Consider the following 141,666-nt stretch of genomic DNA (forward strand, 5'->3'; position numbering starts at 1 on the left):
TTGTCGCAACATTTTTAGTTTTGCTGTCACCACCCAGTTATATCCAAAAATCATGAAACAGCTCCAAATTTCAGCATGGTCAGATTTAAACAATCATTTTCCAAGTCCAAATCACACTTCATAAAATATGCTGAATGCAGACTAGATATTGGCTCTGTTGTCTTGACAAGAATATTCAAGAACATTGGAAGACAGACAGGGGGGCAGAAAGGTGACCTTTCAAGTCTCAAGAAAAACTAACAGGTTGGCAATCAACTGTTAACTGAGGGAAGTCAGGATCTTGGTATGTTAAGGCAGGAAATCCATGGAAGTGTGTCAAGCAGTTGATGAACAGAGTGGAACATCATCTTTCTTTGATTTGAACCTTGCAACCAGGCAGCACAACAAAGAAATTACAGCATGACACAGTTTCTTCAGGCATGAGATATCACACAAGTGCAACACGTCTGTCAGCATTATCCATAAAGCTGAGTTCCAACAACAATTCAGTAGCTGTAGCACTGATTTAAATAATTAGTGGTTGAACATATCCATCCAGCAATGTTGTGTTTTCTGCTGGGGATCTGTTATGACTTGTACATTATAATGGCGATGTTTAGTTGACACGCACCACTTCACGCCAGATCTGGATTAGACCATGTAAAGTTCCCTGGCTGTCATGTTCACACACTGTTTCTACTGCAACTATCTGACCCATTTACATGTGGGTGCTTTTGTACGTTCCAATGCAACTTAACGGTGCCTGTGTTCTTGTCAATTTATTCCGAACAGCAGGACCATAAACACACTGTGCAGGCAAAGCATTGTTCCCACTTGTGCAGTTGCAGGACATTTGTTGTTTCCATGTCCTATTTTAGGCAACCTTTTGTCAACTTTTTTTTTGACGTCATTTCTGCATTGCTGACATCTTTTGTCTTGCGTCTACAACTACACTGCAGGGGAGGTTGCGTCAGCCGCATCTTGCGGCATCGTGATCGTATGATGGTTGGAACTCTGTGTTGTGGCCACAGCAACCTCGGTTCAAATCTGAGTCACGGCAGTAATGTATTCGACCTCAAAGATTCATGCCCTCAGTGTAAAAGATTTTCTCTTCATATCGGTGGGAAGTAGGTTCCCCATCATTCTGATTCTGTGCTTCCCTGACTTTCCAACCAAGGGAAACATCTAACCTGATTATTCATTTGGTATTTTGTAGATTTCAAGGAGATCACTTCGGATTTTCTGAAAGTGTAGGAAATACAGGCCCAGTTAGCCCAATCTCTACAGAAAATACTCTCACCACCCTGAAAGCAGAAAATGCTGAAAATATTCAGCAGGCCTGACAGCAACTGTGGAGACAGTACTTAGCAAAAGTTTCGAGTCTGCATGACCCTTCGCCAGAGTCTTGTAAACGTTCATTGCATTGTCTCTGTGATAACATGTTTTGTTTTGTGGTAAGGTGACCAAAATTGCACACAATACACATCGCCCTTTTTGAATAAAACAATTACATTTCAATTCGGTAGAACTATGGAATCTTGAAAGTTGAAACGATTATAATTCGACTCTTTAAATGTTCTTGGCTCGTTGGTGCAGAGGTACGAGTCTTGCTTGCATTTGTGCAAGCGACAGGTCCCAGGTTGAAATCCCAGACGAGCCCCTTGCAGTTTTATTTTCATTGAGCCCAAGTCTCAGACATTAAAATGACTGTTCCAGCAAGGCTTGACATCTAATGGGATGATTTTTGCGCTACGAAAGACACAAGACAGTTTATTCTGTAATGAGGTACTTATGGGCAAAAAAAGATGCTGAATTGCATGGTTGTTTGCCCGTGGAATGTATTAGCAACTCGACCCCAATACATGTACTCGGGTGACCCAAAGCTTGCCAGCTCCGATAACTGGAGCACTTTGTTAAGTCAAAATCATCTGTGGCACATAATGCAGTTTCACGGAGCGTGAAACCGCTGTTGGATTTGCATTTGAACATAACGTAGTGGGTTTCTTACATTTGCAGTGATCAAAAATGAGACTTTACATGGTTTTCGGCTATCAACTTGAGAAGAAACTGAAGCACAGGTAAGTTCATCAATACGAAAAACAGGAACTGCCGACAAATGACAAAGTATTAGATTCATTGTTTGATCATTGTCAGAGTTGTGGTTTAGATTCATAAGGTCATATAGTTGTGCAGCACAAAAGTAAACCATTCGACCCATCGTGTCTCAGCTGGCCATCAATCACCAATTTGAAACGTATTTTCCTGCACTTCCGTAGCCTTGTATACTGTGCACTTCAAGTGTCCATCCAAATGCTTCTTGAAATTTGAGTGGTCCTGCCTCGATCATCATTCCAGGCAATGAGTTCCAGATTTCCCCACCCATCTCGTTGAAAAAGCTTTCCTTCAAATGGCCTCTCAATCTCCTGTTCCCTTCCTTAAAACCATGCCTCTGCTTATTGACCCCTCGACAGGAAGGAAAAGTTTATTCCCATCTCCCCTGCCTATGTCACTCCTAATTTTGTCGACGTCAGTCGGGTCGCCCCCTCCCACCCGCCATCCCATCCCCTCACCCCCCACTCCCTCCATCCTCCTCCCCCCATCCCCATTCCTAGCGCAATCACAACATTCGGGACGGCACGGTAGCACAGTGGTTAGGACTGCTGCTTCACAGCACCAGGGACCTGGGTTCGATTCCCAGCTTGGGTGACTGTCTGTGTGGAGTTTGCACGTTCTCCTCGCGTCTGCGTGGGTTTCCTCCGGGTGCTCCGGTTTCCTCCCACAGTCCAAAGATGTGAGGGTTAGGTTGATTGGCCAGGTTAAAAATTGCCCCTTAGAGTCCTGAGATGCGTAGGTTCGAGGGATTAGTGGATAAATATGTGGGGGTAGGGCCTGAGTTACGGCTAATAAACGCAAAAATCTCATATGCACACTCACCCGCCTTATCTACCAGTCCCGCTGTCTTCAGGAGTCTTTGGACAAGCACCACAAAGTTACTCTGGTCCTCAGTATTTCCCAACTTTCTGCCCTTCATTGTGTATTCCCTTGCCTTGTTCGTCCACTCAAACTGCATCACTGCAAGCTTTTTAAACTTAACTTCCTTTGCGATTTTCTGCCAATCTGAGCAGCTCATTTGTATCATTTTGCATTCTAAAGCTTTCCTCCTCGCTATTTACCACACCAAGGATGTTAGGGCAATCTGCCATCTCACTGACCATGACCCCACATTTGCGGCTGGATCATTAATGTACATTCCAAACAGCTAAAAACCCGAATCCAAATAATGGTGTCAGGGGGAGGGTTTCAGATTCCTGGGGCATTGGGACCGGTTCTGGGAGAGGTGGGACCTGTACAAATTGGACGGGTTACACCTGGACAGGACTGGGACTGATGTCCGAGGGGGAGTGTTTGCTAGTGCGGTTGGGGCTAGTTTAAACTAATATGCCAGGGGGATGGGAACCTATGTAAGGAGTCCGAGAAGGAGGGAGCAAGGACAAAATGTGAGGAGAAGGTTCCAACTACATCAAAAATCAGGAAAAAGTTAAAAGGAAGGAGAACTCAGGAGATGTTATTAATGGAAGTGTTAGAATTCAAAAAGAAGGTACAAAAACTCGCATGAGGGCACTTTATCTGAATGTTCGTAGCATTCGAAACAAGATAAATGAGTTGACAGCACATATCATTGCAAACGAGTATGATTTGTTGACCATTACAGAGACATGGTTGCAGGATGGTCACGACTGGGAGTTAAATATCCAGTGGTGTCAAACTGTTCGGAGGGACCGACAGGATGGTAAGGGAGGTGGTGTAGCTCTGATATTTAAGGATGATATCAGGGCAGTAATGAGAGATGATATAGGTTCTCTGGAAAAAAAGGTTGAATCCATTTGGGTGGAAATTAGAAATAGTAAGGAGAAAAAGTCACTGATAGGCGTAGCCTATAGGCCACAAATAATGAGATCATGGTGCGGCGAGAAATAAACAAATAAATAACTGATGCATGTAAAAGTGGTACAGCAATTATCATGGGGGATTTTAATCTACATATCAATTGGTCAAACCAGGTCAGTCAAGGCAGCCTTGAGGAGGAGTTCATAGAATGCATCCGTGATAGCTTCCTTGAACAGTATGTAATGGAACCGACAAGGGAGCAAGCTATCCTAGATCTGGTCCTGTGTAATGAGACAGGAATAATTAATGATCTTGCAGTTGGGCTCCTCTTGGAAGAAGCGATGACAGTATGTTTGAATTTAAAATACAGATGGAGCAGGAAAAGGTAAAATCCAATACCAATGTCGTGTGCTTAAACAAAGGAGACTAAAAGGGATGAGGGAGGAATTGGCTAAGGTAGACTGGGAGCAAACCTTTATGTTGGAACAATTGAGGAACAGTGGAGGACGTTCAAAGCGATCTTTCACAGTGCTCAGCAAACGTATACACCAGTGATAAGGAAGGACTGTAGAAAAAGAGATAATCTGCCATGGGTATCAAAGGAAATAAAGGAGAGTATCATACTGAAAGAAAATGCATCCAAAGTGGTAAAGATTAGTGGGAACCTAGAGGATTGGGAAGTCTTTAAAGGTCAGCAGAAAGCCACGAAAAAAGCTATAAAGACAGGTAAGATGGATTATGAGAGTAAACTAGCTCAGAATATAAAAACAGATAGCAAACGTCTCAACAAATATATAAAACGAAAAAGAGTGGCGAAAGTAAACTTTAGAGGACGAGAAGGGGGATGTAATAACTGCCAATGAGAAAATGGGTGAGGCATTTAACAGGTATTTTGTGTCGGCCTTCACAGTGGAAGACACAGTTAACATGCTAACATTTTTTGACAGGAAGGCTATGGCAGGTGAGAACCTAGAAACTATCATTATCAAGAAAGAGATAGTGTTGGGCAAGTTAATGGGGCGAAAGGTAGACAAGTCTCCTGGTCCTGATGGAATGCATCCCAGGGTACTAAAAGAGATGGCGGGAGAAATAGCAAATGCACTCGTGGTAATTTACCAAAATTCTCTGGACTCTGTGGTGGTTCCCGCAGATTGGAAATCAACAAATGTGACGCCATTGTTTTAAAAAGGAGGTAGATAAAAGGCAGGTACTAGAGGCCAGTTCGCTTAATTTCTGTAGTAGGGAAAATGCTTGAATCGATCATCAAGGAAGAAATAGCGAGACATCTGGATATAAATTGTCCCATTGGTAAGACACAGCATGGGTTCATGAAGGGCAGTTCGTGTTTCACTAATTTGGTGGAATTCTTTGAGAACATTACATGTGCAGTGGACAATGGGGAACCTGTGGATGTGGTGCATCTGGATTTCCAGAAGGCATTTGACAAGGTGCCGCACCAAGGACTGCTACATAAGATAAAGGTGCACAGTGTTACGGGTAATCTATTAGCATGGATAGAGGATTGGTTGACAAACAGAATGCAAAGAGTGGGGTAAATGGGTGTTTTTCTGTTTGGCGATCAGTGACTAGTGGTGTGCCTCAGCGAACAGTGTGGGGACCGCAATTGTTTATGATTTACATAGATGAATTGGAGCTGGGGACCAAGTGTAGCGTGTCAACATTCGCAGATGACATCAAGATGGGTGGAAGAGCAAAGTGTGCAGAGGACGCTGAAAGTCTGCAAAGGGATATAGATAATGTGAGGTCATCCATTTTGGTAGGAATAACAGCAAAATGGACGATTATTTAAATGGTAAGAAATTGCAGCATGCTGCTGTGCAGAGGGACCTGGGTGTCCTTGTGTAGGAATCTCAAGGAATTGGTTTGTAGGTGGAGCAGGTAATTAAGAATGCAAATGGAATTTTGTCCTTCATTGCTAGAGAGATGGAGTTTAAAAACAGCTGTATAAGGTGCTGGTGAGACCACACCTGGAGTACTGTGTGCAGTTTTGGTCTCCTTACTTGAGAAAGGATATACTGGCACTGGAGGGGGTGCAGAGGAGATTCACTCGGCTGATTCTGGAGTTGAGGGGATTGGCTTATGAGGAGAGACTGAGTAGACTGGGGCGATACTCATTGGAATTCAGAAGAATGAGGGGGAGATCTTAGAGAAACATATAAGATTATGAAGGGAATCGATAAGATAGAAGCAGGGAAGTTGTTTCCACTGGCGGGTGAAACTAGAATTAGGCGGCATAGCCTCACAATAAGGGGTAGCAGATTTAGGACTGAGTTGAGGAGGAACTTCTTCACACAAAGGGTTGTGAATTTGTGGAATTCCCTGCCCAGTGACGCAGTTGAGGCTACCTCATTGAATGTTTTTAAGGCAAGGATAGATACATTTTTGAACAGTAAAGGGATTAAGGGTTATGGTTAGTGGGCGGGTAGGTGGAGCTGAGTCCATAAAAAGATTAGCCATGATCTGATTGAATGACGGAGCAGGCTCGAGGGGCCAGATGTTCTACTCCTACTCCTAGTTCTTATGTAATGCCGTGCACCACTGGACAGGGGCTTGTTGCTTAGTGTCACAAAGTGTGTAGAATAAGGCGATTTGTGGAATGAATGTGAGGGATTAGGGGGATGGAGCAGGGGATGGACCGGACTCAGATGCTCTTTCGGAGAGTCGGTGGAGACTCGCTTCTACGCTGCAGTGATTTGCAAATTCTGAATCATGGCATCGCTGCACTTTGTGCAGCTTGCCAGTGCAGACGCCCAAAACGTAACTGCCAATTGTATATCGAGAGGCTCTCACAGTTGTGAAAAAAAAGATATTCCTCAGTTGCAAAACACGTATTCACGGGAATGCCGAGAAATCTGACCCATCCTGTACCGTAGCTTCAAACTTCTGGTCAAGTGGCACACAAGGCAGAAGAGGTGGTGTGTGGCCTGGTGATCAGATAGTGGTTTGTATTCCGCGTTGTGTTCGCAGCAAGCTCGATTCCAATCCGAATCAGGCCGTCAGTCGCTGTAGCTTTTTCCTCACTGTGATACTTGCCATAAAAATGGGATGATCAAAGAGATTTCAGCATTAAGAATGCATACTCGTATTGAAGATAAACATTTATTTCTCAGATGTTCGAAACCGCACAGTTCAAATCCACCGCTTGCCTCAGATTTGTCTCCTTTACGCTATCAACCCGCCTTCAATACTCTGCGTCACTTTCTTCGTTACTTTGCTGCGGAATTGTCGACTCTACGAATCATTTTATAATGAGTACGTCCTTAAATTTGTTCTACTGTCGTCGCTGCGAGTACGTGCACCTATCTGACCACGGTTGTGCCGAAATACTTTCGATCAGTGTGACAATAAGGCAGACAAGTGCCTCGAAATGAGCAGTGGTTTTGGAATTGCAGTGGCGGGATTTCTCACGACTTTCCTTTCGTAAATCGAATCAAAACAAATCAATGCAACCAGTCTTCGATCAATCGCAGATGGAATGTCTGGACGATGACCTGACGAATCTTCGCGCTGTGAGAAACAGTCATTGTGCCCAACCCATCGTGTGTGTTGAAATATGGAACGAATGCTTGAAAAGAAAAACCCGCTGGTATGCGACTTGCTCGATAGGAGCCACTTTCGCCTGAGGGAAATATCTTTTGAATGCCCGTGCAGCGTGTTGCAGTTTCGGGAAACAGCTGACCTCGAATCGGGATTACGGAAATTTAAGGGGAGTTCCTGTGTGTCAAAACAGTTGAATCCAAAATTGGAGCATTATTTGCAGTGCATCTCTCGAACTCAGGGTTGATTCCAGACAAGTGTCGAGAGACTACTCCTCGGGGCTGGAGAACTGCCATATCAGCGTTGAGCACAGATCACCAGTGATACAAATTCAGTATCTTGAATCTGAGGATTAGCTGTCTTAATGCTCCTGTACAGGACAATCTGTCGTATCAACTTGTCCAAAGAATGTCGCGACGACACATTTTCGCCGAAGAAATTGCCACTCCAGCACTTACAGATCTGTTAAAATGCCACCTACAAATTTGATGCTCAGCAATTGTTTTAGTTCTGTTCGAATTTCCTTTGGCTTACATTCTTCTGGATTGGATTGCTGAACAGCAAGAAAATTAATTTTCAAATCATTTTCAACTCATTGAACTCAACACTGAGTTCGAGATCTGCAGTGTAAATAATGCTCTAATTTTGGTTTCAGCTATTTTGACACGCATGAACTCTCATTAAGTTTCCGTCTTCCCAATTTCGGCTCTGCTGTTTCCGTTCATTCATTTTTCGCCTTCCAATCGAAGTGTAGCTGTGGATCGCTGCGCTGTGTCAGGCTGCATGTACTTATGGGGAGGACCAAAATAGCATATCTGAGCTGAATCATTGTCAGAAATTACTAGACTGAAGTCTTCACTGTAACTTCGACCCAGTTCGAAATCTGGTGATAAGTTTTCATCCGCCAGCGGGCAAACAGAATTTTAAGTCATTGCAGAGTTCAAATATATGGCACATGTTCAACTACATGACAATAATCACCAACTAAGAAGTTTCCTCCCAGTTAATTGCCATCCTGACTTGATGTTATATTACCATTCCTTAACTGCCGCTGCGTCAAAATCTTCTAACGACCTACCTAAAACCAGTATCGGTGCATCCGCATCAAATGGACGGCTAACGTTGTCAATGAAACAGCAATGCATAACGTTCTGCAGAACAATCAGTGATGCCTAATCCCATGAACGAACGTACAGCTACACATCGATATAAGTTTCAACACGTTCAATTAGAAGATATCTCTGTCAATTAAATCTCCTCTCTAACACTGCGATGTGTTTATAAGCAATGCTGTCAACCCTCCTCCTTTTCCCAATCGTTGTATGAAATGTTCGTTCCAATAATATGCAGTGGCTGGTCATGCATTTTGCTCAGGTAGCTTTCTGGTAGCATCAGTAAAACATATTTTCCATGCATTGTGCATTCTTCATGTTTGCGTTAAAAAAGTCGGTTGGGAGTTGAAGGACCAGAAGATGTTTTCCAAACACTGTAGCCTGAAATTAACAAGCTGGGAAAGAAAAAAAACGAAGATTGGCTGGAACCACAGCGACGCCCACATCCACTAAAATAAGAAAGGTAAATATGGTGAGTGATAGAGGGCATGTGGAGGCCAGGTGGCAGGCATCTTAACAGAGCATCGATTAACATTTGAGCCGGGGACTTTGCTCATTGTATTGGTATTTATTTAAATTCTTCATGTCAGATGCATGTCGTATCGGGGAGAGAAGTAGAAAAATAAGGCAGAATATTGTATATTTGTCCTGAGTCTTGCATGGAATTTTTCGTTGGTACACGATGAAAGACATAAACGAATGCGGTGCAACTATATTGATACGCAAACAGGAGTCGAACCATTGAGCTTCGAAGTACGATGTGAACGCCCTGCCACTTGGCCACCGCGCTCACAGCACCGGCGTTTCAGAACTCCTCTAAAACAGAGTAATCCATGGTGAGAAAAGTATTCCAGGCTATTGCAAGCAGGTTGCAATAGATCGAAAATAGCTCTTGCTTCAAGTAGCTCGGGCTTTGGTGAGAACAAAGAGAAAATCAGAAGGCTTTCAGCGGTGAAAGGTGCGGGGGAGGGGGGGGGGGGGGGTATATTTAAATCTGACAGCGACAGGTTTGATTTGACCAAGAATGAGACGGAGTACAGAAAATTGATAAAGAATCTGGTGAAAAAGGTGCGGCAACAGTAAGCTCTCGCTTCATGTCAGTAAAACGAAGGAGGTAGACATTGAATTCAGGAGCACATGCCTCTGTCCACGTCAACGGCGATGTAGTGGAAATTGCTCAGAGCTTCACGTTTCTCAGGCCATGTGGAGATCATAAACATCGTATCCTGGTTCCTCCAATCGTAGAATAGATAAGAAAGCGCATCAGCGTCTCTATTTCCTCAGGAGGCTAAGGAACTTCGGCAGTTCGGGTACAACTCTCACTAGTTTATACACAGGCACAAGAGAAATCATCCTTTCCAGATACATCATAGTTGGTATAGCTCCTGCTCTAACCAGATCGCAACAAATGACAAAGGAATGTGGACGGAGTCCTGTCCATCACGCAAACTAGCCTCCCATCTATTGACTCCGTCGATACTTCACGCTGCTTGGGAAAAGTGCCCAACTCAATCAAGGATTCGACGCACACGGACAGACACTCTTCCTCCTTCTTCCGGCGGGAAAATATACAAAGGTCTGACCTCATGTACCAACCCATTCCAGAACAGCTTCTTTCGTGCAGCCATCAGAATTTGATTGGACGTATCTTACATTAAGGTGATCTTTCTCGACAACCAAGCAATATTTAGCACTACATTATGCACCTTTGTATGTAGTACTACATTATGCACCTTCTCCAGTGCCTCGCTGAGAGACAGCCAGATCACCTGGCCGTCGTTTACGGCGGTGAAAGATTCAATGGGATGGAATTGGTGAAATTAAGTGCTCTTTTTGGATTGAAAGGGCAACCCTTGCTGCCCATGATCAATTTAAAGGTCGGAATGTGCTCAGGGCAATTTCAAGATTCAGACATGCGATAACCCTCAGGATTTTCCTGAGGGCCAAGTTGATGTGTTGTCTTTGCGGCGCAATCGGTTAACGCGTCCGGCTGCTAATCGAAGGGGTGGTGGCTCGATCCCATCCTGGGACAACGTGCAATTGTCTTTTGCACCTTTCATGCTTTCTTTCACGCTGTGTTGTCTCCTGTGCTTTGGTGCCGACACAAAAAGCGCAAACGGATCCATCACTCATGTTGACAAGTCAGTTTCCACTTGCACAGCGCATCAATCTCATTTCACGGAAAACAGACTGACAGCCACCCGTTCAGAAAACTGCATTTCAAAAAAACCATTCACTCAGAGTTCAGGAATTTGGAAGATGGACGAAATTGTCCAAAGACGTGAACTAATCCGTTTTCATAGAATCAACAAATGTACGCAATATTTCATAATGGTAATAAATCAGCCAGAGTAGATGCTCCAAAAGACCACCGTCTCCATGTACTTAATTCACTCAATGCTCTCATGCAGGTACAGAAAATTATTAGAGCGGTTGATGGAATGTCCGCCTTTCCAGAAGGAGGACATCGGTACAGGAATATTGCAGTCATGCATCAATTTGTCGAAACATGTTTGAATATCCAGAACTCAAACAGTCAACATTAAAAGTGAAACAGCTGGTGAAACACAACCGTCTAACTCCATATGCAAATTCATCAGCAGCGGGAAAATGGGATTTCGATGCGGGCTACGAAACTACGAACATGTTATCACGGAGCAGCAGCTGTCGGTACACTGCGAACACAAGGACTCATTTTTTCAAAGCTGAGTGTGTGCACCAAAGATAAGGCTAGCCACCGGACGATGATAGATGAGTGGTGCTGTCTTTCAGAAGATATCTAACTGGCCTGTTCGGCTGGATAACCACCCACACTGTCTTCACTTCACGAAATAGATCATTCGTGATTCTCAGAGCATGCGGTGTGCATACGAAAATCTTCTCACCTTACACTCTAGCTGCGGATTTATTGATTCAACAATTCTCAAAACCGTCATCTTCCGTCTCACTGTCTTTGCTAAAAGAAAACATCCCCTCCATATTTGCACTATCAGCAGCTCCAACAATTAATGAAGGAATTGTTTTGGAGCCTGCAGCAAAAACCTCCTTCGCCGTGAGAATGACTCCCTTGTCGAAAGTCTCTCCTGAGAGCGGTGGTTCCTCACGCTGGAAGTGGGAGCACTGAGCAAGATTTGACAAAACTTTGGAAAAGATTGAGTGGGGTGGAGAAAGTGGGAACTAAATGCGGAGGTTCCAGTTCAAAAGACAGACGATACTGCAATTTTTACGCGTGGACATACACTCCTATTTAAGGCATAAGCTATTGACAGTTTCTTTACGGAGCGTCTGTTTATCCCCTTGTTTGAGGATCCAGAACCCAAACAGTCAACATTAAAAATGAACCAGCTGGCAACACTCAACCGCCTCATTCCATACGTAAGTTCACCTGCAGCAGGAAAATGTTATTTCGATGTGGGTTACGAAATTACGAACATGAAACCCCGTACACTGTCTTCACTTCACGAAATAGATCATTGATGATTACGAGAGCACGCGTTGTGCAGACGAAAATCTTCTCACCTCACACTCTAGCTGAGAATGTATTTATTGAACAAATATCAAAACCGTCATCTTCCGTCTCACTGTTTTTTCTGAGAAAAGACATCCGCTCCATATTTGCTCTATCAGCATCTCCAACAATTCAGCCGGAATTATAGTATAGGAGTATTGCAGTCATGCATCAATTTTCGAAACTTGGAAAGACTGCACATTGTGTACGGTGTGATGCTTTGTCTTCTTGACCACAGAAACATCATAAGTGCCATCCACAGGGCAAAATTGAAAGTGAGCAGAAGTGTTTGGTATTGCGGGTCACTTGCAATTTTCCTCTACTTATATAAAGAAGAATATCCGAATACTGCACAGAGCAATGGGACAGTTGAAAGGGTTGACATCCGGAATGATATTCTGACCTGAGCAAGTATGCGTTGGTTCCAGTTCAAAAGACAGACAATACTGCAATGCCGAACTTCTTGCCCCATCGGTTCTTTGCATGGGAGGCCGTGTACAGTTTCTGTACAGAGCGTCTGTTTCTCCCCTGGTTTGAGGATCCAGAACTTAAACAGTCAACATTAAAATGAACCAGCCGGCAACACTCAACCGTCTCCTTCCTTGAGCAATTTCACCTGCAGTGGGAAAATGGTATTTCGATGTGGGTTACGAAGTTACGAACATGTTATCGCGGAGCACCAGCTGTAGTTGCACGGGGAACACAATGCTTCATTTTTTTTATCACAGCAGAGGATGTGCACTGAAGTCAAGGCGAGGCACAGGCCGACGATAGGTAAGGGGTGCCGTCTTTCAGAACACATCTAACTTGCCTGTTCCGATGGATAAAATGAAACCCCGAACACTGTCTCCACTTCACGAAATAGATCATTGGTGATTGTGCGAGCACGCGGTGTGCAGACGAAAATCTTCTCACCTCACACTCGAGCTGCGAATTTATGTGTTCAAGAATTGTCAAAACCGTCATCTTCCATCTGACTGCCTTTTCTGAGAAAAGATATCCGCTCCATATTTCCTCTATCAGCATCTCCAACAATTCAGCCGGAATTGTTTGGGAGCCTGCAGCAAAACCGTCCTTCACCTTGAGAATTATTCCCTTGTCTCTTGTCTCTCCTGTGAGCCGTGTTTCCTTACGCTGGACGTGGGAGCACTGAGCAAGATTTCACAAAACCTTGGAAAAGATTGTGAGTCGGGTGGAGAAAGTGGGAAATGAGCGGCAGAGGGAACCCAATGACCAGCTGATGAATGTTGAGAAAGAATTCGCGAAATGAGATGAGAGAGAATGAAGGGCGCGGTGCCTCGCTGAGAAAGAATCAAATCACCTGCCCGTCGTTTGCGGTATGTCAAGAATCAAATCGGAAGGAATTGTTGAAATGAAGTAGCATTTTGAGTGTGAAAGGGCAGCTCTTGCTGCCCGTGAGGATTTAAATGTCGTAATGTGTTCAGGGCAATTTAAATGTTCAGAAACGCGATACTAATTTTATTTCAGTCATTTACTGAAGGCTGAGCGGGTGTGTTGTCTCTGTGGAGCAATCGGTTAGCGCGTTCGGCTATTAACCAAGGAGGTGGTGATTCGAGCCCACCCAGAGACGGCGAGCGTCCACGTTTTGCACAGTTCATGCTTTCTTTCGCACTCTGTTGGACGCTGTCCTTTGTTGCCGAGAAAAAACGGCGCAAAAGGATCCGAGCACTCATGTTGACAAGTCAGTTTCCAATTCAATACTGCATCAATGTAATTTCTTGGAAAATATACTGGCATCCACCCTTTCGGAATACCGCATTACAAAAAAAAACCATTGGCTCAGTGGCCAGGAGTATGGCAGATGGAATCAATTTTCTTAACAGGTGAACTAAATACACTTTCGCAGAATCAACAAATGTACTTAATATTTAACAATGGCAATTAATCAACCACAGTAGATTCTCCAGTAGATGTACGTCATTCACTAAATGCTCTCATGCAGGTACAGCAAATTATTAGAGAGGTTGATGCAATGTCCGACTTTCCACAAGGAGTGCACCAGTACAGGAATATAGCAGTCATGTATCAATTTGTCCGGTGTGCTGCTTTTTCTCTTGACCACAGAAACATCATCAGTGCAATCCACGGAGCAAAATTGAAGGGAGCAGGAGTGTTTAGTTTTGCGGATCACTTGCAATTTTCCTCGACTTATACAAAGAAGAATATTCTAATACTGCACAGAACAATGGGACATTTGAAAGGGTTGGCATCCGGAATGACATTCTGATCTGAGGAGATATGCGTAGGTTCCAGTTCAAAAGACAGACAATATAGCAATGTCTAACTACTAGCACCGCCGTGTGTTTGCATGGGAAGCCGTGATCGTATAGTGCTCTGCGTTGTGGCCGCAGCAACCTGGGTTCGAGTTCGAGTTGCGGCAACTTGTGTTTTGAAGTGCCATTCTCAAAACGACGCGTTGAGAAAATCACTTTTTACGCGTAAACATTCTCTCCTATTTAAGACATAATCCATTGATAGTTTCTTTACGGAGCGTCTGTTTTTCCCCTTGTTTCAGCATCCAGAAATCAAACAGTCAACATTCAAAATGAACCAGCACGCAACACTCAACCGTTTAATTCGATACGCAATTTCGCCTGCAGCCGGAAAATAGTATTTCAATGTGGGTTCCGAAACTACGATCATGTTACCGCGGAGCAGCAACTGTACTTGCACTGGGAACACAATGCTTAATTTTTTTCACAGCAGAGTGTGTGCACTAAATTCAAGGCGAGGCACTGGCCGCCGATAGATGAGTTGTGCTGTCTTTCAGAATTCATCTAACTTGCCTGTTCGGCTGGATGAAATGAAACGCCGTACAGTGTCTTCACTTCACGAAATAGATCATTGGTGATTATGCGAGCACGCGGTGTGCATACGAAAATCTTCTCACCTCACTCTTTAGCTGCCAATTTATGTATTCAAGAATTGTCAAAACAGTCATCTTCCGTCTGACTGCCTTTTCTGAGAAAACACATCCGCTCCATATTTGCTCGATCAGCATTTCCAACAATTCAGCCGGAATTCTTTGGGAACCTGCAGCAAAACCCTCCTTCACCTTGAGAATTATTCCCGTGTCTCTCCTGAAAGCTGTGTTTCCTCACGCTGGACGTGGGAGCACTGAGCAAGATGTGGCAAAATTTTGGAAAAGATTGTGAGTCGGGTGGAGAAAGTGGGAAATGAGCGGCAGAGGGAACCCAATGACCAGTTGATGAATGTTGAGAAAGAATTCGTGAAATGAGATGAGAGAGAATGAGGGGCGCGATGCCTCGCTGAGAATCAAATCACCTGCCGGACGTTTGCGGTATGTCAAGAATCAAATGGGAAGGAATTGTTGAAATGAAGTAGCATTTTGGGTGTGAAAGGGCAGCTCATGCTGCCCGTGAGGATTTAACGGTCGCAATGTGTTCAGAGCAATTTAAATGTTCAGAAACGCGGTAATAATTTTATATCAGTCATTTACTGAAGGCGCAGTTGATGTGTTGTCTCTGTGGCGCAATCGGTTAGCGCGTTCGGCTGTTAACTGAAAGGCTGGTGGTTCGAGACGCCGAGCGTTCACGTTTTGCCCCATTCATGCTTTCTTTCGCACTCTGTTGTATGCGGTCCTTTGTTGCCGAGAAAAAACGGCGCAAAAACATCCGAGCACTCATGTTGACAAGTCACTTTCCAAATCAATAGTGCAGCAATGTAATTTCGTGCAAAATATACTGACATCCACCCTTTCTGAATACTGCATTTCAAAAAAAAACATTGGCTCAGTGGCCAGGAGTATGGCAGATGGAATCAATTTTCTTAACAGGTGAACTCATACATTTTCACAGAATCAACAAATGTACTCAATACCGAACAATGTCAATTAATCAACCACAGTAGATTCTCCAGTAGATGTACGTAATTCACTAAATGCTCTCATGCAGGTACAGCAAATTGATAGAGAAGTTGATGCAATGTCCGCCTTTCCGCAATGAGTGCACCAGTACAGGAGTATAACATTCATGCATCAATTTGTCGAAACTTGGAAGGACTGCACGTCCTGATCGTAGTGCTGCTTGTTCTCTTGACCACAGAAACATCACAAGTGCCATCCACGGAGCAAAATTAAAGGGAGCAGAAGTGTTTGGTATTGCGGCTCACTTGCAATTTTCCTCGACTTATATAAAGAAGAATATTCTAATACTGCAGAGAACAATGGGACATTTGAAAGTGTCTATTGACGGATTAGGCAGGAATTGGTGGATGTTGATTGGGAGAGGATGTTCGAGGGTAAGTCCCCGTCTGGCATGTGGGAGTCTTTTAAGGAACTATTGATAAGGCTGCAGGAGAGGCATGTGCCTGTAAAAAGGAAAGATAGGAAAGGTAGGATTCGAGAGCCGTGGATAACCAGGGAAATTGAGGATCTGATTAAAATGAAAAGGGAGGCGTACGTTAAGTCCAGGCAACTGAAAACAGATGGAGCGCTGGAGGAATACAGAGAGAGTAGGAAAGAACTCAAACGGGGAGTGAGAAGGGCAAAAAGAGGTCACGAGATGTTCTTGGCAGGCAGGATTCAGGAGGATCCTAAGGCATTCTATTCATACGTTAGGAACAAAAGAGTTGTCAGGGAGAAAATCGGACCTCTCAGGGACAAAGGAGGGGAATTATGCTTAGCACCCAAGGGAATAGGGGAGATCCTAAATGAATACTTTGCATCGGTATTCACGAAGGAGAGGGGCGTGTTAACCGGGAGTGTCTCAGAGGGAGGTGTTGACCCGTTAGAGAAAATCTCCATGACAAGAGAGGAAGTGTTAGGTTTTTTAGGGAACATTAAAACTGACAAAGCCCCAGGGCCTGATGGCATCTATCCTCGACTGCTCAGGGAGACGAGAGATGAAATTGCTGGGCCTCTGACGGAAATCTTTGTCGCTTCTTTGGACACGGGTGAGGTCCCTGAAGATTGGAGGATAGCAAATGTGGTCCCGTTTTTTAAGAAGGGTAGCAGGGATAACCCAGGAAATTATAGGCCAGTGAGCTTGACGTCCGTGGGAGGGAAGTTGTTGGAGAGGATTCCTAGAGACAGGATGTATGTGCATTTAGAACGGAACAATCTCATTAGTGACAGGCAGCATGGTTTTGTAAGAGGGAGGTCGTGCCTTACAAATTTGGTGGAGTTTTTTGAGGAAGTGACAAAAACGGTTGATGAAGGAAGGGCCATGGATGTCATCTATATGGATTTCAGTAAGGCATTTGACAAAGTCCCACATGGCAGGTTGGTTAAGAAGGTAAGGCTCATGGGATACAAGGAGAAGTGGCTAGATGGGTGGAGAACTGGCTTGGCCATAGGAGACAGAGGGTAGTGGTCGAAGGGTCTTTTTCCGGCTGGAGGTCTGTGACCAGTGGTGTTCCGCAGGGCTCTGTACTGGGACCTCTGCTATTTGTGATATATATAAATGATTTGGAAGAAGGTGTAACTGGTGTAATCAGCAAGTTTGCGGATGACACGAAGATGGCTGGACTTGCGGAAAGCGAAGAGCATTGTCGGGCAATACAGCAGGATATAAATAGGCTGGAAAATTGGGCGGAGAGGTGGCAGATGGAGTTTAATCCGGATGAATGCGAAGTGATGCATTTTGGAAGAAATAATGAAGGGAGGAGTTATACAATAAATGGCAGAGTCATCAGGAGTATAGAAACACAGAGGGACCTAGGTGTGCAAGTCCACAAATCCTTGAAGGTGGCAACACAGGTGGAGAAGGTGGTGAAGAAGGCATATGGTATGCTTGCCTTTATAGGACGGGGTATAGAGTGTAAAAGCTGGAGTCTGATGATGCAACTGTATAGAATGCTGGTTAGGCCACATTTGGAGTACTGCATCCAGTTCTGGTCGCCGCACTACCAGAAGGACGTGAAGGCATTAGAGAGAGGGCAGTGAAGGTTTACCAGGATGTTGCCTGGTATGGAGGGTCTTAGGTATGAGGAGAGATTGGGTAGACTGGGGTTGTTCTCCTTAGAAAGACGGAGAATGAGGGGAGATCTAATAGAGGTGGACAAGATTTTGAAGGGTATAGATAGGGTGAACAGTGGGAAGCTTGATCCCAGGTCGGAGGTGACGATCATGAGGGGTCACGGGCTCAAGCTGAGAGGGGCGAAGGACAACTCAGATATCAGAGGGACGTTTTTTACACAGAAGGTGGTGGGGGCCTGGAATGCGCTGCCAAGTAGGGTAGTGGAGGCAGGCACGCTGACATCGTTTAAGACTTACCTGGATAGTCACATGAGCAGCCTGGGAATGGAGGGATACAAACGATTGGTCTAGTTGGACCAAGGAGCGGCACAGGCTTGGAGGGCCGAAGGGTCTGCTTCCTGTGCTGTACTGTTCTTTGTTCTTTGTTGGCATCCGGAATGGCATTCTGATCTGAGGAGATATGCGGAGGTTCCAGTTCAAAAGGCAAAGAATACAGCAATGTCTAACTGCTTGCACCATCGGTTCTTTGCATGGGAGGCCGTGATCGTACAGTGGTTAGTACTCTGCGTTGTGGCCGCAGCAACCTCGGTCCGAATCCGAGTTATGGCAACTTGCGTTTTGATGTGCCATTCTCAGAACGACGCGTTGAGAAAATCACTTTTTACGCGTAAACATTCTCTCCTATTTAAGACATAATTCACTGATAGTTTCTTGACGGAGCGTCTGTTTATCACCTTGTTTCAGTATCCAGAAATCAAACAGTCAACATTCAAAATGAACCAACAAGCAACACTCAACCGTCTAATTCCAGACGCAATTTCACCTGCAGCGGGAAAATAGTATTTCGACGTGGGTTCCGAAATTACGATCATATAACCGCGGAGCAGCAACTGTACTTGCACTGGGAACACAATGCTTAATATTCTTCACAGCGGAGGATGTGCACTAAAGTCAAGGCGAGGCACTGACCGACGATAGATGAGTTGTGCCGTTCTTCAGAACACATCTCACTTGCCTGTTCGGCTGGCTGAAATTCAACCCCGTACACTGTCTTCACTTCACGAAATTGATCATTGGTGATTATGCGAGCACGCGGTGTGCATACGAAAATCTTCTCACCTCACACTCTATCTGCGTATCTATGTATTGAAGAATTGTCAAAACCGTCATCTTCCGTCTGACTGCCTTTTCTGAGAAAAGACATCCGCTCCATATTTGCTCGATCAGCATCTCCAACAATTCAGCCGGAATTGTTTGGGAGCCTGCAGCAAAACCCTCCTTCACCTTGAGAATTATTCCCTTGTCTCTTGTCTCTCCTGAGAGCGGTGTTTCCTCAGGCTGGACGTGGGAGCACTGAGCAAGATTTGGCAAAACTTTGGAAAAGATTGTGAGTCGGGTGGAGAAAGTGGGAAATGAGCGGCAGAGGGAACCCAATGACCAGTTGATGAATGTTGAGAAAGAACTCGCGAAATGAGAAGAGAGAGAATGAAGGGCGCGGTGCCTCGCTGAGAAAGAATCAAATCAGTTGGCCGTCGTTTGCGGTATGTCAAGAATCAAATGGGAAGGAATTGTTGAAATGAAGTAGCATTTTGGGTGTGAAAGGGCAGCTCTTGCTGCCCGTGAGGATTTAACGGTCCCAATGTGTTCAGGGCAATTTAAATGTTCAGAAACGCGATAATAATTTTATTTCAGTCATTTACTGAAGGCAGAGCTGATGTGTTGTCTCTGTGGCGCAATCGGTTAGCGCGTTCGGCTATTAACCGAAAGGATGGTGGTTCGAGCCCACGCCGAGCGTTCACGTTTTGCCCCATTCATGCTTTCTTTCGCACTCTGTTGGATGCGGTCCTTTGTTGCCGAGACAAAACGGCGCAAAAACATCCGAGCACTCATGTTGACAAGTCACTTTCCAAATCAATAGTGCTGCAATGTAATTTCGTGCAAAATATACTGACATCCACCCTTTCGGAATACCGCATTTCAAAAAAAACATTGGCTCAGTGGCCAGGAGTATGGCAGATGGAATCAATTTTCTTAACAGGTGAACTCATACATTTTCACAGAATCAACAAATGTCCTCAATACCTAACAATGGCAATTAATCAACCACAGTAGATTCTCCAGTAGATGTACGTCATTCACTAAATGCTCTCATGCAGGTACAGCAAATTGATAGAGAAGATGATGCAATGTCCGCCTTCCCACAAGGAGTGCACCAGTACAGGAGTATAAACAGTCATGCATCAATTTGTCGAAACTTGGAAGGACTGCACGCCCTGTCCGGTGTGCTGCTTGTTCTCTTGACCACAGAAACATCACGAGTGCCATCCACGCAGCAAACTTGAAGGGAGCAGAAGTGTTTGGTATTGCGGCTCACTTGCAATTTTCCTCGACTTATATAAAGAAGAATATTCTAATACTGCACAGGACAAAGGGACATTTGAAAGTGTTGGCATCCGGAATGGCATTCTGATCTGAGGAGATATGCGGAGGTTCCAGTTCAAAAGACAAAGAATACAGCAATGTCTAACTGCGTGCACCATCGGTTCTTTGCATGGGAGGCCGTGATCGTATAGTGGTTAGTACTCTGCGTTGTGGCCGCAGCAACCTCGGTTCGAATCCGAGTTACGGCAACTTGCGTTTTGATGTGACATTCTCAGAACGAGGCGTTGAGAAAATCACTTTTTACGCGTAAACATTCTCTCCTATTTAAGACATAATTCATTGATAGTTTCTTGACGGAGCTTCTGTTTATCACCTTGTTTCAGTATCCAGAAATCAAACAGTCAACATTCAAAATGAACCAACAAGCAACACTCAACCGTCTAATTCCAGACGCAATTTCACCTGCAGCGGGAAAATAGTATTTCGACGTGGGTTCCGAAATTACGATCATATAACCGCGGAGCAGCAACTGTACTTGCACTGGGAACACAATGCTTAATTTTCTTCACAGCGGAGGATGTGCACTAAAGTCAAGGCGAAGCACTGGCCGACGATAGATGAGTTGTGCCGTTTTTCAGAAGACATCTCACTTGCCTGTTCGGCTGGCTGAAATTCAACCCCGTACACTGTCTTCACTTCAGCAAATAGATCATTGGTGATTATGCGAGCACGCGGTGTGCATACGAAAATCTTCTCACCTCACACTCTATCTGCGGATCGATGTATTGAAGAATTGTCAAAACCGTCATCTTCCGTCTGACTGCCTTTTCTGAGAAAAAGACATTCGCTCCATATTTGCTCGATCAGCATCTCTAACAATTCAGCCGGAATTGTTTGGGAGCCTGCAGCAAAACCCTCCTTCACCTTGAGAATTATTCCCTTGTCTCTTGTCTCTCCTGAGATCGGTGTTTCCTCAGGCTGGACGTGGGAGCACTGAGCAAGATTTGGCAAAACTTTGGAAAAGATTGTGAGTCGGGTGGAGAAAGTGGGAAATGAGCGGCAGAGGGAACCCAATGACCAGTTGATGTATGTTGAGAAAGAATTCGCGAAATGAGATGAGAGAGAATGAAGGGCGCGGTGCCTCGCTGAGAAAGAATCAAATCAGTTGGCCGTCGTTTGCGGTATGTCAAGAATCAAATGGGAAGGAATTGTTGAAATGAAGTAGCATTTTGGGTGTGAAAGGGCAGCACTTGCTGCCCGTGAGGATTGAACGGTCGCAATGTGTTCAGGGCAATTTAAATGTTCAGAAACGCGATAACAATTTTATTTCAGTCATTTACTGAAAGCGGGGTGGGTGAGTTGTCTCTGTGGCGCAATCGGATAGCGTGTTCGGCTGTTAACGGGAAGGGTGGTGTTTCGAGCCCACCCATAGACGCCGTGCGTTCGCGTTTTGCCCCATTCATGCTTTCTTTCGCACTCTGTTGTGTACGGTCCTTTGTTGCCGAGAAATAACGGCGCAAAAACATCCGAGCACTCATGTTGACAAGTCACTTTCCAAATCAATAGTGCAGCAATGTAATTTCGTGCAAAATATACTGACATCCACCCTTTCGGAATACCGCATTTCAAAACAACATTGGCTCAGTGGCCAGGAGTATGGCAGATGGAATCAATTTTCTTAACAGGTGAACTCATACATTTTCACAGAATCAACAAATGTACTCAATACCTAACAATGGCAATTAATCAACCACAGTAGATTCTCCAGTAGATGTACGTAATTCACTAAATGCTCTCATGCAGGTACAGCAAATTGATAGAGAAGTTGATGCAATGTCCGCCTTTCCACAAAGAGTGCACCAGTACAGGAGTATAACAGTCATGCATCAATTTGTCGAAACTTGGAAGGACTGCTCGTCCTGCCCGGTGTGCTGCTTGTTCTCTTGACCACAGAAACATCACAAGTGCCATCCACGCAGCAAAATTGAAGGGAGCAGAAGTGTTTGGTATTGCGGCTCACTTGCAATTTTCCTCGACTTATATAAAGAAGAATATTCTAATACTGCACAGGACGAAGGGACATTTGAAAGGGTTGGCATCCGGAATGGCATTCTGATCTGAGGAGATATGCGGAGGTTCCAGTTCAAAAGACAAAGAATACAGCAACGTCTAATTGCGTGCCTCAACGGTTCTTTGCATGGGAGGCCGTGATCGTATAGTGGTTAGTACTCTGCGTTGTGGCCGCAGCAACCTCGGTTCGAATCCGAGTTACGGCAACTTGTGTTTTGATTTGCCATTCTCAGAACGACGCGTTGAGAAAATCACTTTTTACGCGTAAACATTCTCTCCTATTTAAGACATAATTCATTGATAGTTTCTTGACGGAGCGTCTGTTTATCACCTTGTTTCAGTATCCAGAAATCAAACAGTCAACATTCAAAATGAACCAACAAGCAACACTCAACCGTCTAATTCCAGACGCAATTTCACCTGCAGCGGGAAAATAGTATTTCGACGGGGGTTCCGAAATTACGATCATATAACCGCGGAGCAGCAACTGTACTTGCACTGGGAACACAATGCTTAATTTTTTTCACAGCAGAGGATGTTAACTAAAGTCAAGGCGAGCACTGGCAGACGATAGATGAGTTGTGCCGTTTTTCAGAAGACATCTCACTTGCCTGTTCGGCTGGCTGAAATTCAACCCCGGACACTGTCTTCACTTCAGGAAATAGATCATTGGTGATTATGCGAGCACGCGGTGTGCATACGAAAATCTTCTCACCTCACACTCTATCTGCGGATCGATGTATTGAAGAATTGTCAAAACCGTCATCTTCCGTCTGACTGCCTTTTCTGAGAAAAAGACATTCGCTCCATATTTGCTCGATCAGCATCTCTAACAATTCAGCCGGAATTGTTTGGGAGCCTGCAGCAAAACCCTCCTTCACCTTGAGAATTATTCCCTTGTCTCTTGTCTCTCCTGAGAGCGGTGTTTCCTCAGGCTGGACGTGGGAGCACTGAGCAAGATTTGGCAAAACTTTGGAAAAGATTGTGTGTCGGGTGGAGAAAGTGGGAAATGAGCGGCAGAGGGAACCCAATGACCAGTTGGTGAATGTTGAGAAAGAATTCGCGAAATGAGATGAGAGAGAATGAAGGGCGCGGTGCCTCGCTGAGAAAGAATCAAATCAGTTGGCCTTCGTTTGCGGTATGTCAAGAATCAAATGGGAAGGAATTGTTGAAATGAAGTAGCATTTTGGGTGTGAAAGGGCAGCTCTTGCTGCCCGTGAGGATTTAACGGTCGCAATGTGTTCAGGGCAATTTAAATGTTCAGAAACGCGATAACAATCTTATTTCAGTCAATTACTGAAGGCGTAGCGGATGTGTTGTCTCTGTGGCGCAATCGGTTAGCGCGTTCGGCTGTTAACCGAAAGGATGGTGGTTCAAGCCCACCCAGAGACGCCGAGCGTTCACGTTTTGCCCCATTCATGCTTTCTTTCGCACTCTGTTGTCTGCGGTCCTTTGTTGCCGAGAAAAAACGGCGCAAAAACATCCGAGCACTCATGTTGACAAGTCACTTTCCAAATCAATAGTGCAGCAATGAAATTTCGTGCAAAATATACTGACATCCACCCTTTGTGAATACTGCATTTCGAAACAACATTGGCTCAGTGGCCAGGAGTATGGCAGATGGAATCAATTTTCTTAACAGGTGAACTCATACATTTTCAAAGAATCAACAAATGTACTCAATACCGAACAATGTCAATTAATCAACCACTGTATATTCTCCAGTAGATGTACGTAATTCACTAAATGCTCTCATGCAGGTACAGCAAATTGATAGAGTAGTTGATGCAATGTCCGCCTTTCCACAAAGAGTGCACCAGTCCAGGAGTATAACAGTCATGCATCAATTTGTCGAAACTTGGAAGGACGGCTCGTCCTGTCCGGTGTGCTCCTTGTTCTCTTGACCACAGAAACATCACGAGTGCCATCCACGCAGCAAAATTGAAGGGAGCAGTAGTGTTTGGTATTGCGGCTCACTTGCAATTTTCCTCGACTTATATAAAGAAGAGTATTCTAATACTGCACAGGACGAAGGGACATTTGAAAGGGTTGGCATCCGGAATGGCATTCTGATCTGAGGAGACATGCGGAGGTTCCAGTTCAAAAGACAAAGAATACAGCAATGTCTAATTGCTTGCACCAACGGTTCTTTGCATGCGAGGCCGTGATCGTATAGTGGTCAGTACTCTGCGTTGTGGCCGCAGCAACCTCGGTTCGAATCCGAGTTACGGCAACTTGTGTTTTGATTTGCCATTCTCAGAACGACGCGTTGAGAAAATCACTTTTTACGCGTAAACATTCTCTCCTATTTAAGACATAATTCATTGATAGTTTCTTGACGGAGCGTCTGTTTATCACCTTGTTTCAGTATCCAGAAATCAAACAGTCAACATTCAAAATGAACCAACAAGCAACACTCAACCGTCTAATTCCAGACGCAAATTCACCTGCAGCGGGAAAATAGTATTTCGACGTGGGTTCCGAAATTACGATCATCTAACCGCGGAGCAGCAACTGTACTTGCACTGGGAACACAATGCTTAATTTTTTTCACAGCAGAGGATGTTAACTAAAGTCAAGGCGAGCACTGGCAGACGATAGATGAGTTGTGCCGTTTTTCAGAACACATCTCACTTGCCTGTTCGGCTGGGTGAAATTCAACCCCGGACACTGTCTTCACTTCAGGAAATAGATCATTGGTGATTATGCGAGCACGCGGTGTGCATACGAAAATCTTCTCACCTCACACTCTATCTGCGGATCGATGTATTGAAGAATTGTCAAAACCGTCATCTTCCGTCTGACTGCCTTTTCTGAGAAAAAGACATTCGCTCCGTATTTGCTCGATCAGCATCTCCAACAATTCAGCCGGAATTGTTTGGGAGCCTGCAGCAAAACCCTCCTTCACCTTGAGAATTATTCCCTTGTCTCTCCTGAGAGCGGTGTTTCCTCAGGCTGGACGTGGGAGCACTGAGCAAGATTTGGCAAAACTTTGGAAAAGATTGTGAGTCGGGTGGAGAAAGTGGGAAATGAGCGGCAGAGGGAACCCAATGACCAGTTGGTGAATGTTGAGAAAGAATTCGCGAAATGAGATGAGAGAGAATGAAGGGCGCGATGCCTCGCTGAGAAAGAATCAAATCAGTTGGCCGTCGTTTGCGGTATGTCAAGAATCAAATGGGAAGGAATTGTTGAAATGAAGTAGCATTTTGGGTGTGAAAGGGCAGCACTTGCTGCCCGTGAGAATTGAACGGTCGCAATGTGTTCAGGGCAATTTAAATGTTCAGAAACGCGATAATAATCTTATTTCAGTCATTTACTGAAGGCGCAGCGGATGTGTTGTCTCTGTGGCGCAATCGGTTAGCGCGTTCGGCTGTTAACCGAAAGGATGGTGGTTCGAGCCCACCCAGAGACGCCGAGCGTTCACGTTTTGCCCCATTCATGCTTTCTTTCGCACTCTGTTGTCTGCGGTCCTTTGTTGCCGAGAAAAAACGGCGCAAAAGCATCCGAGCACTCATGTTGACAAGTCACTTTCCAAATCAATAGTGCAGCAATGTAATTTCGTGCAAAATATACTGACATCCACCCTTTCTGAATACTGCATTTCAAAAAAAACATTGGCTCAGTGGCCAGGAGTATGGCAGATGGAATCAATTTTCTTAACAGGTGAACTCATACATTTTCACAGAATCAACAAATGTACTCAATACCTAACAATGGCAATTAATCAACCACAGTCGATTCTCCAGTAGATGTACGTAATTCACTAAATGCTCTCATGCAGGTACAGCAAATTGATAGAGAAGTTGATGCAATGTCCGCCTTTCCACAAAGAGTGCACCAGTACAGGAGTATAACAGTCATGCATCAATTTGTCGAAACTTGGAAGGACGGCTCGTCCTGTCCGGTGTGCTCCTTGTTCTCTTGACCACAGAAACATCACGAGTGCCATCCACGCAGCAAAATTGAAGGGAGCAGAAGTGTTTGGTATTGCGGCTCACTTGCAATTTTCCTCGACTTATATAAAGAAGAATATTCTAATACTGCACAGGACGAAGGGACATTTGAAAGGGTTGGCATCCGGAATGGCATTCTGATCTGAGGAGATATGCGGAGGTTCCAGTTCAAAAGACAAAGAATACAGCAATGTCTAATTGCTTGCCCCAACGGTTCTTTGCATGGGAGGCCGTGATCGTCTCGTGGTTAGTACTCTGCGTTGTGGCCGCAGCAACCTCGGTTCGAATCCGAGTTACGGCAACTTGTATTTTGATTTGCCATTCTCAGAACGACGCGTTGAGAAAATCACTTTTTACGCGTAAACATTCTCTCCTATTTAAGACATAATTCATTGATAGTTTCTTGACGGAGCGTCTGTTTATCACCTTGTTTCAGTATCCAGAAATCAAACAGTCAACATTCAAAATGAACCAACAAGCAACACTCAACCGTCTAATTCCAGACGCAAATTCACCTGCAGCGGGAAAATAGTATTTCGACGTGGGTTCCGAAATTACGATCATATAACCGCGGAGCAGCAACTGTACTTGCACTGTGAAGACAATGCTTAATTTTTTTCACAGCGGAGGATGTGCACTAAAGTCAAGGCGAGCACTGGCAGACGATAGATGAGTTGTGCCGTTTTTCAGAAGACATCTCACTTGCCTGTTCGGCTGGGTGAAATTCAACCCCGTACACTGTCTTCACTTCAGGAAATAGATCATTGGTGATTATGCGAGCACGCGGTGTGCATACGAAAATCTTCTCACCTCACACTCTATCTGCGGATCGATGTATTGAAGAATTGTCAAAACCGTCATCTTCCGTCTGACTGCCTTTTCTGAGAAAAAGACATGCGCTCCGTATTTGCTCGATCAGCATCTCTAACAATTCAGCCGGAATTGTTTGGGAGCCTGCAGCAAAACCCTCCTTCACCTTGAGAATTATTCCCTTGTCTCTTGTCTCTCCTGAGAGCGGTGTTTCCTCAGGCTGGACGTGGGAGCACTGAGCAAGATTTGGCAAAACTTTGGAAAAGATTGTGAGTCGGGTGGAGAAAGTGGGAAATGAGCGGCAGAGGGAACCCAATGACCAGTTGGTGAATGTTGAGAAAGAATTCGCGAAATGAGATGAGAGAGAATGAAGGGCGCGGTGCCTCGCTGAGAAAGAATCAAATCAGTTGGCCGTCGTTTGCGGTATTTCAAGAATCAAATGGGAAGGAATTGTTGAAATGAAGTAGCATTTTGGGTGTGAAAGGGCAGCACTTGCTGCCCGTGAGGATTGAACGGTCGCAATGTGTTCAGGGCAATTTAAATGTTCAGAAACGCGATAATAATCTTATTTCTGTCATTTACTGAAGGCGCAGCGGATGTGTTGTCTCTGTGGCGCAATCGGTTAGCGCGTTCGGCTGTTAACCGAAAGGATGGTGGTTCGAGCCCACCCAGAGACGCCGAGCGTTCACGTTTTGCCCCATTCATGCTTTCTTTCGCACTCTGTTGTATGCGGTCCTTTGTTGCCGAGAAAAAACGGCGCAAAAACATCCGAGCACTCATGTTGACAAGTCACTTTCCAAATCAATAGTGCAGCAATGTAATTTCGTGCAAAATATACTGACATCCACCCTTTCTGAATACTGCATTTCAAAAAAAACATTGGCTCAGTGGCCAGGAGTATGGCAGATGGAATCAATTTTCTTAACAGGTGAACTCATACATTTTCACAGAATCAACAAATGTACTCAATACCTAACAATGTCAATTAATCAACCACTGTATATTCTCCAGTAGATGTACGTAATTCACTAAACGCTCTCATGCAGGTACAGCAAATTGATAGAGAAGTTGATGCAATGTCCGCCTTCCCACAATGAGTGCACCAGTCCAGGAGTATAACAGTCATGCATCAATTTGTCGAAACTTGGAAGGACGGCTCGTCCTGTCCGGTGTGCTCCTTGTTCTCTTGACCACAGAAACATCACGAGTGCCATCCACGCAGCAAAATTGAAGGGAGCAGTAGTGTTTGGTATTGCGGCTCACTTGCAATTTTCCTCGACTTATATAAAGAAGAGTATTCTAATACTGCACAGGACGAAGGGACATTTGAAAGGGTTGGCATCCGGAATGGCATTCTGATCTGAGGAGACATGCGGAGGTTCCAGTTCAAAAGACAAAGAACACAGCAATGTCTAATTGCTTGCACCAACGGTTCTTTGCATGCGAGGCCGTGATCGTATAGTGGTCAGTACTCTGCGTTGTGGCCGCAGCAACCTCGGTTCGAATCCGAGTTACGGCAACTTGTGTTTTGATTTGCCATTCTCAGAACGACGCGTTGAGAAAATCACTTTTTACGCGTAAACATTCTCTCCTATTTAAGACATAATTCATTGATAGTTTCTTGACGGAGCGTCTGTTTATCACCTTGTTTCAGTATCCAGAAATCAAACAGTCAACATTCAAAATGAACCAACAAGCAACACTCAACCGTCTAATTCCAGACGCAAATTCACCTGCAGCGGGAAAATAGTATTTCGACGTGGGTTCCGAAATTACGATCATCTAACCGCGGAGCAGCAACTGTACTTGCACTGGGAACACAATGCTTAATTTTTTTCACAGCAGAGGATGTTAACTAAAGTCAAGGCGAGCACTGGCAGACGATAGATGAGTTGTGCCGTTTTTCAGAACACAAGGGCGCGGTGCCTCGCTGAGAAAGAATCAAATCAGTTGGCCGTCGTTTGCGGTATTTCAAGAATCAAATGGGAAGGAATTGTTGAAATGAAGTAGCATTTTGGGTGTGAAAGGGCAGCACTTGCTGCCCGTGAGGATTGAACGGTCGCAATGTGTTCAGGGCAATTTAAATGTTCAGAAACGCGATAATAATCTTATTTCTGTCATTTACTGAAGGCGCAGCGGATGTGTTGTCTCTGTGGCGCAATCGGTTAGCGCGTTCGGCTGTTAACCGAAAGGATGGTGGTTCGAGCCCACCCAGAGACGCCGAGCGTTCACGTTTTGCCCCATTCATGCTTTCTTTCGCACTCTGTTGTATGCGGTCCTTTGTTGCCGAGAAAAAACGGCGCAAAAACATCCGAGCACTCATGTTGACAAGTCACTTTCCAAATCAATAGTGCAGCAATGTAATTTCGTGCAAAATATACTGACATCCACCCTTTCTGAATACTGCATTTCAAAAAAAACATTGGCTCAGTGGCCAGGAGTATGGCAGATGGAATCAATTTTCTTAACAGGTGAACTCATACATTTTCACAGAATCAACAAATGTACTCAATACCTAACAATGTCAATTAATCAACCACTGTATATTCTCCAGTAGATGTACGTAATTCACTAAACGCTCTCATGCAGGTACAGCAAATTGATAGAGAAGTTGATGCAATGTCCGCCTTCCCACAATGAGTGCACCAGTCCAGGAGTATAACAGTCATGCATCAATTTGTCGAAACTTGGAAGGACGGCTCGTCCTGTCCGGTGTGCTCCTTGTTCTCTTGACCACAGAAACATCACGAGTGCCATCCACGCAGCAAAATTGAAGGGAGCAGTAGTGTTTGGTATTGCGGCTCACTTGCAATTTTCCTCGACTTATATAAAGAAGAGTATTCTAATACTGCACAGGACGAAGGGACATTTGAAAGGGTTGGCATCCGGAATGGCATTCTGATCTGAGGAGACATGCGGAGGTTCCAGTTCAAAAGACAAAGAACACAGCAATGTCTAATTGCTTGCACCAACGGTTCTTTGCATGCGAGGCCGTGATCGTATAGTGGTCAGTACTCTGCGTTGTGGCCGCAGCAACCTCGGTTCGAATCCGAGTTACGGCAACTTGTGTTTTGATTTGCCATTCTCAGAACGACGCGTTGAGAAAATCACTTTTTACGCGTAAACATTCTCTCCTATTTAAGACATAATTCATTGATAGTTTCTTGACGGAGCGTCTGTTTATCACCTTGTTTCAGTATCCAGAAATCAAACAGTCAACATTCAAAATGAACCAACAAGCAACACTCAACCGTCTAATTCCAGACGCAAATTCACCTGCAGCGGGAAAATAGTATTTCGACGTGGGTTCCGAAATTACGATCATCTAACCGCGGAGCAGCAACTGTACTTGCACTGGGAACACAATGCTTAATTTTTTTCACAGCAGAGGATGTTAACTAAAGTCAAGGCGAGCACTGGCAGACGATAGATGAGTTGTGCCGTTTTTCAGAACACATCTCACTTGCCTGTTCGGCTGGGTGAAATTCAACCCCGGACACTGTCTTCACTTCAGGAAATAGATCATTGGTGATTATGCGAGCACGCGGTGTGCATACGAAAATCTTCTCACCTCACACTCTATCTGCGGATCGATGTATTGAAGAATTGTCAAAACCGTCATCTTCCGTCTGACTGCCTTTTCTGAGAAAAAGACATTCGCTCCGTATTTGCTCGATCAGCATCTCCAACAATTCAGCCGGAATTGTTTGGGAGCCTGCAGCAAAACCCTCCTTCACCTTGAGAATTATTCCCTTGTCTCTCCTGAGAGCGGTGTTTCCTCAGGCTGGACGTGGGAGCACTGAGCAAGATTTGGCAAAACTTTGGAAAAGATTGTGAGTCGGGTGGAGAAAGTGGGAAATGAGCGGCAGAGGGAACCCAATGACCAGTTGGTGAATGTTGAGAAAGAATTCGCGAAATGAGATGAGAGAGAATGAAGGGCGCGATGCCTCGCTGAGAAAGAATCAAATCAGTTGGCCGTCGTTTGCGGTATGTCAAGAATCAAATGGGAAGGAATTGTTGAAATGAAGTAGCATTTTGGGTGTGAAAGGGCAGCACTTGCTGCCCGTGAGAATTGAACGGTCGCAATGTGTTCAGGGCAATTTAAATGTTCAGAAACGCGATAATAATCTTATTTCAGTCATTTACTGAAGGCGCAGCGGATGTGTTGTCTCTGTGGCGCAATCGGTTAGCGCGTTCGGCTGTTAACCGAAAGGATGGTGGTTCGAGCCCACCCAGAGACGCCGAGCGTTCATGTTTTGCCCCATTCATGCTTTCTTTCGCACTCTGTTGTCTGCGGTCCTTTGTTGCCGAGAAAAAACGGCGCAAAAGCATCCGAGCACTCATGTTGACAAGTCACTTTCCAAATCAATAGTGCAGCAATGTAATTTCGTGCAAAATATACTGACATCCACCCTTTCTGAATACTGCATTTCAAAAAAAACATTGGCTCAGTGGCCAGGAGTATGGCAGATGGAATCAATTTTCTTAACAGGTGAACTCATACATTTTCACAGAATCAACAAATGTACTCAATACCTAACAATGGCAATTAATCAACCACAGTCGATTCTCCAGTAGATGTACGTAATTCACTAAATGCTCTCATGCAGGTACAGCAAATTGATAGAGAAGTTGATGCAATGTCCGCCTTTCCACAAAGAGTGCACCAGTACAGGAGTATAACAGTCATGCATCAATTTGTCGAAACTTGGAAGGACGGCTCGTCCTGTCCGGTGTGCTCCTTGTTCTCTTGACCACAGAAACATCACGAGTGCCATCCACGCAGCAAAATTGAAGGGAGCAGAAGTGTTTGGTATTGCGGCTCACTTGCAATTTTCCTCGACTTATATAAAGAAGAATATTCTAATACTGCACAGGACGAAGGGACATTTGAAAGGGTTGGCATCCGGAATGGCATTCTGATCTGAGGAGATATGCGGAGGTTCCAGTTCAAAAGACAAAGAATACAGCAATGTCTAATTGCTTGCCCCAACGGTTCTTTGCATGGGAGGCCGTGATCGTCTCGTGGTTAGTACTCTGCGTTGTGGCCGCAGCAACCTCGGTTCGAATCCGAGTTACGGCAACTTGTATTTTGATTTGCCATTCTCAGAACGACGCGTTGAGAAAATCACTTTTTACGCGTAAACATTCTCTCCTATTTAAGACATAATTCATTGATAGTTTCTTGACGGAGCGTCTGTTTATCACCTTGTTTCAGTATCCAGAAATCAAACAGTCAACATTCAAAATGAACCAACAAGCAACACTCAACCGTCTAATTCCAGACGCAAATTCACCTGCAGCGGGAAAATAGTATTTCGACGTGGGTTCCGAAATTACGATCATATAACCGCGGAGCAGCAACTGTACTTGCACTGTGAAGACAATGCTTAATTTTTTTCACAGCGGAGGATGTGCACTAAAGTCAAGGCGAGCACTGGCAGACGATAGATGAGTTGTGCCGTTTTTCAGAAGACATCTCACTTGCCTGTTCGGCTGGGTGAAATTCAACCCCGTACACTGTCTTCACTTCAGGAAATAGATCATTGGTGATTATGCGAGCACGCGGTGTGCATACGAAAATCTTCTCACCTCACACTCTATCTGCGGATCGATGTATTGAAGAATTGTCAAAACCGTCATCTTCCGTCTGACTGCCTTTTCTGAGAAAAAGACATGCGCTCCGTATTTGCTCGATCAGCATCTCTAACAATTCAGCCGGAATTGTTTGGGAGCCTGCAGCAAAACCCTCCTTCACCTTGAGAATTATTCCCTTGTCTCTTGTCTCTCCTGAGAGCGGTGTTTCCTCAGGCTGGACGTGGGAGCACTGAGCAAGATTTGGCAAAACTTTGGAAAAGATTGTGAGTCGGGTGGAGAAAGTGGGAAATGAGCGGCAGAGGGAACCCAATGACCAGTTGGTGAATGTTGAGAAAGAATTCGCGAAATGAGATGAGAGAGAATGAAGGGCGCGGTGCCTCGCTGAGAAAGAATCAAATCAGTTGGCCGTCGTTTGCGGTATGTCAAGAATCAAATGGGAAGGAATTGTTGAAATGAAGTAGCATTTTGGGTGTGAAAGGGCAGCACTTGCTGCCCGTGAGGATTGAACGGTCGCAATGTGTTCAGGGCAATTTAAATGTTCAGAAACGCGATAATAATCTTATTTCAGTCATTTACTGAAGGCGCAGCGGATGTGTTGTCTCTGTGGCGCAATCGGTTAGCGTGTTCGGCTGTTAACCGAAAGGATGGTGGTTCGAGCCCACCCAGAGACGCCGAGCGTTCACGTTTTGCCCCATTCATGCTTTCTTTCGCACTCTGTTGTATGCGGTCCTTTGTTGCCGAGAAAAAACGGCGCAAAAACATCCGAGCACTCATGTTGACAAGTCACTTTCCAAATCAATAGTGCAGCAATGTAATTTCGTGCAAAATATACTGACATCCACCCTTTCTGAATACTGCATTTCAAAAAAAACATTGGCTCAGTGGCCAGGAGTATGGCAGATGGAATCAATTTTCTTAACAGGTGAACTCATACATTTTCACAGAATCAACAAATGTACTCAATACCTAACAATGTCAATTAATCAACCACAGTCGATTCTCCAGTAGATGTACGTAATTCACTAAACGCTCTCATGCAGGTACAGCAAATTGATAGAGAAGTTGATGCAATGTCCGCCTTCCCACAATGAGTGCACCAGTACAGGAGTATAACAGTCATGCATCAATTTGTCGAAACTTGGAAGGACGGCTCGTCCTGTCCGGTGTGCTCCTTGTTCTCTTGACCACAGAAACATCACGAGTGCCATCCACGCAGCAAAATTGAAGGGAGCAGAAGTGTTTGGTATTGCGGCTCACTTGCAATTTTCCTCGACTTATATGAAGAAGAATATTCTAATACTGCACAGGACGAAGGGACATTTGAAAGGGTTGGCATCCGGAATGGCATTCTGATCTGAGGAGATATGCGGAGGTTCCAGTTCAAAAGACAAAGAATACAGCAATGTCTAATTGCTTGCCCCAACGGTTCTTTGCATGGGAGGCCGTGATCGCCTCGTGGTTAGTACTCTGCGTTGTGGCCGCAGCAACCTCGGTTCGAATCCGAGTTACGGCAACTTGTATTTTGATTTGCCATTCTCAGAACGACGCGTTGAGAAAATCACTTTTTACGCGTAAACATTCTCTCCTATTTAAGACATAATTCATTGATAGTTTCTTGACGGAGCGTCTGTTTATCACCTTGTTTCAGTATCCAGAAATCAAACAGTCAACATTCAAAATGAACCAACAAGCAACACTCAACCGTCTAATTCCAGACGCAAATTCACCTGCAGCGGGAAAATAGTATTTCGACGTGGGTTCCGAAATTACGATCATATAACCGCGGAGCAGCAACTGTACTTGCACTGTGAAGACAATGCTTAATTTTTTTCACAGCGGAGGATGTGCACTAAAGTCAAGGCGAGCACTGGCAGACGATAGATGAGTTGTGCCGTTTTTCAGAAGACATCTCACTTGCCTGTTCGGCTGGGTGAAATTCAACCCCGTACACTGTCTTCACTTCAGGAAATAGATCATTGGTGATTATGCGAGCACGCCGTGTGCATACGAAAATCTTCTCACCTCACACTCTATCTGCGGATCGATGTATTGAAGAATTGTCAAAACCGTCATCTTCCGTCTGACTGCCTTTTCTGAGAAAAAGACATGCGCTCCGTATTTGCTCGATCAGCATCTCTAACAATTCAGCCGGAATTGTTTGGGAGCCTGCAGCAAAACCCTCCTTCACCTTGAGAATTATTCCCTTGTCTCTTGTCTCTCCTGAGAGCGGTGTTTCCTCAGGCTGGACGTGGGAGCACTGAGCAAGATTTGGCAAAACTTTGGAAAAGATTGTGAGTCGGGTGGAGAAAGTGGGAAATGAGCGGCAGAGGGAACCCAATGACCAGTTGGTGAATGTTGAGAAAGAATTCGCGAAATGAGATGAGAGAGAATGAAGGGCGCGGTGCCTCGCTGAGAAAGAATCAAATCAGTTGGCCGTCGTTTGCGGTATGTCAAGAATCAAATGGGAAGGAATTGTTGAAATGAAGTAGCATTTTGGGTGTGAAAGGGCAGCACTTGCTGCCCGTGAGGATTGAACGGTCGCAATGTGTTCAGGGCAATTTAAATGTTCAGAAACGCGATAATAATCTTATTTCAGTCATTTACTGAAGGCGCAGCGGATGTGTTGTCTCTGTGGCGCAATCGGTTAGCGCGTTCGGCTGTTAACCGAAAGGATGGTGGTTCGAGCCCACCCAGAGACGCCGAGCGTTCACGTTTTGCCCCATTCATGCTTTCTTTCGCACTCTGTTGTATGCGGTCCTTTGTTGCCGAGAAAAAACGGCGCAAAAACATCCGAGCACTCATGTTGACAAGTCACTTTCCAAATCAATAGTGCAGCAATGTAATTTCGTGCAAAATATACTGACATCCACCCTTTCTGAATACTGCATTTCAAAAAAAACATTGGCTCAGTGGCCAGGAGTATGGCAGATGGAATCAATTTTCTTAACAGGTGAACTCATACATTTTCACAGAATCAACAAATGTACTCAATACCTAACAATGTCAATTAATCAACCACAGTCGATTCTCCAGTAGATGTACGTAATTCACTAAATGCTCTCATGCAGGTACAGCAAATTGATAGAGAAGTTGATGCAATGTCCGCCTTCCAACAATGAGTGCACCAGTACAGGAGTATAACAGTCATGCATCAATTTGTCGAAACTTGGAAGGACGGCTCGTCCTGTCCGGTGTGCTCCTTGTTCTCTTGACCACAGAAACATCACGAGTGCCATCCACGCAGCAAAATTGAAGGGAGCAGAAGTGTTTGGTATTGTGGCTCACTTGCAATTTTCCTCGACTTATATAAAGAAGAATATTCTAATACTGCACAGGACGAAGGGACATTTGAAAGGGTTGGCATCCGGAATGGCATTCTGATCTGAGGAGATATGCGGAGGTTCCAGTTCAAAAGACAAAGAATACAGCAATGTCTAATTGCTTGTACCAACGGTTCTTTGCATGGGAGGCCGTGATCGTATAGTGGTTAGTACTCTGCGTTGTGGCCGCAGCAACCTCGGTTCGAATCCGAGTTACAGCAACTTGTGTTTTGATTTGCCACTCTCAGAACGACGCGTTGAGAAAATCACTTTTTACGCGTAAACATTCTCTCCTATTTAAGACATAATTCATTGATAGTTTCTTGACGGAGCGTCTGTTTATCACCTTGTTTCAGTATCCAGAAATCAAACAGTCAACATTCAAAATGAACCAACAAGCAACACTCAACCGTCTAATTCCAGACGCAAATTCACCTGCAGCGGGAAAATAGTATTTCGACGTGGGTTCCGAAATTACGATCATATAACCGCGGAGCAGCAACTGTACTTGCACTGGGAACACAATGCTTAATTTTTTTCACAGCAGAGGATGTTAACTAAAGTCAAGGCGAGCACTGGCAGACGATAGATGAGTTGTGCCGTTTTTCAGAAGACATCTCACTTGCCTGTTCGGCTGGCTGAAATTCAACCCCGGACACTGTCTTCACTTCAGGAAATAGATCATTGGTGATTATGCGAGCACGCGGTGTGCATACGAAAATCTTCTCACCTCACACTCTATCTGCGGATCGATGTATTGAAGAATTGTCAAAACCGTCATCTTCCGTCTGACTGCCTTTTCTGAGAAAAAGACATTCGCTCCGTATTTGCTCGATCAGCATCTCTAACAATTCAGCCGGAATTGTTTGGGAGCCTGCAGCAAAACCCTCCTTCACCTTGAGAATTATTCCCTTGTCTCTTGTCTCTCCTGAGAGCGGTGTTTCCTCAGGCTGGACGTGGGAGCACTGAGCAAGATTTGGCAAAACTTTGGAAAAGATTGTGAGTCGGGTGGAGAAAGTGGGAAATGAGCGGCAGAGGGAACCCAATGACCAGTTGGTGAATGTTGAGAAAGAATTCGCGAAATGAGATGAGAGAGAATGAAGGGCGCGGTGCCTCGCTGAGAAAGAATCAAATCAGTTGGCCTTCGTTTGCGGTATGTCAAGAATCAAATGGGAAGGAATTGTTGAAATGAAGTAGCATTTTGGGTGTGAAAGGGCAGCACTTGCTGCCCGTGAGGATTTAACGGTCGCAATGTGTTCAGGGCAATTTAAATGTTCAGAAACGCGATAATAATCTTATTTCAGTCATTTACTGAAGGCGCAGCGGATGTGTTGTCTCTGTGGCGCAATCGGTTAGCGCGTTCGGCTGTTAACCGAAAGGATGGTGGTTCGAGCCCACCCAGAGACGCCGAGCGTTCACGTTTTGCCCCATTCATGCTTTCTTTCGCACTCTGTTGTATGCGGTCCTTTGTTGCCGAGAAAAAACGGCGCAAAAACATCCGAGCACTCATGTTGACAAGTCACTTTCCAAATCAATAGTGCAGCAATGTAATTTCGTGCAAAATATACTGACATCCACTCTTTCTGAATACTGCATTTCAAAAAAAACATTGGCTCAGTGGCCAGGAGTATGGCAGATGGAATCAATTTTCTTAACAGGTGAACTCATACATTTTCACAGAATCAACAAATGTACTCAATACCTAACAATGGCAATTAATCAACCACAGTCGATTCTCCAGTCGATGTACGTAATTCACTAAATGCTCTCATGCAGGTACAGCAAATTGATAGAGAAGTTGATGCAATGTCCGCCTTTCCACAAAGAGTGCACCAGTGCAGGAGTATAAGAGTCATGCATCAATTTGTCGAAACTTGGAAGGACGGCTCGTCCTGTCCGGTGTGCTCCTTGTTCTCTTGACCACAGAAACATCACGAGTGCCATCCACGCAGCAAAATTGAAGGGAGCAGAAATGTTTGGTATTGCGGCTCACTTGCAATTTTCCTCGACTTATATAAAGAAGAGTATTCTAATACTGCACAGGACGAAGGGACATTTGAAAGGGTTGGCATCCGGAATGGCATTCTGATCTGAGGAGATATGCGGAGGTTCCAGTTCAAAAGACAAAGAATACAGCAATGTCTAATTGCTTGCACCAACGGTTCTTTGCATGGGAGGCCGTGATCGTATAGTGGTTAGTATTCTGCGTTGTGGCCGCAGCAACCTCGGTTCGAATCCGAGTTACAGCAACTTGTGTTTTGATTTGCCACTCTCAGAACGACGCGTTGAGAAAATCACTTTTTACGCGTAAACATTCTCTCCTATTTAAGACATAATTCATTGATAGTTTCTTGACGGAGCGTCTGTTTATCACCTTGTTTCAGTATCCAGAAATCAAACAGTCAACATTCAAAATGAACCAACAAGCAACACTCAACCGTCTAATTCCAGACGCAAATTCACCTGCAGCGGGAAAATAGTATTTCGACGTGGGTTCCGAAATTACGATCATATAACCGCAGAGCAGCAACTGTACTTGCACTGGGAACACAATGCTTAATTTTTTTCACAGCAGAGGATGTTAACTAAAGTCAAGGCGAGCACTGGCAGACGATAGATGAGTTGTGCCGTTTTTCAGAAGACATCTCACTTGCCTGTTCGGCTGGCTGAAATTCAACCCCGGACACTGTCTTCACTTCAGGAAATAGATCATTGGTGATTATGCGAGCACGCGGTGTGCATACGAAAATCTTCTCACCTCACACTCTATCTGCGGATCGATGTATTGAAGAATTGTCAAAACCGTCATCTTCCGTCTGACTGCCTTTTCTGAGAAAAAGACATTCGCTCCGTATTTGCTCGATCAGCATCTCTAACAATTCAGCCGGAATTGTTTGGGAGCCTGCAGCAAAACCCTCCTTCACCTTGAGAATTATTCCCTTGTCTCTTGTCTCTCCTGAGAGCGGTGTTTCCTCAGGCTGGACGTGGGAGCACTGAGCAAGATTTGGCAAAACTTTGGAAAAGATTGTGAGTCGGGTGGAGAAAGTGGGAAATGAGCGGCAGAGGGAACCCAATGACCAGTTGGTGAATGTTGAGAAAGAATTCGCGAAATGAGATGAGAGAGAATGAAGGGCGCGGTGCCTCGCTGAGAAAGAATCAAATCAGTTGGCCGTCGTTTGCGGTATGTCAAGAATCAAATGGGAAGGAATTGTTGAAATGAAGTAGCATTTTGGGTGTGAAAGGGCAGCACTTGCTGCCCGTGAGGATTTAACGGTCGCAATGTGTTCAGGGCAATTTAAATGTTCAGAAACGCGATAATAATCTTATTTCAGTCATTTACTGAAGGCGCAGCGGATGTGTTGTCTCTGTGGCGCAATCGGTTAGCGCGTTCGGCTGTTAACCGAAAGGATGGTGGTTCGAGCCCACCCAGAGACGCCGAGCGTTCACGTTTTGCCCCATTCATGCTTTCTTTCGCACTCTGTTGTATGCGGTCCTTTGTTGCCGAGAAAAAACGGCGCAAAAACATCCGAGCACTCATGTTGACAAGTCACTTTCCAAATCAATAGTGCAGCAATGTAATTTCGTGCAAAATATACTGACATCCACTCTTTCTGAATACTGCATTTCAAAAAAAACATTGGCTCAGTGGCCAGGAGTATGGCAGATGGAATCAATTTTCTTAACAGGTGAACTCATACATTTTCACAGAATCAACAAATGTACTCAATACCTAACAATGGCAATTAATCAACCACAGTCGATTCTCCAGTCGATGTACGTAATTCACTAAATGCTCTCATGCAGGTACAGCAAATTGATAGAGAAGTTGATGCAATGTCCGCCTTTCCACAAAGAGTGCACCAGTGCAGGAGTATAAGAGTCATGCATCAATTTGTCGAAACTTGGAAGGACGGCTCGTCCTGTCCGGTGTGCTCCTTCTTCTCTTGACCACAGAAACATCACGAGTGCCATCCACGCAGCAAAATTGAAGGGAGCAGAAATGTTTGGTATTGTGGCTCACTTGCAATTTTCCTCGACTTATATAAAGAAGAGTATTCTAATACTGCACAGGACGAAGGGACATTTGAAAGGGTTGGCATCCGGAATGGCATTCTGATCTGAGGAGATATGCGGAGGTTCCAGTTCAAAAGACAAAGAATACAGCAATGTCTAATTGCTTGCACCAACGGTTCTTTGCATGGGAGGCCGTGATCGTATAGTGGTTAGTACTCTGCGTTGTGGCCGCAGCAACCTCGGTTCGAATCCGAGTTACGGCAACTTGTGTTTTGATTTGCCACTCTCAGAACGACGCGTTGAGAAAATCACTTTTTACGCGTAAACATTCTCTCCTATTTAAGACATAATTCATTGATAGTTTCTTGACGGAGCGTCTGTTTATCACCTTGTTTCAGTATCCAGAAATCAAACAGTCAACATTCAAAATGAACCAACAAGCAACACTCAACCGTCTAATTCCAGACGCAAATTCACCTGCAGCGGGAAAATAGTATTTCGACGTGGGTTCCGAAATTACGATCAGATAACCGCGGAGCAGCAACTGTACTTGCACTGGGAACACAATGCTTAATTTTTTTCACAGCAGAGGATGTTAACTAAAGTCAAGGCGAGCACTGGCAGACGATAGATGAGTTGTGCCGTTTTTCAGAAGACATCTCACTTGCCTGTTCGGCTGGCTGAAATTCAACCCCGGACACTGTCTTCACTTCAGGAAATAGATCATTGGTGATTATGCGAGCACGCGGTGTGCATACGAAAATCTTCTCACCTCACACTCTATCTGCGGATCGATGTATTGAAGAATTGTCAAAACCGTCATCTTCCGTCTGACTGCCTTTTCTGAGAAAAAGACGTTCGCTCCGTATTTGCTCGATCAGCATCTCTAACAATTCAGCCGGAATTGTTTGGGAGCCTGCAGCAAAACCCTCCTTCACCTTGAGAATTATTCCCTTGTCTCTTGTCTCTCCTGAGAGCGGTGTTTCCTCAGGCTGGACGTGGGAGCACTGAGCAAGATTTGGCAAAACTTTGGAAAAGATTGTGAGTCGGGTGGAGAAAGTGGGAAATGAGCGGCAGAGGGAACCCAATGACCAGTTGGTGAATGTTGAGAAAGAATTCGCGAAATGAGATGAGAGAGAATGAAGGGCGCGGTGCCTCGCTGAGAAAGAATCAAATCAGTTGGCCGTCGTTTGCGGTATGTCAAGAATCAAATGGGAAGGAATTGTTGAAATGAAGTAGCATTTTGGGTGTGAAAGGGCAGCACTTGCTGCCCGTGAGGATTGAACGGTCGCAATGTGTTCAGGGCAATTTAAATGTTCAGAAACGCGATAATAATCTTATTTCAGTCATTTACTGAAGGCGCAGCGGATGTGTTGTCTCTGTGGCGCAATCGGTTAGCGCGTTCGGCTGTTAACCGAAAGGATGGTGGTTCGAGCCCACCCAGAGACGCCGAGCGTTCACGTTTTGCCCCATTCATGCTTTCTTTCGCACTCTGTTGTATGCGGTCCTTTGTTGCCGAGAAAAAACGGCGCAAAAACATCCGAGCACTCATGTTGACAAGTCACTTTCCAAATCAATAGTGCAGCAATGTAATTTCGTGCAAAATATACTGACATCCACTCTTTCTGAATACTGCATTTCAAAAAAAACATTGGCTCAGTGGCCAGGAGTATGGCAGATGGAATCAATTTTCTTAACAGGTGAACTCATACATTTTCACAGAATCAACAAATGTACTCAATACCTAACAATGGCAATTAATCAACCACAGTCGATTCTCCAGTCGATGTACGTAATTCACTAAATGCTCTCATGCAGGTACAGCAAATTGATAGAGAAGTTGATGCAATGTCCGCCTTTCCACAAAGAGTGCACCAGTGCAGGAGTATAAGAGTCATGCATCAATTTGTCGAAACTTGGAAGGACGGCTCGTCCTGTCCGGTGTGCTCCTTGTTCTCTTGACCACAGAAACATCACGAGTGCCATCCACGCAGCAAAATTGAAGGGAGCAGAAATGTTTGGTATTGCGGCTCACTTGCAATTTTCCTCGACTTATATAAAGAAGAGTATTCTAATACTGCACAGGACGAAGGGACATTTGAAAGGGTTGGCATCCGGAATGGCATTCTGATCTGAGGAGATATGCGGAGGTTCCAGTTCAAAAGACAAAGAATACAGCAATGTCTAATTGCTTGCACCAACGGTTCTTTGCATGGGAGGCCGTGATCGTATAGTGGTTAGTATTCTGCGTTGTGGCCGCAGCAACCTCGGTTCGAATCCGAGTTACAGCAACTTGTGTTTTGATTTGCCACTCTCAGAACGACGCGTTGAGAAAATCACTTTTTACGCGTAAACATTCTCTCCTATTTAAGACATAATTCATTGATAGTTTCTTGACGGAGCGTCTGTTTATCACCTTGTTTCAGTATCCAGAAATCAAACAGTCAACATTCAAAATGAACCAACAAGCAACACTCAACCGTCTAATTCCAGACGCAAATTCACCTGCAGCGGGAAAATAGTATTTCGACGTGGGTTCCGAAATTACGATCATATAACCGCAGAGCAGCAACTGTACTTGCACTGGGAACACAATGCTTAATTTTTTTCACAGCAGAGGATGTTAACTAAAGTCAAGGCGAGCACTGGCAGACGATAGATGAGTTGTGCCGTTTTTCAGAAGACATCTCACTTGCCTGTTCGGCTGGCTGAAATTCAACCCCGGACACTGTCTTCACTTCAGGAAATAGATCATTGGTGATTATGCGAGCACGCGGTGTGCATACGAAAATCTTCTCACCTCACACTCTATCTGCGGATCGATGTATTGAAGAATTGTCAAAACCGTCATCTTCCGTCTGACTGCCTTTTCTGAGAAAAAGACATTCGCTCCGTATTTGCTCGATCAGCATCTCTAACAATTCAGCCGGAATTGTTTGGGAGCCTGCAGCAAAACCCTCCTTCACCTTGAGAATTATTCCCTTGTCTCTTGTCTCTCCTGAGAGCGGTGTTTCCTCAGGCTGGACGTGGGAGCACTGAGCAAGATTTGGCAAAACTTTGGAAAAGATTGTGAGTCGGGTGGAGAAAGTGGGAAATGAGCGGCAGAGGGAACCCAATGACCAGTTGGTGAATGTTGAGAAAGAATTCGCGAAATGAGATGAGAGAGAATGAAGGGCGCGGTGCCTCGCTGAGAAAGAATCAAATCAGTTGGCCGTCGTTTGCGGTATGTCAAGAATCAAATGGGAAGGAATTGTTGAAATGAAGTAGCATTTTGGGTGTGAAAGGGCAGCACTTGCTGCCCGTGAGGATTTAACGGTCGCAATGTGTTCAGGGCAATTTAAATGTTCAGAAACGCGATAATAATCTTATTTCAGTCATTTACTGAAGGCGCAGCGGATGTGTTGTCTCTGTGGCGCAATCGGTTAGCGCGTTCGGCTGTTAACCGAAAGGATGGTGGTTCGAGCCCACCCAGAGACGCCGAGCGTTCACGTTTTGCCCCATTCATGCTTTCTTTCGCACTCTGTTGTATGCGGTCCTTTGTTGCCGAGAAAAAACGGCGCAAAAACATCCGAGCACTCATGTTGACAAGTCACTTTCCAAATCAATAGTGCAGCAATGTAATTTCGTGCAAAATATACTGACATCCACTCTTTCTGAATACTGCATTTCAAAAAAAACATTGGCTCAGTGGCCAGGAGTATGGCAGATGGAATCAATTTTCTTAACAGGTGAACTCATACATTTTCACAGAATCAACAAATGTACTCAATACCTAACAATGGCAATTAATCAACCACAGTCGATTCTCCAGTCGATGTACGTAATTCACTAAATGCTCTCATGCAGGTACAGCAAATTGATAGAGAAGTTGATGCAATGTCCGCCTTTCCACAAAGAGTGCACCAGTGCAGGAGTATAAGAGTCATGCATCAATTTGTCGAAACTTGGAAGGACGGCTCGTCCTGTCCGGTGTGCTCCTTCTTCTCTTGACCACAGAAACATCACGAGTGCCATCCACGCAGCAAAATTGAAGGGAGCAGAAATGTTTGGTATTGTGGCTCACTTGCAATTTTCCTCGACTTATATAAAGAAGAGTATTCTAATACTGCACAGGACGAAGGGACATTTGAAAGGGTTGGCATCCGGAATGGCATTCTGATCTGAGGAGATATGCGGAGGTTCCAGTTCAAAAGACAAAGAATACAGCAATGTCTAATTGCTTGCACCAACGGTTCTTTGCATGGGAGGCCGTGATCGTATAGTGGTTAGTACTCTGCGTTGTGGCCGCAGCAACCTCGGTTCGAATCCGAGTTACGGCAACTTGTGTTTTGATTTGCCACTCTCAGAACGACGCGTTGAGAAAATCACTTTTTACGCGTAAACATTCTCTCCTATTTAAGACATAATTCATTGATAGTTTCTTGACGGAGCGTCTGTTTATCACCTTGTTTCAGTATCCAGAAATCAAACAGTCAACATTCAAAATGAACCAACAAGCAACACTCAACCGTCTAATTCCAGACGCAAATTCACCTGCAGCGGGAAAATAGTATTTCGACGTGGGTTCCGAAATTACGATCAGATAACCGCGGAGCAGCAACTGTACTTGCACTGGGAACACAATGCTTAATTTTTTTCACAGCAGAGGATGTTAACTAAAGTCAAGGCGAGCACTGGCAGACGATAGATGAGTTGTGCCGTTTTTCAGAAGACATCTCACTTGCCTGTTCGGCTGGCTGAAATTCAACCCCGGACACTGTCTTCACTTCAGGAAATAGATCATTGGTGATTATGCGAGCACGCGGTGTGCATACGAAAATCTTCTCACCTCACACTCTATCTGCGGATCGATGTATTGAAGAATTGTCAAAACCGTCATCTTCCGTCTGACTGCCTTTTCTGAGAAAAAGACGTTCGCTCCGTATTTGCTCGATCAGCATCTCTAACAATTCAGCCGGAATTGTTTGGGAGCCTGCAGCAAAACCCTCCTTCACCTTGAGAATTATTCCCTTGTCTCTTGTCTCTCCTGAGAGCGGTGTTTCCTCAGGCTGGACGTGGGAGCACTGAGCAAGATTTGGCAAAACTTTGGAAAAGATTGTGAGTCGGGTGGAGAAAGTGGGAAATGAGCGGCAGAGGGAACCCAATGACCAGTTGGTGAATGTTGAGAAAGAATTCGCGAAATGAGATGAGAGAGAATGAAGGGCGCGGTGCCTCGCTGAGAAAGAATCAAATCAGTTGGCCGTCGTTTGCGGTATGTCAAGAATCAAATGGGAAGGAATTGTTGAAATGAAGTAGCATTTTGGGTGTGAAAGGGCAGCACTTGCTGCCCGTGAGGATTTAACGGTCGCAATGTGTTCAGGGCAATTTAAATGTTCAGAAACGCGATAAAAATCTTATTTCAGTCATTTACTGAAGGCGCAGCGGATGTGTTGTCTCTGTGGCGCAATCGGTTAGCGCGTTCGGCTGTTAACCGAAAGGATGGTGGTTCGAGCCCACCCAGAGACGCCGAGCGTTCACGTTTTGCCCCATTCATGCTTTCTTTCGCACTCTATTGTATGCGGTCCTTTGTTGCCGAGAAAAAACGGCGCAAAAACATCCGAGCACTCATGTGGACAAGTCACTTTCCAAATCAATAGTGCAGCAATGAAATTTCGTGCAAAATATACTGACATCCACTCTTTCTGAATACTGCATTTCAAAAAAAACATTGGCTCAGTGGCCAGGAGTATGGCAGATGGAATCAATTTTCTTAACAGGTGAACTCATACATTTTCACAGAATCAACAAATGTACTCAATACCTAACAATGGCAATTAATCAACCACAGTCGATTCTCCAGTAGATGTACGTAATTCACTAAATGCTCTCATGCAGGTACAGCAAATTGATAGAGAAGTTGATGCAATGTCCGCCTTTCCACAAAGAGTGCACCAGTGCAGGAGTATAACAGTCATGCATCAATTTGTCGAAACTTGGAAGGACGGCTCGTCCTGTTCGGTGTGCTCCTTGTTCTCTTGACCACAGAAACATCACGAGTGCCATCCACGCAGCAAAATTGAAGGGAGCAGAAATGTTTGGTATTGTGGCTCACTTGCAATTTTCCTCGACTTATATAAAGAAGAGTATTCTAATACTGCACAGGACGAAGGGACATTTGAAAGGGTTGGCATCCGGAATGGCATTCTGATCTGAGGAGATATGCGGAGGTTCCAGTTCAAAAGACAAAGAATACAGCAATGTCTAATTGCTTGCACCAACGGTTCTTTGCATGGGAGGCCGTGATCGTATAGTGGTTAGTATTCTGCGTTGTGGCCGCAGCAACCTCGGTTCGAATCCGAGTTACGGCAACTTGTGTTTTGATTTGCCATTCTCAGAACGACGCGTTGAGAAAATCACTTTTTACGCGTAAACATTCTCTCCTATTTAAGACATAATTCATTGATAGTTTCTTGACGGAGCGTCTGTTTATCACCTTGTTTCAGTATCCAGAAATCAAACAGTCAACATTCAAAATGAACCAACAAGCAACACTCAACCGTCTAATTCCAGACGCAATTTCACCTGCAGCGGGAAAATAGTATTACGACGTGGGTTCCGAAATTACGATCATATAACCGCGGAGCAGCAACTGTACTTGCACTGGGAACACAATGCTTAATTTTTTTCACAGCAGAGGATGTTAACTAAAGTCAAGGCGAGCACTGGCAGACGATAGATGAGTTGTGCCGTTTTTCAGAAGACATCTCACTTGCCTGTTCGGCTGGCTGAAATTCAACCCCGGACACTGTCTTCACTTCAGGAAATAGATCATTGGTGATTATGCGAGCACGCGGTGTGCATACGAAAATCTTCTCACCTCACACTCTATCTGCGGATCGATGTATTGAAGAATTGTCAAAACCGTCATCTTCCGTCTGACTGCCTTTTCTGAGAAAAAGACATTCGCTCCGTATTTGCTCGATCAGCATCTCTAACAATTCAGCCGGAATTGTTTGGGAGCCTGCAGCAAAACCCTCCTTCACCTTGAGAATTATTCCCTTGTCTCTTGTCTCTCCTGAGAGCGGTGTTTCCTCAGGCTGGACGTGGGAGCACTGAGCAAGATTTGGCAAAACTTTGGAAAAGATTGTGAGTCGGGTGGAGAAAGTGGGAAATGAGCGGCAGAGGGAACCCAATGACCAGTTGGTGAATGTTGAGAAAGAATTCGCGAAATGAGATGAGAGAGAATGAAGGGCGCGGTGCCTCGCTGAGAAAGAATCAAATCAGTTGGCCGTCGTTTGCGGTATGTCAAGAATCAAATGGGAAGGAATTGTTGAAATGAAGTAGCATTTTGGGTGTGAAAGGGCAGCACTTGCTGCCCGTGAGGATTTAACGGTCGCAATGTGTTCAGGGCAATTTAAATGTTCAGAAACGCGATAATAATCTTATTTCAGTCATTTACTGAAGGCGCAGCGGATGTGTTGTCTCTGTGGCGCAATCGGTTAGCGCGTTCGGCTGTTAACCGAAAGGATGGTGGTTCGAGCCCACCCAGAGACGCCGAGCGTTCACGTTTTGCCCCATTCATGCTTTCTTTCGCACTCTGTTGTATGCGGTCCTTTGTTGCCGAGAAAAAACGGCGCAAAAACATCCGAGCACTCATGTTGACAAGTCACTTTCCAAATCAATAGTGCAGCAATGTAATTTCGTGCAAAATATACTGACATCCACTCTTTCTGAATACTGCATTTCAAAAAAAACATTGGCTCAGTGGCCAGGAGTATGGCAGATGGAATCAATTTTCTAAACAGGTGAACTCATACATTTTCACAGAATCAACAAATGTACTCAATACCTAACCATGGCAATTAATCAACCACAGTCGATTCTCCAGTAGATGTACGTAATTCACTAAATGCTCTCATGCAGGTACAGCAAATTGATAGAGAAGTTGATGCAATGTCCGCCTTCCAACAATGAGTGCACCAGTACAGGAGTATAACAGTCATGCATCAATTTGTCGAAACTTGGAAGGACGGCTCGTCCTGTCCGGTGTGCTCCTTGTTCTCTTGACCACAGAAACATCACGAGTGCCATCCACGCAGCAAAATTGAAGGGAGCAGAAATGTTTGGTATTGCGGCTCACTTGCAATTTTCCTCGACTTATATAAAGAAGAGTATTCTAATACTGCACAGGACGAAGGGACATTTGAAAGGGTTGGCATCCGGAATGGCATTCTGATCTGAGGAGATATGCGGAGGTTCCAGTTCAAAAGACAAAGAATACAGCAATGTCTAATTGCTTGCACCAACGGTTCTTTGCATGGGAGGCCGTGATCGTATAGTGGTTAGTACTCTGCGTTGTGGCCGCAGCAACCTCGGTTCGAATCCGAGTTACGGCAACTTGTGTTTTGATTTGCCACTCTCAGAACGACGCGTTGAGAAAATCACTTTTTACGCGTAAACATTCTCTCCTATTTAAGACATAATTCATTGATAGTTTCTTGACGGAGCGTCTGTTTATCACCTTGTTTCAGTATCCAGAAATCAAACAGTCAACATTCAAAATGAACCAACAAGCAACACTCAACCGTCTAATTCCAGACGCAAATTCACCTGCAGCGGGAAAATAGTATTTCGACGTGGGTTCCGAAATTACGATCAGATAACCGCGGAGCAGCAACTGTACTTGCACTGGGAACACAATGCTTAATTTTTTTCACAGCAGAGGATGTTAACTAAAGTCAAGGCGAGCACTGGCAGACGATAGATGAGTTGTGCCGTTTTTCAGAAGACATCTCACTTGCCTGTTCGGCTGGCTGAAATTCAACCCCGGACACTGTCTTCACTTCAGGAAATAGATCATTGGTGATTATGCGAGCACGCGGTGTGCATACGAAAATCTTCTCACCTCACACTCTATCTGCGGATCGATGTATTGAAGAATTGTCAAAACCGTCATCTTCCGTCTGACTGCCTTTTCTGAGAAAAAGACGTTCGCTCCGTATTTGCTCGATCAGCATCTCTAACAATTCAGCCGGAATTGTTTGGGAGCCTGCAGCAAAACCCTCCTTAACCTTGAGAATTATTCCCTTGTCTCTTGTCTCTCCTGAGAGCGGTGTTTCCTCAGGCTGGACGTGGGAGCACTGAGCAAGATTTGGCAAAACTTTGGAAAAGATTGTGAGTCGGGTGGAGAAAGTGGGAAATGAGCGGCAGAGGGAACCCAATGACCAGTTGGTGAATGTTGAGAAAGAATTCGCGAAATGAGATGAGAGAGAATGAAGGGCGCGGTGCCTCGCTGAGAAAGAATCAAATCAGTTGGCCGTCGTTTGCGGTATGTCAAGAATCAAATGGGAAGGAATTGTTGAAATGAAGTAGCATTTTGGGTGTGAAAGGGCAGCACTTGCTGCCCGTGAGGATTTAACGGTCGCAATGTGTTCAGGGCAATTTAAATGTTCAGAAACGCGATAATAATCTTATTTCAGTCATTTACTGAAGGCGCAGCGGATGTGTTGTCTCTGTGGCGCAATCGGTTAGCGCGTTCGGCTGTTAACCGAAAGGATGGTGGTTCGAGCCCACCCAGAGACGCCGAGCGTTCACGTTTTGCCCCATTCATGCTTTCTTTCGCACTCTGTTGTATGCGGTCCTTTGTTGCCGAGAAAAAACGGCGCAAAAACATCCGAGCACTCATGTTGACAAGTCACTTTCCAAATCAATAGTGCAGCAATGAAATTTCGTGCAAAATATACTGACATCCACTCTTTCTGAATACTGCATTTCAAAAAAAACATTGGCTCAGTGGCCAGGAGTATGGCAGATGGAATCAATTTTCTTAACAGGTGAACTCATACATTTTCACAGAATCAACAAATGTACTCAATACCTAACAATGGCAATTAATCAACCACAGTCGATTCTCCAGTAGATGTACGTAATTCACTAAATGCTCTCATGCAGGTACAGCAAATTGATAGAGAAGTTGATGCAATGTCCGCCTTTCCACAAAGAGTGCACCAGTGCAGGAGTATAACAGTCATGCATCAATTTGTCGAAACCTGGAAGGACGGCTCGTCCTGTTCGGTGTGCTCCTTGTTCTCTTGACCACAGAAACATCACGAGTGCCATCCACGCAGCAAAATTGAAGGGAGCAGAAATGTTTGGTATTGTGGCTCACTTGCAATTTTCCTCGACTTATATAAAGAAGAGTATTCTAATACTGCACAGGACGAAGGGACATTTGAAAGGGTTGGCATCCGGAATGGCATTCTGATCTGAGGAGATATGCGGAGGTTCCAGTTCAAAAGACAAAGAATACAGCAATGTCTAATTGCTTGCACCAACGGTTCTTTGCATGGGAGGCCGTGATCGTATAGTGGTTAGTACTCTGCGTTGTGGCCGCAGCAACCTCGGTTCGAATCCGAGTTACGGCAACTTGTGTTTTGATTTGCCATTCTCAGAACGACGCGTTGAGAAAATCACTTTTTACGCGTAAACATTCTCTCCTATTTAAGACATAATTCATTGATAGTTTCTTGACGGAGCGTCTGTTTATCACCTTGTTTCAGTATCCAGAAATCAAACAGTCAACATTCAAAATGAACCAACAAGCAACACTCAACCGTCTAATTCCAGACGCAAATTCACCTGCAGCGGGAAAATAGTATTTCGACGTGGGTTCCGAAATTACGATCATATAACCACGGAGCAGCAACTGTACTTGCACTGGGAACACAATGCTTAATTTTTTTCACAGCAGAGGATGTTAACTAAAGTCAAGGCGAGCACTGGCAGACGATAGATGAGTTGTGCCGTTTTTCAGAAGACATCTCACTTGCCTGTTCGGCTGGCTGAAATTCAACCCCGGACACTGTCTTCACTTCAGGAAATAGATCATTGGTGATTATGCGAGCACGCGGTGTGCATACGAAAATCTTCTCACCTCACACTCTATCTGCGGATCGATGTATTGAAGAATTGTCAAAACCGTCATCTTCCGTCTGACTGCCTTTTCTGAGAAAAAGACATTCGCTCCATATTTGCTCGATCAGCATCTCTAACAATTCAGCCGGAATTGTTTGGGAGCCTGCAGCAAAACCCTCCTTCACCTTGAGAATTATTCCCTTGTCTCTTGTCTCTCCTGAGAGCGGTGTTTCCTCAGGCTGGACGTGGGAGCACTGAGCAAGATTTGGCAAAACTTTGGAAAAGATTGTGTGTCGGGTGGAGAAAGTGGGAAATGAGCGGCAGAGGGAACCCAATGACCAGTTGGTGAATGTTGAGAAAGAATTCGCGAAATGAGATGAGAGAGAATGAAGGGCGCGGTGCCTCGCTGAGAAAGAATCAAATCAGTTGGCCTTCGTTTGCGGTATGTCAAGAATCAAATGGGAAGGAATTGTTGAAATGAAGTAGCATTTTGGCTGTGAAAGGGCAGCTCTTGCTGCCCGTGAGGATTTAACGGTCGCAATGTGTTCAGGGCAATTTAAATGTTCAGAAACGCGATAACAATTTTATTTCAGTCAATTACTGAAGGCGTAGCGGATGTGTTGTCTCTGTGGCGCAATCGGTTAGCGCGTTCGGCTGTTAACCGAAAGGATGGTGGTTCAAGCCCACCCAGAGACGCCGAGCGTTCACGTTTTGCCCCATTCATGCTTTCTTTCGCACTCTGTTGTCTGCGGTCCTTTGTTGCCGAGAAAAAACGGCGCAAAAGCATCCGAGCACTCATGTTGACAAGTCACTTTCCAAATCAATAGTGCAGCAATGTAATTTCGTGCAAAATATCCTGACATCCACTCTTTCTGAATACTGCATTTCAAAAAAAACATTGGCTCAGTGGCCAGGAGTATGGCAGATGGAATCAATTTTCTTAACAGGTGAACTCATACATTTTCACAGAATCAACAAATGTACTCAATACCTAACAATGGCAATTAATCAACCACAGTCGATTCTCCAGTAGATGTACGTAATTCACTAAATGCTCTCATGCAGGTACAGCAAATTGATAGAGAAGTTGATGCAATGTCCGCCTTTCCACAAAGAGTGCACCAGTACAGGAGTATAACAGTCATGCATCAATTTGTCGAAACTTGGAAGGACGGCTCGTCCTGTCCGGTGTGCTCCTTGTTCTCTTGACCACAGAAACATCACGAGTGCCATCCACGCAGCAAAATTGAAGGGAGCAGAAGTGTTTGGTATTGCGGCTCACTTGCAATTTTCCTCGACTTATATAAAGAAGAATATTCTAATACTGCACAGGACGAAGGGACATTTGAAAGGGTTGGCATCCGGAATGGCATTCTGATCTGAGGAGATATGCGGAGGTTCCAGTTCAAAAGACAAAGAATACAGCAATGTCTAATTGCTTGCCCCAACGGTTCTTTGCATGGGAGGCCGTGATCGTCTCGTGGTTAGTACTCTGCGTTGTGGCCGCAGCAACCTCGGTTCGAATCCGAGTTACGGCAACTTGTATTTTGATTTGCCATTCTCAGAGCGACGCGTTGAGAAAATCACTTTTTACGCGTAGACATTCTCTCCTATTTAAGACATAATTCATTGATAGTTTCTTGACGGAGCGTCTGTTTCTCACCTTGTTTCAGTATCCAGAAATCAAACAGTCAACATTCAAAATGAACCAACAAGCAACACTCAACCGTCTAATTCCAGACGCAAATTCACCTGCAGCGGGAAAATAGTATTTCGACGTGGGTTCCGAAATTACGATCATATAACCGCGGAGCAGCAACTGTACTTGCACTGTGAAGACAATGCTTAATTTTTTTCACAGCAGAGGATGTGCACTAAAGTCAAGGCGAGCACTGGCAGACGATAGATGAGTTGTGCCGTTTTTCAGAAGACATCTCACTTGCCTGTTCGGCTGGCTGAAATTCAACCCCGGACACTGTCTTCACTTCAGGAAATAGATCATTGGTGATTATGCGAGCACGCGGTGTGCATACGAAAATCTTCTCACCTCACACTCTATCTGCGGATCGATGTATTGAAGAATTGTCAAAACCGTCATCTTCCGTCTGACTGCCTTTTCTGAGAAAAAGACATGCGCTCCGTATTTGCTCGATCAGCATCTCTAACAATTCAGCCGGAATTGTTTGGGAGCCTGCAGCAAAACCCTCCTTCACCTTGAGAATTATTCCCTTGTCTCTTGTCTCTCCTGAGAGCGGTGTTTCCTCAGGCTGGACGTGGGAGCACTGAGCAAGATTTGGCAAAACTTTGGAAAAGATTGTGAGTCGGGTGGAGAAAGTGGGAAATGAGCGGCAGAGGGAACCCAATGACCAGTTGGTGAATGTTGAGAAAGAATTCGCGAAATGAGATGAGAGAGAATGAAGGGCGCGGTGCCTCGCTGAGAAAGAATCAAATCAGTTGGCCGTCGTTTGCGGTATGTCAAGAATCAAATGGGAAGGAATTGTTGAAATGAAGTAGCATTTTGGGTGTGAAAGGGCAGCACTTGCTGCCCGTGAGGATTGAACGGTCGCAATGTGTTCAGGGCAATTTAAATGTTCAGAAACGCGATAATAATCTTATTTCAGTCATTTACTGAAGGCGCAGCGGATGTGTTGTCTCTGTGGCGCAATCGGTTAGCGCGTTCGGCTGTTAACCGAAAGGATGGTGGTTCGAGCCCACCCAGAGACGCCGAGCGTTCACGTTTTGCCCCATTCATGCTTTCTTTCGCACTCTGTTGTATGCGGTCCTTTGTTGCCGAGAAAAAACGGCGCAAAAACATCCGAGCACTCATGTTGACAAGTCACTTTCCAAATCAATAGTGCAGCAATGTAATTTCGTGCAAAATATACTGACATCCACCCTTTCTGAATACTGCATTTCAAAAAAAACATTGGCTCAGTGGCCAGGAGTATGGCAGATGGAATCAATTTTCTTAACAGGTGAACTCATACATTTTCAAAGAATCAACAAATGTACTCAATACCGAACAATGTCAATTAATCAACCACTGTAGATTCTCCAGTAGATGTACGTAATTCACTAAATGCTCTCATGCAGGTACAGCAAATTGATAGAGTAGTTGATGCAATGTCCGCCTTTCCACAAAGAGTGCACCAGTCCAGGAGTATAACAGTCATGCATCAATTTGTCGAAACTTGGAAGGACGGCTCGTCCTGTCCGGTGTGCTGCTTGTTCTCTTGACCACAGAAACATCACGAGTGCCATCCACGCAGCAAAATTGAAGGGAGCAGTAGTGTTTGGTATTGCGGCTCACTTGCAATTTTCCTCGACTTATATAAAGAAGAGTATTCTAATACTGCACAGGACGAAGGGACATTTGAAAGGGTTGGCATCTGGAATGGCATTCTGATCTGAGGAGACATGCGGAGGTTCCAGTTCAAAAGACAAAGAATACAGCAATGTCTAATTGCTTGCACCAACGGTTCTTTGCATGCGAGGCCGTGATCGTATAGTGGTCAGTACTCTGCGTTGTGGCCGCAGCAACCTCGGTTCGAATCCGAGTTACGGCAACTTGTGTTTTGATTTGCCATTCTCAGAACGACGCGTTGAGAAAATCACTTTTTACGCGTAAACATTCTCTCCTATTTAAGACATAATTCATTGATAGTTTCTTGACGGAGCGTCTGTTTATCACCTTGTTTCAGTATCCAGAAATCAAACAGTCAACATTCAAAATGAACCAACAAGCAACACTCAACCGTCTAATTCCAGACGCAAATTCACCTGCAGCGGGAAAATAGTATTTCGACGTGGGTTCCGAAATTACGATCATCTAACCGCGGAGCAGCAACTGTACTTGCACTGGGAACACAATGCTTAATTTTTTTCACAGCAGAGGATGTTAACTAAAGTCAAGGCGAGCACTGGCAGACGATTGATGAGTTGTGCCGTTTTTCAGAACACATCTCACTTGCCTGTTCGGCTGGCTGAAATTCAACCCCGGACACTGTCTTCACTTCAGGAAATAGATCATTGGTGATTATGCGAGCACGCGGTGTGCATACGAAAATCTTCTCACCTCACACTCTATCTGCGGATCGATGTATTGAAGAATTGTCAAAACCGTCATCTTCCGTCTGACTGCCTTTTCTGAGAAAAAGACATTCGCTCCGTATTTGCTCGATCAGCATCTCCAACAATTCAGCCGGAATTGTTTGGGAGCCTGCAGCAAAACCCTCCTTCACCTTGACAATTATTCCCTTGTCTCTCCTGAGAGCGGTGTTTCCTCAGGCTGGACGTGGGAGCACTGAGCAAGATTTGGCAAAACTTTGGAAAAGATTGTGAGTCGGTGGAGAAAGTGGGAAATGAGCGGCAGAGGGAACCCAATGACCAGTTGGTGAATGTTGAGAAAGAATTCGCGAAATGAGATGAGAGAGAATGAAGGGCGCGATGCCTCGCTGAGAAAGAATCAAATCAGTTGGCCGTCGTTTGCGGTATGTCAAGAATCAAATGGGAAGGAATTGTTGAAATGAAGTAGCATTTTGGGTGTGAAAGGGCAGCACTTGCTGCCCGTGAGAATTGAACGGTCGCAATGTGTTCAGGGCAATTTAAATGTTCAGAAACGCGATAATAATCTTATTTCAGTCATTTACTAAAGGCGCAGCGGATGTGTTGTCTCTGTGGCGCAATCGGTTAGCGCGTTCGGCTGTTAAGCGAAAGGATGGTGGTTCGAGCCCACCCAGAGACGCCGAGCGTTCACGTTTTGCCCCATTCATGCTTTCTTTCGCACTCTGTTGTCTGCGGTCCTTTGTTGCCGAGAAAAAACGGCGCAAAAGCATCCGAGCACTCATGTTGACAAGTCACTTTCCAAATCAATAGTGCAGCAATGTAATTTCGTGCAAAATATCCTGACATCCACTCTTTCTGAATACTGCATTTCAAAAAAAACATTGGCTCAGTGGCCAGGAGTATGGCAGATGGAATCAATTTTCTTAACAGGTGAACTCATACATTTTCACAGAATCAACAAATGTACTCAATACCTAACAATGGCAATTAATCAACCACAGTCGATTCTCCAGTAGATGTACGTAATTCACTAAATGCTCTCATGCAGGTACAGCAAATTGATAGAGAAGTTGATGCAATGTCCGCCTTTCCACAAAGAGTGCACCAGTACAGGAGTATAACAGTCATGCATCAATTTGTCGAAACTTGGAAGGACGGCTCGTCCTGTCCGGTGTGCTCCTTGTTCTCTTGACCACAGAAACATCACGAGTGCCATCCACGCAGCAAAATTGAAGGGAGCAGAAGTGTTTGGTATTGCGGCTCACTTGCAATTTTCCTCGACTTATATAAAGAAGAATATTCTAATACTGCACAGGACGAAGGGACATTTGAAAGGGTTGGCATCCGGAATGGCATTCTGATCTGAGGAGATATGCGGAGGTTCCAGTTCAAAAGACAAAGAATACAGCAATGTCTAATTGCTTGCCCCAACGGTTCTTTGCATGGGAGGCCGTGATCGTCTCGTGGTTAGTACTCTGCGTTGTGGCCGCAGCAACCTCGGTTCGAATCCGAGTTACGGCAACTTGTATTTTGATTTGCCATTCTCAGAGCGACGCGTTGAGAAAATCACTTTTTACGCGTAGACATTCTCTCCTATTTAAGACATAATTCATTGATAGTTTCTTGACGGAGCGTCTGTTTATCACCTTGTTTCAGTATCCAGAAATCAAACAGTCAACATTCAAAATGAACCAACAAGCAACACTCAACCGTCTAATTCCAGACGCAAATTCACCTGCAGCGGGAAAATAGTATTTCGACGTGGGTTCCGAAATTACGATCATATAACCGCGGAGCAGCAACTGTACTTGCACTGTGAAGACAATGCTTAATTTTTTTCACAGCAGAGGATGTGCACTAAAGTCAAGGCGAGCACTGGCAGACGATAGATGAGTTGTGCCGTTTTTCAGAAGACATCTCACTTGCCTGTTCGGCTGGCTGAAATTCAACCCCGGACACTGTCTTCACTTCAGGAAATAGATCATTGGTGATTATGCGAGCACGCGGTGTGCATACGAAAATCTTCTCACCTCACACTCTATCTGCGGATCGATGTATTGAAGAATTGTCAAAACCGTCATCTTCCGTCTGACTGCCTTTTCTGAGAAAAAGACATGCGCTCCGTATTTGCTCGATCAGCATCTCTAACAATTCAGCCGGAATTGTTTGGGAGCCTGCAGCAAAACCCTCCTTCACCTTGAGAATTATTCCCTTGTCTCTTGTCTCTCCTGAGAGCGGTGTTTCCTCAGGCTGGACGTGGGAGCACTGAGCAAGATTTGGCAAAACTTTGGAAAAGATTGTGAGTCGGGTGGAGAAAGTGGGAAATGAGCGGCAGAGGGAACCCAATGACCAGTTGGTGAATGTTGAGAAAGAATTCGCGAAATGAGATGAGAGAGAATGAAGGGCGCGGTGCCTCGCTGAGAAAGAATCAAATCAGTTGGCCGTCGTTTGCGGTATGTCAAGAAGCAAATGGGAAGGAATTGTTGAAATGAAGTAGCATTTTGGGTGTGAAAGGGCAGCACTTGCTGCCCGTGAGGATTGAACGGTCGCAATGTGTTCAGGGCAATTTAAATGTTCAGAAACGCGATAATAATCTTATTTCAGTCATTTACTGAAGGCGCAGCGGATGTGTTGTCTCTGTGGCGCAATCGGTTAGCGCGTTCGGCTGTTAACCGAAAGGATGGTGGTTCGAGCCCACCCAGAGACGCCGAGCGTTCACGTTTTGCCCCATTCATGCTTTCTTTCGCACTCTGTTGTATGCGGTCCTTTGTTGCCGAGAAAAAACGGCGCAAAAACATCCGAGCACTCATGTTGACAAGTCACTTTCCAAATCAATAGTGCAGCAATGTAATTTCGTGCAAAATATACTGACATCCACCCTTTCTGAATACTGCATTTCAAAAAAAACATTGGCTCAGTGGCCAGGAGTATGGCAGATGGAATCAATTTTCTTAACAGGTGAACTCATACATTTTCAAAGAATCAACAAATGTACTCAATACCGAACAATGTCAATTAATCAACCACTGTAGATTCTCCAGTAGATGTACGTAATTCACTAAATGCTCTCATGCAGGTACAGCAAATTGATAGAGTAGTTGATGCAATGTCCGCCTTTCCACAAAGAGTGCACCAGTCCAGGAGTATAACAGTCATGCATCAATTTGTCGAAACTTGGAAGGACGGCTCGTCCTGTCCGGTGTGCTGCTTGTTCTCTTGACCACAGAAACATCACGAGTGCCATCCACGCAGCAAAATTGAAGGGAGCAGTAGTGTTTGGTATTGCGGCTCACTTGCAATTTTCCTCGACTTATATAAAGAAGAGTATTCTAATACTGCACAGGACGAAGGGACATTTGAAAGGGTTGGCATCCGGAATGGCATTCTGATCTGAGGAGACATGCGGAGGTTCCAGTTCAAAAGACAAAGAATACAGCAATGTCTAATTGCTTGCACCAACGGTTCTTTGCATGCGAGGCCGTGATCGTATAGTGGTCAGTACTCTGCGTTGTGGCCGCAGCAACCTCGGTTCGAATCCGAGTTACGGCAACTTGTGTTTTGATTTGCCATTCTCAGAACGACGCGTTGAGAAAATCACTTTTTACGCGTAAACATTCTCTCCTATTTAAGACATAATTCATTGATAGTTTCTTGACGGAGCGTCTGTTTATCACCTTGTTTCAGTATCCAGAAATCAAACAGTCAACATTCAAAATGAACCAACAAGCAACACTCAACCGTCTAATTCCAGACGCAAATTCACCTGCAGCGGGAAAATAGTATTTCGACGTGGGTTCCGAAATTACGATCATCTAACCGCGGAGCAGCAACTGTACTTGCACTGGGAACACAATGCTTAATTTTTTTCACAGCAGAGGATGTTAACTAAAGTCAAGGCGAGCACTGGCAGACGATTGATGAGTTGTGCCGTTTTTCAGAACACATCTCACTTGCCTGTTCGGCTGGCTGAAATTCAACCCCGGACACTGTCTTCACTTCAGGAAATAGATCATTGGTGATTATGCGAGCACGCGGTGTGCATACGAAAATCTTCTCACCTCACACTCTATCTGCGGATCGATGTATTGAAGAATTGTCAAAACCGTCATCTTCCGTCTGACTGCCTTTTCTGAGAAAAAGACATTCGCTCCGTATTTGCTCGATCAGCATCTCCAACAATTCAGCCGGAATTGTTTGGGAGCCTGCAGCAAAACCCTCCTTCACCTTGACAATTATTCCCTTGTCTCTCCTGAGAGCGGTGTTTCCTCAGGCTGGACGTGGGAGCACTGAGCAAGATTTGGCAAAACTTTGGAAAAGATTGTGAGTCGGTGGAGAAAGTGGGAAATGAGCGGCAGAGGGAACCCAATGACCAGTTGGTGAATGTTGAGAAAGAATTCGCGAAATGAGATGAGAGAGAATGAAGGGCGCGATGCCTCGCTGAGAAAGAATCAAATCAGTTGGCCGTCGTTTGCGGTATGTCAAGAATCAAATGGGAAGGAATTGTTGAAATGAAGTAGCATTTTGGGTGTGAAAGGGCAGCACTTGCTGCCCGTGAGAATTGAACGGTCGCAATGTGTTCAGGGCAATTTAAATGTTCAGAAACGCGATAATAATCTTATTTCAGTCATTTACTAAAGGCGCAGCGGATGTGTTGTCTCTGTGGCGCAATCGGTTAGCGCGTTCGGCTGTTAAGCGAAAGGATGGTGGTTCGAGCCCACCCAGAGACGCCGAGCGTTCACGTTTTGCCCCATTCATGCTTTCTTTCGCACTCTGTTGTCTGCGGTCCTTTGTTGCCGAGAAAAAACGGCGCAAAAGCATCCGAGCACTCATGTTGACAAGTCACTTTCCAAATCAATAGTGCAGCAATGTAATTTCGTGCAAAATATCCTGACATCCACTCTTTCTGAATACTGCATTTCAAAAAAAACATTGGCTCAGTGGCCAGGAGTATGGCAGATGGAATCAATTTTCTTAACAGGTGAACTCATACATTTTCACAGAATCAACAAATGTACTCAATACCTAACAATGGCAATTAATCAACCACAGTCGATTCTCCAGTAGATGTACGTAATTCACTAAATGCTCTCATGCAGGTACAGCAAATTGATAGAGAAGTTGATGCAATGTCCGCCTTTCCACAAAGAGTGCACCAGTACAGGAGTATAACAGTCATGCATCAATTTGTCGAAACTTGGAAGGACGGCTCGTCCTGTCCGGTGTGCTCCTTGTTCTCTTGACCACAGAAACATCACGAGTGCCATCCACGCAGCAAAATTGAAGGGAGCAGAAGTGTTTGGTATTGCGGCTCACTTGCAATTTTCCTCGACTTATATAAAGAAGAATATTCTAATACTGCACAGGACGAAGGGACATTTGAAAGGGTTGGCATCCGGAATGGCATTCTGATCTGAGGAGATATGCGGAGGTTCCAGTTCAAAAGACAAAGAATACAGCAATGTCTAATTGCTTGCCCCAACGGTTCTTTGCATGGGAGGCCGTGATCGTCTCGTGGTTAGTACTCTGCGTTGTGGCCGCAGCAACCTCGGTTCGAATCCGAGTTACGGCAACTTGTATTTTGATTTGCCATTCTCAGAGCGACGCGTTGAGAAAATCACTTTTTACGCGTAGACATTCTCTCCTATTTAAGACATAATTCATTGATAGTTTCTTGACGGAGCGTCTGTTTATCACCTTGTTTCAGTATCCAGAAATCAAACAGTCAACATTCAAAATGAACCAACAAGCAACACTCAACCGTCTAATTCCAGACGCAAATTCACCTGCAGCGGGAAAATAGTATTTCGACGTGGGTTCCGAAATTACGATCATATAACCGCGGAGCAGCAACTGTACTTGCACTGTGAAGACAATGCTTAATTTTTTTCACAGCAGAGGATGTGCACTAAAGTCAAGGCGAGCACTGGCAGACGATAGATGAGTTGGGCCGTTTTTCAGAAGACATCTCACTTGCCTGTTCGGCTGGCTGAAATTCAACCCCGGACACTGTCTTCACTTCAGGAAATAGATCATTGGTGATTATGCGAGCACGCGGTGTGCATACGAAAATCTTCTCACCTCACACTCTATCTGCGGATCGATGTATTGAAGAATTGTCAAAACCGTCATCTTCCGTCTGACTGCCTTTTCTGAGAAAAAGACATGCGCTCCGTATTTGCTCGATCAGCATCTCTAACAATTCAGCCGGAATTGTTTGGGAGCCTGCAGCAAAACCCTCCTTCACCTTGAGAATTATTCCCTTGTCTCTTGTCTCTCCTGAGAGCGGTGTTTCCTCAGGCTGGACGTGGGAGCACTGAGCAAGATTTGGCAAAACTTTGGAAAAGATTGTGAGTCGGGTGGAGAAAGTGGGAAATGAGCGGCAGAGGGAACCCAATGACCAGTTGGTGAATGTTGAGAAAGAATTCGCGAAATGAGATGAGAGAGAATGAAGGGCGCGGTGCCTCGCTGAGAAAGAATCAAATCAGTTGGCCGTCGTTTGCGGTATGTCAAGAATCAAATGGGAAGGAATTGTTGAAATGAAGTAGCATTTTGGGTGTGAAAGGGCAGCACTTGCTGCCCGTGAGGATTGAACGGTCGCAATGTGTTCAGGGCAATTTAAATGTTCAGAAACGCGATAATAATCTTATTTCAGTCATTTACTGAAGGCGCAGCGGATGTGTTGTCTCTGTGGCGCAATCGGTTAGCGCGTTCGGCTGTTAACCGAAAGGATGGTGGTTCGAGCCCACCCAGAGACGCCGAGCGTTCACGTTTTGCCCCATTCATGCTTTCTTTCGCACTCTGTTGTATGCGGTCCTTTGTTGCCGAGAAAAAACGGCGCAAAAACATCCGAGCACTCATGTTGACAAGTCACTTTCCAAATCAATAGTGCAGCAATGTAATTTCGTGCAAAATATACTGACATCCACCCTTTCTGAATACTGCATTTCAAAAAAAACATTGGCTCAGTGGCCAGGAGTATGGCAGATGGAATCAATTTTCTTAACAGGTGAACTCATACATTTTCAAAGAATCAACAAATGTACTCAATACCGAACAATGTCAATTAATCAACCACTGTAGATTCTCCAGTAGATGTACGTAATTCACTAAATGCTCTCATGCAGGTACAGCAAATTGATAGAGTAGTTGATGCAATGTCCGCCTTTCCACAAAGAGTGCACCAGTCCAGGAGTATAACAGTCATGCATCAATTTGTCGAAACTTGGAAGGACGGCTCGTCCTGTCCGGTGTGCTGCTTGTTCTCTTGACCACAGAAACATCACGAGTGCCATCCACGCAGCAAAATTGAAGGGAGCAGTAGTGTTTGGTATTGCGGCTCACTTGCAATTTTCCTCGACTTATATAAAGAAGAGTATTCTAATACTGCACAGGACGAAGGGACATTTGAAAGGGTTGGCATCCGGAATGGCATTCTGATCTGAGGAGACATGCGGAGGTTCCAGTTCAAAAGACAAAGAATACAGCAATGTCTAATTGCTTGCACCAACGGTTCTTTGCATGCGAGGCCGTGATCGTATAGTGGTCAGTACTCTGCGTTGTGGCCGCAGCAACCTCGGTTCGAATCCGAGTTACGGCAACTTGTGTTTTGATTTGCCATTCTCAGAACGACGCGTTGAGAAAATCACTTTTTACGCGTAAACATTCTCTCCTATTTAAGACATAATTCATTGATAGTTTCTTGACGGAGCGTCTGTTTATCACCTTGTTTCAGTATCCAGAAATCAAACAGTCAACATTCAAAATGAACCAACAAGCAACACTCAACCGTCTAATTCCAGACGCAAATTCACCTGCAGCGGGAAAATAGTATTTCGACGTGGGTTCCGAAATTACGATCATCTAACCGCGGAGCAGCAACTGTACTTGCACTGGGAACACAATGCTTAATTTTTTTCACAGCAGAGGATGTTAACTAAAGTCAAGGCGAGCACTGGCAGACGATTGATGAGTTGTGCCGTTTTTCAGAACACATCTCACTTGCCTGTTCGGCTGGCTGAAATTCAACCCCGGACACTGTCTTCACTTCAGGAAATAGATCATTGGTGATTATGCGAGCACGCGGTGTGCATACGAAAATCTTCTCACCTCACACTCTATCTGCGGATCGATGTATTGAAGAATTGTCAAAACCGTCATCTTCCGTCTGACTGCCTTTTCTGAGAAAAAGACATTCGCTCCGTATTTGCTCGATCAGCATCTCCAACAATTCAGCCGGAATTGTTTGGGAGCCTGCAGCAAAACCCTCCTTCACCTTGACAATTATTCCCTTGTCTCTCCTGAGAGCGGTGTTTCCTCAGGCTGGACGTGGGAGCACTGAGCAAGATTTGGCAAAACTTTGGAAAAGATTGTGAGTCGGTGGAGAAAGTGGGAAATGAGCGGCAGAGGGAACCCAATGACCAGTTGGTGAATGTTGAGAAAGAATTCGCGAAATGAGATGAGAGAGAATGAAGGGCGCGATGCCTCGCTGAGAAAGAATCAAATCAGTTGGCCGTCGTTTGCGGTATGTCAAGAATCAAATGGGAAGGAATTGTTGAAATGAAGTAGCATTTTGGGTGTGAAAGGGCAGCACTTGCTGCCCGTGAGAATTGAACGGTCGCAATGTGTTCAGGGCAATTTAAATGTTCAGAAACGCGATAATAATCTTATTTCAGTCATTTACTAAAGGCGCAGCGGATGTGTTGTCTCTGTGGCGCAATCGGTTAGCGCGTTCGGCTGTTAAGCGAAAGGATGGTGGTTCGAGCCCACCCAGAGACGCCGAGCGTTCACGTTTTGCCCCATTCATGCTTTCTTTCGCACTCTGTTGTCTGCGGTCCTTTGTTGCCGAGAAAAAACGGCGCAAAAGCATCCGAGCACTCATGTTGACAAGTCACTTTCCAAATCAATAGTGCAGCAATGTAATTTCGTGCAAAATATCCTGACATCCACTCTTTCTGAATACTGCATTTCAAAAAAAACATTGGCTCAGTGGCCAGGAGTATGGCAGATGGAATCAATTTTCTTAACAGGTGAACTCATACATTTTCACAGAATCAACAAATGTACTCAATACCTAACAATGGCAATTAATCAACCACAGTCGATTCTCCAGTAGATGTACGTAATTCACTAAATGCTCTCATGCAGGTACAGCAAATTGATAGAGAAGTTGATGCAATGTCCGCCTTTCCACAAAGAGTGCACCAGTACAGGAGTATAACAGTCATGCATCAATTTGTCGAAACTTGGAAGGACGGCTCGTCCTGTCCGGTGTGCTCCTTGTTCTCTTGACCACAGAAACATCACGAGTGCCATCCACGCAGCAAAATTGAAGGGAGCAGAAGTGTTTGGTATTGCGGCTCACTTGCAATTTTCCTCGACTTATATAAAGAAGAATATTCTAATACTGCACAGGACGAAGGGACATTTGAAAGGGTTGGCATCCGGAATGGCATTCTGATCTGAGGAGATATGCGGAGGTTCCAGTTCAAAAGACAAAGAATACAGCAATGTCTAATTGCTTGCCCCAACGGTTCTTTGCATGGGAGGCCGTGATCGTCTCGTGGTTAGTACTCTGCGTTGTGGCCGCAGCAACCTCGGTTCGAATCCGAGTTACGGCAACTTGTATTTTGATTTGCCATTCTCAGAGCGACGCGTTGAGAAAATCACTTTTTACGCGTAGACATTCTCTCCTATTTAAGACATAATTCATTGATAGTTTCTTGACGGAGCGTCTGTTTATCACCTTGTTTCAGTATCCAGAAATCAAACAGTCAACATTCAAAATGAACCAACAAGCAACACTCAACCGTCTAATTCCAGACGCAAATTCACCTGCAGCGGGAAAATAGTATTTCGACGTGGGTTCCGAAATTACGATCATATAACCGCGGAGCAGCAACTGTACTTGCACTGTGAAGACAATGCTTAATTTTTTTCACAGCAGAGGATGTGCACTAAAGTCAAGGCGAGCACTGGCAGACGATAGATGAGTTGTGCCGTTTTTCAGAAGACATCTCACTTGCCTGTTCGGCTGGCTGAAATTCAACCCCGGACACTGTCTTCACTTCAGGAAATAGATCATTGGTGATTATGCGAGCACGCGGTGTGCCTACGAAAATCTTCTCACCTCACACTCTATCTGCGGATCGATGTATTGAAGAATTGTCAAAACCGTCATCTTCCGTCTGACTGCCTTTTCTGAGAAAAAGACATGCGCTCCGTATTTGCTCGATCAGCATCTCTAACAATTCAGCCGGAATTGTTTGGGAGCCTGCAGCAAAACCCTCCTTCACCTTGAGAATTATTCCCTTGTCTCTTGTCTCTCCTGAGAGCGGTGTTTCCTCAGGCTGGACGTGGGAGCACTGAGCAAGATTTGGCAAAACTTTGGAAAAGATTGTGAGTCGGGTGGAGAAAGTGGGAAATGAGCGGCAGAGGGAACCCAATGACCAGTTGGTGAATGTTGAGAAAGAATTCGCGAAATGAGATGAGAGAGAATGAAGGGCGCGGTGCCTCGCTGAGAAAGAATCAAATCAGTTGGCCGTCGTTTGCGGTATGTCAAGAATCAAATGGGAAGGAATTGTTGAAATGAAGTAGCATTTTGGGTGTGAAAGGGCAGCACTTGCTGCCCGTGAGGATTTAACGGTCGCAATGTGTTCAGGGCAATTTAAATGTTCAGAAACGCGATAATAATCTTATTTCAGTCATTTACTGAAGGCGCAGCGGTGTGTTGTCTCTGTGGCGCAATCTGTTACCGCGTTCGGCTGTTAACCGAAAGGATGGTGGTTCGAGCCCACCCAGAGACGCCGAGCGTTCACGTTTTGCCCCATTCATGCTTTCTTTCGCACTCTGTTGTATCGGTCCTTTGTTGCCGAGAAAAAACGGCGCAAAAACATCCGAGCACTCATGTTGACAAGTCACTTTCCAAATCAATAGTGCAGCAATGTAATTTCGTGCAAAATATACTGACATCCACCCTTTCTGAATACTGCATTTCAAAAAAAACATTGGCTCAGTGGCCAGGAGTATGGCAGATGGAATCAATTTTCTTAACAGGTGAACTCATACATTTTCACAGAATCAACAAATGTACTCAATACCTAACAATGTCAATTAATCAACCACAGTCGATTCTCCAGTAGATGTACGTAATTCACTAAATGCTCTCATGCAGGTACAGCAAATTGATAGAGAAGTTGATGCAATGTCCGCCTTCCCACAATGAGTGCACCAGTACAGGAGTATAACAGTCATGCATCAATTTGTCGAAACTTGGAAGGACGGCTCGTCCTGTCCGGTGTGCTCCTTGTTCTCTTGACCACAGAAACATCACGAGTGCCATCCACGCAGCAAAATTGAAGGGAGCAGAAGTGTTTGGTATTGCGGCTCACTTGCAATTTTCCTCGACTTATATAAAGAAGAATATTCTAATACTGCACAGGACGAAGGGACATTTGAAAGGGTTGGCATCCGGAATGGCATTCTGATCTGAGGAGATATGCGGAGGTTCCAGTTCAAAAGACAATGAATACAGCAATGTCTAATTGCTTGTACCAACGGTTCTTTGCATGCGAGGCCGTGATCGTATAGTGGTTAGTACTCTGCGTTGTGGCCGCAGCAACCTCGGTTCGAATCCGAGTTACAGCAACTTGTGTTTTGATTTGCCACTCTCAGAACGACGCGTTGAGAAAATCACTTTTTACGCGTAAACATTCTCTCCTATTTAAGACATAATTCATTGATAGTTTCTTGACGGAGCGTCTGTTTATCACCTTGTTTCAGTATCCAGAAATCAAACAGTCAACATTCAAAATGAACCAACAAGCAACACTCAACCGTCTAATTCCAGACGCAAATTCACCTGCAGCGGGAAAATAGTATTTCGACGTGGGTTCCGAAATTACGATCAGATAACCGCGGAGCAGCAACTGTACTTGCACTGGGAACACAATGCTTAATTTTTTTCACAGCAGAGGATGTTAACTAAAGTCAAGGCGAGCACTGGCAGACGATAGATGAGTTGTGCCGTTTTTCAGAAGACATCTCACTTGCCTGTTCGGCTGGCTGAAATTCAACCCCGGACACTGTCTTCACTTCAGGAAATAGATCATTGGTGATTATGCGAGCACGCGGTGTGCATACGAAAATCTTCTCACCTCACACTCTATCTGCGGATCGATGTATTGAAGAATTGTCAAAACCGTCATCTTCCGTCTGACTGCCTTTTCTGAGAAAAAGACATTCGCTCCGTATTTGCTCGATCAGCATCTCTAACAATTCAGCCGGAATTGTTTGGGAGCCTGCAGCAAAACCCTCCTTCACCTTGAGAATTATTCCCTTGTCTCTTGTCTCTCCTGAGAGCGGTGTTTCCTCAGGCTGGACGTGGGAGCACTGAGCAAGATTTGGCAAAACTTTGGAAAAGATTGTGAGTCGGATGGAGAAAGTGGGAAATGAGCGGCAGAGGGAACCCAATGACCAGTTGGTGAATGTTGAGAAAGAATTCGCGAAATGAGATGAGAGAGAATGAAGGGCGCGGTGCCTCGCTGAGAAAGAATCAAATCAGTTGGCCGTCGTTTGCGGTATGTCAAGAATCAAATGGGAAGGAATTGTTGAAATGAAGTAGCATTTTGGGTGTGAAAGGGCAGCACTTGCTGCCCGTGAGGATTTAACGGTCGCAATGTGTTCAGGGCAATTTAAATGTTCAGAAACGCGATAATAATCTTATTTCAGTCATTTACTGAAGGCGCAGCGGATGTGTTGTCTCTGTGGCGCAATCGGTTACCGCGTTCGGCTGTTAACCGAAAGGATGGTGGTTCGAGCCCACCCAGAGACGCCGAGCGTTCACGTTTTGCCCCATTCATGCTTTCTTTCGCACTCTGTTGTATGCGGTCCTTTGTTGCCGAGAAAAAACGGCGCAAAAACATCCGAGCACTCATGTTGACAAGTCACTTTCCAAATCAATAGTGCAGCAATGAAATTTCGTGCAAAATATACTGACATCCACTCTTTCTGAATACTGCATTTCAAAAAAAACATTGGCTCAGTGGCCAGGAGTATGGCAGATGGAATCAATTTTCTAAACAGGTGAACTCATACATTTTCACAGAATCAACAAATGTACTCAATACCTAACCATGGCAATTAATCAACCACAGTCGATTCTCCAGTAGATGTACGTAATTCACTAAATGCTCTCATGCAGGTACAGCAAATTGATAGAGAAGTTGATGCAATGTCCGCCTTCCCACAATGAGTGCACCAGTACAGGAGTATAACAGTCATGCATCAATTTGTCGAAACTTGGAAGGACGGCTCGTCCTGTCCGGTGTGCTCCTTGTTCTCTTGACCACAGAAACATCACGAGTGCCATCCACGCAGCAAAACTGAAGGGAGCAGAAATGTTTGGTATTGCGGCTCACTTGCAATTTTCCTCGACTCATATAAAGAAGAGTATTCTAATACTGCACAGGACGAAGGGACATTTGAAAGGGTTGGCATCCGGAATGGCATTCTGATCTGAGGAGATATGCGGAGGTTCCAGTTCAAAAGACAAAGAATACAGCAATGTCTAATTGCTTTCGCCAACGGTTCTTTGCATGGGAGGCCGTGATCGTATAGTGGTTAGTACTCTGCGTTGTGGCCGCAGCAACCTCGGTTCGAATCCGAGTTACGGCAACTTGTGTTTTGATTTGCCATTCTCAGAACGACGCGTTGAGAAAATCACTTTTTACGCGTAAACATTCTCTCCTATTTAAGACATAATTCATTGATAGTTTCTTGACGGAGCGTCTGTTTATCACCTTGTTTCAGTATCCAGAAATCAAACAGTCAACATTCAAAATGAACCAACAAGCAACACTCAACCGTCTAATTCCAGACGCAAATTCACCTGCAGCGGGAAAATAGTATTTCGACGTGGGTTCCGAAATTACGATCAGATAACCGCGGAGCAGCAACTGTACTTGCACTGGGAACACAATGCTTAATTTTTTTCACAGCAGAGGATGTTAACTAAAGTCAAGGCGAGCACTGGCAGACGATAGATGAGTTGTGCCGTTTTTCAGAAGACATCTCACTTGCCTGTTCGGCTGGCTGAAATTCAACCCCGGACACTGTCTTCACTTCAGGAAATAGATCATTGGTGATTATGCGAGCACGCGGTGTGCATACGAAAATCTTCTCACCTCACACTCTATCTGCGGATCGATGTATTGAAGAATTGTCAAAACCGTCATCTTCCGTCTGACTGCCTTTTCTGAGAAAAAGACATTCGCTCCGTATTTGCTCGATCAGCATCTCTAACAATTCAGCCGGAATTGTTTGGGAGCCTGCAGCAAAACCCTCCTTCACCTTGAGAATTATTCCCTTGTCTCTTGTCTCTCCTGAGAGCGGTGTTTCCTCAGGCTGGACGTGGGAGCACTGAGCAAGATTTGGCAAAACTTTGGAAAAGATTGTGAGTCGGGTGGAGAAAGTGGGAAATGAGCGGCAGAGGGAACCCAATGACCAGTTGGTGAATGTTGAGAAAGAATTCGCGAAATGAGATGAGAGAGAATGAAGGGCGCGGTGCCTCGCTGAGAAAGAATCAAATCAGTTGGCCGTCGTTTGCGGTATGTCAAGAATCAAATGGGAAGGAATTGTTGAAATGAAGTAGCATTTTGGGTGTGAAAGGGCAGCACTTGCTGCCCGTGAGGATTTAACGGTCGCAATGTGTTCAGGGCAATTTAAATGTTCAGAAACGCGATAAAAATCTTATTTCAGTCATTTACTGAAGGCGCAGCGGATGTGTTGTCTCTGTGGCGCAATCGGTTAGCGCGTTCGGCTGTTAACCGAAAGGATGGTGGTTCGAGCCCACCCAGAGACGCCGAGCGTTCACGTTTTGCCCCATTCATGCTTTCTTTCGCACTCTGTTGTATGCGGTCCTTTGTTGCCGAGAAAAAACGGCGCAAAAACATCCGAGCACTCATGTTGACAAGTCACTTTCCAAATCAATAGTGCAGCAATGAAATTTCGTGCAAAATATACTGACATCCACTCTTTCTGAATACTGCATTTCAAAAAAAGCATTGGCTCAGTGGCCAGGAGTATGGCAGATGGAATCAATTTTCTTAACAGGTGAACTCATACATTTTCACAGAATCAACAAATGTACTCAATACCTAACCATGGCAATTAATCAACCACAGTCGATTCTCCAGTAGATGTACGTAATTCACTAAATGCTCTCATGCAGGTACAGCAAATTGATAGAGAAGTTGATGCAATGTCCGCCTTCCAACAATGAGTGCACCAGTACAGGAGTATAACAGTCATGCATCAATTTGTCGAAACTTGGAAGGACGGCTCGTCCTGTTCGGTGTGCTCCTTGTTCTCTTGACCACAGAAACATCACGAGTGCCATCCACGCAGCAAAATTGAAGGGAGCAGAAATGTTTGGTATTGCGGCTCACTTGCAATTTTCCTCGACTTATATAAAGAAGAGTATTCTAATACTGCACAGGACGAAGGGACATTTGAAAGGGTTGGCATCCGGAATGGCATTCTGATCTGAGGAGATATGCGGAGGTTCCAGTTCAAAAGACAAAGAATACAGCAATGTCTAATTGCTTGCACCAACGGTTCTTTGCATGGGAGGCCGTGATCGTATAGTGGTTAGTACTCTGCGTTGTGGCCGCAGCAACCTCGGTTCGAATCCGAGTTGCGGCAACTTGTGTTTTGATTTGCCATTCTCAGAACGACGCGTTGAGAAAATCACTTTTTACGCGTAAACATTCTCTCCTATTTAAGACATAATTCATTGATAGTTTCTTGACGGAGCGTCTGTTTATCACCTTGTTTCAGTATCCAGAAATCAAACAGTCAACATTCAAAATGAACCAACAAGCAACACTCAACCGTCTAATTCCAGACGCAATTTCACCTGCAGCGGGAAAATAGTATTTCGACGTGGGTTCCGAAATTACGATCATATAACCGCGGAGCAGCAACTGTACTTGCACTGGGAACACAATGCTTAATTTTTTTCACAGCAGAGGATGTTAACTAAAGTCAAGGCGAGCACTGGCAGACGATAGATGAGTTGTGCCGTTTTTCAGAAGACATCTCACTTGCCTGTTCGGCTGGCTGAAATTCAACCCCGGACACTGTCTTCACTTCAGGAAATAGATCATTGGTGATTATGCGAGCACGCGGTGTGCATACGAAAATCTTCTCACCTCACACTCTATCTGCGGATCGATGTATTGAAGAATTGTCAAAACCGTCATCTTCCGTCTGACTGCCTTTTCTGAGAAAAAGACATTCGCTCCGTATTTGCTCGATCAGCATCTCTAACAATTCAGCCGGAATTGTTTGGGAGCCTGCAGCAAAACCCTCCTTCACCTTGAGAATTATTCCCTTGTCTCTTGTCTCTCCTGAGAGCGGTGTTTCCTCAGGCTGGACGTGGGAGCACTGAGCAAGATTTGGCAAAACTTTGGAAAAGATTGTGAGTCGGGTGGAGAAAGTGGGAAATGAGCGGCAGAGGGAACCCAATGACCAGTTGGTGAATGTTGAGAAAGAATTCGCGAAATGAGATGAGAGAGAATGAAGGGCGCGGTGCCTCGCTGAGAAAGAATCAAATCAGTTGGCCGTCGTTTGCGGTATGTCAAGAATCAAATGGGAAGGAATTGTTGAAATGAAGTAGCATTTTGGGTGTGAAAGGGCAGCACTTGCTGCCCGTGAGGATTTAACGGTCGCAATGTGTTCAGGGCAATTTAAATGTTCAGAAACGCGATAATAATCTTATTTCAGTCATTTACTGAAGTCGTAGCGGGCGTGTTTTCTCTGTGGCGCAATCGGTTAGCGCGTTCGGCTGTTAACCGAAAGAATGGTGGTTCGAGCCCACCCAGAGACGCCGAGCGTTCACGTTTTGCCCCATTCATGCTTTCTTTCGCACTCTGTTGTATGCGGTCCTTTGTTGCCGAGAAAAAACGGCGCAAAAACATCCGAGCACTCATGTTGACAAGTCACTTTCCAAATCAATAGTGCAGCAATGAAATTTCGTGCAAAATATACTGACATCCACCCTTTCTGAATACTGCATTTCAAAAAAAACATTGGCTCAGTGGCCAGGAGTATGGCAGATGGAATCAATTTTCTTAACAGGTGAACTCATACATTTTCACAGAATCAACAAATGTACTCAATACCTAACAATGGCAATTAATCAACCACAGTAGATTCTCCAGTACATGTACGTAATTCAGTAAATGCTCTCATGCAGGTACAGCAAATTGATAGAGAAGTTGATGCAATGTCCGCCTTCCCACAATGAGTGCACCAGTACAGGAGTATAACAGTCATGCATCAATTTGTCGAAACTTGGAAGGACTGCACGTCCTGTCCGGTGTGCTGCTTGTTCTCTTGACCACAGAAACATCACAAGTGCCATCCACGCAGCAAAACTGAAGGGAGCAGAAGTGTTTGGTATTGCGGCTCACTTGCAATTTTCCTCGACTTATATAAAGAAGAGTATTCTAATACTGCACAGGACGAAGGGACATTTGAAAGGGTTGGCATCCGGAATGGCATTCTGATCTGAGGAGATATGCGGAGGTTCCAGTTCAAAAGACAAAGAATACAGCAATGTCTAATTGCTTGCACCAACAGTTCTTTGCATGGGAGGCCGTGATCGTATAGTGGTTAGTACTCTGCGTTGTGGCCGCAGCAACCTCGGTTCGAATCCGAGTTACGGCAACTTGTGTTTTGATTTGCCACTCTCAGAACGACGCGTTGAGAAAATCACTTTTTACGCGTAAACATTCTCTCCTATTTAAGACATAATTCATTGATAGTTTCTTGACGGAGCGTCTGTTTATCACCTTGTTTCAGTATCCAGAAATCAAACAGTCAACATTCAAAATGAACCAACAAGCAACACTCAACCGTCTAATTCCAGACGCAATTTCACCTGCAGCGGGAAAATAGTATTTCGACGTGGGTTCCGAAATTACGATCATATAACCGCGGAGCAGCAACTGTACTTGCACTGGGAACACAATGCTTAATTTTTTTCACAGCAGAGGATGTTAACTAAAGTCAAGGCGAGCACTGGCAGACGATAGATGAGTTGTGCCGTTTTTCAGAACACATCTCACTTGCCTGTTCGACTGGCTGAAATTCAACCCCGTACACTGTCTTCACTTCAGGAAATAGATCATTGGTGATTATGCGAGCACGCGGTGTGCATACGAAAATCTTCTCACCTCACACTCTATCTGCGGATCGATGTATTGAAGAATTGTCAAAACCGTCATCTTCCGTCTGACTGCCTTTTCTGAGAAAAAGACATTCGCTCCATATTTGCTCGATCAGCATCTCTAACAATTCAGCCGGAATTGTTTGGGAGCCTGCAGCAAAACCCTCCTTCACCTTGAGAATTATTCCCTTGTCTCTTGTCTCTCCTGAGAGCGGTGTTTCCTCAGGCTGGACGTGGGAGCACTGAGCAAGATTTGGCAAAACTTTGGAAAAGATTGTGAGTCGGGTGGAGAAAGTGGGAAATGAGCGGCAGAGGGAACCCAATGACCAGTTGGTGAATGTTGAGAAAGAATTCGCGAAATGAGATGAGAGAGAATGAAGGGCGCGGTGCCTCGCTGAGAAAGAATCAAATCAGTTGGCCGTCGTTTGCGGTATGTCAAGAATCAAATGGGAAGGAATTGTTGAAATGAAGTAGCATTTTGGGTGTGAAAGGGCAGCACTTGCTGCCCGTGAGGATTGAACGGTCGCAATGTGTTCAGGGCAATTTAAATGTTCAGAAACGCGATAATAATCTTATTTCAGTCATTTACTGAAGGCGCAGCGGATGTGTTGTCTCTGTGGCGCAATCGGTTAGCGCGTTCGGCTGTTAACCGAAAGGATGGTGGTTCGAGCCCACCCAGAGACGCCGAGCGTTCACGTTTTGCCCCATTCATGCTTTCTTTCGCACTCTGTTGTATGCGGTCCTTTGTTGCCGAGAACAAAACGGCGCAAAAACATCCGAGCACTCCGGTGTTTCCTCAGGCTGGACGTGGGATCGAGTTGACAAGTCACTTTCCAAATCAATCGTGCAGCAATGTAATTTCGTGGAAAATATACTGGCATCCACCCTTTCGGAATACTGCATTTCAAAAAAAAACATTGGCTCAGTGGCCTGGAGTATGGCAGATGGAATCAATTTTCTTAACAGGTGAACACATACATTTTCACAGAATCAACAAATGTCCTCAATACCTAAAAATGGCAATTATTCAACCACAGTAGATTCTCCAGTAGATGTACGTAATTCACTAAATGCTCTCATGCAGGTACAGCAAATTGATAGAGAAGTTGATGCAATGTCCGCCTTTCCACAAGGAGTGCACCAGTACAGGATTATAACAGTCATACATCAAATTGTCGAAACTTGGAAGGACTGCACGTCCTGTCCGGTGTGCTGCTTGTTCTCTTGACCACAGAAACATCACAAGTGCCATCCACGCAGCAAAACTGAAGGGAGCAGAAGTGTTTGGTATTGCGGCTCACTTGCAATTTTCCTCGACTTATATAAAGAAGAGTATTCTAATACTGCACAGGACGAAGGGACATTTGAAAGTGTTGGCATCCGGAATGACATTCTGATCTGAGGAGACATGCGGAGGTTCCAGTTCAAAAGCCAGACAATATAGCAATGTCTAACTTCGTGTACCATCTGCTCTTGGCGTGGGAGGCTGTGATCGGATAGTGACTCGTGCTTTTCGTTATTGCTGGACCAACCTGGGTTCGAATCCGCGTTACGGTATCTTGCGTTTTGAACTGCGATTCTCAAAACGACGCGTTGAAAAAAAATCAATTTTTACGCGTAAACGTACTCTCCTGTTTAAGACATAATCCGTTGGTAGTTTCTTGACGGAGCGTCTGTTTATCCCCCTGTTTCAGTATCCAGAAATCAAACAGTCAACATTCAAAATGAACCAAGAAGCAACACTCAACCGTCTCATTCCAGAAGCAGTTTCACCTGCAGCGGGAAATTAGCATTTCGACGTGGGTTCCGAAATTACGATCATGTTATAGCAGAGCAGCAACTGTACTTGCACTGGGAACACAATGCTTTTTTTTTCACAGCAGAGTATGTGCACCAAAGTCAAGGCGGGCCACCGGCCGACGATAGATGAGTTGTGCCGTTTTTCAGAAGACATCTAACTTGCCTTGTCGCTTAGATAAAATGAAACCCCGTACACTGTCTTCACTTCACGAAATAGATCATTGGTGATTATGAGAGCATGCGATGTGCAGACGAAAATCTTCTCACCTCACACTCCAGCTGCGAATTTATGTATTCAACAATTGTCAACACCGCCATCTTCCGTCTCACTGTCTTTTCTGAGAAAAGACATTCGCTCCATATTTGCTCGATCAGCATCTCCAACAATTCAGCCGTAATAGTTTGGGAGCCTGCAGCAAAACCCTCCTTCACCTTGAGAATTATTCCCTTGTCTCTTGTCTCTCCTGAGAGCGGTGTTTCCTCAGGCTGGACGTGAGAGCACTGAGCAAGGTTTGGCAAAAATTTGGAAAAGATTTTCGGTCGGGTGGAGGAAGTTGGAAGTGAGCGGCAGAGGTAACCCAATGACCAGCTGATGAATGTTGAGAAAGAATTCGCGAAATGAGATGAGAGAGAATGAAGGGCGCGGTGCCTCGCTGAGAAAGAATCAAATCACCTGTCCGTCGTTTGCGGCTTGTCAAGAATAAAATGGGAATGAATTGTTGAAACGAAGTAGCTATTTGTGTCTGAAAGGGCAGCTCTTGCTGCCCCTGAGGATAGTTAGGTCAGAATGTGGTCAGGGCAATTTAAATGTTCAGAAACGCGATAATAATTTTATTTCAGTCATTTACTGAAGGCTGAGCTGATGTGTTGTGTCTGTGGCGTAATCGGTTAGCGCGTTGGCCTTTTAACTCAAAGGATGGTTGTTCCAGCCCACCCAGAAAATCTGAGCGTTCACGTTTTGCCCCATTCATGCTTTCTTTCGCACTCTATTGCCGATATAAAACGGCGCAAAAGAATCCAAGCACTCATGTTGACAATCAGTTTCCAATTCAACAGTGCAACAATCTCATTTCATTGAAGATATCCTGACATCGACCCTTTCGGAATACTGCATTTCAAAAAAAAACATTCGCTCTGTGGCCAGGAGGATGGAAGATAGAATCAATTTTCTAAACAAGTGAACTGATCCATTTTCATAGAATCAACAAACGTACTCAATATTTAAGAATGGCAATTAATCAACCACATTAGCGCGGAGCAGCCGCTGTACTTGCACTGGGAAAACAATGCTTAATTTTTTTCACAGCAGAGTATGTGCACTAAAGCAAGGCGAGCCACCTGCCGATAGATAAGTGGTGCCGTCTTTCAGAAGACATCTCACGTGCCTTTTCGGCTAGATAAAACGAAAACCCGTACACTGTCTTCACTTCGCGAAATAGATCATGCGTGATTATATACGAAAATCATCTCACCTCACACTCTAGCTGCGGATTTATTTTTTCAACAATTGTCAAAACAGTCATCTTCCGCCGCGCTACCTTTTCTGAGAAAAGACATCCGCTCCATATTTGCTCAATCAGCATCTCCAACAATTCAGCCGGAATTGTTTGGGTGCCTGCAGCAAAACCCTCCTTCACCTTAAGAATTATTCCCGTGTTTCTTGTCTCTCCTGAGAGCGGTGCTTCCTCACGCTGGACTTGGGAGCACTGTGCAAGATTTAACAAAACTTTGGAAAAGATTGTGATTCGGGTGGCGAAAGTGAGATCTGAGCGGCAGAGGGAACCCAATTACCAGCTTGTGAACGTTGGCGAGGAATTTGCGAAATGAGTTGAGAGAGAATGAAGGGCCAGTCCCTCGCTGAGAAAGAGTCAAATCACCTGTCCGTCGTTTGCGGTGTCTCAAGATTAAAATGGGAAGAAATTGTTGAAAGGAAGTGGCATTTTGGGGCTGAAAGGGCAGCTCTGGCTGCCCATGAGGATTTAAAAGTCGTAATGTGTTCAGGGTAATTTGAATTTTCAGAAATGCGATAATAATTTTATTTCAGTGAATTCCTGAATGAAGTGCTGGTGTGTTGTCTCTGTGGCGCCATCGGTTGCCGCGTTCGGGTGTTAACTGAAAGGGTCGGGGTACGATCCCACCAAGGGACGACGCACAGTGGCATTTCGCTCCTTTCATGATTTCTTTCACACTGCATTCTGTCCTGTGATGCCGATATATAGGGGAAAATGATCCAGCACTCATGTTGACAAGTCAGTTTCCATTTCAGCAGTGCATTAATCTCATTTCACAGAAAATATATCGACATCCACCCGTTATGAATACTGCATTTCAAAAAAGATACATTCGCTCACTGGCCAGGATTATTCGAGATGGAATATATGTTCTAAAGAGGTGAACTGATGAATTTTCATAGAATCAACAAATGTACGCAATATTTTATAAACGTAATAAATCGGCCAGAGTAGATGCGCCATGTACTTAATTCACTAAACCCCTCATGTAGGTGCAGTAAATTATTCGAGACGTTGATGGAATGTCCGCCTTTCTAGAAGGAGGACATCAGGACAGGCGTATTGTAGTCATGCGTCCATTTGTCGACATTTGGGAAGACTGCACGTTGTGTACGGTGTGCTGCTTTGTTCCCTTGACCACAGAAAGGTCGGAAGTGCCATCTGCGGAGTAGATTTGAAGGTGAGCATTGTATATTGTGTATTGTAGCCTGGAAGTAAACAAATTGGGAAAGAAAAAAATATATATAAAGATTGGCTGGAACAACACCGACGCCCACAACCACCAAAATGTGAGGTAAACATTGTGAGTGATAAAGGGCAGATGCAACCCTGATGGCAGCCAAATTAACGGAACATCAATTAATGTTTGAGCCGGAGAGTTTCCTCACTTCATTGATATTCATTCTAATTCTTCATTGTCATTTGCCTGTCGCATCTGGCAGAGACAATAAAAACAACGCAGAGTATAGCTTTGAATGGTTGGTACACGGGGAAAGACGTAAATTAATTGACGCTGCAAATGCATTCAGGCACGAACGGGAGTCGAACCCGTGATTTTTGGTTTACGAGACCAACGCCTTGCCACTTGGCCACCGCGCCCACGCTGTTGGGGGTACCGAAATCCTCTGAAACCGAGTATTCCAAGCAGTTTGCGATAAATCGAAAATCTCTCTTGCCTCAATTATCCCAGGCTTTCATGAGAACATAAAAAAGAAAGTCGCAATTATTAAGACTTTATCGGTGGAAAAAAATATTTGCATTTGTGCTGCTGATAGCTCACATGACATGAAATGAACGATAAAAAGGACAATTCAACAAGAAGCGAGTGAATAAAACGAGCTTTTTTACTGGAGGTTGGAAAGAAAGGACATGCGGAGAAATGTTTATTCAGCAGTCTGTATGTTTTAAATACACACACATAAATGTATTGTATTCTCATATACATATAATCACACATATCAGCCGGATGGATTTTAGCGGTGAAAGGGTGAGTATATTTAAATCTGCGAGCGACAGACTTGATTTGACCAAGGATGAGACGGAGTGCAGAAAAGGGACAGAGAATCTGGTGAAAAGGTGCGGTGACGGTAATCGCTTCCTTCATGTCAGTAAAACGAAGGAGGTAGTCATTGATTTCAGGAGGACATGCCGTTGTCCACATCAACGGCCATGAAGTGGAAATTATCCAGAGCTTCACGTTTCTCGGTGTCCAGATCACCAACAACATATCATGGCCGCTCCAAGCGGATCGTAGGTAAGAAGGCCCACCAACGCCTGTACTTTATCAGCAGGCAAAGGAATTTGGGCAGGTCGGCTCCGACTCTCACCAGTTTTTACAGATGCACAATAGAAAATAGCTTGGAATAGCTCCTGCTCTAACCAGGACGCGACAAACGAAAAAGGATTGTGAATGGAGCCCAGTCCACCACGCAAACAAGCCGCCTATCCATTGACTCCGTCGATACTTTCCGTGGCCTATGAAAAGTACCCATCACAATCAAGAATTCCACGCACCCGAACATATACTCTTCCACTTTCTTCCGGCGGGAAAATATGCAAACTGCTGAGCTCATGTGCCAACAGACTCAAGAACCGTTTCTTCCCTGCTGCCACCAGATTTGAATGGACGTATCTTATTTTAAGTTGATCTTTCGTTACCCCCTCGCTCTATGTGACATCACATCCTGCAGACTCTCCATTCCTTCTCCCCTCTGCACGCAATAAACGGGATGATTGGTCTGAAACTGTGAGGAATCTTGGAAACCCGACAGTGCAGAAAGAGGCCATTCGGCCCATCGGGTCTGCACCGACCTCAATCCCACTCAGGCCTTACCCCCATATCGCGACACATTTATCCACGAATCCCTCTAAACTGCGCATCCCAGGACACTCGGGGCAATTTTTAGCTTTGCCAGTCAACCTAACCCTCACATCTTTGGACTGTGGGAAGAAACCGGAGCACCCGGAGGAAACCCACGCAAACACAAGGAAAATGTGCGTAATTCATACAGACAGTGACCCAAGCCGGGATTCGAACTCAAGTCGCTGGAGCTGCGAAGCAGCAGTGCTAACTGATGTGCTACCGTGCCGCACTAAGGAATCTAAGATCAATGCAATCTGTCCGGTCGCAAAGCGCTCAAGCAGTCAGAAACGAGCGAAAGATAGCGAGATGAAGAGGCAGAGAAAGGAGTGAGTGAGTGTGTCTGTCAGAGAAAGACGGACAACCAGTGATAGACAGATCGATAGACAGACAGATAGATAGATAGATAGATAGATAGATAGATAGATAGATAGATAGATAGATAGATAGATAGATAGATAGATAGATAGATAGATAGATAGATAGATGCACAAAAACATTCAGATAATGACAAAAATAAATAGATGTGTCCTCACAATACCATCTGTTCCGCAGGTGCATTGAACAGGAAGTTACAGTTCCGAGAAACAACGTTCGGCTCAGAGTCGAGTTCAAAAAATGATATTCACAATCAGAGCTGCTTCTTCAGAATGCAATAAAATTCAATGTTGAGATGTCCGTAAGTAAAGACGAAGGGATGACTGACATGGAGACGCAACACGATTTGTGAAAAACTTTAAAAGGTATAGATGGGATGAAAGGTTTTCCGCTCCATATGCACAATGTTCAGAGAGAAGTTAAAAATTAGTTTAATTACATGAGTTTAAAAATCAAGAATCATTTTTTGCAAACACACCTTCCAAGTGAAACAGCGATTTATTTGTTGTTCTTTTAATTTGCCATTCTGTTCTCACATATCACCTGCTATATCGACGAGATCAAATGCTTTTCCGACTGCAGACATCATCCCAAATTTGGCAACGCCCTTCCTTTAATTCCACACGAAACTCCCAAGCAGACCTTTCTGTCTGTGGCATGCTGTTCTAGTAAAACTGAACGCACGTCGAGGAAAATTAATCATCTTTCCATTCGGTACTCTACACCCTTCTGCATCCAACACTGAGATCACCGCCTTTTGATTACAACATTTCTTCCACCGTATTGTCAAGGTTTTCCAATTTATTGTCTCAAATTTCGGGAAAGAATCCCAAGATAGGCAGAAAGTTAAACTGTCGAGAGGGCAATGAGCGACTGTAAATCGATGGTGAATGTTTCAGGGAGTCGTTAAAAATGACGGATGGAGCACAATGTAGAGAAGTGTGAACTCATTCACGTTGGTCGTAAGCATACAAAAACAAAACCTTTTTATTCAGTCGAGGTAAACTTCGATGTTCAAAGAGACGTAGGTGCACTGGTACAAGGAAGGCAGGAAGTCAGCAAGCAGGCGCAAGATGCAATTAGGAAGGCAAATATTATGAGAGTTCTAAAACAAATCGGATTTATCCGCTTGTATTGGATTTTAGAGATGCAACTTTTGGAATCAGTGCTTGGTCCTCTGCTCTTTGTGATTTATATTAATGACTTAGAGGAGGGGGCTGAAGGGTGGATCAGTAAATTTGCTGATGACACCAAGATTGGTGGAGTAGTGGATGAGGTGGAGGGCTGTTGTAGGCTGCAAAGAGACATCGATAGGATGCAAAGCTGGGCTGAAAAATGGCAAATGGAGTTTAACCCTGATAAATGTGAGGTGATTCATTTAGGTAGGACTAATTTAAATGTGGATTACAGGGTCAAAGGTAGGGTTCTGAAGACTGTGGAGGAACAGAGAGATCTTGGGGTTCATATCCACAGATCTCTGAAGGTTGCCACTCAAGTGGATAGAGCTGTGAAGAAGGCCTATCGTGTGTTAGCTTTTATTAACAGGGGGTTGGAGTTTAAGAGCCGTGGGGTTATGCTGCACTGTACAGGACCTTGGTGAGACCACATTTGGAATATTGTGTGCACTTCTGGTCACCTCACTATAAGAAGGATGTAGAAGCGCTGGAAAGAGTACAGAGGAGATTTACCAGGATGCTGCCTGGCTTGGAGGGTAGGTCTTATGAGGAAAGGTTGAGGGAGCTAGGGCTGTTCTCTCTGGAGCGGAGGAGGCTGAGGGGAGACTTAATAGAGGTTTATAAAATGATGAAGGGGATAGACAGAGTGAACGTTCAAAGACTAATTCCTCGGGTGGATGGAGCTATTAAAAGGGGGCATAACTATAGGGTTCGTGTTGGGAGATACAGGAAGGATATCAGAGGTAGGTTCTTTACGCAGAGAGTGGTTGGGGTGTGGAATGGACTGCCTGCAGTGATAGTGGAGTCAGACACTTCAGGAACATTTAAGCGGTTATTGGATAGGCACATGGAGCACACCAGGATGATAGGGAGTGGGATAGCTTGATCTTGGTTTCCGATAAAGCTCGGCACAACATCGTGGGCCGAAGGGCCTGTTCCGTGCTGTACTGTTCTAGGTTCTATAACACGGGATGTTTTCGTGAGCACACGCAAGAGAGTATATATTAACATTGGGGGCGGAACATTGGAGATTCAATAAATTCGCCCCTAGAATGAGGAATTTGTCGTATGATGAATGATAAATGACATTTGGAAAATGTTCGCTGGAGTTTGGAAGAATGAGAGTCCATCTTATTGATAACTGCAAAGATCAGAAGGCGCTCCATAGATTGTTGCGCTGTTTTCAAAGTCTATAACATTGGGCCCCAATATCAGTATGATGGCATATCTTTGAGGACTGAGATGTCGAGTAATTATTTTAATTTTATTATTTCATGGGACACGGGCGCCGCTAGCAAGGTCAACATTCGTTGCCCATCTCTAATTCCTTTACAAATAAGTGACAGTGAAGAGTCGATCACGTTGCTGTGGGTGAGTCACGTGTAGTCCAGACTAGGTCGGGATGGCGGATCTCCATCTCTGAAGAACATTAGCGAACCAAATGGATTTTTCCAGAAATTAAAGCGAAACACTGTGTCAGGACCGTTCCGTCACCGCTACCTCTGAGAGGGCGAGAAAAGTGTTGACAAGCTTTGCAACCACGAATGGCAAGCTCCGTGTGGCGCCGTGATCGTATAGTGGTTAGTACTCTGCGTTGTGGTTGCAGCAACCTCGGTTCGAATCCGAGTAACGGCAGTATCATTGGTAGACTGTTGCGCCCAGTGAATCCTGCTAAATTTAATTCAGGAATGAATGCTGCAGGAGGATATTTTTAGTGTTGATACAAACCTTTTGGTTGCTTCAAAACGCAGCCTTTCTCATTCACTCTGCTTGCTCATCCAGTCTTCAAGCTCATCTCGACTCGGAGTTTTTTCTCCTTTCCAGAAGCACTCAACTGTATTTAGTCCTCCATCAATGTCATTGCCACTTTGCTGCGGAATCGGTTAAACTCTGTAAAAAAAAACAATATTTGCGACGTACAGTTTGTTGTGCTGCTCTCGGTATTGAACGGACTACATGTCCCAAACACTGCAAACGTTCCTGGAAACCAGTGGTAACATTTAGACCTCGAGTTTAGATTTCACGCTCGGCTCCTTTGAGAGCACGGCGTTTACCGTGCTGCATTTCTGTTGACCAACACACATTGCTGGAGCATTGGTTAGCACTGCTTCCGCTCATGGTTAGGAACCTGGGTTCAATTTCGACCTCGGATGGCAGTCTTCAATATATTTTCCGTAATTACACCGTTCAGAAAATAACTTTTAGTTTAGAAAATTCTGCAGCGAAGTCATAATGAAATTCGAGCAGGATTAAAGAAGTATTCGTAATTGTGGAAAGGAGAAAAGTCTCCGGGTAGAGCTGGCTTTGAACTCTGGGAGGGCTGTATCCTGAAGCAATCAATAGGTTTTGATCAACGACGAAAAGAGTATATTCATGCAATAATTACCCCAAACATTTCTTTTAGGTCGTTTCGCTGAGATCAAACCCTACGAGTCGTGATTGGGATCCGGACCGCGATTACTAATACAAACGGTGACACCACCTCGGCGCCACACGCCAACTATTGATTCCAACGACTCATTTCGCTGCCTTTTAAATGTTACTGGAGCGAAGAAGTGGCCCTTCAAGGGGGCTTCCAAGTATTTTGACATGTTTCTATCGGTCAGAGAAGCACAGTGAAACAAGAGTTCAATTGGATGGATCTGGAGTCTGGATGATCAACCAGGGTCATTTGAGAGGACTGTGTCTTGAAGAAATTCAAGTTTTGATCGGGACAAATGAGCCTCAATGCTCTGTTTGCTCCCGGCTTGTATTTTCACTCGTAGCAAAATTTTCTGAACAGCACTGCCATGATCCGGATTTGATTCGAAGTTGCTGAGGCCACAACGCAGAGCGCCAACTACTATACGGTCACGCGCCACATGCCAACTGCTGCTTGACTTGTTGCATGTAGCTAGCTTCTAAAGTTCACTGCATCGAAATCGTGACCCACCAATCTCCATCTGTGTTTCCAAACCAAAGGACGTTCCCCATCGATGAGACAGGTACTTGAACACAAGGCTCCTACCTAGAAGTATCTTGTTCAGGGCATTTTCATGGAAATCTCGGGATGATCCGTCCTAGGTGAACAACAGTGCTATATTTGCATAATACTTCCTGCCTGACTGACCAATTTCGGAAAATGCAATTATGGGAGAATGAAGGGAAAACAATTGTCAGCAGTTACATGGATTTGTCTGCGATGGATCGGATCGACCAGTTCAATATACTCATGATAAACATCCCAGGTTCATCATATTCTATCTTTGTCCTTATTTTGTTTTATTTTGTTGGATCTCTCTTCGTCCCTGTTCTAGATTTATCCCTTCATGTGGCACGCAGGTGTTTTTTAAACGTAACAATTTACGCTTCATTTGGACACAAATGTTCTAAGTTTTAAGCACTTTGGTTTATGTGCCGTCATTTCCTTCGTGCGTTCGAATTCCCTTTGTGCTGTTGGTAGCTCAGTCCCACCAGTGGACGAATCCGTTTATCATTTAGGACTGCGTTTTGCAGAGTCTTTTATTCTCTATGTCTTGGTTGCAAATAAATATTTTCTGAGTATTTGCACCTCTGCTGCGTCCCACTAAGGTCACGCGCAGATATTTTATAAATGCTCAATTGAAATACACAAGTGATGTGTCGTGCACCTCCATCCAATTCGTCTGAAATTTATGAGTACATGCGCAACATGCTGGAATGCTGCAGATCTGACAAAAGAAGACAAACCCGGAGAAAATCAGCATGTGCAGGCACCAACAGTGGAGAGAAACAGAATCGACTTTTGAGATCGATGTCCATTCATGATTCAATGATGCAAGGTCCGAAATCAACGGATTGGGAAATAAACGAACATTCCTTTGTGTCCAAATGAAGCGGGAATTGTAACATTGAAAAACATCTGCGTGCCACATGAAAGGATAAATCGAGAACAGGGACGAAGAGAGATCCAACAAAACAAAACAAAATAAGAACAAAGATAGAATATGATGGAGACAGAAGTCAACCTAAATTTTAAAATAAGCAAATTACTGCTGGAATCTGAAACCAAAAGAGAAAATGCTGGAAAATCTCAGCAGATCTGGCAAATTCTGTAAGGAGAGAACAAAGCTGACCTTTCGACCCTTTCAGCCTTGACAAAGGGTCGTCGGGATTCGAAACGTCAGCTCTTTTCTTTCCTTACAGGTGCTGCCAGACCTGCTGAGATTTTCCAGCATTTTCTGTTTTGGTGCCAATCTAAATTTGTTGAATTCAGTATTGAGTCCAGAAGCCTCCACGAATGTGGAATCGAAACAGAAAATCGTATTTCTTCGAACTTCCGCTGAACTTAGCTCAATATAATGCATTCGGAAATATATTCGCCCTTTGCTTAAAAAAATGGACGGAATTTATTCAATGTGCACATGGCATGCTTGCCATCATGGGCCCGGGCATTGAGTACAAGAGTTGGAAAATCATGTTGCAGCTATATAAAATCCTATTTAGGCCGCATTTGGAGTATTGCGTGCAGTTTTGGTCACCGCACTATCAGAATGGTGTGGGAGATTTGGAGAGATCGCAAAGCAGTTTCGCCAGGATGTTGCCTGGTCTTGAGGATGTTGACTGTGAGGAGAGGCGAAATAAACTAGGATTGCAGTAACTGCAAATACAGAGGTTGATAGCAGACTTGAGAGCTGTCGGCAAAATTAAGAGAGGCATAGACAGGCTGGATAATCAGAAACGTTTTTCTGAGGTGGAAGAGTCAATTACAGGGGGGCACAGGTTCAAATTGAAAGGGGGAACGTTTAATGTATGTCCTGGGGAGGTTTTTCACGCAGAGAGTGGCCGATGCGTGGAACGCTGCCAGACGAGGTGGTGGAAGCAGGAACATGAGCAACATGTAAGAGGCATCCGGATGGGTACATGAATAGTGACGGAATAGAGTGATATGGACTGAGCAATGGCGGAGGAAATTTTTAAAATTTAGTTTGGGCATCAAGTTCCGCACATGCTTGGACGGCCGAAGGACCTGTTCCCGTGCTGTATTTTTGTTTGCTCTTTGTAACGTCTGCAAGTATAGAACGTGTAAACACCATTTCCAAGTTTGAAATGACATTTAGTTGGTGGCAATTGACGAAGTGGTATTCGTGAAGGTAGCATCATGCCGAACACATTACAAGGAGCAAAGGTACAAGGTGAGTGAGTGAAAGGTCAAGTGGAACATGCGCGGAAAATGTTTTTCACACAGAGAGTGGCGGATGCCTGGACCGCGCTGCGAGAGGAGCGACAGGAAGCAGGCACATTAGCAACATTTAAGAGGGATCTGGATGGAATAAGAAAAGTCAGGGAATAGAGAGATATAGACCAAGTCATGGCAGACGGCTTTGCTTTTAGTTAAGTTAGGATATCAAGAACAACACCGGCTTCGAGGGCCGAAGGGGGCCTGATCCTGTGCTGTACTTTTCTTTGCTCTTTCCTCTTTGTAATATCGATATGTACCTTTCATGAAAACACCATTGCGAGGTTTGAAGTGACACTTAATCAGTGACTGTTGTACAAGTCGTGTTCGTTCGAGCAGAACCATGCCGAAAACATTGTATCAATTCGTAGAAAAAACACTTGTTCATCGCCAATCTCAGAGCCCGCCCAGCCAGATTCAAACTGCCACTCTAACATTGGGCAATCCTTCGCAGTTCAATCCTGGCCAAGAACATTTCACCGCAAATTGTCAAAAATGCGATTTTGCAGTAAAACCCGACTGCAGCTGCGGTGTACCTGAATCAATGGTGCCCCACCCCTCCAGACATAATACAGTAGAGGACCAAGCGTGCTCCATTCAGTTCATGTGAAAGCTATTACTTGACTTGTTGATTGCTTGTCGTTTACCTTGATGATCTCGTGGAGGATGTGAGGATATGATGGTTAAGTTTGTACACGAAGGAAATTTGAGGATGTGGTAGATAGCGAGGAAGAACGATTTAAATGATAGGATGCCATAGACGTGGTCATCAGATCGGTAAATAAATGTCAAGTAGAATTTAACTCTGAAAAGCTTGCGGAATGCCTTTTGGGGAATCAGCAAGACAGGGTAATACACAACAAACAAGAAGGAAGTACACAACACCGGAGGAACCTGGTGGCGCGTGTCCAAAGATCCCTGAAGGCAGCAGGACAAGTGGTGATGCGGTTAACAAATGCATATTTAATATTTGTCTTTATTAGCCAAGGCATTCACCATAAGATAGTTCAGGTTGGAGCCCTACAATCACGTGGGGGATAATCTGCCCCCACCTGATTGTAGGAATGACTTAAGTCAGACGGAGGAGATCGGTTTCAGTGACTGTGAGATATGTTAATATCAGACAGGAGGAAATTGATTTCAATGACTGTGGAATTGGTTCATATTGGACAGGAGAATGTTGATTTCAATGCTGGTTGGATTGTTTATATTCAAGATGATAATCCAGTCCAGAAATTGAAGAATTTAAACGCTGATAAAAATATCGTTGCTGGGAAAAGAGAGATTGACTTGTCCATTACAGATCAGCCAATTTAATGACATTTCCATGAAACTTACTATTTTGTATGAATTTTAGGAATGGGGGCGGTGTATTAAAATATGGAAAGCCCAATCTACCGGTAAATCTTTTTAACTCTTTATGGTCTGAATAGGGCTCGAGTCCAATGGGTTGGACAAGGCTCTACGACGGCAAATTCAGAAGTTTATGCAGGAGATTATGAATCAATACAAAGTTAAAATATAAAAAATATTCTTATCGTATCCAAAAAGAGACTTTACGACTTCCAATGGTTGATCGGGCTGCAGAATTATAATCCTCTTGTTATCTCTTCCTCAAATGTTACCTGACAGCGATTATTTCATATATCTCTTGGTATGTAGACAGAATACACGCACTGGCACAGCTTAGAGTAAAGAGCTAAATGATAACTTACACACATGCGAATGCAGTAAGATAATTAAAACAAGTAACTAAGATTTTAAGACTTGTAAGTTGCTGTTCTAAATGTATTTCAAATATTTTACTGCGATTGAGGATTGGGTCACTGGCAAAAGGCAGACAATGGGGATTAAGGGGACTTTTTCAGGATGGCAACTGGTGACCAGTGGTGTGCCTCAGGGGTTGGTGCTGGGACCACAACATTTAACAATATACATTAACGATTTGGAAGAAGGAACTAAACGCACTGTTGCTATGTTTGCAGGTGGTGCAAAGATATGTAGAGGGACAGGTAGCATTGAGGAAGCAGGGGGGCTGCAGGAGGAGTTGGACAGGTTCGGAGAGTCGGCAAAGAACTGACAGATGGAATACAATATGGAAAAGTATGAGGTTACACACTATGGAAGGAGGAATGGAGGCATAGACTACTTTCTAAATTGGGAAATGCTTAGGGAATCTGAAACACAAAGGGACTTGGGATTCTCGGTTCAAGATTCTCTTCAGGTTAATGTGCAGGTTCAGTCGGCAGCTCGGAAGGCAAATGGAATGCGAGCATTCATGTCGAGAGGGCGAGAATACAAACACAGGGATGTACTTCTGAGGCTGTATAAGGCTCTGGTCAGACCCCATTTTGGAGGATTGTGAGCAGTTTTGTGCCCCGAATCTGAGGAAGGATGTTCTGGCCTTGGAAACGGTCCAGAGGAGATTCACAAGAATGATCCCTGAAATGAAGAGCTTGTCGTATGAGAAACGGTTGAGGACTCTGTGTCTGTACTGATGGCAGTTTTGAGGGATGAGGGTGTATCTTATTGAAACTTACAGGATACAGAGAGGCCTGGATACAGTGAACGTGGAGAGGTTTTTCCACGAGTAGGAAAAACTAGAACCAGAGGTGACAAACTCAGGATGAAGGGACGATGTTTTAAAACAGAGATGACGATGAATTTCTTCAGCCAGAGAGTGGTGGATCTGTGGAACATTTGCCGCAGAAGGCCGTGGAGGCCAGATCATTGAGTGTCTTTCAGACAGAGATAGATAGGTTCTTGATTAATAATGGGATCAGGGGTTATGGGGAAAAGGCAGGAGGCTGGGGTTGCGAAAAATATCAGCCATGATTGAATGGCGGACCAGACTCGATGAGCCGAGTGGCGTCATTCATCTCCGATGTCTTATGGTCTTATTGTACACCTTGGCTGTTGCAAGGTAGCCAAAGGCGTGATGGGAAACATAAATGTTTGGAGCCTAAGTCCTGGGAACCCATTAGTTAGCAAATTCAAATCCTTATGAGGGAACATATTTTGCAACATAATGAATAGGTCTAGTCACCGCCCAGACACAGAATAAATATGTCCCTGGATGCAGGAGCGCATGTCTCTTCAGCGTGGCAGTAAACAGATGGGAACCACCACTTTGATTCTTTCAGTGGTGCTTGTCGTAACCAGTCAACAAGGAAGTACCGTTCGTCAAGAAGCCAGTTACGTCCGGTTTGAAATGGACAAATGAGTAACCATCATGCTGGAGAGTACAACATGGTTGGCTGAAGTATTTGGCAAAGATTTGTGTTGACATATGGACACGAAATGAAATCAAATTCAAACTAAGGAAAGAAGAGGAATCAGGTTAAGAAAACGTAGAACGTCTGTTTTCACTGATAACATCACAAATTATTCAAGGGGTCTGGGTATTCTCTATCCGTGACCATCGAGTTAACGTCTCCCATTGATCACGGGTTTTTAATAAAGTTTTACCTTTATATTGTGACATTGGTTTGTTGAGTCTCATTGCCACCTCGTCGAGAATCCTGCTGACAGTACCCTTGATTAAAATTTTGCTCGGAATGGGTATTCTCTGAGGCCCTGCTTTTATCCTTTCTTTTGAACATGAAACCATTGTCTGGTGAGGCTCCATTACTTCATGGATTGGTTCCAGCTATTGTTAGAGTAATTTAATGGGTCCTCAATTACATATTTGAAGATAGCAGATAGTTTGAAAAGGACAACTTTTGCTAAAGAGTACTTACTTTGCCTTGTACCTCTTAATCAGATTATCAAAAATGAACCAGGACTTAGTAGTTTGTAATCTTTCTTATTTTAGTAAAAGTCACATCCATTTCTTCAGCTAAAACAACTCTTGCTGACACCACATCATTCTGGAATCATGTTAAGATTTGACTGTGGAAATTTTAAAATAAAACACCAATCTTTCCAACATTTATACTGTTCATCATATTGATTCGACTTATAATTTTAATCAACGTACATTTGTTTAAAAATAATCTGTTTCATTAAAATATATAATCAGTCTAATTAATAACTAAGTAGACATATAATTTAAAATGGCTGTCACGCAAATTTATATGTTCAATTGAAAATGGCTTCCTGACTTTGTTAGCTTCTTACAATGAATGTAATATGAACTCTCTATCACTCTCTCTCACTCTCTCTCACTCTCTCTGACGCTCTCTCCAGTCTCTCTCACTCTCTCTCACTCTCTCTCAAAATGGATTTGGCTGAAAATTATTAACTTTTACTGAAAATCATGCGCAAACTTGCTCACAAATGCATTGGAAAGGCATCCAGAAGCCAAAATATTTTAAAGACCAAATGCACGTTTTAAGAAGGAAGATGAGGCTCAAACCAAAAAAGTGAATTTTACTAATAACATCAACTGGTATCCATTTACATTTAGGTGTCCAAAAATATCTGCAATTCTCTTCCGGTTTTTCTTTATAACTGGACGCAACACATTTCAAAATTGTTACAGAATTTTTAAATATTACATCTGTAAGCATCAAATAGGACTGCAATGTCAACGTTATTCTTAGAACATAATAGGTCATTCACATTTTCTCACAAATAGTCCAAATGTATTTCTGAGTTTCGATTAATTTGAAGATGGAGCAAAAATGTAGAAAAGAGTAATTCAGTGAATGTAACATACCGTGATTTTCCAAAATCTTTCGATAGACACCACACAGTACATTGATGTCGCAGGTCAGGGTATGTGAAGTCAGGGAACAGGTAAAATGGCAAGCCAGCTACAAAGCAAAGAAAAACAGTGAGGGATTAAAGGTATCGATGAGAAAGTGTTGCTTCACGGTGATGGGTGCGAGCATAACTGTTGTTCACAATGTCTGCAAATGATTTAAAATTGGAAAAAAGAAGTACAATTTCAAAATATACGGGCAGAAATAAATTAGATGTCCGGTTAATGAATATTAAAGTCTTTCTGTCATTGCATTCTTGTATAATCATTCGGTTGTGGCGACATTTCTTTTAGTTTTGCTTTGATCGATCACATCGGCATCCAGTCAGATACAAAAATCATTAAGCAGCTCCAAATTTCAGAATTGTCAGATGTAAACAATTGTTTCCAAAGTCCAAATCACATTCACAAAATGAGCTGAATGTAGACAAGATATTAGCTCTGTTGTCTCAGCAGGAATACTCAAGAACAGTGGAAGACAGACACGGGGCAGAATGGTGACCTTTCAGGTCTCACTACAAAATGACAGGTTGGCAATCAACTGTTAACTGAGGGAAGTCGGGATCCTGGTATTTTAAGGCAGGAAATCCACAGAAGTCTGTCAAGCTGTTGATAAACAGAGTCGAGATACTCTTCCTCCTTCTTCCGGCGGGAAAATATACAAAGGTATGACCTCATGTACCAGCCGAATCCAGAAAAGCTTCTTTCCTGCAGCCATCAGACTTTGATTGGACGTATCTTACATTAAGTTGTTCTTTCTCTACACCCAAGCTATATGTTGCACTACATTATGCACCTTCTCCAGTGCCTCGCTGAGAGACAGCCAGATCACCCTCCTTCGGCTTGAGAATTATTTCCGTGTCGAAAGTCTCTCCTGAGAGCGGTGTTTCCTCACGCTGGACTTGGGAGCACTGAAAAAGATTTGACAAAACTTTGGAACAGATTGTGAGTAGGGTGGAGAAAGTGGGAACTGAGCGGTTGAGGGAACCCAATCACCAGCTTGTGACTGTGGAGAAAGAATTTGCGAAATGAGATGAGAGAGAATAAAGGGCGCAGTGACTCGCAGAGAAAGAGTCAAATCACCTCTCCGTCATTTGCGGTCTGAAGATTGAAATGGGAAAGAATTGTTGAAATGACGTGGTATTTTGGGGCTGAAAGGGCAGCTCACGCTGCTCATGAGGACTTCAAGGTCGTAATGTTTTCAGGGCAATTTCAATTTTCAGAAATGCGATCATAATTTTATTTCAGTGCTTTCCTGAAAGACGAGCTGATATGTTGTCTCTGTGGCGCAATCGGTTACGGCAGTCGGCTATTAACTATCAAGATGGTGGTTTGAGCCTCCGCGCCAGCCAAGCCAAACGCTCACATCTTGCCCCGTTCATGCTTTCTTTCGCACTGTGTTGCATTCTGTCCTTTGCTGCCGAAATAATCCAAGCACTCATGTTGACAAGTCAGTTTCCAATTCGACAATGCATCAATCTCATTTCACGGAAAATATGGTGACATCCACCCCCTGAGGAATACTGCATTTAAAAAAATCATTCGCTCAGTGGCCAGGAGTATGGAAGGTGGAATCAATTTTCTAAACAGGTGAACTAATCCATTTTCATAGAATCAACAAATGTACTCAGTCTTTAAGAATGGCAATTAATCAACCACAGTAGATGCTCCAGTAGATGTACGTAATTCAGTAAATGCTCTCATGCAGGTACAGCAAATTATTAGAGAAGTTGATGGAGTGTCCGCCTTTCCACAAGGAGGACATCAGTACAGGAGTATTGCAGTCATGCATCAATTTGTCGAAACTTGGAAAGACTGCACTTGTGTACGGTGTGCTGCTTTGTTCCCTTGACCACAGAAACATCATAAGTGCCATCCACAGAGCAAAATTAAAGTTGAGCAGAAGCGTTTGGGATTGCGAGTCACATGCAATTTTCCTCTACTTTTATAAGGAAGAATATTCTAATACTGCACAGAGCAATGGGAGAGTTGAAAGGGTTGGCATCCGGAATGACATTCTGATCTGAAGAAATATGCGCAGATTCGAGTTTAGAAGACTGACAATATTGCAACGTCTATCTGCTTGCACCATCGATTCGTTGCATGGGAGGCCGGGATCGTATAATGATTGGTATTCTGCTTTGTTGTCGCAACAATCTCAGTTCGAATCCGAGTTATGACAACCTGTGTTTTGAAGTGCGTTCCTCAAAATGATGCGTTGAAAAACTCAATTGTTACGCGTGGACATACACTCCTATTTCAGACATAATCTACTGATAGTTTCTTTACGGAGCGTATGTTTCTCCCCTTGTTTGGCGTTCCAGAACTCAAATAGTCAACATTGAAAATGAACCAGCTGGCAGCACTCAACCGTCTAATTCCATACGCAATTTCACCTGCAGCGGGAAAATGGCATTTCCATGTGGGTTCCGAAATTACGAACATGTTATCGCGGAGCAGCAACTGTACTTGCATTGGGAACACAATGCTCATTTTTCTTCACAGCAGAGTGCGTGCACTAAAGTCAAGACGAGCCACCGGCCGACGATAGGTGAGTGGTGCCGTCTTTCAGAAGACATCTAACTTGCCTTTTCGGCTGGATAATATGAAACCCCGTACACTGTCTTCACTTCACGAAATAGATCATTGGTGATTATGAGACCACGCGGCGTGCATACGAAAATCTTCTCACCTCACACTCTAGCTGCGAATTTATGTATTCAAGAATTGTCAAAACCGTCATCTTCCGTCTCACTGCCTGTTGTGAGAAAAGACATCCGCTCCATGTTTGCTCCATCGCATCTCCAACAATTCAGCCGGAATTGTTTGGGAGCCTGCAGCAAAACCCTCCTTCACCTTGAGAATTATTCCCTTGTCTCTTGTCTGTTCTGAGAGCGGTGTTTCCTCACGCTGGACGTGGGAGTACTGAGCAAGATTTGGAAAAACGTTGGAAAAGATTGTGAGTCGGGTGGAAAAAGTGGAAAGTGAGCGGCAGAGGGAACCCAATCACCAACTGATGAAGGTTGAGAAAGAATTCGCGAAATGAGATGAGAGAGAATGAAGGGCGCAGTGCCTCGCTGAGAAAGAATCAAATCACCTGTCCGTCGTTTGCGGTATCTCAACGATAAAATGGGAAGGACTTGTTGAAATGAAGTCGCATTTTGGGGCTGAAAGGGCAGCTCTTGCTGCCCCTGAGGATTTAATGGTCGTAATGTGCTCAGGGCAATTTACATTTTCAGAAAGGCGATAATAATTTTATTTCAGTGATTTACTGAAGGCTGTGCTGGCGTGTTGTGTCTGTGGCGCAATTGGTTAGCGTGTTCGGCTCTTAATGAAAAGGATGGTGGTTCCATCTGGTGTTCCAACCTGGTGTTGTTAAACTTCTTACTGGGTTCCATCCCACCCAGAGATGCCGGGCATTCACGCTTTGCTCCTTTCATGCTTTCTTTCGCACTCTTCTGTCCTTTGCTGCCAAGAACAAGCGGCGCTTAAGGACCCAAGCACTCATGTTGACAAATCAGTTTCCAATTCAACAGTGCATCAATCTTATTTCATGGAAAATATACTGACATCCACCCGGTCGAATACTGCGTTTCAAAAAAAAAACATTCCCTCAGTGGCCAGGAGTATGGAAGATGGAATCAATTTTCTAAAAAGGTGAACTAATCCATTTTAATAGAATCAACAAATGTACTCAATATTTAATAATGGCAATTAATCAACCACAGTAGATTCTCCAGTAGATGTACGTAATTCACTAAACGCTCTCATGCAGGTGCAGTAAAGTATGAGAGAAATTGATGGAATGTCCGCCTTTCGACAAGGAGGACATCAGTAAAGGAGTATTGTCGTGATGCATCAATCTATCGAAACTTCGAAAGACTGCACGTTGTGTACGGTGTGCTGCTTTGTTCCCTTGACCACAGAAACATAATAAGTGCCATCCACGGAGCACAATTGAAGGGAGCAAAAGTGTCTGGTATTGGGGTCACTTGCAATTTTCCTCTACTTATATAAAGAAGAATATTTTAATACTGTAAAAAAGCATTGGGACAGTTGAAAGGGTTGGCATCTTGAATGACATTCTAATCTGATGAAATATGCGTAGATGCCAGTTCAAAAGACAGAAAATATTGCAGTGTCAAACTGCAGACAGCATCGACTCTTTGCATGGGAGGCCGTGAGCGTTTAGTGCTTAGTACTCTGTGTTGTGACCGCAGCAACCTGGGTTCGAAATCGAGTTACGGCAACTTGTGTTGTGAAGGACCATGCTCAAAACGACGCGTTGAGAAAATCAATTTTTACCCGCGGACATACATTCCTATTTAGGACATAATCTATTGATACATTCTTTATTCTGTTTATCCCCGTGCTTGAGTTCCTGGTGTCTCTGTGCCCTGTTTGACAGCAGATTTCCACTCCATCTGACGAAGGAGCAGCGCTCCGAAAGCTAATGGCATTTGCAACCAAATAAACCTGTTGGACTTCAGCCTGATGTTGTTAAAACTCTTACTGTTTACCCCAGTCCAAAGCCAGCATCTCCACATCACATCTCGAATTCCTTCCCATTTCAACCTTGAGAGACGCCATCAGTCAACATTGAAAATGAACCAGCTGGCAACACAAACCCGTCTAATTACAAACGCAATTTCACCTGCAGCGGAAAAATGGTATTTCGATGTGAGTTACGAAATTACGAACATGTTATCGCGGAGCAGCAGCTGTACTTGCACTGGGAACACTGAGGAAGATTTGAAAAAAACTTTGGAAAAGCTTGTGAGTCGGGTGGAGAAAGTGGGAACTGAGCGGCAGAGGGAACACAATCACCAGCTTGTGAGTGTTGAGAAACAATTCGCGAAATGGGATGAGAGAGAATGGGGGGCGCAGTGTCTCACTGAGAAAGAATCAAATCACCTCTCCGTCGTTTGGGGTCTCTCAAGGTGGAAATGGGAAGGAATTCTCGTAATGAAGTAGCATTTTGGGGCTGAAAGGGCACCTGTTGCTGCCCATGAGGAAAGAAAGGTCGTAACGCGTTCAGGGCAATTTAAATTTGCCGAAACGCGATAATGACTTTATTTCAGTGATTTCCTGAAAAGCAAGGAGGTGTGTTGTATCTGTGGCGCAATCGGTTAGCGCGTTCGACTATTAAGACCATAAGACCATAAGACATAGGAGCGGAAGTAAGGCCATTCGGCCCATCGAGTCCACTCCACCATTCAATCATGGTTGATTTCAACTCCATTTACCCGCTCTCTCCCCATAGCCCTTAATTCCTCGAGAAATCAAGAATTTATCAATTTCTGTCTTGAAGACGCTCAACGTCTCGGCCTCCACAGCCCTCTGTGGCAATGAATTCCACAGACCCACCACTCTCTGGCTGAAGAAATTTCTCCTCATCTCTGTTCTAAAGTGACTCCCTTTTATTCTAAGGCTGTGCCCCCGCGTCCTAGTCTCCCCTGTTAATGGAAACAACTTCCCTACGTCCATCCTATCTAAGCCGTTCATTATCTTGTAAGTTTCTATCAGATCTCCCCTCAACCTCCTAAACTCCAATGAATATAATCCCACGATCCTCAGACGTTCATCATATGTCAGGCCTACCATTCCTGGGATCATCCGTGTGAATCTCCGCTGGACCCGCTCCAGTGCCAGTATGTCCTTCCTGAGGTGTGGGGCCCAAAATTGCTCACAGTACTCCAAATGGGGCCTAACCAGTGCTTTATAAAGCCTCAGAAGTACATCCCTGCTTTTGTATTCCAAGCCTCTTGAGATAAATGACAACATTACATTTGCTTTCTTAATTACGGACTCAACCTGCAAGTTTACCTTTAGAGAATCCTGGACTAGGACTCCCAAGTCCCTTTGCACTTTAGCATTATGAATTTTGTCACCGTTTAGAAAATAGTCCATGCCTCTATTCTTTTTTCCAAAGTGTACGACCTCGCACTTGCCCACGTTGAATTTCATCAGCCACTTCTTGGACCACTCTCCTAAACTGTCTAAATCTTTCTGCAGCCTCCCCACCTCCTCAATACTACCTGCCCCTCCACCTATCTTTGTATCATCGGCAAACTTGGCCAGAATGCTCCCAGTCCCGTCATCTAGATCGTTAATATATAAAGAGAACAGCTGTGGCCCCAACACTGAACCCTGCGGGACACCACTTGTCACCGGTTGCCATTCTGAGAAAGAACCTTTTATCCCAACTCTCTGCCTTCTGTCTGACAGCCAATCGTCAATCCATGTTAGTACCTTGCCTCGAATACCATGGGCCCTTATTTTACTCAGCAGTCTCCCGTGAGGCACCTTGTCAAAGGCCTTTTGGAAGTCAAGATAGATAACATCCATTGGCTCTCCTTGGTCTAACCTATTTGTTATCTCTTCAAAGAACTCTAACAGGTTTGTCAGGCACGACCTCCCCTTACTAAATCCATGCTGACTTGTCTTAATCCGACCCTGCACTTCCAAGAATTTAGAAATCTCATCCTTAACGATGGATTCTAGAATTTTGCCAACAACTGAGGTTAGGCTAATTGGCCTATAATTTTCCATCTTTTTTCTTGTTCCCTTCTTGAACAGTGGGGTTACAACAGCGATTTTCCAATCCTCTGGGACTTTCCCTGACTCCAGTGACTTTTGAAAGATCATAACTAACGCCTCCACTATTTCTTCAGCTATCTCCTTTAGAACTCTAGGATGTAGCCCATCTGGGCCCGGAGATTTATCAATTTTCAGACCTTTTAGTTTCTCTAGCACTTTCTCCTTTGTGATGGCAACCATATTCAACTCTGCCCCCTGACTTTCCTGAATTGTTGGGATATTACTCATGTCTTCTACTGTGAAGACTGACGCAAAGTACTTATTAAGTTCCTCAGCTATTTCCTTGTCTCCCATCACTAGATTACCAGCGTCATTTTGGAGCGGCCCAATGTCTACTTTTGCCTCCCGTTTGTTTTTAATGTATTTAAAGAAACTTTTACTATCATTCCTAATGTTACTGGCTAGCCTACCTTCATATTTGATCCTCTCCTTCCTTATTTCTCTCTTTGTTATCCTCTGTTTGTTTTTATAGCCTTCCCAATCTTCTGACTTCCCACTACTCTTTGCCACATTATAGGCTCTCTCTTTTGCCTTGATGCATTCCCTGACTTCCTTTCTCAGCCATGGCTGCCTAATCCCCCCTCTGATAACCTTTCTTTTGTTTGGGATGAACCTCTGCACTGTGTCCTCAATTACTCCCAGAAACTCCTGCCATTGCTGTTCTACTGTCTTTCCCACTGTCTAACCCAGAAGATGGTGGTTCGATCCCACCCAAGAAGGCAGAGGATACTCGCTTTGCGCCATTAATGTTTTCTTTCGCACTCTGTTGTAATCAGACATTTGTTGCCGATAAAGAACAGCACAAAAAGCTCCAAGCACTCACGTTGACAAGTTAGTTTTTCCAATTCAGTGTTGTATCTGTGGCGCAATCGGTGAGCGCGTTCGACTGTTAACCGAAAAGATAGTGGCTCGATCCCACCCAAGAACGCCGAGAATTCTCGCTTTGCCCCATTAATGCTTTCTTTCGCACTCTGTTGTATTCAGTCCTTTGTTGCCGATAAAGAACGGCACAAAAAGATCCAAGCACTCATGTTGACAAGTTAGTTTCCAATCCAACAGAGATGTGCCCTGGTGGTCTCGTGGTTCGGATTGGGCGCTTTCACCGCCTCGGCGCGGGTTCGGATCCTGGTCAGAGAATGTGTCTTCATTCCGAGAACGAACTGATGACATCACATCGGGCTCTGGAAGAGAAGTAATTTTATCACTTCTTTCTTTCACGTCCAGCAGTCCATTGCACAATAATTCAATCTCATTTCATGGAAAATATACTGACATTCGCCCTTCCGGAATACTGCATTTCAAAGAAAAACATTCGCACAGTGGCCAGGAGTATGGAAGATGGAATCGATTTTCTAAACAGGTGAACGAATCCATTTCCATAGAATCAACAAATTACTCAATATTTAATAATGGCAATTAATCAACCACAGTAGATTCTCCAGTAGATGTACGAAATTCACTAAATGCTCTCATGCAGGTAAAGCTAGGTATTAGAGAAGTTGATGCAATGTCCGCCTGTCCACAAGGAGGACATCAGTACAGGAGTATTGCAGTCATGCATCAATTTGTCGACACTTGGAAAGACTGTACGTTCTGTACGGTGTGCTGCTTGTTCTCTTGACCACAGAAACATCATAAGTGCCATCCACGGAGCAAAACTGAAGGGAGCAGAAGTGTCTGGTATTGAGGGTCACTTGCAATTGTTGAAAGGCAGTAGCATTTTGGAGCTGGTCGTGCAGCTCTTGCTGCCCATGAGGATTTAAAGGTCGTAACGTGTTCAGGGCAATTTAAATTTTCAGAAATGGGATAATAATTTTATTTCGGTGATTTCCTGAAGATTGTGCGCGTGTGTCGTATCTGTGGCGCAATAGGTTATCGCGTTCGGCTATTAACGGGAAGGATGCCGGTTCGATCCCTCCCAGGGACGCCGACCGTTCGCGTTTTGCCTCTTTCATGCTTTCTTTGGCACTCTGTTGTATTCTGTCCTTTGTTGCAGATAAAAGGCGGCACAAAAGGGTCCAAGCAGTCAGTTGCCAATTCAATAGTGAATCCATCTCATTTCATGGAAAATATACTGATATCCACCCGTTAGGAATGCTGAATTTCAAAAAAATGCGTTCGCTCAGTTGCCAGGAGTACGGAAGATGGAATCAATTTTCTAAACAAGTGAAGTATTCCATTTTCATAGAATCAACAAATGTGCTCCATATTTAATAATTGCAATTAATCTACCACAGCAGATTCTCCAGTAGATGTATGTAATTCAATAAATGCTCTCATGCAGGTACAGCAAATTATTAGAGAAGTTGATGGAATGTCCTCCTTTCCACAAGGAGGACATCAGTAAAGGAGTATTGCAGTCGTGCATCAAATTGTCGAAAACTTTAAAGACTGCACGTTGCGTACGGTGTGCTGCTTTGTTCTCTTAACCACAAAAACATAGAACATAGAACAGTACAGCACAGAACAGGCCCTTCGGCCCACGATGTTGTGCCGAGCTTTATCTGAAACCAAGATCAAGCTATCCCACTCCCTATCATCCTGGTGTGCTCCATGTGCCTATCCAATAACCGCTTAAATGTTCCTAAAGTGTCTGACTCCACTATCACTGCAGGCAGTCCATTCCACACCCCAACCACTCTCTGCGTAAAGAACCTACCTCTGATATGCTTCCTGTATCTCCCACCACGAACCCTATAGTTATGCCCCCTTGTAATAGCTCCATCCACCCGAGGAAATAGTCTTTGAACGTTCACTCTATCTATCCCCTTCATCATTTTATAAACCTCTATTAAGTCTCCCCTCAGCCTCCTCCGCTCCAGAGAGAACAGCCCTAGCTCCCTCAACCTTTCCTCATAAGACCTACCCTCCAAACCAGGCAGCATCCTGTGTAAACCTCCTCTGCACTCTTTCCAGCGCTTCCACATCCTTCTTATAGTGAGGTGACCAGAACTGCACACAATATTCCAAATGTGGTCTCACCAAGGTCCTGTACAGTTGCAGCATAACCCCACGGCTCTTAAACTCCAACCCCCTGTTAATAAAAGCTAACACACTATAGGCCTTCTTCACAGCTCTATCCACTTGAGTGGCAACCTTTAGAGATCTGTGGATATGAACCCCAAGATCTCTCTGTTCCTCCACAGTCTTCAGAGCCCTACCTTTGATCCTGTAGTCCACATTTAAATTAGTCCTAAGTGCCATCCACATAGCAAAATTGAAGGTCAGCAGAAGTGCTTGCTATTGCGCGTCACTTGCAATTTTCCTCTACTTATAGAAAGAAGAATATTCTAATACTGCACAGAGCAATGGGACAGTTGAAAGAGTTCGCATCCAGAATGACATTCTGATCTGAGGATATATGCGTTGGTTCCAGTTCAAAAGGCAGACAATATTGCAATGTCTAGCTGCTTGCCTCATCGATGCTTTGCATGGGTGGCCGTCATCGTATCGTGGTTAGTACTCTTCGTTGTGGCCGCAGCAAACTCAGTTCGAATTCGAATTACAGCAACCTGTGTTTTGAAGTGCCATTCTCAAAACGACGCGTTGAGAAAATCAATTTTTACGCCTGGACATACATTCCTATTGAAGACATATTCTACTGATAGTTTCTGTACGGAGCGTATGTTTATCCCCAAGTTTGAGTATCCAGAACGCAAACAGTCAACATTGAAAATGAACCAGCTGGCAACTGCAGCTAAAAACGGAGCGAGCTCTGGAGGACTCCAAAGAAAGTAGGAAAGAACTCAAACGGGGAATTAGAAGGGCAAAAAGGGGTCACGAAATGTTCTTGGCAGACAGGATTAAGGAGAATCCCAAGGCATTTTATTCATACGTTAGGAACAAAAGGGTTGTCAGGTAAAAAATCGGACCTCTCAGGGACAAAAGTGGGGAATTATGCTTGGAGCCCAAAGAAGTAGGGGAGATCCTAAATGAATACTTTGCGTCGGTATTCACAAAGGAGAGGGATGTGTTGACTGGGAGTGTCTCGGAGGGGAGTGTTGATCTGTTGGAGAAAATCTCCATTACAAGGGAGGAAGTGTTAGGTTTGTTAGAGAATATAAAGACTGACAAATCCCCAGGGCCTGATGGAATCTATCCAAGGCTGCTCAGGGAGATGAGAGATGAAATCGCTGGGCCTCTGACGCAAATCTTTGTCTTGTCACTGGACGCAGGTGAGGTCCCAGAGGATTGGAGGATAGCTAATGTGGTCCCGTTATTTAAGAAGGGTAGGAAGGATAACCCGGGTAATTATAGGCCGGTGAACTTGACGTCCGTGGTGGGGAAGTTGTTGGAGAAGATTCTTAGAAATAGGATGTATACGCATTTAGAAAGGAATAAACTCATTAACGAGCATGGTTTTGTGAGAGGGAAGTCATGCCTCACTAACCTGGTGGAGTTTTTTGAAGAAGTGACCAGAATGGTTGACGAGGGAAGGGCCGTGGATGTTGTCTATATGGACTTTCGTAAAGCGTTTGACAAAGTCCCTCATTGTATGCTGGTGAAAAAGGTTGGATCTCATGGGATAAAGGGGGAGGTGGCTAGATGGGTGGATAACTGGCTTGGTCACGGAAGACAGAGGGTGGTAGTGGAAGGGTCTTTTTCCGGCTGGAGGCCTGTGACTAGTGGTGTTCCGCAGGGCTCTGTATTGGGACCTCTGCTGTTTGTGATTTATATAAACGATCTGGAAGAAGGTGTAACTGGGGTGATCAGTAAGTTTGCGGACGACACAAAATTGGCAGGACTTGCAGATAGTGAGGAGCATTGTCAGAAGCTACAGAAGGATATAGATAGGCTGGAAATTTGGGCAAAGAAATGGCAGATGGAGTTCAATCCTGATGAATGCGAAGTGATGCATTTTGGTCGAAATAATGTAGGGAGGAGCTATACGATAAATGGCAGAACCATAAAGGGTGTCGATACGCAGAGGGACCTGGTTGTGCAAGTCCACAGATCCTTGAAGGTGACGTCACAGGTGGAGAAGGTGGTGAAGAAGGCATATGGCATGCTTGCCTTTATAGGACGGGGCATAGAGTATAAAAGTTGGGGTCTGATGTTGCAGATGTATAGAACGTTGGTTCGGCCGCATTTGGAATACTGCGTCCAGTTCTGGTTGCCACACTACCAGAAGGACGTGGAGGCTTTGGAGAGAGTACAGAGGAGGTTTACCAGGATGTTACCTGGTATGGAGGGGCTTAGTTATGAGGAGAGATTGGGTAAACTGGGCTTGTTCTCCCTGGAATGACGGAGGATGAGGGGAGACTTAATAGAGGTGTATAAAATTATGAAAGGCATAGATAGGGTGAACGGTGGGAAGCTTTTCCCCAGGTCGGTGGTGACGTTCACGAGGGGTCTTTGATTCAAGGTGAAGGGGGGGAGGTTTAACACAGATATCAGAAGGACATATTTTACACAGAGGGTGGTGGGGGCCTGGAATGCGCTGCCAGGCAAGGTGGTGGAGGCGGACACACTGGGAACGTTTAAGACTTATCTACACAGCCATATGAATGGAGTGGGAATGGAGGGATACAAAAGAATGGTCTAGTTTGGACCAGGGAGCGGCACGGGCTTGGAGGGCCGAAGGGCCTGTTCCTGTGCTGTATTGTTCTTTGTTCTTTGTTCTAACACTCAACCGTCTAATTCCATACGCAATTTCACCTGCAGCGTGAAAATGGTATTTCGATGTGGGTTACGAAATAACGAACATGTTATCGCGGAGCAGCAGCTGTACCTCCACTGGGAATACAATGCTTCATTATTTTCACAGCAAAGTATGTGCACTAAAGTCAAGGCGAGACACCGGCCGACGATAGATGAGTGGTGCCGTCTTTCAGAAGACATCTAACTTGCCTGTTCGGCTGGATGAAATGAACCCCCATACAGTGTCTTCACTTCACGAAATACATCATTGCTGATTATGAGGGCACGCGGTGTGCATACGAAAATCTTCTCACCTCACACTCTTGCTGCGAATTTATGTATTCAACAATTATCAAAACCGTCATCTTCCGTCTCACTGTCTTTTCTGAGAAAAGACATTCGCTCCATATTTGCTCTGTCAGCATCTCCAATAATTCAGCCGGAATGGTTTGGGCGCCTGCAGCAATATCCTCCTTCACCTTGAGAATTATTCCCTTGTCCCTTGTCTCTCCTGAAAGCTGTGTTTCCTCACGCTGGACGTGGGAGCACTGAGCAAGATTTGCCAAAACTTTGGAAAAGCTTGTGAGTCGGGTGGCGAAAGTGGGAACTGATCGGCAGAGGGAACCCGATCAGAAGGTTATTTGCGAAATGAGATGAGAGAGAATGAAGGACGCAGTGCCTCGCTGAGAAAGAATCAAATCACATGTCCGTCGTTTGCGGTATCTCAAGATTAAAATGGGAAGGAATTGTTGAAATGAAGTAGCATTTTGGGGCTGAAAGGGCAGCTCTTGCTGCTCATGAGGATTTAAAGGTCGTTTTGTGTTGAGGGCAAATTAAATTATCAGAAACACAATAATAATTTTATTTCAGTGATTTCCTGAAGCGCGAGTTGCTGTTTTGTCTCTGTGGCGCAATCATTCAGCGCGTTCGGCTGTTATCCGCTAAGTTGGTGGTTCGAACCCACGCTGGGACGCCGAGCGTTCAGGTTTTGCCCCTTTCATGCTTTCTTTCGCACTCTGTTGCATTCTGTCCTTTGTTGCAGATAAAAAACTGCGCAAAAGGATCCAAGCACTCATGTTGACAAATCAGTTTCCAATTCAACAGTGCATCAATCTCATTTCATGGAAAGTGCACTGACATCCACCCGTTAGGAATACTGCATTTACAAAAAAAGAACATTCGCTCAGTGGCCAGGAATATGGAAGATGAAATCAATTTTGTAAACAGTTGAACAAATTAATTTTCATAGAATGAACAAATGTACTCAATATTTAATAATGGCAATTCATCAACCACAGTCGATTCTCCAGTACGTAATTCACTAAATGCTCTCATGCAGGTAAAGCAAGTTATTAGAGAAGTTGATGGAATGTCCGCCTGTCCACGAGGAGGACATCAGTACAGGAGTATTGCAGTCATGCATCAATTTGTCGAAACTTGGAAAGGCTGCACGTCCTGTCCGGTGTGCTGCTTGTTCTCTTGACCACAGAAACATCATAAGTGCCATCCACGGAGCAAAACTGAAGGGAGCAGAAGTGTCTGGTATTGCGGGTCACTTGCAATTTTCCTCTACTTATATAAAGAAGAATATTCTAATACTACACAGAGCAATGGGACATTTGAAAGGGTTGGCATCCGGAATGACATTCTGATCTGAGGAAATATGCGTAGTTTCCAGTTCAAAAGAAAGACAATATTACAATGTCTGACTGCATGTTGCATCGATGCTTTGCATGGCAAGCCGTGATCGTATAGTGGTTAGTATTCTGCATTTTGGCCGCAGCAGCCTCAGTTCGAATCCGAATTGCAGCAACTTGTGTTTTGAAGTGCCATTCTCAAAACGCGTTGAGAAAATCAATTTTTACGAGTCGACATACACTCCTATTTAAGAGATAATCGATTGATAGTTTCTTTACGGAGCGTCTGTTTATCCCCTTGTTAGAGAATCCAGAACTCAAACAGTCAACATTAAAAATGAACCAGTTGGCAACGCTAAACCGTCTAATCCGATATGCAATTTCACCTGCAGCGGGAAAATGGTATTTCGATGTGGGTTACGAAATTACCAACATGCGATCGCGGAGCAGCAGCTGTACTTGCACTGGGAACACAATGCTTCATTTTTTTCACAGCCGAGTACGTGCACTAACGTGAAGGCGATCCACCGGCCGACGATAGACGAGTTGTGCCACCTTTCAGAAGACATCTATCTAACTTGCCTGTTCGGCTGGATAAAATGAAACCCCGTGCACTGTCTTCACTTCACGAAATACATCATTGCTGATTATGAGAGCACGCGGTGTGCATACGAAAATATCCTCGCCTCACACTCTCGCTGCGGATTTATGTATTCAAAAATTGTCAAAACCGTCATCTTCCGTCTCACTGCATTTTCCTGGAAAAGACATCCGCTCCATATTTGCTGTATCAGCATCTGCAACAATTGAGCCGGAATTGTTTGGGAGCCTGCAGCAAAACCGTCCTTCACCTTGATAATTATTCCCTTGTCTGTTGTCTCTCCTCAGAGCAGTGTTTCCTCACACTGGACGTGGGAGCACTGAGCAAGATTTGACAAAACTTTGGAAAAGCTTGTGAGTCGGGTGTAGAAAGTGGGAACTGAGCGGCAGAGGGAACCCAATCACCAGCTTGTGAATGTTGAGAAAGAATTTGCCTCATGAGATGAGAGAGAAGGAACGGCGCAGTGCCTCGCTGAGAAAGAATAAAATCACCTGTCCGTCGTTTGCGTTATCTCAAAATTAAAATGGGAAGGAATTGTTGAAATGCAGTAGTACATTGGAGCTGATAGGGCAGCTCTTGCTGCCCATGAGGATTTAAAGGTCGTAACGTGTTCAGGGCAATTTCAATTTTCAGAAGTGCGATAATAACTTTATTTCGGTGATTTCCTGAACCGTTTTTTGGTGTTTCGTGTCTGTGGCGCAATCGAATAGCGCGTTGGGCTATGGACGGAAAAGATGGTCGTTCGATCCCACCGAGGGACGCTGAGTGTTCACGTTTTGCCTCTTTCATGCTTTCTTTCGCACTCTGTTGTATTCTGTCCTTTGTTGCCGACAAAAAGCAGCGCAAAAGGATCCACGCACTCACGTTGACAAGTCAGTTTCCAATTCAACAGTGGATCCATCTCATTTCATGGAAAATATACTGATATCCACCCGTTAGGAATACTGCATTTCAAAAAAAAAACATTTGCTCAGTGGCCAGGAGTATGGAAGATGGAATCAATTTTCTAAACAGGTGAACTAATCCATTTTCATAGAATCAACAAATGTACTCAATATTTAATAATGGCAATTAACCACCCACAGTAGATGCTCCTGTAGATGTACGTAATTCACTAAATGCTGTCATGCAGGTACAGCAAATTATTAGAGAAGTTGATGGAATGTCCGCCTTTCCACAAGGAGGACATCAGTACAGGAATATTGCAGTCATGCAACAATTTGTCGAACTTGGAAAGACTGCACGTTGTGTACGGTGTGCTGCTTTGTTCTCTTGACCACAGAAACATCATAAGTGCCATCCACGGATCAAAATTGAAGGTTAGCAGAAGTGTTTGGTATTGCGGGTCACTTGCAATTTTCCTCTAAATTGATATTACTCTGTCATTATGACGTACTGTCTCTGCGGATCTTGCTGGGCCCAACAGTGACCGAAATTAGCCTTAATTTATTGGTTGTCGCAACATTTCTTATGACCAACACACGTCCCCAAACACATGGGCCGCACAGTGGTTAGCACTGCTGCCTTACATCGTTCGGAAGCTAGGTTCAATTTCGGCCTCGGGTGACTGTCTGTGAAAAGATTTCACATTGTCATGAGTTTCGTTATGTTTCTTCCTACAGCGGTTTCCGCTGCTTGGCCATGCTAAAGTGCCCTTCCTGTCAGCGGGATTAGCAGAGTAAAAAGGTGGGGTTTGGGGGATTGGGTGGGATTGTTTTTGATGCAGTCTCGATGGGCACTTTAGGATTCTCTCATTGCATTCAAATCCATCTTTGAAGACCTGCAGTGGGAGTGAGATGTCGAAGAAGGTTGCAGCTAAGATTAACCAAAGCGACGCTGGTCTGGCGTCAGCTATGTATCCGTCACGAAACTACTTTTAGCTCCTCCGAAAGAAGAAGCATCCTCTCAACCTGCTATCAGCCTTTGAGGTACCTCTTGCATTTCTAAACTCTAGTGAATGTAAACCAGACCCATCCAATGCTCTTCACGACGCGAGCAATCTATCCCAGGAAACATTTTATGAACAGCTTATTCATTTGCTTCTCTCCTTATTTACGAGACCAGTACTGTGCAGAATAGAATCATAGAGACATGAAGTAAAGAGATAGACCCTTCGGTCCATCGTGTCTGCGCCGGCGATCAAGAACCTATCTATTCCAATCCTATTTTCCAGTATTTGGTCCAATGCCTTGCATGGTGTGGCGTTTCAGGTACTCACCCAAATGCTTCTGATTGGTAGGAATTGTCTATGTCCTTCATAATTTTGTAATTTTGCCTAGATGAATATCTCCGGAGATTGGATGAAATACATTGCGTTGATTCGCCAAGGTGAATGATAAACATCGAATTATTGACTGTTTGCTATACAAAATAAAATCATGGGGACCGTTGCCTCCTTTCCAGTTCTCCGTTAGGACACCGCAGCAAGTAAATATAATTCAGATTTCTGACTTCAGCGTGATTAACGGGCTGGTGAGCAGTCTGAGAAGAAAAATAATTGAGAATGGCCCACTAACTCAAAATTCACTGTAAATGAAAGCGGTAGTTTTGGCAACCAGAGCTATTGGTCTCCGTGCCTGGTCTTGCAGATTACAGGGTGCCTAAACTAAAAGAAGAGGCCATGTTCCTTAAATATTTGAGAAGATTTACTGTAGATCTGCAGAATGCTGACCTGCGGAACAACAAGGACGAGAAACAAATCTTCAGTCATTTAAATTGTAGGTTTATTGGATAACATTCCGTCAATACTCTCCAGGCAAACTGCCATGAAAACACTTTCTGGCAACATAAATTACACTTAAAGGTCACAAAGGCTGCATTCCTCGAAAAAAAGGTCAATAGATTGTACAACCCCTCCGTAACCGATAGCAGGATTGTTTGTGTCGTTCTGCAGCCGCTATATCAGAAACCGGCATGAAGTAAATCCCTTAAGTTAATTTATAAAAATCATTTGTATCATTCTTTAAAGGTTGAGGGCCCAACACTAAATCCTGTAGTACACTACTCATCATATCCTGCCAACCAGAAGAAGGACAATTGATGCCAACTCTGATTGTGTTCGCCAGCCAATCTTCAATTCATGCCAGTATGTTACCATCAACACGATGAGATTTGTACTGTTCAGTACACCCTTTGTTCACCGCACATGTTTTTTATTCATTAATAGGACATGGGCGTCGCTAGCTGGCCAGCATTTATTGTCCATCCCTAGTTGCCCTTTTTCAGAGGGCATTTGAGAGTCAACCCCATTGCTGTGCCTCTGGGATCACATGTAGGCAAGACCAGGTATGGATCGTAATTTTTCTTTTCCCTAAAGGACATTGGTGAACCAGATGGGCTTTTTCTCGACTCTTTTCTGTCCTTACAGATGGTGCGTAGCATGCTGAGATTTTCCAGCCTTTGCTCTTTTGAGCCCAAAACATTAGCTGAGTTTCTCGATTAATGTTCGAGCGATATTCCCAGTCGGCCACCGCCTCCTCTTGGTGCCATGTAGACTCCTTCGAAGAACTCCAATCAATCTTCCTGATTGCCTTTATTTTATCCCAATTGCCCTGCAATATCATCTTGATTACTGGCTTCAAACTTTCTCCAGATGACAGATGTGACGCTTACAAGCCGACAGTTTCCGGTTTCTCTCTCATCGGACTGAGGGATAGCAGTAGGGCATTCAGCCCTTCTGACATTCTCCGCTATTCAATACAATCATACATGATCGGATTCTTCACTACCTTTCACAATCCGTCGCGGCATACATCTGTGAATCAGAAATCTATCAAGCGCCACCTTAACTATGCACAATGACAGTGTCCACAGACGTCTGGGTAGAAAATTCCAAAGATATACAATGCCTTTGTATAAATATAATTCTCCCGATCTCGGTCTTAAAAAAACATCCCATTCATTTTGAAAGTGTGCTCCCTGGTTCTCGACAGCCCAAACAATGGAAACATCGCAGCTTCATATAAAGAGTATATCCCTTTAAGTATGTTTCGGTTTTAATGAGATCATCTCTGATCCTTCGAAAATGGAGAAAATAGAGGCCCAGTTTGCCCAATCTCGCTACAGAAATTATGTCAGCCATGCAAGAAACAAGTCTGGTGCACAATAACAGAAAATGATCGAAAATTTCAGCGGGTTTGACAGCATCAGTGGAGAAAGAACAGAGCCAAAGTTTCGAGCCTACATGACCCTTCTTCAAAGTCTTTTGAACGATCACTGAACTCTCTCTGTGATAATAATATGATTTCTGTGGTAAGTAGACTAAAACTGGGAAAAATTAAAAGCACGAATCTGAAGCAATCTGTACGCATGTGGTTCATTGGTCCAGTGGTATGATTCTCGCTTCGGGTTCTCTGATGTATGAGGATGCGAGAGATTTCCCGGGTCCAAACCCCGCCAAGCTCTCTCGAACTTATTTTCAAGTTTCAGATATGAAAGCAACTGTCACTGCAAGATTTTGGTTTGACACTGACCGGGATAACATTTGCGCTGAAAAAGACCCAAAAGGCAGATTGTTGATAAAAGCCACGCTTATGAGGAAAAAAGACAATGAATTGCACAGTCATTTGCCCGTGGAACCGAGCAGTGGCTCTATTCCATGAACGCTCTTGGATGATTGAAATTTTGCCAATTTCGATAAGGGGAGAATTGCGGTCAGTATAAATCGTGTATGGCGCAACATCCTGTTCCACAGCGCGGGGAAACGAGGTTTGATTTTCATTTGGACAACTTGCATTTGCATCGAGCACAATTGAGTTGATACATGCTGTGCAGCATTCCAGATCGGAAGAAAGTAGAGCGCAGGGAAAATCAATACGAAAATCAGGAGCTGGGCTACAAATGTCAAAGTGTCGGAGTCATTGACTGGTAAGAGTTAGAGGCGCATTTTAGATTCAGAGGGTCTCATAGTTTTACGGATCTTCGGCCCATCGAGTTTTAGCCGTCCATCAAACATCAATACTGACACTATTTTACAGAACTTGATCCGTGGCCTTGCATGCTATGGCGTTTCAAGCACTTACCTAAATGTCTTAAATGTTCTGAGTGTTCCTTCCTCTACCATTATGTCAGGCAATGAGTTACAGATTTCCTCGCCCCTCCGATTGAAAGCACTTTTCCTCAACTGCCACTTAATCGCCTGTGTCTTACCTTAAACCCAAGATCCGTGTTATTGAATCGTCAACTAAGAGGAAAGGTTTATTCCAATCTACCCTATTTATGTCCCTGAAAATTTTATCCTCCTCAATTTGGTCGCCCCTCAGGCTTGTATGCTTGATGGAAAGCAACCGCATCCTACACAGCCTCTTTTCATGGCTGAAACGCAACATGCGGGTGAAGATCCTCCGCACCATTTCAAGTTCAATAACATCCTTCCTATTATTTTGGCCACCTAAACTGTACGTACGTAGTACTCTAGATGTGGCCTATTGAGCATTTTATACCGCTCCATCAGAACGTACCTTACACTCTATGCCTCGTTTAATCAAGGAAACTATCATATATGCATTGTTAGCCGCATCACTTACTTGTCCTGCTGCCTTCCCGAATCTTTGGACAAGCACCATCATATTCTTCTGTTCTGTGTATTTCCTAACTCTTCTTTGTGTATTACCCTGTCTTGCTGATTCCCCAAAATGCATCACCGCAAGCGTTTCATTGTTAAATTTCACTTACCATTGATTTGGCGATCTGCCCAGCACATCTATATCATCCTGTAATCTAAATCTTTCTTCCTCGCTATTTACCACACCTCCAATTTTTCCGCGTGTACAAACTTACTCATCACATCCCCACATTCACGGCTCGATCAGCAACGTAAACTAAAAGCAATCAACAAGCCAAATAATAGCTTCCATGTGAGCTAAATGGAGCTCTCTGGGTCCACTGCAATTTGAGGTTGGGGGAGGGGAGAGGGAGGGGTGGAGGGGTGCGTGAAGGCGGGAGGGCGGGGTGGGGCATCATTGATTCGTTTACACCGCAGCCGCAGTCGGATTCTATTGCAAAACCCCACTTATGACGATTTGTGGTGAAAATGTCTTGGCCAGTGTTGAAACTGTTGAATATTGCCCAATGTTTCATTGGCAGGTTGAATCCTGGTGGGCGGGCTGTGAGATTTGTGATGGACATTTTTTTTGTATCAATTGACCCAATATGTTCAGCACGGTTCTGCATTCACGAACACGACTTCTACAATAGCGACCGATTAAATGTCTTTTCAGAACCTGGCAATGGGATTTACATGTTCTATACATGCAGATATTACAAAGAGCAAATAAAAGTAAAGCACAGGAAAAGACCATTCATCCCTCCAAGCATGTGTTGATCGTCATGCCCGAATTAAACTAAAAAAAATCCTTCTGCTATTGTTCAGTCCGTATCCTCTATTCCCTCCCTATCCAGGTACCCATCGAGGTGTCTCATAAATGGTGCTAGTGTGCCTGCTTCCACCACCTCGTCTGGCAGCGCGCTTGAGACATCCAATTCTCTCTGCGTGAAAATCATCCCCAGCACGTCGCCCTTAAACGTTCCTCCTCTGAACTTGAACCTGCGCGCCCTTGTAATTGGCACATCTACCCTGGGAAAAAGCCACTGATTGTCCAGCCTGTCTATGCCTCTCTTAATTTTGTAGACATCTATCAAGTCTCCCCTCAGCCTCCATCGTTCCAATTAACACAATCACAGTTCTAACTCTCCTCACAGTCAAAACGCTCGAGAGCAGGCAATATCCTGGCTAAAGTTCTCCAAAGCTTCCACGTCCTTCTGGTAGCCTGGTGACCAGAACTGCACGCAATACTCCAAGTGCTGCATCAACAAGCCTTTGTGTAGCTGCATCAAGATGTTCCAACTATTTTGCTCATTCCCCATGAAGGCAAGCTTGCCATATGCATGTTGAATAATTACCCACCATTTTCTTTAAACCAAGGGTTGATATATTTCCGAATGCATGGTATCGATCTACGTTCAGCGTAAATTCGGCGAAATTACATTTTATGTTTCGATTCCACGTTATTGGAGGCTTCTGGACTCAATACTAAATTCAACAAAGTAAGATTGACTTCTGGCTCCATCATGTTCTATCTTATTTCTTATTTTGCTTTGTTTTGTTGGATCTCTCTTCGTCTCGGTTCTTGATTTATCCCTTCATGTGACACATATGTTTTTTAACGTAAGAATTTTGGACACAAAGAAACGTTTGTTACTTTCCGAATCCATTTCTGTTGGACGTTGCTTCATTGAACCATGAAAGGGCATCGAGCTCAAACGTCGATTCTGTTTCTCTCCATAGTTGACGCCTGCTGATATGTTTCCCGTTTTTGTTTTGTATCTATGTCAGATCTCCAGCATCTGCAGTATTTTGCGTTTGTACTCATAAATTTCGGACGAACTGGATGGAGGTGTACGACACTTGAACATTGAAACAGTATCTCCGCGTGACCCTTACCGGAACTTTGCAGAGCTGGAAATCCTCAGAAAATATTTATTTGCAACCAAGATATAGAATGAAAAACTCTGCACCACGCAGTCCTAATTGAGAAATGGATCCATTCCCTTGGTGGAACTTAGCTCCCAACAGTGTAAAGAGGAATCGAGCGCAGTAAATAAATTACGCCACATAAACCAAAGTGCTTAAAACCGTTGAAGTAACCAGGGATGTTTATCGTGGGTATATTGAATTGGTCGATCAGCCCCATCTCAGATAAATCCATGTCACTCTCACAATCAGTTTCCCTTTCATTCTTCTCTTATTCCATTTTCCGAAGTTAGCCAATTCGGGAGAACTATTATGTAAATATAACACTATTACTCATCTAGGATGGGTATCATCCCGGGATTTCCATGACAATGCCCTGAAAAACCTGTTTTCGGGTAGTCGCCTGGTTCAAAATTGCTTTTCTCGCATTTGGGATATGCCCTTTGGTTTGGAAACACACATATCGATTGGTGATCCACTTCTTCGATAAAGTGAGATTTAGAAGCTAGCTGCACGAAGGATAGGAAACAGGAGTTGGCGTATGACGCTGTGGTCGTATTGCGGTTGTTACTTTGCGTTGTGGCCGCAGCCACCTCGGTTCGCATCCAAGTCATGACAGCGCTGATCGGAGGATTTTGCTACCAGTGAAACCCACTAAAATAAAAGTGAGGAGCAAATATGGCATTAAGGGTCTTTTGTTCCGATCAAAGCATGTTAAAGGCTGCAAGACACAGCCCTCCCTACTGACTCTGGTTGAGAATCCAGACTATAGATCCATCAGCTTAAACTATCGTTTCACTGTGCTTATCTGACAGATGGAAACATGTCGAAGCACAGGTGTAGAATGATGGGGCACTTCTCGATACAATAACATTTAGAAGATAGCGGCATGAGTCAGCAGAAATAGCAGTTGGCGTGTGGCGCAGTGATGGTACAGTGATTTGCGCATCACGTTGTGGCCGCGGTAACCTCGCTTCGAATCTAAACTTTGAAGAAAAAACATGTCTGGTGGAATTGTTGCATGAATACGCTTTTCGTTGTTGATCAGAATCTATTGATTGTTAAAGAATCCCATCGATGTTTGGGTTGCTCAAAGGATTGTTCAAAGATATAGCCCTCCCAAGTGACACTTCACGTCCTCCAGATTTCAAACTCATCTCTTCTGGAGATTGTTTTTCTCCTTTTCAAAATGATTAATCCTTCTTTAGTCCTCCATCAATTTCATTATCACTTGGCTGCAGCATTTCCTAAACTAAAAAGCATTTCCATCATTATGCTGGCTGGAGAATAACTTCTAGTTTAGGAAAGTCGGATTCGAACCGGGGTTACTGCGACCACAACGCAGAGTACGGCTCCCCTCTACGATCACAGCGCCACACGCCCAACGAAGCTTCTAGATGCAGAGTTTGACAGCAATTTCCTTGCCCCACGAAGAGGGAACGTTGACGTAACGGGACAGCAACAGTGTTTTGCTTTTATTTATGGAAAAATCCATCAGGTTCACTGATGTCCTGCAGATAGAGATCCGCCGTCCTGACATAGTCAGGCCTACACGTGACTCAGCCACAGCCACTTGATTGACTCTTAACTGTCACGCAGTGCTGCAGTAACTGGAGATGGGCAACCGATGTTAACCGTGTTTGAGACGCCTCTGTCCCATGAAAAATGAAGGGAGAAATAATTTCTTGGCATCTCAGTCCTAAAAGATAGGACCTTATACTGAGATTGGGTCCCAATGTTATAGCCTTTGAAAACAGCACATCAACCTCTGAAGCGCTTTCATACCTTTGCATTTGTCAATGAGATGGACTCTCATTCTTGCAAACTCCAGAGAATATTATCCGAGTTTAATTTATGATTCATCATACGACAGCTTCTTCATCCCAGGGACGATTTCAGTGAACCTTCGATGGTACGCCTCCAAAGCTGGTATATATTTTCTTATATGTACTGAAGAAATCTGCACGTATTATTCCAAACCTTACGTCATTGAAAGCCTATACAAGCACCAAAACCTATTTGTTTTCCAACTCCAAAGCTCTTATGGCATTACTTCCCATCATAATTGATTGTTGCGCCCGCTAGCTAACGTCCTGCCTTCTTTTCACCAGTTCATATACGTCTCTTTGAACATCGACACTTACAAGTTCAGCCTGAGTGAAAGGACAACTTTTCTCTGCTTACGACCAAAGTGAATTACTTCACACTTCTCCATATTTAGCTCCATCTCTTTTGAGTTCAAAACTCTACCTTCCCCATAGAAAAGACCAGTGTTCTTGAAATTAGTCTGGAAAATCTTCACTGGATTACTTCTAACAAATGTACACCTTTCCTTAAATGAAGACACCAATTCTGTACACAATAATCCACATGTGAGCCCTTTGAAACTGACACAGTACACCACTGTGCTTTTGTAACCAATTCTGCTTGCAATGAAAGATAACATTTTATTCGCTTCACAGTTATTTGCGGTATCTGTACACGAGCCTTTTGTGATTCATGCACTAAGGCACTGAGGTCAATCTACAACTCAGACCTCTGAACGCTCTCGCCCTTTAGCTTAATGTCAAATCGAATCCTCCCCAAGACCTTTGAGTGCTCGCATTAATAAGTTCCGCATCTATTAAAGGCAGATCATATGCAGACTAAGACGAATGATTGCGTAATGCATTTATGCCTTCACTGAATTATACGCAGGCGATGAAAAAGGAAAGTTCTGCCAGGTATAACATGCACCAACAACAGAACATGTTGGAAGTACTAAAACATTCTGGAAGGACATGTGGAGGGATAGAAAATTAGTTTACATCTGAACGGAAGATTGGTGAGACAGATCCCCCCCCCCCCCCCCCCCAGCAGCCAATGGATTGAAAGCTGAAGCTATTCTTCTGTGACAACCTGCAAGAGGAAAAGCAGCTGTCCTTCAGTTGCAGGGCTGCTTGGACATATGTGTTTACCCGGCCCGGCTCCACTGCAGCAAGCGATGTGTGGTGCCGTGGTCGTATAGTGGTTTAGTACTCTGCGTTGTGGCCGCAGCAACCTCGGCTTGAATCCGAGTTGCGACAGTGGCTGTTTGAAAATTTCGTTCCCTGGGGTTCAACGACGCAGAGAAGAATTAAAACGCAGAACAGAATCATTTGCGGGAGGAATCATCATTTTATGTCAAAAGGCTCAATCGGTCACATGAAGTTTAATTATTAGTGTCACAATTAGGCTTACATTAACACTGCAATGAAGTTGCTGCGAAAATGTTCGAGTCGCCACACTCTTGCGCCTGTTAGGGTGCACTGTGTGAAATATTTGCATAGCCAATTCACCTAACCAGCACGCCAGTTCGACTTGTTGGATGCAACCCTGTAGAACGTGCAGACAGTGATCCATGCCGCGAATCAAACCTGGGTCCCTGACAACAGTACTAATTGTGCCATTGTGCGACACCATATATAATCTTTCATATTCTGCGCCCTTACATATCTCTGAAGCTGCAGGTTTCAAGGGCGCATCTTGTCCCAGATATTCCCATTTCAAATTCACTAATCTCCTTTACTTCATTTCTTCCATTGCATCCTGACATTCTTGTGACGTTGCACCATCTCACACTTTCAACAACACCGTGAGTTTGTTGATTACCTTCTCTGTTTTCGGTGTTCCAGGGGACATTTCGCACCGATATCGATCTCTACTTTGAAATTACTGGGGAGAAACGTTCTTTGGACTCATAGCCATAAATCTGGAAACGCCAAGATGCGATGGCGATCACAATTTTTTCCTGGTAACGTAGCAACGCGGGCAATGAGATCTGATGTAAAAGTACAAAGAACGGCAACAACTTTGCACTTCTGCGAACAAATGTGAACAAATAAACGGAGCTGTTACTTCGAGTCTAATATTTCCAGGAACAGATTTCATTTCAGATTTCCACCACCAGGATAATACTGAGTTTATTGGACTGCTGAGTGAACATTTGGGACATGTTTACAAAATTCACAGTGTTTAGCACTCAGACGTTGAGGTTCATGGTCGATTGCTGAAAGCTAGGAAGGTCAGTAAGACTGTTTGTGCTCCAATCCCATCTTGCCAGTTGAAATCTACGAGTTAACTGAATGACAAATATAAATCCAGTGTCAGGAAATGAGAGATTTAGAAGACGTTTTGTGTCATGCGAAAAAGCCTTCAAAATGAACATGGTGCATGGCACAGTTTTGGGGAAAAGAAAAGGGCGGCACGGTAGCACAGTGGTTAGCACTGCTGCTTCACAGCTCCAGGGACCTGGGTTCGATTCCCAGCTTCAGGGACCTGGGTTCGATTCCCAGCTTGGTGTCACTGTCTGTGTGGAGTTTGCACATTCTCCTCGTGTCTGCGTGGGTTTCCTCCAGGTGCTCCAGTTTCCTCCCACGGACCAAAGATGTGAGGTTGATTGGCCGTGCTAAAAATTGCCCCTTAGTGTCCTGGGATGCGTAAATTAGAGGGATTAGCGGGTAGGATACGGGGGTAGGGCCTGGGTGGGATTGTGGTCGGTGCAGACTCGATGGGCCGAATGGCCTCTTTCTGTACTGAAGGGTTTCTATGATTTCTATGAAAACTTAAAGTGGGTGTGTGAAAATGTAACAAAACCTCTTGTGTGAGAGACAGAAATCAAGAAAGGAAATGAAGCCGCTCGGCATGTGGCACTGCCAACGTAGAGTTTGTTGACTACAATCTCTCTCAATGGGGTTAGAACATACCCTTTCTCACCGCTGTAGATCTGTGCTTTGAATCTATTGGAAGATAAATATATCGGTCTTTGTGACTCCGCCCTGGCCAACATTCTGGAAGAAACTCGGTGAGATGGCCGTGACGACATTTCACTGCAGCAATGCAGCCAATGCTCACTGACGTGAAAGGAGAGAGTCCAACAACAACCTTAAAACTCTGGCAACAACTGTGCAGCGGAAAACGGAGTTGCTGTTTAAGTCTACGTTGAGTCTAAGGTTTCCACATTTTTTTTGTTTTGTTTTGAATTCAGATTTCTACCAGAAATGCAATGCCTCGAAGTCGGCAGTCAATGAAGAGGAAAAATATTTGTGAGTAACAGGCAGGAACAACAAAATGTGCTGGAAATACTTGAACAATTCTGGAAAGCTATGCCAGAGTTAGAAATGACCTTCTATCCGAAATGGACATTAGTGAGACATTTTTTTCAGTCAGTAGCCAACAATATGAAAGTTTTTTAAAAATTGTCTTCGAAAACCCGGCCGAGATGCAGAGCGTTGTTTTTTAGTTGCAGGGCTCGATGAGCGTTTTTGACTTCCCGGGGAAAGCCCACTGCGCGAATCCATTTGTGACGCCGTGTTCGTGTCGTGGTTCGTACTCTGCGTTGCAGCCGCAGCAACCTAGGTTCGAATGCGACTGCCGGTAGTGATTATTTTAAACATCTGTCCATCTGTTACTCATGCTCAAGCAATGAAGAGAAGAATTAATTCGCGAAAGAGAATCATTTTTTTACGCAGAACTTTCAATCAGTCATATATAAAATGCTTTTAGATGTATACGTGATGCTCCGGAAAGCAAAAGCACATCTTCGCCAAGATATTCCTCCTTTCGCAATCAATATCCTCCTTTATTTTACTCCTTCCATTCCATCCTATTTTCCTGTGACATTGAATCATCTCACTGTTTCACTCTCACTGTTTCATTCTCTGTGAGCCATGCTCAAAATAGCGAAAAATCAAGTGGTCGAGCGAAATCATTTGCCGGAGGAGAGATGTTTTCATGGCGAGACACTCAGTCACCTATCTCTTACTTTCATATCTAGCGCCCTTACGTGTCTCTGGTGTTCCTCAATTCAAACGCAACGCTTGTGCATTCCCCCCTTTCGCAAGCACAAATTTCCTTTATTTCGCTCCTTCCCTTCCGTTCCCACTTTCCTGTGATATTGTATCATCTCACACTTTCACAAACACCGTGGAGATTGCTGGCTACCATCTCTTTCTGGGGTTACTCGGGTTCCATGCACACCGATGTAGAGCTGTGCTTTGAAATTACTGGAAAAGACATATCTCGATATTTGTGAGTCCATTAAACCAAAATTCTGGAGGCCTATTCACGCGCGCTGGCGAACATATCATTTTACTGGGAACGTGGCAATGCGGGCAATATTCACTGTTGTAAAAGTGGGAAGTGCCGGAGAAACGTTGCAGTTTTGGGAAAATCCGTGAAGAGAAAAACGGACCTGATGTGACGAATCTCATGTGTCCCAGAAACCTTCTGTTTTCATTTCAGAATTCCACCATCCGGATAGTGATGCGATTAATTTCACGCCAAGTAAACAATTGAGTTATGGTGGTGGTTTGCACCCAGAGGTTGGCAGCTGGGGTTCATGAGAGATTCGTCGATAGCTGGAAAAGTGAATCAGATAGAACGTGCTCGAACGTCATCTTATCTGCTGAAACGTGAGAGTGAACTTGGACTGTGGGAGGAAACCGGAACACCCGGACGAAACCCACGCAGACACAGGAGGAACTTGCAATCTCCACACAGACAGTGACCCAAGCCGCGAATCGAACCACGCACTGTCACGCAGCAGTGCTACAATGCTGCCACTGTGCCATCGTGCCGCCCCACCATGCCTTCCAGTTGTGAGAGAAATCTCCAGGAAGGAAATGAAACCGTTAATTTGTGCAAGTGAAACGAGAGGCTCCCTGACGATGTTTTTTGGTGGAAAGGATACAACGCCACCTTTGAACAGCCGCATTATTAAATTACGGATACGTCAAAGACAAAATTATTTGCGCCATGAAGAAAAATGATTGTAAAATACATTTACCTTCCACGAATTCTATGCCATGATGTCGACAGGCAGTGAACCGGAAAACCCCCTAATGCGGAAGATGCACAAACAATGTTCTGGAAGTACTGATCAACTCTGAAAGGATATATGGAGAATTTAAGAAACGACGTTTCTCCGAACGGGTCATAATTGATTCAGGTTTTCAGTGGGCAGTCATCAGTTTGAAGATTGAAACTATTCGTCTTTGATAACCGATGGGGAACCGTTTAACGACGTCATCACAGACGCACGCAAGCGTTTCCTCCGTCAGGTCCGGTAGCAAGCCGTCTGTGATGCTGTAATCATATCGGCGTTAGTATTCTGCGTTCTGGCCGCAGCAATGTCGAAACGAATTGGAGTTTCAGCAAAAGTCATTTAAAATATTTGACCTAAGCAGCGTAGAGAAAAATTAGTTCGAAGAGCACAATGATTGTTTCGACGGTAAAATGCTTCATCAATCACATATATAAACCTTCGTATATATATCTTTGATGGTCCGGAGTTCAGACGCACCTCTTCTCCGGGATCCCCCCTTTATTTCCCCACCACCTTTATTATCACTAATCTCCTTGACTTCGTTCCTTCCATTGTATCTTCGCTCTCCATTGACATTACATAACTTCACACTCTGACTAATACCGAGGAGTGTCTTGGCTACCATCTCTGTTCCTGGGGTTGCACAAAAACGTTTCGCACAATGTATATCTGTGCTTTGAAACTATTGGAAGAGAAACAAGTCGATCTTTTCGATTCCAGAGAGCGAAAATTCTGGAAGCGCCTTGATGCGATGGTGATGACGACATTTTACTGGGAACCAGTCATGTAGTTAAACCTAACTGATGTTAAGATAGAAAGTCCTACAACAACGTTACAGATCTGGCAACATCTGTGGAGAGTGAAACCGAGGTGACTTTTCGAGTCTCAATTTTCAAGAAACTCTCGGTTTTCATTTCAGATTCCAACATCCGCAAAATTTTGCGCTATTGTAATGCTGAGTGAACCAACAATTGAAACCCTCAAAGACATTGATATCAATTGCTATAGCTTGAGGCCCCAGCGCTAATCCCCATGGTACTCTACTGGTCACTTCCTACCAACCAGAAAAAAATGACCCATCTATGGTAACTCTGCTGTATTTTAACAAATAGAGAGTTGATTTAGAAAGTATCGATACTTAGAACAGAAAGGTGCTTGATGGACGGCGCGGACAGAATGATGCACGGACCTGACGAAGGGTGATCCGGATTCGAAACGTTGTTCTCTGTTCTATCTCCAAAGGCACTGGCAGACCTGTTACTATTTGCCAGCATTTTCTGTTTTATTGTGTTCGAGAGTGCTGCGTTTCAGTTACAGGCCTGGCTGACCGTATGGCTTGAAAGGGGCAGCCCCTTCTGCTACAGTTTTTCTGTGGCTTCGTGATCGTATACTGGCTAATACTCTACCTTGTGGCTGCAGCAGCCTCGGTCCGAATCCGAGTCACAGCATCATGTTTCTAAAAATATACGCACCCTGCGGCTCATGCTCAAACAGCACAGAAAATAATAAACTGGCAGAGTAGAATCATGTGCGGTGAGAGACATGTTTCGATGGCAAAACGCTCAATCAGTTGCTCATATAATCTGACCATTTCTAACGCCCTTGCATATCTCTAATGCTCCAGAATTAATACGCATCTCTACTATCTCCGGAAGAACAAACAATAATTCACTTTACCAAATGAAAATAAAGTTTTCTTTTTTTCACATTGTTTCTTCTGTTAGCACTCTGGAAATCGTGGAACAAAGAGTACTACGGGCTCAAGTTGGCGATTACAATGCTATTTTGCATATTTCACAGATGTGTTCGTTCTTGTTATGATGCGCTGATTTGCAAAATTCATTCTCCAAAACATTCGGCACAGAACGGATCGAAAAGCTTAATGCCATGAAGACAAGTGAATTCTCGGATTGTAATGTACATATGCTGATGTGAACTTACAGAGGACCGGAGGGGATGGTTTCAAGTTGCAACATCGTTTGATTACAAGCATACGAATTACCAACAGAGGACCAGCCGGCCCCTCGACACCGCTCTGACTTTCACTGACATCATCGCTAATTTGATTGCAACTTCAACCCCACATTCCAGGCTATCCCAGCAATCCTTTCACTCCCTCCTTTATAAAGGTTTTTTCTCGCTCTGCCTTTGATATATTCAAAGACTGAAATTCCACTGTCTTTTGTGGAAGAGATTTCCAGAGAATGGAGATCCATTTAGGGGCAGAAATTCTCCTCACTTCCTTATTATACGATCGACCCTTATTTTCAAAAATTGAACACTCGTTCTAGATTGTCCAACAGGAGGAGTCATCCTCTCCACGTCAAGCGTGTCAAAACCCCTCAGCATCTATACGGTTTTGATCAAGTCGACATTTACCTTTCTAAACTCGACTGGATTTGAATCAAAATTCTCCAATTTCCCCACAAAAAAGACCAGTCCTTTCCTGCCATTAGTCCAGAAAACTTTCACTGAATCCCTTCTGACGAACGTACACCTTTCCTAAAATGAACGCACCAATGCTATACACAATAATCCACATGTGGGCGTTCTGAAACTGTGGCATTACATCCCATTACATTAACCAATTTTGCTTGCAATGGAGCGATAACATTTTATTTGCTTCACAATTATTTGCTGCATCTGTACAGGAGCCTTTTGTGATCCATGCACTGGAACACTTAGATCAATCTGCACTTCTGCACGTTCTCGCCCTTTAGATTATAATCATCTTTATTTTTCTTCCTGCCATAATGGACAATTTCACATTTGTGCACAATTCACTCCATTTGCCAGATTGTTGCAAATTAACTTAATTTGTTGCCACCCTACACTCTTTTCACGCTTTAATTCCCTACCTATCTTTGTTTCGTGAGCATAATTAGCAAGCACACCTTCAGCCGATTCATCCAAGTCATTTATATAAATTGCAAAATATTGAGACCGCAATTGTTGATTCTTCTGCCATATCACTGGTCACATCCTTTCAACCATATATAACGCTGGTTTTTGTTCGCTCGCCAATCTTCAATCCAGGCCAATAGGTTATCCGCTATGCCACGAGCTTGTATTTTCAGCAACAACCTTCAAGTGGCTTCTGGAAATCTAAGGACAGTGCATCCAACAGTTTCCCTTAATAAAAAGCAGAAGAGACACACTTAAATTTTTCAAACGAGTTTTTCCTTTCATATAAGTGCTGATAGCCTTGAACTCCACCTGACCCGCTGTAACATCTTTAAATAATGATTGCTGACAGATTCCCCTGACAGACTTTAGGCTAAGTAACCTGCTGTTTCCTGCTTTCTGCCTTCCTCCCGTTTTATTGAATTTTAGAGCTGGATGCTATGGATGACATGACGATTGGTGATGATTTTAATTTCTGTTAAAGCCAGAGACAAGTACTAACCTGAATCCTTCATGAAAAGGAAGGGTTACTGTTTGTGCCGGCAGCTAAATTCGTTCGCTGAGAATTCGTGAAATCTGTCTATCTTTCCAAAACTGCTGCAAGAACTTCAGTGTACCTCAACAGTTTCTGATTTTCGTTCAGGATTCGAACGTCCGCGGCATTTGAAACGTTTGCGCAAATAAACCTTCAGGATACCTGACGATGTCTTTCGAGGCGGAGGGACCGGGGCGGGGGAGAGGGGGGGGGGGGGGCGTGTGCGCGGGGGAAGGTGTGAGTCCGAATCGTCCCCAAGATCTTTGAACACTCGCATTAATAACTTCCGCATCTATTAAAGACAAATTATTTACAGATAGACTAAGAAATGATTGTGTAACGCATTTATGTCTCTCCTGAATTTTATGCAGGCGATGAACAGGAAAACTCTGCCATGTGTAACATGCAGCAACAAAAGAACATGCTGGAAGTACTGAACAATTCTGGAACGAAACGTAGAGAGATAGAAAATGATGTTCCACCTGAGTGGGTCATTAATGAGACAGAATTTCTCTCAGCAGTCAATGAATTCAAAGCTGAAAATCTTCTTCTGTGACAACCTGCCAAGAAGGAAAGCAGCTATCCTTCAGTTGAAGGGCTGGTTGGACATATATGTTTACCTGACCAAGTGTGACTGCAGCTGCGTGGCGCCGTGATCGTATAGTGGTTTAGCATTCTGCGTTGCGATTCCAGCAACCTCCCTTCGAATCCGAGTTACAAAAGTGCTTATTGTTATTTTTTCAAATGTCGTTCCTTGCGGTTCATGCTGAAACAACAGTGAAGAATTAATTGGCAGAGGGGATTCATTTGCGGGACGAATCATGTTTTGACGGCAAAACGCTCAATCAGTCACATATAGCTTAATTATTAGTGCCGCAATTAGGCTTACATTAACACTGCATTTTAGTTGCGACGAAAATCCCCTCGTCGCCACACTCCTGTGCCCGTTAGGGTGCACAGTGCCAGAATTTTTTGCATGGCCAATTCACCTAACCAGCACGCCAATCGGACTTGTTGGACGAAAGCATTGGGAACGTGCAGAGACCGCACAGACAGTGACCCAAGCCGATAATCAAACATGGGTCCCTGACAACAGTGCTAACCATTGTGTCACCGTGCGACCCCATGTATAATCTTTCCATATTCTGCGCCCTTACATATTTCTCATGCTCCAGACCTCAAGGTTGCCTCTTGTCCTAGATATTCCCCCTTTCGCATTCACTAATCCCCTTTGCTTCATTTTTTTCATTGCATACTCACATTCTTGTGACGATGCACCACCGGGATAATGCTGAGTTTATTGGAATGCTGAGTGAACATTTGGGATATGTTTGCAAAATATGTTATGTTTAGCACTCAGAAGTTGAGGTTCATGGACGATTGGCTGAAACCCAGAAAGATAAGTAAGACCGTTTGTTCTCCAACTTCATCTTGCCTGTTAAAATCTACGAGTTATCTGAATGAAAATATAACTCAAGTGTCAGGATACGAGAGATTGAGTACAGGTTTTGCGACAAGGCCTTCAGAATGAACATGGCGCATGACATCGTGTTTAGAAAAAGAAAAATTAAAGTGGGCGTGTAAAAATATCAGAAAACCTTTTGTGTGAGAGACAGAAATAAAGGAAAGGAAATGAAGTCGCAAGGTATGTGGCACTGCCAACGTTGAGTTTGTTGGCTGCCATCTCTCTTTCTGGGGTTTCAGCGGGCCCGTTCGCCCCGATGTAGATCTGTGCTTTGAATTTATCAGAAGAAAGATCTCTATCTTTGTGACTCCACACGGCCAACATTCTGGAAGTGATTTGACGTGATGGCCGTGACGCCATTTCACTGGAACAATGCTAACTGACGTGAAAGTAGAAGGTTCTGCAACAACCTTATAGCTCTGGGACCATCTGTGGAGGGGGAAACAGAGTCGCTGTTTGTGTGTACGTTGAGTCTAAGGTTTCCACTATTTGCTTTTGGTTTACAATTCAGATTTCCACCAGGCACATACATTGCGGATCCCTGCATGTATAAATCGAAGAAATTTGAAATGCCTCGAAGTCGGCAGGGAATGAAGTTGAAAAACCCGGCGCGAGGAACACGCACGAATAACAAAATGTGGTGGAAATATTTGAACAAATCTGGAAGGCTATGCCCGAGTTAGAAATGACCTTCTATCCGAAATGGTCACTAGTGAGACATTTTTCTTTTCCTGTCACTATCCAACGGATTGAAAGTTCAAAAAACATAAATTTGTGTTCGGAAACCCGACTGAGATGCAGATAGCTGTTTTTTAGTTGCAGGGCTGGGGAAGAACTCACAGCACGAATGCATTTGTGCCCTGATCATGTAGTATTTAGCACTCGGCGTTGTAGCCGCAGCAGTCTCGACTCGAATCCGAGTCACGGTGCTGGTTCTTTTAAACATCTGTTGCTTTGCTACTCATTCTCAAGCAACGAAGAGAATAATTAATTCGCAAAGGAGAATCATTTCTTTGCGCAAAAGTTCCAATCAGTCGCATGTATAATGCTTTTAGATATGTCTGTGATGCTCCGGAATTCAAGAGCACATCTTCGCCAAGATATTCCCCCTTTCGGCATCAATAATCTCCTTTATTTCGCTCCTTCCATTCCATTCTCAGTTTCCTGTGACATTGCGTCATCTCACACTTTCACAAAAGCCGTGGGGTTTGCTGGCCACATGTCAATCTCCTTGACTTAGCTTCTTCCATTGTATCATCGTCTTCCATTGACATTGCATAATGTCATACTCTAACTAACACAGTGGCGTTTGTTGGCTACTATCTCTCTTTCTGGGATTGCACGGATCTGTTTCGCACGATGTGATTTGAAGCAATTGGAAAAGGAACATCTCGATCTTTCTGACTTAGCATTGGCAAAATGCTGGGTTCAATTCACATCGAACTAAATCTGTGCTTTGAAATTAAAGGATGAGACACATCTCGATATTTATGAGCTTTTGAAACCAAAATTCTGGAAGCGGAATCACCGCGATGGCGAACATATCATGTTACTGGGAACCTCGTAATGCGGGCAATATTCACTGCTGTAAAAGTGGAAAGTGCCGGAAAAACGTTGCCGTTGTGTGAACCTTTGTGAAGAGAGAAAGCGAGCTGATGTGACGAGTCTAATGTTTTCAGAAAGTGTCTGTTTTCATTTCAGATTCCCACCATCCGGTTTCCATTCGGACAATGGTGCGATTAATTTCACGCGAAGTGAACAATTGGGTTATGCTTCCAAAATAGTTGATGGTTAGCACTCAAAGTTGGCAGCTGGTGTTCATGAATCAGATCGAGCGTGCTCCCAGTTCATCTCATCTTTTGAAGTGTGCGAGTGAGCTGCACGACCGACAAATTAAAAGAAGGAACTATTGTGACGAATGAGAGATTTTGAAGAGGTTTTGCGTCATGCGAAAAGCTTTCAGAATAAAAATGAAGGCTTTCATGATGCTGTTTTTCGAAAAACAAACATTAAAGTGGATGTGTGAAAATGTAAGGAACGCTGTTGAGTGAGAGAAAGCTCCAGAAAGGAAATAACCCTGTTACTTTGTCCAAATGAAGCTCTCGGCCACCTGACGATGATTTTTGGAGAAAATGTCCGACGCCGCCTTTGAACAGCCGCATTATTAACTTCCGGATACATCAAAGACAACATTATTTGCACCAGGAAGACAAGTGATTGTAAAATGCATTGATTCTTCCACTCAATTCTATGCTCTGATGTCCAGAGGCATTAAAGAGGAAAAGCCCTTCTTGCGTAACATGCAAAAACAACAGAATATGCTGGAAGTACTGAACAACTCTGAAAGGATATGTGGAGCATTTTTTAAAAACGTACTTTCTCTGAACCGGTCACAATTGATTCAGGGTTTCAGTCAGCAGTCTTCTGTTTGAAAGTTGGAACTATTCGTCTGTGATAACCCCGTCAAACGGCCGAGGAAGCTCTCCAGCAGTGCAGGGCTGAGTGCACGCAAGCAATTCCTCAGTCAGGTGCCCGAGCAAGCCAACTGTGATGCTGTGATCGTATAGTGGTTAGTGCTCTGCCTTGTGGCCGCAGCATCCGCCGTCCGAATCAGAGTCTCGACAGGAGTTATTTAAAATATTTGACTTCCTGCGGCTCATGCTTAAACAGCGTAGAGAAAAAATAATTAGCAGAGCTCAATAATTGTTTTGACCTAAAAATGCTCCATCAGTCACATATATAATCCTTCCATACCTGTCTCTGATAATCGGGAGTTCAGATGCACCTCTTCTCCGGGATCCCCCTTTTCCACCCACCACCACCTTTGCTATCACTAATCTCCTTGACTTAGCTTCTGCCATTGTATCATCGTCTTCCACTGACATTGCATAATGTCATACTCTAACTAACACAGTGGCGTTTGTTGGCTACTATCTCTCTTTCTGGGATTGCACGGATCTGTTTCGCACGATGTGATTTGAAGCAATTGGAAAAGGAACATCTCGATCTTTCTGACTTAGCATTGGCAAAATGCTGGAAGCATCTCGACGCGATGGTGATCCGACATTTAACTGGGAACTAGTTTTGCTAACTCACGTTAAAGTAGAACGTCCTGCAGCAGCATTATGAGCTGTGAACATCTGTGAGAAATAAACCGATTTGACATTTCAAGTCTAAGGTTTCACATTTTTTTTGTTTACATCGAAGATTTCAACCACCGGCCTTTACTGGAATGCTAAGTGAATAATTGAGTTGTGTTTGTATAATAGATAATGTTCGGCATTCAGAGGTTCACATCTGGGGTACATGAATGATTTGCTGAAACCTGGATAGGAAAATAAGGTCGCGCATGCTCCAAGCTCACCTTATCGGCTGAAAAGTGCGAGCGAACTGAATGGCGGATAAATGAAACAATAAATATAGTGACGGAAAATAAGGGATTAAGAGGAGGTTTTGCATTATGCCTTCAGAGTGAATATGGCGCCGGCAGTGTTTTTGGAATAACAAACATTAAAGTGGGTGTGAGTAAATGTACGAAAAAACTCTTATGTGAGATAAACATTCAAGGAAATGAAGCAGTTAGGAAACAGGGATAAGAGAGAACATCGACATCATACTTTATTTCTCTTTCATTTCCTCTAATTCCAGCATGATACCGAACATGAAAAAAGCTTTTTCCCATAACCTCGCCTGTCAGGCTTACCTGGAGAACATCCCACAACCGAACCGCACCGCGAACACTGACACCCGCCCCCCCCCCCCCCGCCGCACCCCTCCCCCGCACCCCCCCATCCCCCCTCCCCCGCCCCCCCATCCCCCTCCTCCCCCGCCCCCCATCCCCCCCTCACCCGCCCCCCATCCCCCCATCCCCCCATCCCCCCCTCCCCCGCCCCCTCCCATCGCCCCGCCACTCCTCAAAGACATTGATATCAATTGCTATATGCTTAGGCCTCAGCGCTAATCCCTACGATAAACTACAGGTCACTTGCTGCCAATCAGAAAAAAAAGATCCATCTATGCTAACTCTGGTTTATTTTCACAAACAGAAAGCTGTTTTAGAATACACGAGTACTTAGAACAGAAAGGTGCTTGGTGGCCGACGCGGACACAATGATGCACGGAACTGACGAAGTGTGATCCTGACTCGTAACGTTGAGCTCCGTTCTATCTCCACAGCCATAGCAGGCCTGCTGCTGTTTCCCAGGATTATCTGTTTTTGTTCTGTTCCGGAGAGTTCTGTTTCAGATTCATGCTTGGGTGAACCTACGGCAGCAGTGCTGGTAAGAGATTAATTGGATTAATTGAATTGTTTATTTATTTAATTAGTCAGCTAGTGTGTGTATTTTTTTTGGCCTTTACTTTAACAGCAGTTTTTCAAGTTTAAAGTGAAAACTAGAAGTGGGCAGCAAAGGAGTCTGGGAAGGGTTTTTATTTTAACTTTAAAAGTCAGTTACCTGGGAGGTTCCCCCTCATTGATCCACTGGAGCAAGCTGAGAGGGGTGATTGAAAAGCAGCAGTGCTGGTAAGAGATTAATTGGATTAATTGAATTGTTTATTTATTTAATTAGTCAGCTAGTGTGTGTATTTTTTTTGGCCTTTACTTTAACAGCAGTTTTTCAAGTTTAAAGTGAAAACTAGAAGTGGGCAGCAAAGGAGTCTGGGAAGGGTTTTTATTTTAACTTTAAAAGTCAGTTACCTGGGAGGTTCCCCCTCATTGATCCACTGGAGCAAGCTGAGAGGGGTGATTGAAAAGCAGCAGTGCTGGTAAGAGATTAATTGGATTAATTGAATTGTTTATTTATTTAATTAGTCAGCTAGTGTGTGTATTTTTTTTGGCCTTTACTTTAACAGCAGTTTTTCAAGTTTAAAGTGAAAACTAGAAGTGGGCAGCAAAGGAGTCTGGGAAGGGTTTTTATTTTAACTTTAAAAGTCAGTTACCTGGGAGGTTCCCCCTCATTGATCCACTGGAGCAAGCTGAGAGGGGTGATTGAAAAGCAGCAGTGCTGGTAAGAGATTAATTGGATTAATTGAATTGTTTATTTATTTAATTAGTCAGCTAGTGTGTGTATTTTTTTTGGCCTTTACGTTAACAGCAGTTTTTCAAGTTTAAAGTGAAAACTAGAAGTGGGCAGCAAAGGAGTCTGGGAAGGGTTTTTATTTTAACTTTAAAAGTCAGTTACCTGGGTGGTTCCCCCTCAGTAGTAGTTTTTTTTTTCTCTCGGGCCCCTAGCCCTATAAATTGGTGCAGAGGAGATACCCGATCCTCTACACTGGTAGAGGATCCCACCCTTCCATCCTCCTCTAACCTAATTATAAGTGTGGGGAAGTTTTTTGTTTTCTTTTTTTCTTGCTGGTAATGGCTTCAGGGATGGCAGTTCAGGCAGTATGCTGCATCTCCTGTGGGATGTATGTGGTGAGGAAATCCAGTAGTGTTTCAGGAGATTTTAGTTGTAAGAAGTGCATTAGATTGCAGCTTCTGGAGGAGCGTGTAAAGGAGCTGGAGGGGGAGGTAGAGGAACTCCGCATAATTCGGGAGGCGGAGGTGGAAGTTGATAGGAGTTATAGAGAAATAGTAACTCCTAGAAATGAGGCTTGGGTCAATGCCAGGAGGAGGGGTAAGAAGCAATCGGGAAGACAATCCCCTGGGGCGGTTCCCCTCCATAATAGGTTTTCGGTGCTGGAGGCTACAGTTGAGGAGGAATCAACTGAGCATAGAGAGCAGATCTCTGGGGGTGAGCCGAGTGAGAAAGCTCAGGTGGTTAGGGGCTGTAAAAGACTGGGCCTTGTGATTGGGGACTCCACAATTAAGGGGACAGATAGGAGGGTCGGAACTAAAGGTAGGGACTCAGGGTTGGTGTGTTGCCTACCAGGGGCTGGGGTCCGGGATGTGTCTGACAGGGTATTCAGGACTCTTAGGGGGGAGGGAGATAAACCACAAGTTATTGTACATGTGGGGACACACGACATAGGGAGGATAGGGGAAGGGGATATTAGGCAGGGATTTATGGAGTTGGGGTGGAAACTAAAGGCCAAGACTGACAGAGTGGTTATCTCTGGACTCTTGCCTGTACCACGGGATAGTTTAGAGAGGAATAGGGAGAGGGAAGGTTTGAATTCATGGCTGAGGGGATGGTGCAGGAGGGAGGGGTTCAGGTACTTAAGCAATTGGGGCTCGTACTGGGGAAGGTGTGACCTCTATGAGAAGGATGGTCTACACCTTAATCAGAAGGGGACCAATATCCTGGGGGGTAAATTTGCTAAGGCCATGCAGGGAGGTTTAAACTGATTCGGGGGGGGGAGGGATCCTGAGTAGTGGGGCTGAAAGTGAGGGATGCATGGATGGGGACTGCAATGCACGGCATTGCAGAGGTGGGGTGGAGCAGGGTTTGAAATGTGTATACTTCAATGCCAGGAGTATTCGCAATAAAGTGGGTGAACTTGCAGCGTGGATCAGTACCTGGGACTTCGATGTTGTGGCTATTTCAGAGACATGGATAGAGCAGGGGCAGGAATGGATGCTGCAGGTCCCGGGGTTCAAATGTTTTAGTCGAAGTAGGGAAGGAGGTAGAAGAGGGGGAGGGGTAGCATTATTGGTCAGAGATTGTATCACAGTGTCAGAGAGGAGGTTTGATGAGGACTTATCTGTTGAGGTAGTATGGGCGGAGATTAGAAATAGGAGAGGAGAGGTCACCCTGTTGGGAGTCTTTTATAGACCTCCTAAAAGTTCTAGAGAGGTTGAGGAAAGGATTGCGGAGTCAATCCTGCTTAGGAGTGAAAGTAATAGGGCAATTGTTATGGGGGATTTTAACTTGACTAATATTGACTGGAATTGTTATAGCTCTAGCTCGTTAGAGGGGTCAGTTTTTGTTCAAAGCGTGCAGGAAGGTTTTTTGACTCAGTATGTAGACAGGCCAACTAGAGGTGAGGCTATATTGGATCTGGTGCTGGGAAATGAGCCAGACCAGGTGCTAGACTTGGAAGTTGGTGTGCATTTTGGTGATAGTGACCACAATTCGGTTACGTTCACCTTAGTGATGGAAAGGGATAGGCATGAACCTCGGGCCAGTGGTTTTAGCTGGGGGAAGGGTAATTATGAGGCTATTAGGAGAGAATTAGGAAACATAGGTTGGACTAGGAGATTACAGGGACTGGGAACGTCCGACATGTGGAGTTTTTTCAAGGAGCAGCTACTGCGAGTCTGTGATAGGTATGTCCCTGTCAGGCAAGGAGGAATTGGTAGGGCTAGGGAACCGTGGTGCACCAAAAAAGTTTCTTTGTTGGTTAAAAAGAAAAAGGAGGCTTATGTTCGGATGAGACGTGAGCACTCGGGTAGTGCACTAGAAAGCTTTAGATTGGCTAAGAGGGAGTTGAAGAGCGAGCTTAGAAGGGCTAAAAGGGGACATGAGAAGACTTTGGCGGATAGGGTTAAAGAGAATCCTAAGGCGTTCTATAGGTATGTCAAGAACAGAAGGTTGGTTAGGGCAAGTTTAGGGCCAGTTATAGATGGCAGAGGGAAGTTATGTGTGGAACCGGAGGAGATTGGTGAAGCATTGAACCAATATTTCTCTTCGGTGTTCACGCAAGGGGACATGAATATAGCTGAGGAGGACACTGGGTTGCAAGGGAGTAGAATAGACAGTATTACAGTTGATAAGGAGGATGTGCAGGATATTCTGGAGGGTCTGAAAATAGATAAATCCCCTGGTCCGGATGGGATTTATCCAAGGATTCTCTGGGAGGCAAGAGAAGTGATTGCAGAGCCTCTGGCTCTGATCTTCAGGTCGTCGTTGGCCTCTGGTATAGTACCAGAAGATTGGAGGTTAGCGAATGTTGTCCCATTGTTTAAGAAGGGGAACAGAGACTTCCCCGGGAATTATAGACCGGTGAGTCTCACTTCTGTTGTCGGCAAGATGTTGGAAAAAATTATAAGGGATAGGATTTATAGTTATTTGGAGAGTAATGAATTGATAGGTGATAGTCAGCATGGTTTTGTGGCAGGTAGGTCGTGCCTTACTAACCTTATTGAGTTTTTTGAGAAAGTGACCAAGGAGGTGGATGGGGGCAAGGCAGTGGACGTGGTATATATGGATTTTAGTAAGGCGTTTGATAAGGTTCACCATGGTAGGCTTCTGCAGAAAATGCAGATGTATGGGATTGGGGGTGATCTAGGAAATTGGATCAGGAATTGGCTAGCGGATAGGAAACAGAGGGTGGTGGTTGATAGTAAATATTCATCATGGAGTGCGGTTACAAGTGGTGTACCTCAGGGATCTGTTTTGGGGCCACTGCTGTTTGTAATATTTATTAATGATCTGGATGAGGGTATAGTTGGGTGGATTAGCAAATTTGCTGATGACACCAAAGTCGGTGGTGTGGTAGACAGTGAGGAAGGGTGTCGTAGTTTGCAGGAAGACTTAGACAGGTTGCAAAGTTGGGCCGAGAGGTGGCGGATGGAGTTTAATGCGGAGAAGTGTGAGGTAATTCACTTTGGTAGGAATAACAGATGTGTTGAGTATAGGGCTAACGGGAGGACTTTGAATAGTGTGGAGGAGCAGAGGGATCTAGGTGTATGTGTGCATAGATCCCTGAAAGTTGGGAATCAAGTAGATAAGGTTGTTAAGAAGGCATATGGTGTCTTGGCGTTTATTGGTAGGGGGATTGAATTTAGGAGTCGTAGCGTTATGTTGCAACTGTACACAACTCTGGTGCGGCCGCACTTGGAGTACTGTGTGCAGTTCTGGTCCCCACATTACAGGAAGGATGTGGAGGCTTTGGAGAGGGTGCAGAGGAGGTTTACCAGGATGTTGCCTGGTATGGAGGGGAGATCCTATGAGGAGAGGCTGAGGGATTTGGGATTGTTTTCGCTGGAGAGGCGGCGGCTAAGAGGGGATCTTATTGAAATATATAAGATGATTAGAGGTTTAGATAGGGTGGATAGTGATAGCCTTTTTCCTCTGATGGAGAAATCCAGCACGAGGGGGCATGGCTTTAAATTGAGGGGGGGTAGTTATAGAACCGATGTCAGGGGTAGGTTCTTTACCCAGAGGGTGGTGAGGGATTGGAATGCCCTGCCATCATCAGTAGTAAATGCGCCTAGTTTGGGGGCGTTTAAGAGATCCGTAGATAGGTTCATGGACGAAAAGAAATTGGTTTAGGTTGGAGGGTCACAGTTTTTTTTTTAACTGGTCGGTGCAACATCGTGGGCCGAAGGGCCTGTTCTGCGCTGTAATGTTCTATGTTCTATGTTCTATGTTCTACGGCTTGAAACGGGCACGGAGCCGTGCTACGGTCTTTCAGTGGCGCCGTGATTGTACAAAGGTTAGTACTCTACGTTATGGTCGTAGCAACATCGAATCCAAGTCACAGTGTTCGTTTTTCGAAAAAAAAGTACGTTGCGTGCGGTTTGTGCTCGAAGGAAATTAGCTCGTAGCGTAGAATCATGTGCGGCAAGAGACATGTGTTGATGGGGAAACGCTCAATCAGTCGCGCATATAATCTGATCATCTCTAACACCCTTGCATTTATCGGATGTTCCAGAATTCAAACGCATCTCTATCACCTCTAGCAGAACAAGTAAGAATTCACCTTCCCTAATGAAAACAAAATTTTAATTTTCACAGTGTTTCTCTTATGTGACCACTCTTGACAACATGGAACAAAGACTTCGACGGGTTCAGGCTGGCGATTATAATGCCATTTTACATGTTTGTTCGTTTTTAATATAATAAGCTGATTTGCAAAGTTTCTTCTCCAAAACAGTCGCCACTGAAAACGGATGTTGAAGCATACGGCCATGAATACAATGGAATTCCGGGATTCTAATATGCATATGCTAATGTGAACCTACAGCCGATCCCGGAGGAGATAGTTTCAAGTTACGAAATCGAATTACTTACAATTACGAGCAGTGGGCCAGCCTGCCCCGCGACGCCACTCCGAATTTCACTGAGGTAATGATTGATCTGATTGTAACTTCAACCCCACATTTCTGGCGAGCCCAGATATTCTTTCACGCCCTCCTTTATCAAGATTTGTTTCTAGCTCTGCCTTTGATAAAGCTTTTCTGAAGGAAAGGAATTCTCCTCACCTCCTTATTAAATGATCAACCCCTTATTTTCAAAGAAGCGAATCCTCGTTCTCGATTGTCCAACAGGAGGAGTCATCCTCCCCATTTCCAGCCTGTCAAAAGCCCCCAGGATCTGAACGGTTTTGATCAAGTCGATTCTTACCCTCCTAAATCCACTGGATATAAATGAAAACTCTCCACCTTCCCCATAGAAAAGACCAGTCCTTACATCGAATTAGTCTCGAAAACCTTCACTGAACTATTTCTAACGAATGTATATCATTCCTTAAATGAAGACACCAATGCTGTACACAATAATCCACGTGGGCCCTTTGATACTGAGACACTACATGCCTACATTTGTAACCAATTCCGCTGCAATGAGCGATAACATTTTATTCCCTTCACAATTATTTGCTGCATCTCTACACTAGCCTTTTGTGATTAATGCACTAGGTCACTCAGATCAATCTACAACTCAGACTTCTGCACGCTCTCGCCATATAGATTAAAATCATCTTTAATTTGTTTTCCTCCATAATGGACCGTTTCACCTTTGTGCACATTACACTCCATTTGCCAGATTTTTCAAAGTTCATTTAACCTGTTGCCACCCTACATTCTCTTTACACTTTATGTTCCTCCGTATCTTTTGTTTCATGAGCAAATTTAGCAAGCACACTTTCAGTCGATTAATCGAAGTCATTGATATAAATTGCAAAATATTTAGATCCAAATTGTTGATTCCTGTGCCATATCACAGGTCACATCTTGTCAACCATATATAACGCTGTTTTTTGTCAGCTAGCCAACCTTCATTCGAACCCAATATGTTACCGCTGCGCCAGGAGCTTGAATGCTCAGCAACAGACTTCAAATTACTCCTGGAAATCTAAGGACCGTGCATCCAGCAGCTTCCCTTAACTCAAAACAAAAGAGACTCACATAAATGGGTTAAATAAGTTTTCCCTTTAATAGAAGACCTGCTAGCCTTGAACTCTTCCACTTGCCCCGATATAACATCTCCAAAAAATGATTGCTCACATATTCCCCTGACAGACTTTAGGCGAAGTAACGTGCTGTCTCCTGCTTCCTGCCTTCCTCGTTTTTTTTAAAATTTGACAACTGAATGCTATGGATAGTATGACGATTGGTGATGATTTTTATTTCCGATAAGCTCAGAGACAAGTCCTAACCCGATTCCCTCATGAAAAAAGAAGGCTTGATGTTTGTGCCGCCAGCTAAATTCATTCGCTGAGAATTCGTGAAACCTGTTCATCTTTCCAAAATTGCTGCAATAAATTCAGTGTACGTCAAGAGTTCCTGTTTATCGTTCAGGTTTCGAACGTCCGCGGTATTTGTTTAGTTTGTGCAAATGAAGCTTTAGGATATCTGATTATATCTTTCCAACCGGGTGGGGCGTGGGAGGGGGGGCGGGGGAGAGGGGGGATGTGAAGCGGGTTCGGGAGGTGGGGGGGACGCTGTGTGGTGAGAGGTGTGAATCCGAATCGCCCACACGACATTTGACATTTGAACACTCGCATTAATACCCTCCGCTTCTATCAAAGACAGACTATTTGCAAACAGACTGAGACGAATGATTGTGTAATGCATTTATGCCACTATTCAATTCTACTCCTTGAGGACGTCAGGCGATGAACAGGAAAACTCTGCGATGTGTAACATACACCAAGGACAGAACACGCTGGAAGTACTGAATAATTCTGGGGGATATGTGGAGAGATCGAAAAAGAGTTTCCACCCGAAAGGGTTATTAATGAGACAGTAGTGAAAATGCCAGCGTTGGACTGGGGTGGGCACAGTAAACAGTCTTACAAACCCAGGTTGAAGTCCAACACGTTTATTTGGAATCACTAGCTTTCGGAGCGGTGCACCTTCATCACAAGCACCTGATGAACGAGCAGCGCTCCGAAATCTCGTGATTCCAAACAGATCTGGATCTGTTTTTGTGGGACTTCTTAATGTGTAACATGAACCAACAGCAGAGCATGCTGGAAGTACTGAACAATTCTGGCAGGATATGTGCAGAGATAGCAAATGGGTCGTTAGTGAGAGAGATTTTCTCTCATGAGCCAATGGATCGAAAGCTAAATCTATTCTTCTGTATAACCCGCCCAGAGGGAGAGCAGCTGTCCTTCATTTGCAGGGCTAGTTGGCCATATCTGTTGACTCGGCCAAGTGATATTACAGTAAGCCAATTCTGGCAACAACTTCGGCTCGCATCACAATCACGGCAGTGTTTATTTTTAAAATTTCGCTTCCTGTACCTCATGCTCATACAGCGCATAGAAGAATTTGTTCAAAGAGGAGAATCATTTGTGGGAGGAATCATGTTTTGATGGCAAAATGCTCACATAAAGTTTAATTATTAGTGTCACAAGTAGACTTACATTAACACTGCAACGAAGTAGCTGCGAAAGTCCTCCAGTCACCATACTGTTGCGCCTCTTAGGGTGCACTGTGTGAAAATTCTGCATGGCCAATTCACCGGACCAGCACCAATATCGAACTTGTTGGAGGAAACCGTGGGGAACGTGCAGGCGCCGCACAAACAGTGACCCAAGGCAGGAGTCCAATCTGGGTTCTTGACAACTGTGCTAACCATTGTGCCATCGTGCGACCCCATATGTCATCATTCCATATTCTGCGCCCTTACATATCTCTGATGCTCCAGGCTTCAAGGGCACCACTTTTCCCAGATATTCATTCCCCTTTCACATTCACTGATCTCCTTTACTTCACTCTTTCCATTACATCCTCACGTTCTTGTGACGTTGCACCATCGCACACTTTCATTAACACACTGGAGTTTGTTGGCTGCCATCCCTGTCTCTGGGGTTACACTGGCCCTTTCGCACCATGTAGATCTCTGCTTTTAAATTACTGGGGGAAAACATCTCGTTCTTTGGACTCAGAGCCATAATTCCGGAAACACCTAGATGCGATGGCGACCAAAAAACTTCCCAGTAACATAGCAATGCAGGCAATAAGAACTGACGGAGAAGTAGAAACTGTCGCCAAAATGTTGCAATTCTGCGAACATCTCTGGATAGACAAACGGAGCTGTTGCGTGAGAGAGAGAGAAAAATCAAGGAAGGAAATGAAGCCGCTAGGAAACTGTAAACATTTGAACATCCAGCAGACCAGTCACCAGCTTTGATTCATCTTCCTGAAGATTTTATTTGCCTGATCCAATCGATTCCCGAAAACACATTAAACACTTCGCTCAGTTCACCGCATTATTTTCCGCATGGGTCAGAACCAATCCAATTAGTTCGAACAGAATAAGACAACGACCTTCCATCCGAAAAGGTCATGAATGAGACATTTGTTTTGAGGCATGAGCCAACTGCTTGAAAGTAAGAACTATTTTTCTTCGAAAAGCCGGACGAGAGGTGAAGCGCTATCTTTTAGTTGCCGAGCTGGGTGGAGATATATGGCTTCTCGGGCATTCAGCATTGAACCACGCCATTTGTAGCGCCGTGATCGTATAATGGTTAGTATTCTGCGTGTGGCCGCCACAACATCCTTTCGAATCCGCATCATAGAAATAGCTTATTCAAACATTTGTCTCTCTACTGCTCATGCTCAAGCAACGAAGAGAAGAAATAATCCCCCAAACAATCACTTTTTACGGCAGAACGTTCAATCAGTCGCATGTATACTGCTTCCAAATATGTTTCTGATACTCTGGAAGTCAAAGGCATATCTTCGCCCAGATATTTGCCCTTTCACAATCACAAAGCCCCTTTATTTCGCTCCTTCCATTCCATCATACTTTCCTGTGATATTGCATCATCTCACACTTTCACTCCCTGTGAGCCACGCTCAAACAGCACAACGAAAAATTAAGTGGTAGAGGGGAATCATTTGCGGAGGAGACATGTTTCATGACGAGACGGTCAGACACATATATAATTTTAGGGCGGCACGGTAGCACAGTGGTTAGCACTGCTGCTTCACAGCTCCAGGGACCTGGGTTCGATTCCCAGCTTGGGTCACTGTAATAGATAGAAACCCTACAGTGCAGAAGGAGGCCATTCGGCCCATCGAGTCTGCACCGACCACAATCCCACATATTTATCCACTAATCCCTCTAACCTACGCATCAGGACTCTAAGGGGCAATTTTTCACCTGGCCAATCAACCTAACCTGCACATCTTTGGACTGTGGGAGGAAACCGGAGCACCCGGAGGAAACCCACGTAGACACGAGGAGAATGTGCAAACTCCACACAGACAGTGACCCGAGCCGGGAATCGGCTGTGTGGAGTTTGCACATTCTCCTCGTGTCTGCGTGGGTTTCCTCCGGGTGCTCCGGTTTCCTCCCACAGTCCAAAGATGTGCGGGTTAGGTTGATTGGCCATGCTAAAAATTGCCCTTAGTGTCCTGAGATGAATAGGTTAGAGGGATTAGTAGGTAAATATGTAGGGATATGGGAGTAGGGCCTGCGTGGGATTGTGGTCGGTGCAGACTCGATGGGCCGAATGGCCTCTTTCTGTACTGTAGGGTTTCTATGATTTCTATGATTTTAATCCTTTCATATCTTGCGCCTTTACGTGTCTCTGCTGCTTCTCAATTCAAACGCACCTCTTCTTCATGATTCTCCCTTTTCGCAAGCACGAAATTTCTTTACATCGCCCCTTCCATCCCATTCTCACTTTCCTATGACATTGTATCATTTCACACTTTCCCAGACACCATGGGTTTTGCTGGCCACCATCTCATTTTCTGGGGTTACTCGGGTTTCATTCACGCCGCTCAAGTACGGAGCTTTAAAATTATCGAATGAGACACATCTCGGTCTTCGAGACTCCATATAGCCAAAATTCTGGAAGCGTCTTCAAGCTCGATGGCGAACATATCTTCTTACTGGGAACGTAGTACGGTGGGCAACGCTTACTGCCGTAAACAAGTAGAAAAGGCTGCAAAACGTTATTTCTGCGAACATCTGTGAAGAGAGAAAACGCGCAGCTGTTACCAGTCTGATATTTTCAGAAACTTTCTGTTTTCATTTCCGATTTCCAGCATCCGTATAATGTTGCAATTATTGTCACGCTAAGTAAACAATTGGGTTACGCTTGTAAAATAGGTAGTGTTTAGTTATCAGAAGTTGGTAGCTGGGTTCAAATGCGATTGGCTGATGCCTGGAAAGATGAATCAGATCGGACATGCTCCAGACTCATCTTATCTGTTGAAATGTGCCAGGGAACTGCACGACCGATAAATGAAAACAAAAATGACTATAATGACGAATAATGAGTGATTTTGAAGATGTTTTGCCTCATGCGAAAAGCTGTTAGAAGAGAAATGGCACACGACGCAGTTTTTCGAAAGGCAAACATTAAAGTGGATATTTGAAAATGTGAGGGACGCTGTCGTGTGAGAGAAATCTCTCGACTGGAAATGAAGCCGTTAGTTTGTGGAAATTAAATTAGAGACTACCTGACGATATTTTCGGGGAAATGATGAGATGCGGACCCACAGCCTTTTAACAGCCGCATTATTAACTTACGGGTACATCAAAGACACTTTTTTTTTTGCGCCACTAAGAGAAATTATTGTAAAATGCATTCATGCTTCCACTCAATTCTATACTCTAATGTCGACAGGCAGTGAACAGGAAAACAGAATTGTCTGGAAGTCCTTAACAACTCTGAAAGGATATGTGGAAAATATTATAAAACGACCTTTCTCCAAAAGGGTCATAATTGTTTTAGGATTTCAGGCAGTAGTCCTTTGTTTGAAACATGAAAATATTCGTCTGTGATAACCCCGTCAAACGGTTGAGAAAGCTGTCCTTTATTTACAGGGCTGAACGCAGGAAAGCTGTTTTTTAGTCAGGTACGGTATCAAGCCATCTGTGATGGTAGAGTTGTTGGTACTCTGCGTTTTGGCCGCTGCAACCTCGGTTCGAATCGAAGTAAAAGTCACTTAAAATATTTGACTCGCTGCAACTTTATCTTAAACAGCGCACAAAAGAATTAATTCGCAGAGCACAATCATTACCTTGACAATAAAATGCACCATCCGTCACATATATAATCATTCCATATTTGCCTCTGATGGCCCGAAGTTCAAACGCACCTCTTCTCCGGGATCCCCCTTTTCCGTCCGCACTAATTTTGTTTTCACTAATCTCCTTCACTTCGCTTTCCATTCACATTGCATAAAATCACACTCTAACTAACACCGTGGAATTTGTTGGCGACTATCTCTGTTTGTGGGGTTGCACAGAGACGTTTTTCACGATGTAGGTGTGTGCTTTGAAACTATTGGAAGAGAAACAATTCGATCTTTTCGATTCCAAGAGCCAAAATTCTCGATGCGCCTCGATGCGATGATGATGACGACAATTTTCTGGGAATTCGTAATACAATCAATGCTAACTGCTGTAAAGGTAAGAAGTCCTGCAACAACGTTAGTGATCTGAAAATATCTGTGAAGAGCGAAACCGAGCTGACGTTTCCAGTCTAAGCTTTCCAGAAACTTTCAGTTTTCATTTCAGATTTCCACCAACCGCATGATATTGCGTAGTTATAATGCTAAGTGAACAAATGGGTTATCTTTGCCCTCTTTTAGGTCAAACCAAATAAACAAACTCAGATTAAGTTAGGACAAAGTAAAAGGGGCAGCTCCCCAAAAAGGAAGGGGGGGGGGGTTATCTTTGCCCTCTTTTTAGGTCAAACCAAATAAACAAACTCAGATTAAGTCAGGACAAAGTAAAAGGTGCAGCTCCCCAAAAAGGAGGGGAGGGGGGTTATCTTTGCCCTCTTTTTAGGTCAAACCAAATAAACAAACTCAGATTAAGTCAGAACAAAGTAAAAGGGGCAGCTCCCCAAAAAGGAGGGGGGGGTTAACTTTGCCCTCTTTTTAGGTCAAACCAAATAAACAAACTCAGATTAAGTCAGGACCAAG

At 44.3% G+C, this 141,666-nt stretch overlaps 43 non-coding genes across 43 annotated transcripts; 42 read left to right on the top strand and 1 right to left on the bottom strand.

Moving 5' to 3' along the window:
• The first annotated feature begins 20,562 nt into the window (after positions 1 to 20,562).
• trnah-gug (transfer RNA histidin (anticodon GUG)) lies at positions 20,563 to 20,634 on the top strand. The gene has a single exon. It is a non-coding gene; the product is annotated as a tRNA-His (tRNA).
• A 1,956-nt stretch (positions 20,635 to 22,590) lies between these two features.
• trnah-gug (transfer RNA histidin (anticodon GUG)) lies at positions 22,591 to 22,662 on the top strand. The gene has a single exon. It is a non-coding gene; the product is annotated as a tRNA-His (tRNA).
• Positions 22,663 to 23,774: 1,112 nt separating this feature from the next.
• Positions 23,775 to 23,848, top strand: trnan-guu (transfer RNA asparagine (anticodon GUU)). The gene has a single exon. It is a non-coding gene; the product is annotated as a tRNA-Asn (tRNA).
• Positions 23,849 to 24,617: 769 nt separating this feature from the next.
• trnah-gug (transfer RNA histidin (anticodon GUG)) lies at positions 24,618 to 24,689 on the top strand. Its single transcript has one exon. It is a non-coding gene; the product is annotated as a tRNA-His (tRNA).
• A 1,105-nt stretch (positions 24,690 to 25,794) lies between these two features.
• On the top strand, positions 25,795 to 25,868 carry trnan-guu (transfer RNA asparagine (anticodon GUU)). The gene has a single exon. It is a non-coding gene; the product is annotated as a tRNA-Asn (tRNA).
• A 1,954-nt stretch (positions 25,869 to 27,822) lies between these two features.
• On the top strand, positions 27,823 to 27,896 carry trnan-guu (transfer RNA asparagine (anticodon GUU)). Its single transcript has one exon. It is a non-coding gene; the product is annotated as a tRNA-Asn (tRNA).
• Positions 27,897 to 28,666: 770 nt separating this feature from the next.
• Positions 28,667 to 28,738, top strand: trnah-gug (transfer RNA histidin (anticodon GUG)). Its single transcript has one exon. It is a non-coding gene; the product is annotated as a tRNA-His (tRNA).
• A 627-nt stretch (positions 28,739 to 29,365) lies between these two features.
• Positions 29,366 to 29,439, top strand: trnan-guu (transfer RNA asparagine (anticodon GUU)). Its single transcript has one exon. It is a non-coding gene; the product is annotated as a tRNA-Asn (tRNA).
• A 770-nt stretch (positions 29,440 to 30,209) lies between these two features.
• On the top strand, positions 30,210 to 30,281 carry trnah-gug (transfer RNA histidin (anticodon GUG)). Its single transcript has one exon. It is a non-coding gene; the product is annotated as a tRNA-His (tRNA).
• Positions 30,282 to 31,386: 1,105 nt separating this feature from the next.
• On the top strand, positions 31,387 to 31,460 carry trnan-guu (transfer RNA asparagine (anticodon GUU)). Its single transcript has one exon. It is a non-coding gene; the product is annotated as a tRNA-Asn (tRNA).
• A 1,954-nt stretch (positions 31,461 to 33,414) lies between these two features.
• On the top strand, positions 33,415 to 33,488 carry trnan-guu (transfer RNA asparagine (anticodon GUU)). The gene has a single exon. It is a non-coding gene; the product is annotated as a tRNA-Asn (tRNA).
• Positions 33,489 to 35,442: 1,954 nt separating this feature from the next.
• Positions 35,443 to 35,516, top strand: trnan-guu (transfer RNA asparagine (anticodon GUU)). The gene has a single exon. It is a non-coding gene; the product is annotated as a tRNA-Asn (tRNA).
• A 1,954-nt stretch (positions 35,517 to 37,470) lies between these two features.
• On the top strand, positions 37,471 to 37,544 carry trnan-guu (transfer RNA asparagine (anticodon GUU)). Its single transcript has one exon. It is a non-coding gene; the product is annotated as a tRNA-Asn (tRNA).
• A 1,954-nt stretch (positions 37,545 to 39,498) lies between these two features.
• Positions 39,499 to 39,572, top strand: trnan-guu (transfer RNA asparagine (anticodon GUU)). The gene has a single exon. It is a non-coding gene; the product is annotated as a tRNA-Asn (tRNA).
• A 770-nt stretch (positions 39,573 to 40,342) lies between these two features.
• Positions 40,343 to 40,414, top strand: trnah-gug (transfer RNA histidin (anticodon GUG)). The gene has a single exon. It is a non-coding gene; the product is annotated as a tRNA-His (tRNA).
• Positions 40,415 to 41,526: 1,112 nt separating this feature from the next.
• Positions 41,527 to 41,600, top strand: trnan-guu (transfer RNA asparagine (anticodon GUU)). Its single transcript has one exon. It is a non-coding gene; the product is annotated as a tRNA-Asn (tRNA).
• A 1,954-nt stretch (positions 41,601 to 43,554) lies between these two features.
• On the top strand, positions 43,555 to 43,628 carry trnan-guu (transfer RNA asparagine (anticodon GUU)). The gene has a single exon. It is a non-coding gene; the product is annotated as a tRNA-Asn (tRNA).
• Positions 43,629 to 44,398: 770 nt separating this feature from the next.
• trnah-gug (transfer RNA histidin (anticodon GUG)) lies at positions 44,399 to 44,470 on the top strand. The gene has a single exon. It is a non-coding gene; the product is annotated as a tRNA-His (tRNA).
• A 1,112-nt stretch (positions 44,471 to 45,582) lies between these two features.
• On the top strand, positions 45,583 to 45,656 carry trnan-guu (transfer RNA asparagine (anticodon GUU)). The gene has a single exon. It is a non-coding gene; the product is annotated as a tRNA-Asn (tRNA).
• A 770-nt stretch (positions 45,657 to 46,426) lies between these two features.
• On the top strand, positions 46,427 to 46,498 carry trnah-gug (transfer RNA histidin (anticodon GUG)). The gene has a single exon. It is a non-coding gene; the product is annotated as a tRNA-His (tRNA).
• A 1,112-nt stretch (positions 46,499 to 47,610) lies between these two features.
• trnan-guu (transfer RNA asparagine (anticodon GUU)) lies at positions 47,611 to 47,684 on the top strand. The gene has a single exon. It is a non-coding gene; the product is annotated as a tRNA-Asn (tRNA).
• A 770-nt stretch (positions 47,685 to 48,454) lies between these two features.
• trnah-gug (transfer RNA histidin (anticodon GUG)) lies at positions 48,455 to 48,526 on the top strand. Its single transcript has one exon. It is a non-coding gene; the product is annotated as a tRNA-His (tRNA).
• Positions 48,527 to 49,638: 1,112 nt separating this feature from the next.
• On the top strand, positions 49,639 to 49,712 carry trnan-guu (transfer RNA asparagine (anticodon GUU)). Its single transcript has one exon. It is a non-coding gene; the product is annotated as a tRNA-Asn (tRNA).
• A 770-nt stretch (positions 49,713 to 50,482) lies between these two features.
• Positions 50,483 to 50,554, top strand: trnah-gug (transfer RNA histidin (anticodon GUG)). The gene has a single exon. It is a non-coding gene; the product is annotated as a tRNA-His (tRNA).
• A 1,112-nt stretch (positions 50,555 to 51,666) lies between these two features.
• On the top strand, positions 51,667 to 51,740 carry trnan-guu (transfer RNA asparagine (anticodon GUU)). Its single transcript has one exon. It is a non-coding gene; the product is annotated as a tRNA-Asn (tRNA).
• Positions 51,741 to 53,694: 1,954 nt separating this feature from the next.
• On the top strand, positions 53,695 to 53,768 carry trnan-guu (transfer RNA asparagine (anticodon GUU)). Its single transcript has one exon. It is a non-coding gene; the product is annotated as a tRNA-Asn (tRNA).
• Positions 53,769 to 54,538: 770 nt separating this feature from the next.
• On the top strand, positions 54,539 to 54,610 carry trnah-gug (transfer RNA histidin (anticodon GUG)). The gene has a single exon. It is a non-coding gene; the product is annotated as a tRNA-His (tRNA).
• Positions 54,611 to 55,714: 1,104 nt separating this feature from the next.
• Positions 55,715 to 55,788, top strand: trnan-guu (transfer RNA asparagine (anticodon GUU)). Its single transcript has one exon. It is a non-coding gene; the product is annotated as a tRNA-Asn (tRNA).
• A 1,954-nt stretch (positions 55,789 to 57,742) lies between these two features.
• Positions 57,743 to 57,816, top strand: trnan-guu (transfer RNA asparagine (anticodon GUU)). The gene has a single exon. It is a non-coding gene; the product is annotated as a tRNA-Asn (tRNA).
• Positions 57,817 to 58,586: 770 nt separating this feature from the next.
• trnah-gug (transfer RNA histidin (anticodon GUG)) lies at positions 58,587 to 58,658 on the top strand. Its single transcript has one exon. It is a non-coding gene; the product is annotated as a tRNA-His (tRNA).
• A 1,104-nt stretch (positions 58,659 to 59,762) lies between these two features.
• trnan-guu (transfer RNA asparagine (anticodon GUU)) lies at positions 59,763 to 59,836 on the top strand. The gene has a single exon. It is a non-coding gene; the product is annotated as a tRNA-Asn (tRNA).
• A 1,954-nt stretch (positions 59,837 to 61,790) lies between these two features.
• Positions 61,791 to 61,864, top strand: trnan-guu (transfer RNA asparagine (anticodon GUU)). Its single transcript has one exon. It is a non-coding gene; the product is annotated as a tRNA-Asn (tRNA).
• A 770-nt stretch (positions 61,865 to 62,634) lies between these two features.
• On the top strand, positions 62,635 to 62,706 carry trnah-gug (transfer RNA histidin (anticodon GUG)). The gene has a single exon. It is a non-coding gene; the product is annotated as a tRNA-His (tRNA).
• A 1,104-nt stretch (positions 62,707 to 63,810) lies between these two features.
• Positions 63,811 to 63,884, top strand: trnan-guu (transfer RNA asparagine (anticodon GUU)). Its single transcript has one exon. It is a non-coding gene; the product is annotated as a tRNA-Asn (tRNA).
• Positions 63,885 to 65,837: 1,953 nt separating this feature from the next.
• On the top strand, positions 65,838 to 65,911 carry trnan-guu (transfer RNA asparagine (anticodon GUU)). The gene has a single exon. It is a non-coding gene; the product is annotated as a tRNA-Asn (tRNA).
• Positions 65,912 to 67,864: 1,953 nt separating this feature from the next.
• Positions 67,865 to 67,938, top strand: trnan-guu (transfer RNA asparagine (anticodon GUU)). Its single transcript has one exon. It is a non-coding gene; the product is annotated as a tRNA-Asn (tRNA).
• A 770-nt stretch (positions 67,939 to 68,708) lies between these two features.
• On the top strand, positions 68,709 to 68,780 carry trnah-gug (transfer RNA histidin (anticodon GUG)). Its single transcript has one exon. It is a non-coding gene; the product is annotated as a tRNA-His (tRNA).
• A 1,112-nt stretch (positions 68,781 to 69,892) lies between these two features.
• Positions 69,893 to 69,966, top strand: trnan-guu (transfer RNA asparagine (anticodon GUU)). The gene has a single exon. It is a non-coding gene; the product is annotated as a tRNA-Asn (tRNA).
• A 770-nt stretch (positions 69,967 to 70,736) lies between these two features.
• trnah-gug (transfer RNA histidin (anticodon GUG)) lies at positions 70,737 to 70,808 on the top strand. The gene has a single exon. It is a non-coding gene; the product is annotated as a tRNA-His (tRNA).
• A 1,112-nt stretch (positions 70,809 to 71,920) lies between these two features.
• Positions 71,921 to 71,994, top strand: trnan-guu (transfer RNA asparagine (anticodon GUU)). The gene has a single exon. It is a non-coding gene; the product is annotated as a tRNA-Asn (tRNA).
• Positions 71,995 to 72,764: 770 nt separating this feature from the next.
• Positions 72,765 to 72,836, top strand: trnah-gug (transfer RNA histidin (anticodon GUG)). Its single transcript has one exon. It is a non-coding gene; the product is annotated as a tRNA-His (tRNA).
• Positions 72,837 to 73,948: 1,112 nt separating this feature from the next.
• trnan-guu (transfer RNA asparagine (anticodon GUU)) lies at positions 73,949 to 74,022 on the top strand. The gene has a single exon. It is a non-coding gene; the product is annotated as a tRNA-Asn (tRNA).
• A 4,154-nt stretch (positions 74,023 to 78,176) lies between these two features.
• On the bottom strand, positions 78,177 to 78,248 carry trnat-cgu (transfer RNA threonine (anticodon CGU)). Its single transcript has one exon. It is a non-coding gene; the product is annotated as a tRNA-Thr (tRNA).
• Between the last annotated feature and the right edge of the window lie 63,418 nt (positions 78,249 to 141,666).

The sequence above is a fragment of the Mustelus asterias genome, chromosome 8, assembly GCF_964213995.1.
Source record: "Mustelus asterias chromosome 8, sMusAst1.hap1.1, whole genome shotgun sequence".
Taxonomy (NCBI): Eukaryota; Metazoa; Chordata; class Chondrichthyes; order Carcharhiniformes; family Triakidae; genus Mustelus; species Mustelus asterias.